At 33.5% G+C, this 135,326-nt stretch overlaps 13 protein-coding genes, 1 long non-coding RNA gene, 2 other non-coding genes and 1 pseudogene across 30 annotated transcripts; 9 read left to right on the forward strand and 8 right to left on the reverse strand.

Annotated features, from left to right (window-relative positions):
• Positions 1-12,463: 12,463 nt before the first annotated feature.
• Positions 12,464-16,316, reverse strand: LOC123220932 (annotated as a pseudogene).
• A 2,318-nt stretch (positions 16,317-18,634) lies between these two features.
• On the reverse strand, positions 18,635-22,938 carry LOC123220929 (sugar transporter ERD6-like 5). Of its 6 annotated transcripts, none has more exons than XM_044643543.1 (18): positions 22,655-22,938; positions 21,956-22,018; positions 21,529-21,618; positions 21,358-21,417; positions 21,103-21,168; positions 20,960-21,025; positions 20,793-20,868; positions 20,644-20,708; positions 20,450-20,557; positions 20,293-20,340; positions 20,096-20,180; positions 19,974-20,017; positions 19,830-19,892; positions 19,688-19,747; positions 19,519-19,572; positions 19,378-19,437; positions 19,136-19,250; positions 18,635-19,038 (listed from the first exon to the last, which is right to left on the reverse strand). In XM_044643543.1, the coding sequence occupies exons 1-18, from the start codon at positions 22,829-22,831 to the stop codon at positions 18,914-18,916; spliced, it is 1,425 nt and encodes a 474-aa protein (XP_044499478.1). In that variant the 5' UTR covers positions 22,832-22,938; the 3' UTR covers positions 18,635-18,913. The 6 variants fall into 6 exon arrangements, with proteins under 6 accessions (XP_044499478.1, XP_044499476.1, XP_044499479.1 ...); XM_044643541.1 differs by having other exon boundaries at positions 20,270-20,350; positions 21,106-21,168; positions 22,655-22,937; XM_044643544.1 differs by having other exon boundaries at positions 20,450-20,542; positions 22,655-22,936.
• Positions 22,939-28,515: 5,577 nt separating this feature from the next.
• LOC123220934 lies at positions 28,516-29,140 on the reverse strand. Its single transcript, XR_006503167.1, has 2 exons — positions 29,063-29,140; positions 28,516-28,970 (listed from the first exon to the last, which is right to left on the reverse strand). It is a non-coding gene; the product is annotated as an uncharacterized LOC123220934 (long non-coding RNA).
• Positions 29,141-29,370: 230 nt separating this feature from the next.
• LOC123221506 lies at positions 29,371-34,013 on the reverse strand. The gene is made up of 6 exons (XM_044644344.1): positions 33,906-34,013; positions 32,405-32,518; positions 30,676-31,413; positions 30,448-30,588; positions 29,862-30,365; positions 29,371-29,748 (listed from the first exon to the last, which is right to left on the reverse strand). Exons 1-6 carry the CDS (start codon positions 34,011-34,013, stop codon positions 29,371-29,373), a joined length of 1,983 nt encoding a protein of 660 aa, XP_044500279.1.
• Positions 34,014-36,141: 2,128 nt separating this feature from the next.
• LOC123220933 (sugar transporter ERD6-like 5) lies at positions 36,142-41,407 on the reverse strand. Of its 3 annotated transcripts, none has more exons than XM_044643549.1 (19): positions 41,227-41,407; positions 40,798-40,975; positions 40,646-40,708; positions 39,302-39,391; positions 39,164-39,223; positions 38,947-39,012; positions 38,781-38,846; positions 38,595-38,670; positions 38,438-38,502; positions 38,183-38,275; positions 37,974-38,051; positions 37,796-37,880; positions 37,649-37,692; positions 37,502-37,564; positions 37,359-37,418; positions 37,185-37,238; positions 36,983-37,042; positions 36,673-36,787; positions 36,142-36,504 (listed from the first exon to the last, which is right to left on the reverse strand). In XM_044643549.1, the coding sequence occupies exons 2-19, from the start codon at positions 40,963-40,965 to the stop codon at positions 36,380-36,382; spliced, it is 1,431 nt and encodes a 476-aa protein (XP_044499484.1). In that variant the 5' UTR covers positions 40,966-40,975; positions 41,227-41,407; the 3' UTR covers positions 36,142-36,379. The 3 variants fall into 3 exon arrangements, with proteins under 3 accessions (XP_044499484.1, XP_044499485.1, XP_044499486.1); XM_044643550.1 differs by lacking the exon at positions 41,227-41,407 and adding an exon at positions 41,111-41,185; XM_044643551.1 differs by lacking the exon at positions 41,227-41,407 and adding an exon at positions 41,067-41,084.
• An 8,083-nt stretch (positions 41,408-49,490) lies between these two features.
• LOC123220912 (autophagy-related protein 18h-like) lies at positions 49,491-58,168 on the forward strand. 6 transcript variants are annotated; one of them, XR_006503162.1, is made up of 12 exons: positions 49,491-49,919; positions 51,713-52,174; positions 52,488-52,928; positions 53,238-53,489; positions 53,612-54,412; positions 54,490-54,665; positions 55,283-55,410; positions 55,506-56,057; positions 56,470-56,544; positions 56,935-57,024; positions 57,112-57,330; positions 57,983-58,168. XR_006503162.1 is itself a non-coding variant. In XM_044643514.1 (9 exons), the coding sequence occupies exons 1-9, from the start codon at positions 49,731-49,733 to the stop codon at positions 56,472-56,474; spliced, it is 3,006 nt and encodes a 1,001-aa protein (XP_044499449.1). In that variant the 5' UTR covers positions 49,492-49,730; the 3' UTR covers positions 56,475-56,770. The 6 variants fall into 6 exon arrangements, 1 of the variants encoding a protein (XP_044499449.1); XR_006503160.1 differs by lacking the exon at positions 57,112-57,330 and having other exon boundaries at positions 57,859-58,168; XR_006503159.1 differs by lacking the exon at positions 57,112-57,330.
• A 1,971-nt stretch (positions 58,169-60,139) lies between these two features.
• Positions 60,140-62,125, forward strand: LOC123221649 (histidine-containing phosphotransfer protein 1-like). The gene is made up of 6 exons (XM_044644521.1): positions 60,140-60,457; positions 60,609-60,739; positions 60,872-60,940; positions 61,297-61,368; positions 61,452-61,524; positions 61,688-62,125. The coding sequence occupies exons 1-6, from the start codon at positions 60,395-60,397 to the stop codon at positions 61,733-61,735; spliced, it is 456 nt and encodes a 151-aa protein (XP_044500456.1). The 5' UTR covers positions 60,140-60,394; the 3' UTR covers positions 61,736-62,125.
• Positions 62,126-64,420: 2,295 nt separating this feature from the next.
• LOC123221823 (COP1-interactive protein 1-like) lies at positions 64,421-66,658 on the forward strand. The gene has a single exon (XM_044644744.1). It carries the CDS (start codon positions 64,547-64,549, stop codon positions 66,440-66,442), a length of 1,896 nt encoding a protein of 631 aa, XP_044500679.1. The 5' UTR covers positions 64,421-64,546; the 3' UTR covers positions 66,443-66,658.
• Positions 66,659-67,732: 1,074 nt separating this feature from the next.
• Positions 67,733-70,317, reverse strand: LOC123221625 (gibberellin receptor GID1C-like). 3 transcript variants are annotated; one of them, XM_044644493.1, is made up of 3 exons: positions 70,153-70,317; positions 69,997-70,065; positions 67,733-69,262 (listed from the first exon to the last, which is right to left on the reverse strand). In XM_044644493.1, exons 2-3 carry the CDS (start codon positions 70,036-70,038, stop codon positions 68,267-68,269), a joined length of 1,038 nt encoding a protein of 345 aa, XP_044500428.1. In that variant the 5' UTR covers positions 70,039-70,065; positions 70,153-70,317; the 3' UTR covers positions 67,733-68,266. The 3 variants fall into 3 exon arrangements, with proteins under 3 accessions (XP_044500428.1, XP_044500429.1, XP_044500427.1); XM_044644494.1 differs by having other exon boundaries at positions 67,733-69,065; positions 69,150-69,262; positions 69,997-70,317; XM_044644492.1 differs by having other exon boundaries at positions 69,997-70,316.
• Positions 70,318-75,748: 5,431 nt separating this feature from the next.
• Positions 75,749-76,633, forward strand: LOC123220270 (histone H2AX). The gene is made up of 2 exons (XM_044642373.1): positions 75,749-76,063; positions 76,262-76,633. Exons 1-2 carry the CDS (start codon positions 75,764-75,766, stop codon positions 76,481-76,483), a joined length of 522 nt encoding a protein of 173 aa, XP_044498308.1. The 5' UTR covers positions 75,749-75,763; the 3' UTR covers positions 76,484-76,633.
• A 1,050-nt stretch (positions 76,634-77,683) lies between these two features.
• LOC123220481 (probable protein S-acyltransferase 17) lies at positions 77,684-82,653 on the forward strand. Its single transcript, XM_044642715.1, has 10 exons — positions 77,684-79,184; positions 79,277-79,370; positions 80,398-80,492; positions 80,594-80,761; positions 80,856-80,928; positions 81,014-81,066; positions 81,308-81,399; positions 81,491-81,543; positions 81,944-82,069; positions 82,164-82,653. Exons 1-10 carry the CDS (start codon positions 79,036-79,038, stop codon positions 82,440-82,442), a joined length of 1,182 nt encoding a protein of 393 aa, XP_044498650.1. The 5' UTR covers positions 77,684-79,035; the 3' UTR covers positions 82,443-82,653.
• A 342-nt stretch (positions 82,654-82,995) lies between these two features.
• TRNAA-UGC lies at positions 82,996-83,068 on the forward strand. Its single transcript has one exon. It is a non-coding gene; the product is annotated as a tRNA-Ala (tRNA).
• A 3,590-nt stretch (positions 83,069-86,658) lies between these two features.
• Positions 86,659-87,132, reverse strand: LOC123219975 (arabinogalactan protein 23-like). The gene has a single exon (XM_044641953.1). It carries the CDS (start codon positions 87,083-87,085, stop codon positions 86,807-86,809), a length of 279 nt encoding a protein of 92 aa, XP_044497888.1. The 5' UTR covers positions 87,086-87,132; the 3' UTR covers positions 86,659-86,806.
• An 8,493-nt stretch (positions 87,133-95,625) lies between these two features.
• LOC123220578 (protein BONZAI 3-like) lies at positions 95,626-102,579 on the reverse strand. The gene is made up of 16 exons (XM_044642841.1): positions 102,212-102,579; positions 100,834-100,881; positions 100,502-100,650; positions 100,331-100,379; positions 99,428-99,484; positions 98,895-99,074; positions 98,671-98,805; positions 98,517-98,578; positions 98,332-98,428; positions 98,153-98,267; positions 97,917-97,993; positions 97,323-97,460; positions 96,547-96,711; positions 96,349-96,462; positions 96,171-96,267; positions 95,626-95,973 (listed from the first exon to the last, which is right to left on the reverse strand). Exons 1-16 carry the CDS (start codon positions 102,368-102,370, stop codon positions 95,870-95,872), a joined length of 1,746 nt encoding a protein of 581 aa, XP_044498776.1. The 5' UTR covers positions 102,371-102,579; the 3' UTR covers positions 95,626-95,869.
• A 4,538-nt stretch (positions 102,580-107,117) lies between these two features.
• LOC123220015 (FH protein interacting protein FIP2) lies at positions 107,118-115,300 on the forward strand. The gene is made up of 11 exons (XM_044642004.1): positions 107,118-107,265; positions 107,830-107,939; positions 108,074-108,208; positions 109,155-109,310; positions 109,730-109,813; positions 110,005-110,051; positions 110,143-110,216; positions 110,628-110,686; positions 112,405-112,464; positions 114,761-114,841; positions 114,938-115,300. Exons 1-11 carry the CDS (start codon positions 107,220-107,222, stop codon positions 114,989-114,991), a joined length of 906 nt encoding a protein of 301 aa, XP_044497939.1. The 5' UTR covers positions 107,118-107,219; the 3' UTR covers positions 114,992-115,300.
• Positions 115,301-117,830: 2,530 nt separating this feature from the next.
• TRNAM-CAU lies at positions 117,831-117,917 on the forward strand. Its single transcript is given in 2 exon segments — positions 117,831-117,868; positions 117,882-117,917. It is a non-coding gene; the product is annotated as a tRNA-Met (tRNA).
• Positions 117,918-122,508: 4,591 nt separating this feature from the next.
• On the forward strand, positions 122,509-124,274 carry LOC123220034 (protein VAPYRIN-like). Its single transcript, XM_044642032.1, has one exon. The coding sequence runs from the start codon at positions 122,509-122,511 to the stop codon at positions 124,105-124,107; it is 1,599 nt and encodes a 532-aa protein (XP_044497967.1). The 3' UTR covers positions 124,108-124,274.
• The last annotated feature ends 11,052 nt before the right edge of the window (positions 124,275-135,326 follow it).

A 135,326-nucleotide genomic window follows, 5' to 3' on the forward strand; every position in this document is an offset into this window, starting at 1 on the left:
ATTTTTCTATTTAATTTTGTGTTTTTCTAGACACATTTTACAATGTAATTACAAAATTTCAGATCAATTTTTTTGTTTTCTCGTTCCTAAAAACATGTAGTTTTCAAAATTCAAATCTGTTTTTTTATATTTTTGAGTGATTTTTTTATTGTTGACATTATAGGGTATTTCAATATATCTATTTATTCTTAATACGTTATTTAAATTTTTTATATATTGTATAATATCAAAATATCCTCCATATTTTTTAATATTTTATTTAACCCCTAAATTATTATCAAATATCCAAATACCCTCTTTACATGACATACAAACTAGATTTAATAAATAAAATTAAATTTTGAGTTAAGATTCATATAAATATTTTTTTTTATGAATTGATTTTTTCGATTCGAATTCAAAAATATAAACTTCTTTCTTTTGAAAAAACCCGTAGTAATTGATATTAAGTAAAAATGAGAGTGAGAATGAATGTTTAAATAAATAAGAAATATATATAAAAAGAATGAAAATAAAAAAGTTTATATAAATGTGATAAAAGGTAATTTTAGTATTTTAAAAAAAATTAAAACATTTTTATTTAAAAATATAAAATAAGTATTTTTATTAAAAAGCATGTGTGGGGGGGGTTAACCCAACCCTGGTTGGTCAGTCAAGAGGTCTAATGTGACTCTTTTCTTTCATAGAGCAATCAAGACTTATAGCTCCTAAGGTATGTCAGGGATTATGAAAGTGAAACAGACAACTCGTACCCAAGGTATGACCCGGTTTGAACCTAACATCTACAGGCTTTGATGGAGGGTCCTTTTACGGGTCTAAGGTCGCTCAACACATAGTCAACCCAACCTTTCATAGAACCTAAGTGTTTGGACTACTCTGTTCTAACAGGGGACCAACCCGTACGAGTTCTGGTGTACAGGATCCTTGTATACAAGGCAAGTACAGAGCATACTTTCGTATGGATGTGGTATAAGAGGTTTTACTGGTAATTTTGACTCAAAGAGATTAACGACTTTTACCCAAGACTTAAGAGAGATTAAGCTGAGAGCTTAGTCATAGAGAGAGAGAGATATATATTGAAAATTGCTTGCCTCCTTCGAAGAGAAGGGGTTGTTATTTATAGGAAAACTTTGTACAAAAGAGATGCCAGCTGTAGGGCATCTTTTACATGCGTAAGGGCTTACATCACACGTAATAATTAAAATACATATGGAAAGCAACAATAATTATACAATATCGTTGGCAGATAGTGCCAAAATAGTTAGAGGGCCAAGTGTGGTGACGTGGAAGAGCATGAGCCTTTTGTTGTGGATGGAGATGTCTTTGATGTTGATTGTTGGTGATGTTGGGCCACCAAGGCATCAATTGCATCGAAGTCTATGTCATCGAGTGACTCTGGTGGTTGGGAGAAGAAGTCGTGGAGAACTGGAAGGTTGCCACCTGGGGAATCTTCTGAGTGGGAGTCAGGAACATTATCTTCGGGTGGATAGGCACGTAATACAAAGTGGTTATGGTTATGGGTACATGTGCTTTGGTGACAGAAGGCAGGATAGGAATCTTCTTGCAAATATCGGTAGACCGTCGGATCTTTATCATAGGTAGGATACGTGGCTGGATCAGCATCAGGAGGTACTGGGACAGGAGGAAATTCTCCTTCAATTGTAATGTTGGGCTGAGGAGGGTGCCACGTGGACAGCGACAGTTCTGGAGATAATTGAGGTGAGATGTCCATGTCTTGACAACTGGAGGTAGACTTTGTCGGATTTGTTGGTTTGTGCTTTTCATTGAGTTTTGAATAAAAAATATCACGGTCATGTTCAAGCTGGGCCATGTAAGGGGTTGGATATTCTTCCCAAGGTGCATCATCAGCAGGCGCGGGCCAGACTTGGTGTGGAATGATTGAGTTGGCTTCAGTGATAGAGCGTTCGAAGTTACGGTATTCTTGGGTGTATTTGGTACGATATTTGAGGAGGCTATACGGAAGATGGGCATATTTGCGGGTATGGGTTTCAAATAAGACCTTGTGGTGGTATTTTAGGATTTGGGCTTTGTGTGTGAAGAACAGGATGGAGTATTGGGCTTCAGCAGAGCGTCCAAAACTTTGATGGTCTAATTGATATTGGAAAAAGGTACATGTCCACCAAGGGAGATGGTAAAACCAGAGGAGAAAAATGTGAAAGGGGAGGAATTCTGGATTGTAGGGGCCATGTTCTAGGTGATGAAGCCAGGTAAGCATAAGGCTAACAGGGAATTCGATAGCAATGGTGTGTTTGGCAAGTAAATACCATAAAAACCAGAGGGAGTTCCATGTAAAATCTCGAGCAGGGTTTTTGATGGAAAAAAGAGTGATGTAAGGAAAGTCGGGGTGAATGCCGATTGAGCCAAGAGTATAGGGACCAGTTTCTTGAATGGCTTTGGTTTGGTAAGAGAACATCAATGTCTTGAGGGTTTCAGTTTCATCAATGGGTAAAGTAGAGTAAAGAGAAGGAAATTCTGGGGGTAGATCCGAAATGCCAGGAGGTAGAGGGTGTGGTGAAGAGGTAGAAGTCATTGTGTAAATGTGAAAAGGAGAAGTGTATAGGAGGAGTGGTTTGGAAGGCTTTTTATCATGTAGGCGGGAAAAATAATCAGGGACAATGTGGTCTTTTCCTTTGACATGTTTGACAGTAAAAGAATAGTTTGAGAACCATTCATTCCAGCGCATAAGTTGTGGATGTGGAAGTCGTTTAGACTTTGGGACCAACATTGATGGGAAAGAAGTCATATCTGTTTCCACTTGGAAATGATGTCCACTGAGATGAAAAGCAAAGCGTTCAATGCCTCTTTTGACAGCAAGGATTTCTTTGAATGTGGAATGATAATGTTGTTCAGAAGGCTTGAAGTGTCCGCTTTTATATCCGCACACGTGTCGTCGTCCATTGAAGTCTTCGAGAAGAATGGCAGACCAGTGGTCATTGCTAGCATCTGTCTGTAAAATTCTGATTCCTTCTGAGGGAAGTTTTAAAGGAGGTAATTTTGGGACGAGAGCCTTGAGATTTTGAATGGACTGGGTGTGTACATCTGTCCAGGCAGGAGGATTTTTCCTGAGCATCTGATAAAGGGGTTTGGTGTAATGACTGAGATTGTGGATAAACTCAGAGACATAGTTGACAATACCGAGGAATTGTTGGACTTGTTTTTTGGAAAGATATTCATCAGGAAAATCTTGAAGGTGAATACCGATGTGAGGTTGAGGAACATATGAGCCTTGTGATATTGTCATTCCCAAAAATTCAATTGAATCTTGAGCTAAAATCATCTTCTTTTCTGAGAGCATTATCCCATGAGATTTGACCAGAGCATGAAATTGTTGAAGAAGGGTAACATGGTCTTTTTCAGTGCGAGAGAAAAGTAGGATATCATCAATGTAAATGAGGGCTTGGTCTTGGATTGGGCTAAAGATTTTTGTGAGGGCTTTTTGGAATAGGGAAGGAGCAGTTTTGAGACCAAAAGGCATAACGGTCCATTGGTAATGATGTCCAGGTAGAGAGAAAGCAGTTTTGGGCCGATCATTTGGATGTATGCCAAGTTGCCAAAATCCAGCTTTGAGATCAAACTTTGAAAGTACTGTAGCTTGGGCTAGTCTCGCAAAGAAGTGTTGTTTATTAGGGATTGGGAATTTGTCATCTTGTAGGAAACTGTTGAGAGGCTTATAATTGATTACAAGCCTGAGCTTCCCTCGGATTTGTTCCGCTCGTTTGTTGACATAGAAGGCTGCACAAGCCCAAGGGGATTGTGTGGGTTCAATGAGGCCTTCTTGTTTTAGTTGAGCTAACTCTTGTTCTGCTTGTTGGGCCAAGTCGGGATTAAGTCCATGATGACTTGCTTTGGTGGGGTTGATGTCTTCATTCTTCTTAAAAGGGAGAGTAATAAAATACTCAGGATTTTTCCACAGAGGATGAGTACATTTGGTGAGGAAATCCGAATGAGAAGTAGCACATGATTCTATGGTAATCTGCTGTTTGAGTGCATCAAAAGGGGAGATGGTGAAGTAATTGGGAATTTTACTCCATGGAAGAAATTGTTGGGTATGCTGTAGTCCATCAGAACGTAGATAAACTCGTTTATCAAGAAACTTCTGGATGAGATCAAAACCAATAATTGCATCTTTGCCAGGGAGGTCAGAGGCAAGGAATTTGTGGTTAATATTGATAGAGGGGAATGGTTGTATAGTCACAGTTTTGCTGATTGCTTCAGTAGCAAAGACTTCATTGTTGGCAGCACGAAAATATTGTTTGTGGGGTTTCCAATAGGTAGGAGGGATCACATCCGGTTTAAGGATGGAAGAAACAGCACCAGTATCAATGAGTGCAATGATCTTTATAGGACGATCATACTTGTGGAGCAACAATTTGATTTCTGCAAGAGGTTGCTGATGTTTTGGCTGATGAGTATGAAGCATGACACCATAGGAAGGAGGAACTGGATCTTCTTCAGAAGAAGTGTCAGGAGAATCATCAGTTTGGGAATCATAGAGAATGAAATCCAATTCTGAATGTTCTGATTCTGTTTCGGAATAAAGGGATTCCACATCATGTGTGGTGAGATCTGCAATCTGAGAGATTTGTTGAATCATCTTCTTCTTTTTGGCATGAGGACATTCTTTAGAGAAGTGTCCTTTCTTCTTGCAAATGAAACAACGATCATTTTTCTTGAAAGATTTCTTGCGGCGAAAGAATCGTCGTCTGGGTCTACGGGACTTGAAGAACTAAGGCTTCCTTTGATATTTGGGATTGTACCTTCTATGATGTCGTTTTTTAGTGGTACGACAATCACAGGTTTTTTCAACATGAGAACATTTGATTTTGAGATCAGGACGATCACACACGCGTCCTAAAGACTTTCCAAGTTTGTCCACATTAACTAGGAATTTGGACTTGTTGCAGAGCATTTGTAATTGACTGAGGACCAATTGATAGAGATCACCAAGGGTAGTTTGGGCTAGAGTGCGGCCTTGGAATTCCAGGAATTTCAGAGTTTCGTTACCAAGAGGTTCAGGCAATTGGTTAAGATAAGCTTGTTTTAAATTTGGGTCATCAACACCTTTCAGAAGGTAGAAGCGAGCACGGGCTTTTTTAAAATGCTTCTCTAAATCTTTTGGGTTGAAGGAACAGCATTTGAGCTTGAAAAATTCTTCACGGGCCTGATCAGAAATATGGGCCGGACTGCCAAGAAATTCCACATAGATATTGTACATGAATTGATCAATATCGGGAATTTGCAATAGTTGAGTCTGTCGATACTGGGCAAGAGCAATCCACCATTCTTTTAAATCACCAGTGAAGTGGGATACAAAAGATGTTAAAACCTGTACAAGATTGGCACCAGGTTTCAGCATTTCAGTGTTAAGCCAGCCAGTCATTTCATGGATCCGGTTTCTATACTGAGAAACAGGAATATCATCAAAAGTAAAAGTTTGAAACTTTGACGTTGTGTTGGGTACATATTGGGATGTACGAGAAGGTTGTGCTGGAAGAGGTTCTTCCATGGTGGATTCAGCTTCATCTGGAGGTTGTGAAGTTTGACCATATTCATAAGTCAAAACAGGATGAGTCTCTGAAACAACTGAAGAAGTATCTGAAGTAGGGACTGAAGATACAGTACTAGTAGTATCTGGACTAGGACTGACTGTATGGGCCATGAGGTAGTCACTGATGGGATTAGGAAAAATGGCCTGTTGGGATGGTAGAGGATCAGTATGACTAGTATCAATAGGTTCAGAGATGACAATAGCTTTGCCTCGGGATGGTGGAGGTGTAGGAGCAGGTGGAGGGGCATATGAAGTAGGTCGAAAGGGGGTGTAGGTTTAGGTCGTTGGTGGAGAACAGAGGAATCTCCAAAAAGACTTTTGTAATTTTCAAAACCTTGGAGGTATCGGTTGGTATAGATTTGTTGGGGTTCTTTAGGTAAAAGGCTAGGAGGAGAGGTATCATGAAAAGCGAATGGGAAAGCAGGAGGAATAGCAATTCGAGGACCTTGCTGGACCATTGTTTCAAGGTGGGCTAATTGGGCTTTAAGGGAATTCATTTCTTGTTGTTGGTAATGGAAAGGGATTTGTTGGTCAATACAGGTCATAATGTCGGTATGAACCTGTTGGATTTTAAGTCGAAGAGCATCTATGGGCTTCATGACCATATGGGCTTGGGAGTCCAATTTTTTCTCAATTCGTTGGGCCGTATGATGGATATCATGCAGAACTTGATTTTGGGCCAAAGCATTCTGAGATTGCCAATTAAGAACAGTTTCTGCTGGGCTTACACGTTCAGGAGTGCCATCGGGCTTGACTATCTGAGGATCTTTAATTTTCCATGCTTGAGTTGTGCGTTGGACTGGATCAGAAATTGGTTCCAGAGGAGGAAAATCAGTAGGTTGAAACATCATGCAAGGTTGAGCAGGAAAAACTGGAGACTGTTTGCTGGGCTTGGGGAGCCATTGTTGTTTCTGTTTGTAAGTCTTCAAATGTGACCGGTGAAGAGGAGGACAGCAAGGAGGAGGAGGTTGTTCTGAGTCATCATCAGAGGAGGAACAAGAATCTGTCCATCCAGTAGGAGGAACATAATCAGTAGTATCAGCAAGGGGATCACCACGACCATAATACACAACATAGTCAAATTTGCCAGAAGGGTCACCAAGAAGATCATAACCAGGTACACCAGCTTTGTAGCGTTGCCAAAAAAGTCGTTGGGTATCTATTTTTGGGGGTCGGGTAGAACGCGAGAAAAGTCTGCGTCGATTTGTAGGAGAGAAGGGATTGGCCTGTTCTGTGCAAGAAACACATCGACACTGAGGGTTGTCGGGATTATGTGGTTGAAGTAAATAGATAGTTTCACCCTGAGGGGTAAAACCATATATTTCTTCTTGTGGAATATCATCAACAGAGACACATGAGAACTGTGTTGGAAAACACTGGGGTTGTTTAGCTGATGAAGAAGGGCCATCATATGAGATGGAAAGGCGTCCACTAGTAGATCTGGTAAACTGGGGATCAGTATACTGAAGTGGAGGAACATCAGAAGTCTGGAGTTGTTCATAAGCAGTATACCATTTCTTTGGGATCAAAGCTTCCAATTGATCTTTGGGCATTTGTTTTGGAATAAGAGTACAGTAGGGCTTTCTGTCTGTATCCACAGTGAGAAAAATAGCATCATGGGTTTGATCAGGAGTTGCAATGTCCAGAGAATGATTTTGTACTCGGTAAGCAATCTGATAGTGGATAGTGGCCATCAAGGTTTGACCTTGTGGGACAGCACCAGTTACTTGTATTTGGAATTTCAAAGCTTGACAGACCAATGGGTCCTGTAAAGACATACAGAAGTTAGGAAAAAGGGTTACCATAACAGTGCCAGCATTGAGAGTAGTTTGGACAGTTCCCAAATTTGCATGTTCAAAGTTTGGGAATCTGGTATCCAGGAGAATGATTCTGGAAGTTGTTGGAAGACCTTTTCTGCCATGAAAAGTTAAAGCAAACCGAATAGCACCAAAATGGAGATGGGTGTATCCTTTGGAGATCCATTCTTGAGTAAAGTGAGCAGGATACTCAAGAGTAATGTATTGTTCAGCAGTTGTAGCAGGGAGTTGATAGCTGCTAAAGGAAGTACTTTGAACGTATTCCTTTATTTTGACAGCAGAGGGATGAATGATGGTGTTTAAGGTGCGGCGAAGAGAAGTGAGAGGTTTTAAGTAATTATGATAAGGGTTTAAAAAGGTAAGATTGGTAGTAGGAAGACGAGATTCATTATCGAGATACTTGATTTCATAAAGACTGTCCATCTTGTATGAAAAATGTCGGGTTAAAGTAGAAGTAGTGGGAGAAGGAAAGCAAGTACAGAGCATACTTTCGTATGGATGTGGATTGGCCTGTTCTGTGCAAGAAACACATCGACACTGAGGGTTGTCGGGATTATGTGGTTGAAGTAAATAGATAGTTTCACCCTGAGGGGTAAAGTCCAAATTCCTAGTTAATGTGGACAAACTTGGAAAGTCTTTAGGACGCGTGTGTGATCGTCCTGATCTCAAAATCAAATGTTCTCATGTTGTCCACTGAGATGAAAAGCAAAGCGTTCAATGCCTCTTTTGACAGCAAGGATTTCTTTGAATGTGGAATGATAATGTTGTTCAGAAGGCTTGAAGTGTCCGCTTTTATATCCGCACACGTGTCGTCGTCCATTGAAGTCTTCGAGAAGAATGGCAGACCAGTGGTCATTGCTAGCATCTGTCTGTAAAATTCTGATTCCTTCTGAGGGAAGTTTTAAAGGAGGTAATTTTGGGACGAGAGCCTTGAGATTTTGAATGGACTGGGTGTGTACATCTGTCCAGGCAGGAGGATTTTTCCTGAGCATCTGATAAAGGGGTTTGGTGTAATGACTGAGATTGTGGATAAACTCAGAGACATAGTTGACAATACCGAGGAATTGTTGGACTTGTTTTTTGGAAAGATATTCATCAGGAAAATCTTGAAGGTGAATACCGATGTGAGGTTGAGGAACATATGAGCCTTGTGATATTGTCATTCCCAAAAATTAGGTTTAGGTCGTTGGTGGAGAACAGAGGAATCTCCAAAAAGACTTTTGTAATTTTCAAAACCTTGGAGGTATCGGTTGGTATAGATTTGTTGGGGTTCTTTAGGTAAAAGGCTAGGAGGAGAGGTATCATGAAAAGCGAATGGGAAAGCAGGAGGAATAGCAATTCGAGGACCTTGCTGGACCATTGTTTCAAGGTGGGCTAATTGGGCTTTAAGGGAATTCATTTCTTGTTGTTGGTAATGGAAAGGGATTTGTTGGTCAATACAGGTCATAATGTCGGTATGAACCTGTTGGATTTTAAGTCGAAGAGCATCTATGGGCTTCATGACCATATGGGCTTGGGAGTCCAATTTTTTCTCAATTCGTTGGGCCGTATGATGGATATCATGCAGAACTTGATTTTGGGCCAAAGCATTCTGAGATTGCCAATTAAGAACAGTTTCTGCTGGGCTTACACGTTCAGGAGTGCCATCGGGCTTGACTGTCTGAGGATCTTTAATTTTCCATGCTTGAGTTGTGCGTTGGACTGGATCAGAAATTGGTTCCAGAGGAGGAAAATCAGTAGGTTGAAACATCATGCAAGGTTGAGCAGGAAAAACTGGAGACTGTTTGCTGGGCTTGGGGAGCCATTGTTGTTTCTGTTTGTAAGTCTTCAAATGTGACCGGTGAAGAGGAGGACAGCAAGGAGGAGGAGGTTGTTCTGAGTCATCATCAGAGGAGGAACAAGAATCTGTCCATCCAGTAGGAGGAACATAATCAGTAGTATCAGCAAGGGGATCACCACGACCATAATACACAACATAGTCAAATTTGCCAGAAGGGTCACCAAGAAGATCATAACCAGGTACAAGTTTGGGAATCTGGTATCCAGGAGAGTGATTCATAGTCAAATTTGCCAGAAGGGTCATCATATACAGACAGAAAGCCCTACTGTACTCTTATTCCAAAACAAATGCCCAAAGATCAATTGGAAGCTTTGATCCCAAAGAAATGGTATACTGCTTATGAACAACTCCAGACTTCTGATGTTCCTCCACTTCAGTATACTGATCCCCAGTTTACCAGATCTACTAGTGGACGCCTTTCCATCTCATATGATGGCCCTTCTTCATCAGCTAAACAACCCCAGTGTTTTCCAACACAGTTCTCATGTGTCTCTGTTGATGATATTCCACAAGAAGAAATATATGGTTTTACCCCTCAGGGTGAAACTATCTATTTACTTCAACCACATAATCCCGACAACCCTCAGTGTCGATGTGTTTCTTGCACAGAACAGGCCAATCCCTTCTCTCCTACAAATCGACGCAGACTTTTCTCGCGTTCTACCCGACCCCCAAAAATAGATACCCAACGACTTTTCATCATGGGTTTGATCAGGAGTTGCAATGTCCAGAGAATGATTTTGTACTCGGTAAGCAATCTGATAGTGGATAGTGGCCATCAAGGTTTGACCTTGTGGGACAGCACCAGTTACTTGTATTTGGAATTTCAAAGCTTGACAGACGTCTTCCAACAACTTCCAGAATCACTCTCCTGGATACCAGATTCCCAAACTTTGAACATGCAAATTTGGGAACTGTCCAAACTACTCTCAATGCTGGCACTGTTATGGTAACCCTTTTTCCTAACTTCTGTATGTCTTTACAGGACCCATTGGTCTGTCAAGCTTTGAAATTCCAAATACAAGTAACTGGTGCTGTCCCACAAGGTCAAACCTTGATGGCCACTATCCACTATCAGATTGCTTACCGAGTACAAAAGAATGAAATCCAATTCTGAATGTTCTGATTCTGTTTCGGAATAAAGGGATTCCACATCATGTGTGGTGAGATCTGCAATCTGAGAGATTTGTTGAATCATCTTCTTCTTTTTGGCATGAGGACATTCTTTAGAGAAGTGTCCTTTCTTCTTGCAAATGAAACAACGATCATTTTTCTTGAAAGATTTCTTGCGGCGAAAGAATCGTCGTCTGGGTCTACATAGCTCCTAAGGTATGTCAGGGATTATGAAAGTGAAACAGACAACTCGTACCCAAGGTATGACCCGGTTTGAGCCTAACATCTACAGGCTTTGATGGAGGGTCCTTTTACGGGTCTAAGGTCGCTCAACACATAGTCAACCCAACCTTTCATAGAACCTAAGTGTTTGGACTACTCTGTTCTAACAGGGGACCAACCCGTACGAGTTCTGGTGTACAGGATCCTTGTATACAAGGCAAGTACAGAGCATACTTTCGTATGGATGTGGTATAAGAGGTTTTACTGGTAATTTTGACTCAAAGAGATTAACGACTTTTACCCAAGACTTAAGAGAGATTAAGCTGAGAGCTTAGTCATAGAGAGAGAGAGATATATATTGAAAATTTCTCTATGATTCCCAAACTGATGATTCTCCTGACACTTCTTCTGAAGAAGATCCAGTTCCTCCTTCCTATGGTGTCATGCTTCATACTCATCAGCCAAAACATCAGCAACCTCTTGCAGAAATCAAATTGTTGCTCCACAAGTATGATCGTCCTATAAAGATCATTGCACTCATTGATACTGGTGCTGTTTCTTCCATCCTTAAACCAGATGTGATCCCTCCTACCTATTGGAAACCCCACAAACAATATTTTCGTGCTGCCAACAATGAAGTCTTTGCTACTGAAGCAATCAGCAAAACTGTGACTATACAACCATTCCCCTCTATCAATATTAACCACAAATTCCTTGCCTCTGACCTCCCTGGCAAAGATGCAATTATTGGTTTTGATCTCATCCAGAAGTTTCTTGATAAACGAGTTTATCTACGTTCTGATGGACTACAGCATACCCAACAATTTCTTCCATGGAGTAAAATTCCCAATTACTTCACCATCTCCCCTTTTGATGCACTCAAACAGCAGATTACCATAGAATCATGTGCTACTTCTCATTCGGATTTCCTCACCAAATGTACTCATCCTCTGTGGAAAAATCCTGAGTATTTTATTACTCTCCCTTTTAAGAAGAATGAAGACATCAACCCCACCAAAGCAAGTCATCATGGACTTAATCCCGACTTGGCCCAACAAGCAGAACAAGAGTTAGCTCAACTAAAACAAGAAGGCCTCATTGAACCCACACAATCCCCTTGGGCTTGTGCAGCCTTCTATGTCAACAAACGAGCGGAACAAATCCGAGGGAAGCTCAGGCTTGTAATCAATTATAAGCCTCTCAACAGTTTCCTACAAGATGACAAATTCCCAATCCCTAATAAACAACACTTCTTTGCGAGACTAGCCCAAGCTACAGTACTTTCAAAGTTTGATCTCAAAGCTGGATTTTGGCAACTTGGCATACATCCAAATGATCGGCCCAAAACTGCTTTCTCTCTACCTGGACATCATTACCAATGGACCGTTATGCCTTTTGGTCTCAAAACTGCTCCTTCCCTATTCCAAAAAGCCCTCACAAAAATCTTTAGCCCAATCCAAGACCAAGCCCTCATTTACATTGATGATATCCTACTTTTCTCTCGCACTGAAAAAGACCATGTTACCCTTCTTCAACAATTTCATGCTCTGGTCAAATCTCATGGGATATCCCACAAACGGCCTTTCCAGCTGCCACGTGAGATGGAGGTTGGTGAGCGCATTGATGTCAATATAAAGTCAACATAAAATGTGCGGCTATATTGTCAAGTTCATTGTCACATCTGATCAACTGTTTATTTACCCTAAGGATTAAATATAAATATTAAGATAAATTATTTAATATAGTGTTTAATCAACATTTAAAAAAATTTTAAATTTACACTTAGATCTAAAGTTATTATAAATTAATAAAATTAAATTAAAATAGATTTACTTGATTTTGACGATATTATTTCTATTATTTTTTATTTATGAATAATTTTTAAATAATATTTAGAATACATTTACATAACTGTCCATTATATTAATTTTGAATGAAAATCTCCCAAGCCTACTTTCCCAACTTATTACATGCCTACTCAGGGATATATTCCTTTAAACTCCCTAAAACTTATGCTTTTGGTTTGCCTCTCTTCCAAGAAATAATGAACCAAAATGAGAAGAGGATGATGGTCTTCATATCTAAACCCTAAATTTAATGGTATTAGTCATGTTATTATATATAAATAACATGTTATTGGTGAAAGAGGGTCATGGATGCTTGTATTTCTTCAAGTGTTCTTCCTTTAGTCTCTGGCACTAACTTTGTAACAAACAGGATTGTGAAACCGCAGATGCAGGCAAATATGAAAAATGTTCCTGCATATAATTATGTATGAAACAGTTAATGATTTGTTCATATAAATTGCATAAATTTAGGGTGAAAGAGACACTAAAATTAAGGGGATTAGGTGAAGGTATACCTGTTGAGCTCCATTCAATCATAAAATTGAAACAATAAGAAACAATCCAACCGCATAGAGAATTGGCAAAAACTGAAAGACTTCCAGCTGACCCCTTGATACTTATAGGAAATATCTGAAAAGGAAGCTTAGTCAATACTCAATTTGCAATCTTGCAGATCAACCATCATGTTGTGGCAAAATTTTGTGAATGTTTCATGAAAATTAAGTGAAAAACAAGCTTGATAGAGTTGTATATATACCTCGGACATTATTAGTACCGGTAACCCCGATATGCCTATGGAGAAACTTATAACATATCCCTGATTACAGATTGCAGAATCTATTAGTCCACATTACCAACATTTCAGAAGACAATTCTTGCAGTTTCAGTATTATATTACCAATATGCCAACATAAACCAAACTTGGAGTGATCTCTTTCCAGTAGCCATGATCCTGATCGTACAAGACATATAGAAGAGTTATCCATATAAAGATCATTTATAAATTTGGGGATATCAAATCACAAACAAGTAGAAAATAACAAAATTTCTGTTTTACGAGAAACCTGTAAACAGAATGACAAGCCGAGAAGCAAGAAACTCAAGCATGTTCCGGTGCTTGAAACCTGCATGATTTAAGAAACTTAACCAAAGATTTATTGATCAACTATCTTCGCAGCTCAAACTGAATTTCCTTATCATTCTTACCATAAGAAGTGGTCTTCTTCCAGATTTATCTGTCAGGACAACAGATACAACAGCAGCAGGAACCTGCAGAAGATTTTCTATTGGTGATTGAAAATGCCGAAGGAAAAATCTCTTAGTTACATTCAGTTTATTTTAGTCAAACACCTGAATGATAGCCATGGATATAGTCCCAAGTTTACTTGAAAAGTCTGGAAAAAAATTGCATAATTATTTATGCAATATTACTCAATGAAATATAAAGCATAGCTAAAGGCTTTTCAACTCACTAGCATATTCAAATATGGAACTGGCATAAAATGCAATGCCATTACTCCCTCCTAATTGCGGCAGTGCCATAAGCCCAATGCCAACCTAAACCAAAGAAGTAGTATATCAATTTGAGTATTCCAAACTTAAGTCAAAGATGTTGTTTCCTTTTATTTTTCATTCCACAAACTCACTAAGAGCGAATGTGCATATCTACGTTGGAACAAGTTGAAGATTCGATCCTCTAATTATTGCTGAAAGGCCTCTGTGTAATTCTGTTCAAAAACAGAAACTCAACTCATGGAAAATGGCGAGAATATTAATGAAGAAAATTCCCATCTTTTGGAATTCAAGATATAGGAGTGGAAGTTCACTTTGATGTAGGCTGCTTCCTGAGAAATATCAGCATTCCTTCCCCTAAGTTTTTGTAGACTTGCATCTAATTCTTTTTCTCGGCCAACCATTGCCTGCAGGCAGCAGTACTTGATATATGATCATATGATATATGCTTCAGTAAATTATTATTCTAATATATCGGAAAAATTTAAGTATTTGTATCATAACTCACCAACCATCTGGGGGATTCAGGAGTGAAGAATACACCAAAGACTTGCACCAAGCATGGAGCAAGAGCTGAAATTGTAAAGAATCTATTGCTTATAATTTGTTTTTAAGTACCTAAATCAATGAAAACTTAAAATGGATAGAAGAAATCACCGATTAGAGCCAAGGTGCGCCAGGAAACAACAGTTCCAAGAAAGAACATTAGTGATACACCGCAAGTGAGCATCAACTGTAAACTTAACAAAGAATTTGTATATGAACAATAGGTTGGCCAGACTCAACAACACAATCTACTACAGTATAAAATGCTAAAATCTTACCTGGTTAGCTGTTGTTGATGCTCCTCGAATAGTCATAGGTGTAATTTCTGCAACATATACAGGTGCCTGTGGAAGTACTGTCGTGCTTGCATCAATGATATAAATAAATGAACAATAAAAATGGTTACATTTAACAATATTACCACATAAAACGTGAGACCAATTCCAATTCCCAGTGATGTCCTTCCAAGATACAGGAGCCAGGCATCCTTGAAACCCCATCAACAGAAGAGAGTGAGTGATTAAAGGGATGTAGACTCAAGCAAAGACTTTAGAAGATATTTTCTTATATTAACTCTCTTAGGAAAGTAAAGAATAAAGAAATTAGAGCTAAACATTGTTGCTTTCGAAAATAAACCAAGCAATATTCTTCTGCTCATTCTAAGTTTTATTTAAACCTTCGCACATGCGATAGCCAACCATCCAACGATGAAGAAAGAATCCGCTAACCAGAAGCCCTGCTTCACAAGATCACAAAATTACTTGAGAATTATTGTAAAGTTAATAAGCTTTATGTTTCAAAGTTTATAATGGATCTTGCTGGTGATAATTTACAGAAAGAAACTTACTCTTCTCCTACCGACAAGATCGGTTAATTTCCCATTTATTAATGAACCTAACAGTCCTCCAATTGTCATTACCGAGCCAAAAACGGAGTACTGCACACAGAGATTTGAATGCATCATATCATTCAACACGAATTCAACATCATCTCTATGGCAATTGTGGTCTTCATCAAACAGTTAAAGTGCGTTAACTTAATCATGAAACATGTGATCTCTCACATTGCTTTGGAAAAAAATGTGAATGCTAGCTCAATAGACTGTGAATTTATACAATGTTAAGATGCCTCACGGGTTTCACAGCCTCACGGCTAGAAACAAAACAATGATGGACTGTGTGCCCAATTTTACATCTGATTGCTTCTAAAACTCACTTAACAACTTGGATTGCAGGCAGCATAAGGGTTAATATAAAAGCATAATAAATACACACTTCTGCGACTGAGAGGCCAAGGTCCTCCATGATTTCAGACTCAACAGGCGACGAGTATCCACTCTGCAAATCAAGCATAAGTTAAAACAACAGTCATTCAAACCTGAATTTACATCAAGGCAATTGAGAAAAAAAAAAGCCATTACTTACACAGCAGCCAAAAACCAGGAAACCGCATATGGCAATGAAGGTGCTGAACAAAACTGTAAGACTTGTAGAAGAATCAATTTGATAATCAGTTATTTCACTGTCATCACCAATGCCACGATTCGGTTCAAGAATTGAAGAACCTGGTAATAGTGCTTCCTCCAAGCTCTGCCTCACCATATTGTACTTTCAAGAAAGAGAAAAGTGGAGAATGAAACAAGTGAAGTGGGTAGAAATTGCATAAACAGCACTGGACATTTCCTCTGTTCTGACGAAAATCAATTAAATATTTATAGTTACCCAACAGATATCTGTTCCATACCCCGCTTAGACTTCTCACACTGTCGTCGGCCAGGGGCAGAATCGGACTCTTACTTGAAAAAAAGTCTCATAATTATTTAAGCACACCCCACTCCCACTTACGGCTTTTCCAACTTCCAAGAGAGATGGAGGTAAATGAGCATCCACGTATAAATATTTTTAAATTATAGATTCTGACAAACGATGCACGTGTAAGTTAGATATATTAAATGAGTCAACTCAAACCTAATTTTTTCCATGGCCCACAAGAGAATAACTCATAAAATTGTGAACTATTTATATTTTTACATCGAAGTCTCTCTGATTTGATATCCTTTTTGTTAATATATAATTTCATATTAACAAATATCAATAATAAAATAACTAAATGTATGTCTTCGTATTTGGATTTATTCAAGTTCTTAATTGTTTTCATGATTTTTTAAAGTGAGAATTTGATTATTAGAGTTAGAAATGCTATGGTGAACGGTGATAAGGTTTTAAAGTATTCAAATGTTAGACGAGAGGGCAATCACCACATTATTTGAGTCGATTGGCTACCATACGAGGATTATACAAGGACTTTACACTAAAACATAGAAATCAAAATATCAAAACAAGAACTTAGAAAAATGTTCAGGTTATGAGAAACCCCAATTTACTATGTAAAAAACTCAGTTTAAGACAAAATAAAATTTAATATATATATATAATACACAAAAAGTCAGAATACATAAGAGAATAGAAGAAGAGAGTTGTAATTGTATCTTCAATACACGTCCGTAAGGGATTTGCTTTTCTTTTAAATTTCACCATTGGATTGTCTTAATTTTTTGAAATCCAGTAGAACATTTATTGTTCTTTTTTTTGAAGATGATCATGTTTTGTTTTTCAAGTAACTTATTATCTGTGTTGAAATAAGGTTAATTCATTGTTACGATTGAGTTTAGACAGCTCTTAGAAGAAGAGTTTTTTTTTTCTTCATTCACCGTTGGATTTCTCTTAAATTTTAATATAATTTTAGACATGTCTCGTGCTATATTTTAGAGGGCGTAAATGTATGTTTTATGTCTAAAACATAAGATATAGACTTACAAATTCGGCTACAATATTTTTTATTTTCTATAATTGTATTATTAATGTGTTCTGTTGCTTTTGAGGGTGGTATACATATATGTACGCTGAAAACTGTATACCATTTTTTAGATATAACAAATTGGTTTTTTGAGCGATATCTTGTGGTTTTATTCTTCACATTAAAGAAGTTTCTATATTAAATTGTGATATTTGAATCTACTATACACGTTAAAAGCAAACCAATAAAACATACAAAAGTATACCGGTACCTGTCATCATCGATGTACCTAAAGTGGATACATAAAATATAACTCTAAATATTATGTAAGTTTCTTAAACACAAAATTATGGTAGACTTTTAATATCATAAAACTATAATAGATTATATATTTAAAGTAGATAATAATTTGAGAGTGGATTGATTGATTAAAGATGTTAGGCTCTTGAATTTGGTGGGCAGGACTTCAATCTCCAACGAATACGTTAAGATGAGTCTACCGTGATGTCCATCAATTGTCTCCAAAGGGCTTTTTATATTCAACAAAAGGGTAGAAGAAACAAATAATACCCATCTGAAAATACCAAAAAATAACCTAACCACTAGTCTAACCCAACCTTGCTTCCAAACCTGCAAGTCAAACCAAGGAGGTGCCTAACTCTTGAAACTTATGCTGCTGGTTTGCCTCTTTCAAGAAAACGTGATATGGAAAGACCTAAAACATCTATAGATATCTTACAGGTGAAAGATGGTCATTTCTGCTTGTATTTCTGTAAGGGCTCGCCTCTTGGTCTCTGGCTGCAACAAATAGAATACTGAAACCCCAAATGCTTAAGAATGAAAAAAGGGTTCTTGCAATTGATTTATGCATGCAAGAGTTAATTAGTTCGTATGACATAAAATTTATAGTGAAAGGGAGATATACATAGCTGGGGAAATCGCGTATTCCAAGTTTAGCTTTATGCAAACTGAACTGAACCAGAGCGGGAAAGAAAGAGTTCAAAGGTTTAAGACAAACAATGCCTGGAAGCAACGCTACAATGTAATGCATTATGTGAAGTGACAGCAGCTAGTGGCCAAAGGCTACAATGTAATGCATTATGTGAAGGTTTCGAAGTGAGAGTGCAGGGATAGGTTCTCTGTATAGATGCCTACACTTTACCTTTTGACAGTTAACACTTGATATTGGAAGCACAGTAGCTAACTACACTAGGAGATATTATACGGAACTTTGAGGCACCAACAATGAAATTTGTTTTTGAGGGCATCAGTAGGTTTTATAAGGAGAAAAGGGTAGAGATATTAGTGTTATGGGAGAACAATATGTAAATTGCTAGGTAAACAACAGCAAATAGCTTCAATACTGCAAAAGTGGCCTGGAAATAATGAAGTGACTGGGCAATTATATGATGACTTGCAAAAAGTACTTCAGTATATGAGTGGGTGGAGTTGGAAGAGTTATTAGATAAATATAAGAAGACAACTTATTACATGCCCAACTCAGGTATATATTCCCATAAACTTCTTAACACTTATGCTTCTGGTTTGCCTCGATTCCAAGTAAAAATGAACCCGAAAGAGAACCTGATGACGGCCATCATATCTAATCCTTAAAATTAATGGTATTGTTCTTCTTGGTATAAAAAATGTATTATCGGTGAAAGAGGGTCATGGATTCTTGTATTTCTTCAAGTGTTCTTCCTTTAGTCTCTGGCACAAGCTTTGCAACAAATAGGATTGTGAAACCGCAGATGCAGGCGAATATGAAAAATGTTCCTACAATTGATATTGTATGAAAGAGTTAATTGATTTGTTCATATAAATATTAGGGTGAAAGAGAGACTAAAACCAAGGGTATTAGGTGAAGGTATACCTGCTGAGCTCCATTCAAACATAAAATTAAAAAAATATGAAACAATCCAACCGCATAGAGAATTGGCAAAAACTGAAACACTTCCAGCTGACCCCTTTACATTTATAGGAAATATCTGAAAGGGACGCTTGGTCAATACTCGATTTGCAATCTTGCAGATCAACCATCATGTTGTGGCAAAATTTTGTGAATGTTTCATGAAAATTAAGTGAAAAACAAGCTTGATAGAGTTGTATATATACCTCGGACATTATTAGTACCGGTAACCCCGATATGCCTATGGAGAAACTTATAACATATCCCTGATTACAGATTGCAGCATCTATTAGTCCACATTACAAACATTTCAGAAGACAATTCTTGCAGTTTCAGTATTATATTACCAATATGCCAACATAAACCAAACTTGGAGTGATCTCTTTCCAGTAGCCAAGATCCTGATCATAGAGGACATATAGAAGAGTTAGTTGTCCATATAAATATCATTTATAAATTTGGGATATCAAATCGCAAACAAGTGAAAAATAATAAAATTTCTGTTTTACGAGAAACCTGTAAACAGAATGACAAGCCAAGAAGCAAGAAACTCAAGCATGTTCCGGTGCTTGAAACCTGCATGATTTAAGAAACTTAACCAAAGATTTATTGATCAACTATCTTCGCAACTCCAACTGAATTTCCTTATCATTCTTACCATAAGAAGTGGTCTTCTTCCAGATTTATCTGTCAGGACAACAGATACAACAACAGCAGGAACCTGCGGAAGATTTTCTATTGGTGATTGAAAATGCCGAAGGAAAAATCTCTTAGTTACTTTCAGTTTATTTTAGTCAAATACCTGAATGATAGCCATGGATATAGTCCCAAGTTTACTTGAAAAGTCTGGAAAAAAATTGTATAATTATTTATGCAACATTACTCAATGAAATATAAAGCATAGCTAAAGGCTTTTCAACTCACTAGCATATTCAAATATGGAACTGGCATAAAATGAAATGCCATTAGTCCCTCCTAATTGCTGCAGTGCCAAAAGCCCAATGCCAACCTAAACCAAAGAAGTAGTATATCAATTTGAGTATTCCAAACTTAACTCAAAGATGTTGTTTCCTTTTATTTTTTATTTCACAAACTCACTAAGAGCGAATGTGCATATCTACGTTGGAACAAGTTGAAGATTCGATCCTTTGATTGTTGCTGAAAGGCCTCTGTGTAATTCTGTTCAAAATCAGAAACTCAACTCATGGAAAATGGCGAGAATATTAATGAAGAAAATTCCCATCTTTTGGAATTCAAGATATAGGAGTGGAAGTTCACTTTGATGTAGGCTGCTTCCTGAGAAATATCAGCATTCCTTCCCCTAAGTTTTTGTAGAGTTGCATCTAATTCTGTCTCTCGGCCAACCATTGCCTGCGGGCAGCAGCACTTGATATATGATCATATGATATATGCTTCAGTAAATTATTATTCTAATATATCGGAAAATTTTAAGTATTTGTATCATAACTCACCAGCCATCTGGGGGATTCAGGAATGAAGAATACACCAAAGACTTGCACCAAGCATAGAGCAAGAGCTGAAATTGTAATGAATCTATTGCTTATAATTTGTTTTTAAGTACCTAAATCAATGAAAACTTAAAATGGATAGAAGAAATCACCGATTAGAGCCAAGGTGCGCCAGGAAACAACAGTTCCAAGAAAGAACATAAGTGATACACCGCAAGTGAGCATCAACTGTAAACTTAACAAAGAATTTGTATATGAACAATAGGTTGGCCAGACTCAACAACACAATCTACTACAGTATAAAATGCTAAAATCTTACCTGGTTAGCTGTTGTTGATGCTCCTCGAATAGTCATAGGTGTAATTTCTGCAACATATACAGGTGCCTGTGGAAGTACTGTCGTGCTTGCATCAATGATATAAATAAATGAACAATAAAAATGGTTACATTTAACAATATTACCACATAAAACGTGAGACCAATTCCAATTCCCAGTGATGTCCTTCCAAGATACAGGAGCCGGGCATCCTTGAAACCCCATCAACAGAAGAGAGTGAGTGATTAAAGGGATGTAGACTCAAGCAAAGACTTCAGAAGATATTTTCTTATATTAACTCTCTTAGGAAAGTAAAGAATAAAGAAATTAGAGCTAAACATTGTTGCTTTCGAAAATAAACCAAGCAATATTCTTCTGCTCATTCTAAGTTTTATTTAAACCTTCGCACATGCGATAGCCAACCATCCAACGATGAAGAAAGAATCCGCTAACCAGAAGCCCTGCTTCACAAGATCACAAAATTACTTGAGAATTATTGTAAAGTTAATAAGCTTTATGTTTCAAAGTTTATAACGGACCTTGCTGGTGATAATTTACAGAAAGAAACTTACTCTTCTCCTACCGACAAGATCGGTTAATTTCCCATTTATTAATGAACCTAACAGTCCTCCAATTGTCATTACCGAGCCAAAAACGGAGTACTGCACACAGAGATTTGAATACATCATATCATTCAACACGAATTCAACATCATCTCTATGGCAATTGTGGTCTTCATCAGACAGTTAAAGTGCGTTAAGTTAATCATGAAACATGTGATCTCTCACATTGCTTTGGAAAAAAATGTGAATGTTAGCTCAATAGACTGTGAATTTATGCAATGTTAAGATGCCTCACGGGTTTCACAGCCTCACGGCTAGAAACAAAACAATGATGGACTGTGTGCCCAATTTTACATCTGATTGCTTCTAAAACTCACTTAACAACTTGGATTGCAGGTAGGATAAGGGTTAATATAAAAGCATAATAAATACACACTTCTGCGACTGAGAGGCCAAGGTCCTCCATGATTTCAGACTCAACAGGGGACGAGTATCCAACCTGCAAAGCAAGCATAAATAAAAGCAACAGTCATTCGAACCTGAGTTTACATCAATACAATAGACTCTATTATAGCACGGAAACGAAAACGTGGAAACGCATTTTTTTAAAAATATAGGAAACGGAAACATGGTATACTTATAAATATGAAAAATATAAGGGTTTTTTTTATAAATACTAAATTTTTTATAACAAAAATATATGAACTTGTATAATAAAAAAATAAATAATAAAATAATATTATAAAATAATATTATAAAATAGAATTATAGAACCTATTGTAAATTAGTTTTGAGCAAACACATGTAAATATTTAAGAAAAAAACAATAATACACACCAATCTATATGATATGTCGGAAAAAAGATGAGTAACACATCAAAGATTAGAAAGAAGATGAATTCAATATAAGATTTAAAGATATTTTTGGTTTAAAAATACAAAAGATATATGTTTAATCGATTTCACGATTTTTCTTCTAAAAGAAACGTGTCAAAAATTTTGAAATGGCCCAAAACGTTTTCTACAAGTTTCGGAGAGTTTCGGAAATGAAAACGTTTCCGAAACGTGGAAACGCACCCCATTGTAAGCTTCCGTGCTACTTTGCAGTAGAGACAAAAAAAAAGCCAGTACTTACACAGCAGCCAAAAACCAGGAAACCGCATATGGCAATGAAGGTGCTGAACAAAACTGTAAGACTTGTAGAAGAATCAATTTGATAATCAGTTGTTTCGCTGTGATCACCAATGCCACCATTCGGTTCAGGAATTGAAGAACCTGGTAATAGTCCTTCCTCCAAGCTCTGCCTCACCATATTGTGCTTTCAAGAAAGAGAAAAGTGGAGAATGAAGCAAGTAAAGTGGTAGAAATTGCATAAACAGCATTGGACCATATCCATTGGCATCGAGTATGCACATGGTTGGTGGGGCTGTTTTCTTTACGCTTCATTGAGTATTTGTGTAAACCATATCCATATGATAACTCGATTACACGTCATCAGTTTGCATTAAAATTGATCTCAAATATGTAATAATCATTTTAAAAGTTACTTATTTTATCATCAATTAGTTAATCATATCTATTTGTATAGGTATGATTGATACATTCAAGTTCTTAATTGATTTCATGATTTTTTAAAGTGAAAATTTTATTATTAGAGTTAGAAATGATATGGTGAACAGTAATAAAGTTTTTAAAGTATTCAAATGTTAGCCGAGAGGGCAATCACCATATTATTTGAGGGGATATTAATTAAAATAGGCACCTGCATCTCCGTCTAAACCTTTTTCGGCAATAATTACTCCGTTTTACCTTTTTAAGCAAACCAACTGTTTCATTCCAAAAATACCCTTCTTCTGATTTTTCAAACGCAACGCTTACGTTCCGCCGATTAATTCATTACTTTTCAATAAAATCATTAATATTAAATTATCTGAAATAAATAAAATTTATAAATTAAAAAAGAGATCAATATTTATAAATTATTTTATTCTTATATATAAAAAATAATGGATATATAAAAAATAATACGTTTTTCTTTAAATTACCTGTAATGAAAAATAGATGAAATTTTATTTTTATAAAATAATTGATTTTTATATATAAAAGATAATAGATATATTTAAAACGATACCTTGTGCGTTTTATTTTCAAACAGATTGCGCTGAAGAGATGCAGGAAACAAAGAAAGGGGTGCTTTGAAACCTTGGGAAAAATTGAGAAAGGGTGCGGAAATGGTCGTTAATTTGGAAAGGGGTGCAGAAACTTAGCGAAAATTTGAGAAAGGGTGCGGAAATGGTGGATAATTTGGAAAGGGGTGCGGCAAACCATCAAAGGGTGCGGCAAACCGTGAAAGGGTGCGTGGAAGGTGTGAAAATTGCGGAAAAGGTGCAGCGGCAATTGCTGAAAGGGTGCGGCAATGGCTGAAAGGGTACGGCAATTTCTGAAAGGGTGCAGCAGTTTCTAAAAGGGTGCGAAAATTACCGAAAGGGTATGTTAATTTCTGAAAGGGTGCGGTAGTTTCTGAAATGGTGCGGCAATTGACAAAAAAAGTATGGCAATTTCTGAAAGGGTGCGGGAAGTGTCAAAGGGTGCGGGAATTATTGAAAGGGTGCGGCCGTTTATAAAAGGGTGCGAGAATTGCCGAAATGGTGCGGGAATTACTGAAAGAGTATGTTAATTTCTGAAAAGTTTCTGAAATGGTGCGGCAATTGACAAAAAAGTATGGTAATTTCTTAAAGGGTGCGGCAGTTTCTGAAAGGGTGCGGGAATTACTAAAAGGGTGCGGCATTTTCTGAAAGGGTGCGGGAATTACTGAAAGGGTGCGGCATTTTCTGAAAGGGTGCGGGAAATACTAAAATGGTGCGGCAGGGTGCGTATGTTTATGAAAGAGTGCGGCAAACTGAAAGAGTGCGAGAAAGGGTGCGGGAATTACTGAAAGGGTATGGCAATCCCGAAAAGGGTGCGGTAGTTTCTGAAAGGCTGCGGCAATTGGCCAAAATATATGGCAATTTCTGAAAGGGTGTGGCCGTTTCTGAAAGGGTGCGGGAAATACTAAAATGGTGCGACAGTTTTTAAAAGGGTGCGGGATTTGTCAAAATGGTGCGAAATTGCTAAAACGGTGCGTCCGTTTCTGAAAGGGTGCGGCAATTACCGAAAGGGTGCGGGAAATTTTAGAAAGGGTGCGGCAGTTTCTGAAAGGGTGCGGCAATTACCGAAAGGGTGCGGGAAATTATAGAAAGGGTGCGGCAAGCATTATAGGCACGTTGAAGGTGCAAGAATTGCTTAACGGGTGCGCGGAAGTGTGCGAATGGGTGCGTGGATGGGTGCATTCCATTATAATCTAAAGGGTGCGTGAAAACCCTAATGTTCAGACTTGTGCATGCATGCACAACTTATCATTTTTAATTTTAAACCTTTATTAAGACGTTAATAATTAATTTATTTTTATATTAAGAGAATTCAATTCTTCATTAATATTTAGGTAGGGTAGATTTGTGGCAGATGAAAGTATTTACTGCAATATTAAGTAGATAAATCTATGATTATCTACTTTCTCCATAAACAAATTATTGTTATTTCACAAAGATCTCTTTCTTTCTTTATTTGTTATAACTTCAATCTCACCTTTTTGATTTTGAATCCATCCATAAGAAAGAATGGTAGGAGTGATGTTTATGCTAGGATTCGGAGGAGAATGGCGCAACGATGAAGGTAATCACCTCAAATATATCGGTGGGTTGCAGAAATTATTTTCAGCTGATAAAAGAATCAATTACGAAGGATTTAAGGAAGGAGTATGCTTTCGTTTAGGTATCGATCAAAGTTTCAATGAAATTAAAATTTATATGCTGAATCCAACCAAGTTTAGCGATACACCTTATTTATTGAAAGATGATTATGATATCCGAATGATGATGCAGTTATGTAAGTCTCACAAAAAGTCTCCTTTTTTCCTTGAAGTGGTTTTACAGCAAAATGAATTTCCAGATATTTATCAGCAATATTCACAACTGGATCGGGAGATTCATCAAGGCATCCGACAAAATCCATCAGTCGAAATTCATTCCATGGATAACATATATACACAACCAGAAAGTGTACCAGAACATATACCAGAAAGTATTCCAGAAAGTGTTCCAGAAAGTGTTCCAGAAAGTGTTCCAGAAAGTAGCAGGATAAATACAGATGGTATTGAGAACGATATTGGTTGGAATCCTTTTTCTCAAGACTTGGCATATGGTGAAAGAGGCCCAGAACCAATATGGGGTACACCTGAAGGCTGTTATCAAACAGATGATATTCCAAGAAATGATATTAACCTTCCAGAAGAAAATGAATATTGCGGTTTTGATAACGTGGGTGCTAGAGATTATAATGGTGCGGCAATGTGTGATAATGTTGTTGATGATGTAGGGGTTGGTACATCAGTTACAACACCTGAAAGTTTAGTTGGTTGCAATCCATTTTTTGGTGGTCCAGAACCTTACAGAGATGTTGAAAATGAAGGAATTACAGTTCATACTGTTGCACCATCACGCGACAAATTCAAAGTGACAGACCAGTTTGCATCTAAACAAGTTTTGAAAGATACATTATATAGAGATGCAATAGAAAATGGTTATCAATTCAAGGTCTCGAGCTCAAATAAGAAGAGGTGGGATATAAAGTGTTTACATCAACAATGCAAATGGAAAGCGGGAGGGAGCAAGTTAAGTAATAGCGATGTATTTGTCTTACATAAATTCGGAACACATACTTGTCCTCGCGATATGATAAGGCCTCATCACAGGCAAGCAGGTAAAAGGGCACTTGGAAAAATCTTACAGACTGTATTTACTGCTGGGGATCGTGTGTATAGGCCGAAAGAAATTATAACAGATATGGCAGATAGGTTTCAAATTGATATATCTTATGCACAAGCTTGGCGTGCAAAGAATTGGGCGTTGAATGAAATTAGAGGTTCACCAGAAGAGTCTTTTAGATTATTACCACTATTTTGTTATAACCTTCAACAACGAAACCCTGGTACTATTACACAAATTGAAACTGACTCAGATAATCGATTTCAATTTGTTTTCATATCTTTAGGATGCTCTATTAGAGCATTCCGTGAGTATTGTCGTCCTGTTATTTGTATTGATGGAGCATTTCTGAAAGGTCGATATTGGGGTACACTTTTTATTGCTGTGGGGAAGGACGGAAACAATCAAATTTATCCAATTGCATTTGGAGTTGGCGGAAGGGAGGAAACAATGACTTGGACCTTGTTTCTCCGAGCGTTACATAGATGTATCGGCGATCTCACTAATCTAGCAATCATCTCAGACAGACACCAAGCCATCACTCGTTCTGTGAGAGAGGTGTTTCCGAATGCACATCATGGCTGGTGTAACCATCATATAAAAGGAAATATGCGTGCTCGATACAAGCAAACAAAACATATGGAGGGATTATTTTGGAGAGCGGCGAAGGCTTATCGAACAGAGGATTTTGAAGAGGCTTTGCATATGATTAAAGCTGAAAACCCCACTGCAGCTGCTTATTTGGAAGGGATCGACTACGCACGGTGGGCTCGTGCTCACTTTCCTGGCATCCGATATAACATTATGACCACAAATATTGCTGAATCGTTTAATGCTCTAGCACGACATGCACGTAAATTGCCAGTGGTTATGCTCCTTGAATTCTTGCGTTCGACTTTACAAAAATGGTTTTATACTCGTCGCAATATGGCAGGTACAAACCTCCTAAATTTGTTACTCTTTGCAGTATGATAGCTAAAAACCCTAAATATCTGTATTTTCTAATTTTTTATATGTTATAATATCTTTCAGATACTTGTACTCATCCTCTGACTCCGTGGGCTGAAGAAAAGTTAGCCAATCATATTCGCAAATCAGCTAATATGATTGTCAAACCAGTAACCATTGATAGATATGAAGTGTATAGTTCTGGTAGATCCGTCGCTATAGTCAATCTTACAACAAAAGAATGCAGTTGTAAAAAGTTTCAACTATCACAGATAGCATGCACGCATGTTGCGGCAATTGCCAGATTTCAAAACCTCTCAAATTGTTATCCTTGGGTAAATAAATATTACTCAACTGAATTTTGGAAAGCTGTTTACCAGGAGGCTGTTGAACCTTTGGGAGATTCTTCCGAATGGGTACAACCTGAAGATATTCGTATCGTTAATCCACCACAAATGCAACAGCGATGTTCTGGTCGTCCATCAGAATATAACAGAAGACCATCAGAAGGAGAAGAAATCCGTCAAGTTGAATGTAGCAGATGTCATCAAAAAGGGCACACACGTTTAGTTTGTAAAAATCCCTTAACTGAGGCTACAACATCTTCATGATAATTTGGTCTCTGATTCATGACAATTTTTTCCTTTTCGCAAGTGAAACTTCATGAGGGGTTATGTTAATTATCAATGGTGGATTTAATTTGCTGAAGTGATGATTTTCTTTACTTTAGGGATATCTTTACTTTAAGGATATCTTTACTTTAAGCAATTTCTAAATCAATTTTTTTTTTTTTTTGCTGTTTCTAATATATTGCCGCAATTATTATTATGTTTTTTGCGCATGGAGTTGAGTTTAAAATTTTAAATATTTAATAGAATATTGAAAGATGAAGAATAGCAGATAGATTTATATTTATTTTATATTTATGTTTTGATATTATTATAAAATGAGTAATTTCATTATGCATATTTATTTTTGAATATATGAATGATATATATGTGATTAAGTATTATTTAATTTTTATTATAATATGAATACAAATTCATAAAATTAATAGAATCATTTAGGCCAAATTTTTTAAAAATTTTGGCAGCATCTCCTTTGTATTTTCAACAATTGCCAATCTGTATATAACAAATCAAAAAAAAAACTGCACTCCAATATATATATATCCATCTATATATCCATCAATATATCCATCAACCCAAATTCCAACCACATCAACATATCAATCAAAATATGCATATGACTAAAACATATTAATCATATTCATATGTTTATATATAATACAAAAAATCAAAGAATTGTATTCCCGCCATGCCTCCATATTCTGGATGCAACCATACAACGCATTACAGAAGCATTCGATGCCCTAAAAGTTAATCTCCTGCCAGTGGCGAGATACTCTAAAATAAATAATGAGAATATCCCGCAGTCACCGGAGGCAGTGCCTTGTTGTGGCACATCTATGCATCTCGTGATGGTCAATGGGTCTAACTTTGGCTCAAGACCCCGTGACTCCCAATAGTTGGTCGCATTAATAATAGACGGAAGATAAGAATACCGTTTCATAGCCTCTAAGAACTTCTCTGTAGAGTCAAAAAATGCTTTCGATGAATCATACACCGTCAAAGTCCAAGCATTTAAGTCTAATTCACCGCATGCCCAGTGTTGAGATTCATAATTGATCGGAATATAAACCTGTAATAAAATGAATTCATTACCATCAGTCAAAATTTATCTAATATATTTTATCAAAATAATATATAAATATCAAGATTCATAATACAAACCCGATCAACGTTAGCCCATGAGATATAACCTCTATGTAAGTCTGAATCATTTATCCCTTCAATCGGATCTAATAATAATCGCGGCCATCGATAATTATCTAACCTATAATCTTCTCGTTCTTTTATTATATGCGGTAACCACCCATCAAAAGAAGTTTCGACACAAGTCCATTTAGCCGATGGAAATGTATGTCGTAATACCACTAAATAACTATCGATATGCTGAAAAGTTAAATAATATTAAACTGATTAGCAAACATTAAAAAAAATAATAATATAAAAGTAATGTAACTTCAGGCTTTTTAAGATTAATATACCTGATCCATGAGCCAATGGTTATCTTCACATACTAGCTTCCACCATTTTATTTTATCGCATGGCCCATATAAATAAGTGTTTCCCAATCCCGGTTCGGGAGGGTCTCCGTACCATTGCAAATATTCCCACATAAGATTTACTATATCCTCTCTGCAGGATGCCCCTATCACTGCCCGTGCACGACGATGTTCAAAAGGATCAGTGTATGGGCTCCGAAGTGCTTTACCCTTCTTCATTATCCTTCCACGTAATGTCCTCCGAGTAATGGAACGATTCTCTGTTTGAGTTTTATTTGTGCCATCCATTGTTTGTTGGATATCCGTATCCAACTGATCAAAATACTCAAACAGAACTTCTGTTGGCTCATCCTGAAAATAAAAAACAAAACACTTATCAATTTCTAAAATAACATCATTCAATTATTAAAAAATATAATATATCATAATATAGTTTAAATATATATATATATATATATATATACCACTTCAGTTGGGCTTGTTGGGTTTGAATGGTACTTATGTTGAAGCTCGGTCAATTTGGCTTCTATGGATATTTGACGTGCTTCAAGTAGTGTTTGCCGCTCATCAATGCTTTCAAGTCGTTCATCCACTTTTTGCATAAACCCTTGTAGAAGCTCTTGAAGTCTATCAAATTTATCATCATCCATCCGGGTAGATGCACTTGGAATATTGCAAGTATGTGTTTCTTCAGCCGGTTGAGGCGAGGGCACATGACTACTTATAAATGAACTTCGTCGCCTACGAACAGGAGTACTCCAAGGTGCAGGTTGGATATCTGGAGGGGATGTAACGCCATAAAGGATGTCTGGAGGGGATGTTACATCAGGTTGGATGTTTGGAGGGGATGAAGGTGCATCAGGAGTTGTATCAGATTCTTCTAAATCATCAATGTCATTTATAACATCTTCGTAATACCATGATTGCCTCTCAACTTTGGATGCAATCATACGAGATGTGACAACATCCTAAAGATATTCAAATCAAGTTTATTAATGGAAGTTTAAAATGAACTAATAATACAGTATGAAGAGATGCATAAGAACTTACTTCAGAAGAGTTTAAAATACGATCCATATCCTCCCAGCTTGGAACTTCTAAACTTTTCCATCTCAACATTCGAGGTATTGTCTTAACCGATTTACAGACTACAAATCTTTTCAAATTATTAAGCGTCTCGTATATCCAAACCTATCAATAACAAATATACAAACAATACTTAAAATAAATGAGTAAACATTAGATACTTATGAAATATTAAAAAGGGGTTAATATTACCTGAAATGCTAACGTACATCCTCGTATACCGTAAGTTAATATTGGGATATCATTTGAATTCGATGGATACAATCTGGAAACTTCATTGTATTGTTTTACCAAAGCATCACCCAAAGATTTTACTGTCATCTTCCAAACAAGTGTGCCCCAAGGATATGAATTAAAAGTATCCCAATCATCAAAAATACTTAAAATATTCTCTGGAATAGTTTTTCTATTATCGGATCCCAATAATGCAAAATGAAGTAGATATAAAGCAGATATTTTAATGGCATCATCATCATTGTCAATCCATACTCTTTCTTTAAATACTGCTGCTAAATCACCATAGCTAACTGCCTTTTTACCTGGGAAATACTGAGATTTCAATCGGGATTTTCCTATAACCTTCCTCTTAACCATTTCCCTACTGAATTTTAATCCTGTTATTAAAGCAAATTCAACAGGACCAAATCTGCAGTCCACCCCATTAAGCCGAAACCACATTTCCTCTCCCACCACTCCTTTGTTGATTTGACGAAATAACACAGAATGTAATAAACTGGAACTATGCTTCAAAGTCTCCATCTTAAAAAATTGCCCGAAGCAACATGTTTTAAACAATTTTTTCTGGGTATTTGTAAGGGCATTTCGGATTTCTTTGACAGTTTCCACATGAGCTCTAACTTTTAACTTCGCCAAAAAATAATGGCTGTCATTATACCTCCTTTCCCCAGGAATTTCATTAACTCCATTATCCTAAAAAGCAATCAACATGTTGAAAAAAATTAGGAAAAGGTTGAAAGGCTAATATAACTAATATAATCCAACAAATTGCAAACTGTGAAAGGGTGCGTGGATGTGCAAAGGGGTGCGGCAAACTGTGAAGGGGTGCGTGGATGTGCAAAGGGGTGCGGCAAACGGTGAAAGGGTGCGTGGATGTGCAAAGGGGTGCGGCAAACTGTGAAGGGGTGCGGCAAATTGTGAAAGGGTGCGTGGATGTGCAAAGGGGTGCGGCAAACGGTGAAAGGGTGCGTGGATGTGCAAAGGGGTGCGGCAAACGGTGAAAGGGTGCGTGGATGTGCAAAGGGGTGCGGCAAACGGTGAAAGGGTGCGTGGATGTGCAAAGGGGTGCGGCAAACTGTGAAAGGGTGCGTGGATGTGCGAAGGGGTGCGGCAAACATGTGAAAGGGTGCGTGGATGTGCGAAGGGGTGCGGCAAACATGTGAAAGGGTGCGTGGATGTGCAAAGGGTGCGGCAAACATGTGAAAGGGTGCGTGGATGTGCAAAGGGTGCGGCAAGCTGTGTAATGGTGCGTGGATGTGTGAATGGGTGCGTGGCTGAGTGAAGGGTGCGTGAAAGAGCTGCTAAGGGTGCGTCGACGAGTGAACGGTGCGTGGAAGTGCTAATGGGTGCGACGAAACGAGTGAAGGGTGCGTGGAAGTGCTAAGTGGGTGCGACGAAACGAGTGAAGGGTGCGTGGAAGTGCTAATGGGTGCGACGAAACGTGAAAGGGTGCGTCAATGTGTGCGTGAACGGTGTGAAATCAACCAACGCAACGCAATAAATCCGGCAAAATCACATCCAAAACTAACACAGTTAAACCGGCAAACCAATCACAAACCCTAAACAACCACCAATCGATATACATACATCCAACCAACCAAACGAAAACCTAAATCTTATACAATGTGCCAAAGCCGAAGCGTCAATGCAGAATAATGCCGAATAAATGGTAACAAATACGCACCTGAGACGACTGAGACGACTCCGACGACATTGCCGTAATTTTCCGACGACGGTACTCTGACGGTGAATCGAGAGTGTGAGAAATTTTGGTTTTGCGGAGACGGTTGAAGTTTGGCTGAAGTTTTGATTTGCAATATTAAAGTTATAAAAAGTTAGGGTTAGTTTCTAACTCAAACGTTACAGCCCACGCGCCCAACGCGCCCAACAGTTCCACGCACTCTTTCAGAACATGCCGCACCCTTTCAGAAAATGCCGCACCCTTTCAGAAATTATTGCTCCTCTCAGCAATTCCCGCACCCTTTCAGTAAATGCCGCACCCTTTCCACAATTGCCGCACCCTTTCAAAAATTGTCACATCTTTTCCGTAATTGTTGCACCCTTTCAGAAGCTATTATACCCTTTCCGTAATTGTCGTACCTTTCAGAAGCTATCGCACTCTTTCCGTCGCACTCTCTCCACACACTTTCAGAAGCTGTCGCACCTCTCCGCACCCTTTCAGAAGTTGTCGCACTCTTTTCGCAATTACCGCACCCTTTCAAAAATTGCCGCACCCTTTCCGCAATTGACGCACCCTTTCAGAAGCTATCGCACCTTTTCCGCACTCTTTTAGAAATTGTCGCACCCTCTCCGCACCCTTTCAGAAGCTGCCGCACTCTTTACGCAATTGCCGCACCCTTTAAAAAACCGTCGCACTCTTTCATAAGCTGCCGCACCTTTTCAGAAATTCCTGCACCCTTTCAGAAGCTGCCGCACCCTTTCAGAAATTTCCGCACCCTTTCAGAAACTATTGCACCATCCACGCACCCTTTTAGAAATTCCCGCACCCGTTTCCAGAGTCCCGCACCAACACCCCTTTCCAAATTCCCAGATATCTTTGCACAACCTGAGAAGAAAACGCACCGTTTTCGATATAAAAGAATCAATTATTTTATAAAAATTAATCTTTTTCTCAATTTATTATTTTATACAAATTAATCTGCTTTTCAATTTATACATTTTATTAATTATAGATAATTTAGAAAAAAACTTAACATTTTTTATATATAACAATTATTTATTTTATAAATAAAATTTTCTAAAATTAAAAAATAAATTAATAAAGGTTTAAAATTAAAAATGATAAGTTGTGCATGCATGCACAAGTTTGAACATTAGGGTTTTCACGCAACCGTTAGATTATAATGCAATGCACCCATCCACGCACCCATCGACGCACCCATTCGCACACTTCCATGCACCCGTTAAGCAATTCCTACACCTTCAACGTGCCTATAATGCTTGCCGCACCCTTTCTAAAATTTCCCGCACCCTTTCGGTAATTGCCGCACCCTTTCAGAAACGGACGCACCGTTTTAGCAATTTCGCACCATTTTGACAAATCCCGCACCCTTTTAAAAACTGTCGCACCATTTTAGTATTTCCCGCACCCTTTCAGAAACGGCCACACCCTTTCAGAAATTGCCATATATTTTGGCCAATTGCCGCAGCCTTTCAGAAACTACCGCACCCTTTTCGGGATTGCCATACCCTTTCAGTAATTCCCGCACCCTTTCTCGCACTCTTTCAGTTTGCCGCACTCTTTCATAAACATACGCACCCTGCCGCACCATTTTAGTATTTCCCGCACCCTTTCAGAAAATGCCGCACCCTTTCAGTAATTCCCGCACCCTTTCAGAAAATGCCGCACCCTTTTAGTAATTCCCGCACCCTTTCAGAAACTGCCGCACCCTTTAAGAAATTACCATACTTTTTTGTCAATTGCCGCACCATTTCAGAAACTTTTCAGAAATTAACATACTCTTTCAGTAATTCCCGCACCATTTCGGCAATTCTCGCACCCTTTTATAAACGGCCGCACCCTTTCAATAATTCCCGCACCCTTTTGACACTTCCCGCACCCTTTCAGAAATTGCCATACTTTTTTTGTCAATTGCCGCACCATTTCAGAAACTACCGCACCCTTTCAGAAATTAACATACCCTTTCGGTAATTTTCGCACCCTTTTAGAAACTGCTGCACCCTTTCAGAAATTGCCGTACCCTTTCAGCCATTGCCGCACCCTTTCAGCAATTGCCGCTGCACCTTTTCCGCAATTTTCACACCTTCCACGCACCCTTTCACGGTTTGCCGCACCCTTTGATGGTTTGCCGCACCCCTTTCCAAATTATCCACCATTTCCGCACCCTTTCTCAAATTTTCGCTAAGTTTCTGCACCCCTTTCCAAATTAACGACCATTTCCGCACCCTTTCTCAATTTTTCCCAAGGTTTCAAAGCACCCCTTTCTTTGTTTCCTGCATCTCTTCAGCGCAATCTGTTTGAAAATAAAACGCACAAGGTATCGTTTTAAATATATCTATTATCTTTTATATATAAAAATCAATTATTTTATAAAAATAAAATTTCATCTATTTTTCATTACAGGTAATTTAAAGAAAAACGTATTATTTTTTATATATCCATTATTTTTTATATATAAGAATAAAATAATTTATAAATATTGATCTCTTTTTTAATTTATAAATTTTATTTATTTCAGATAATTTAATATTAATGATTTTATTGAAAAGTAATGAATTAATCGGCGGAACGTAAGCGTTGCGTTTGAAAAATCAGAAGAAGGGTATTTTTGGAATGAAACAGTTGGTTTGCTTAAAAAGGTAAAACGGAGTAATTATTGCCGAAAAAGGTTTAGACGGAGATGCAGGTGCCTATTTTAATTAATATCCCTTATTTGAGTCGATTGGCTACCATACAAGGATTATACAAAGACTTTACACTGAAACATGGAAATCAAAATATCAAAACAAAAACTTAGAAAAATGTTAGGGTTATGAGAAATCCCAATTTATTATGTAAAAAATTCAATTTAAGACAAAATAAAGTTTAACATAGCAAAACGGCATATCTATATATAAAATACACAAAAAGTCAGAATACATAAGAGAATAGAAGAAGAGCATTGTAATTGATTCTTCAATACATGTCCGTAGGGGATTCGCTTTTCTTTTAAATTTCACCATTGAATTGTTTTAATTTTTTGAAATTTAGTAGAACATTCATTGTTCTTTATTTTGAATGATGATCATGTTTTTTTTTTTCAAGTAACTTATTATCCGTGTTAAAATACGGTTAATTCATTTTACAATTGAGCTTAGACAGCTCCTAGAAAAAGAGTTTTTTCGTATTCATTCACCGTTGGATTTCTCTCAAATTTTAATATAATTTTAGACATGTCTCGTGCTATATTTTAAAGGGCGTAAATGTATGTTTTATGTCTAAAACATAAGATATAGACTTACAAATTTGACTATAATATTTTTTATTTTCTATAGTTATATTACTGATGTGTTTTGTTGCTTTTGCGGGTGGTATACCCATATGTACGTTGAAAACTGTATACCACTTTTCAGATATAGTAAATTAGCTTTTTGGGAGATATCTTGTGGGTTTATTCTTCACATTAAAAAGGTTTATACGTTAAATTGTGATATTATTATACACATTAAAAGCAAACCAATAAGACATGCAGAAGTATACTGGTACCTGTCATCAACTGTAAAATGGATATAATCAAATGGCTCAAAAAGAAAATTTAACGCCCTAGTTTAAATTTCTAGTATAATGTTAATATATTTACTAGATTAATTGTCCCAATTCCCGCTCTGAGATTCTTTGAGAATCCTGGATTTCTGAGGAAAACAATAATGTGAGGCTGTAACACTGTTTGAAGGATGAAGTTAAACCAAAGCTGAAAACTGGTTTTATTAATGTGATCACATTAACTGCAGTTGATCAGCAGAACAAATGAGAATGCAGGATTTATAGTCCAAAGAGTAAACCACCTCACCCAAATAAAGAATACCCTTAAAACAAAAATCATTCATAATTCTACGAGCCTCTTTTTTTTACCATCAATGTCTCCAAATGATCTCCAATGTGCTGTTGTATCATGTGTTAACTATTGGTTAATTCTTCTTAATGGCTATCATTCATCATTGATTCTTGTATTTCTTCTAATGTCCGACCCTTGGTTTCTGGCACCAGCTTTGCAATGAATACAACACCAAGAGCGCATATGACACCATATATGAAAAATATTCCTGAAATTATATATATATAAAAAAAAAAAAAAAAACTCAGCAGCTTCAGAATCAAATTTTCCCTTCCGAATTATTCAAATCTCAGTTTATGATAAATTTTGAAACCATTAGAATCTGTTTGTTCTACAGAGAATGAGTGAAAGAAGTTTCCAATGAGAGAGGCATCACCTGATTGGCTCCAATCAAATAAATAGCTGAAAGTGTAGGAAACAACCCAGGATCCGATCCAACTGACAAGGATAACAAGGCTGCCGGCTGGACCCTTTATGTTTATAGGAAAAATCTGAAATAAAAATCCACCATTTAGTACAACCATTAAACTTTGAGCAATGCTACACGTACATACTTTTAAATAAACAAAGGGGAGCACATAGATAATATGTTATCATATGATTAGACTTATTTGTATAAGTGTGTGCGCATAATTTTATTGTTAAAGTTTAGCTTGTCTCAGAATCTGGAAAAATTTATGCTTTACCTCTGACATTATAATCCAGGGTATTCCTCCCAGACCAAGTTGAAGAAGTCCCAAATAAACCTATTTTGCAGAATCAAACAAACAATGAGATTCTGAATAAAATAAAAAGAGTTCTATCTCTCATAATTCTCCCCTTTATATCACTTTATGTACTGTAAGTGAACAACGAAAAGAAAAAAAAAAAAGAGAAAAGCTGTATTACCAATACACCTATAAAGGCCAAAGAGGCTGTGAGCTCCGTGGCAGAGCCAAGGTCCTGCTCATGAAGCAAAGGGCCATTACCAAAACAACAATCACAAGGAAAAAAGTAGCAGCTGACAAGCAGGCAAGTTGAAGTAAAGTGGCAAAATGTATAAATATTTGCAATAAACTAAACCTTTAATAGAAATGCCAATCCTGTAATGATACAACCCAAGCAAGATCCTGATGTAGAAATCTGCAAAATTTGTAAATTCAGCTTCTTTAATCTGATAAAATTAAAATTACAAAGTTAAGCATAAGATTCTTGTTCATTCTAACCAATAACATGGGTCGTCTTCCAGCCCTATCTATCAAGAGAAGTCCCAAAACAGTTGTTATAATCTGCAGATGAATATCAACCATAACCGATGTTTAAATCAATCAACTCCAGCTGCTAGAATTACACATACTGAGGTAGTAATTAACCTGAACAATAGATGCTGCTATAGTACCAATCCTGCTCGGAAAGCCTATTGTAAAAATATAAAAATTAGAAATGTAGTCATACGTCTACATTTCATAATCTTGCTACAATTTATCTCATGGAGAAGTAAAATGATTCACATAGTTTACCAGCATCCTCAAAAATGGTGCTTGCATAGAACAAAAAACCATAAACTCCCCCAAATCGTTGGAATACAATCAAGCCAACCCCAACCTGAAACAGTTTCGAAACATCAATAAATCAAGTAAGAAATAAAAGGGATTACTGGCTGCTGCAAGAATTGGATGAATGAAGTGGAATGCTTACAACGAGTGTATAAAGATATTTTCGTTGGAACATGTTGAGAAATCCACCTGACATCTGATTTAGATATTCTGTATATTGCTGCCAATTCAAGAACAAAATCCTGACTCATATCTGTATCTAAGCTGAGATAGTTAATTCAAAAAATTTTAAGAAATGTATCTCTGAGTTGAAGCTCAGTAAAAATTACTGATGAAACATCTGAATTTTACTTGGATTTCAGCTGCTTCTGGCCCAACATCAGTATCCCGTCCCCTCAGCTGCTGCAGAGAATCTTCAAACTGTTTCATTTTACCTACATTTGCCTGCAGACAATGCACTCTTTAAAACCAAAACCTTTTACAAACTAACTTAGATTTTCGTATTATTTGCAGGCCATCTGAAATGCAGAAGTATTACAAAACTTTTGGTATTGTATTTCATTTTCAGCTAGATAATTCAATCCAAATGAATTTAGTAAGATTCACCAGCCATCTGGGAGACTCTGGAATGAAGAATAGGCAAGGAAGCTGTATTAGTCCTGGAACAATTCCTGCAAGTAAAATCACATACAAACTGATTTAATTTATGGAATAACCTTGGCATCACTTTATTAGAATCTATGTAAAAGCTTGTAGAAGTGACCTATAAAAGCCAAGATTTGCCAGTTGACAAGCGAACCGAAAAGAAAGGCCAAAGATTGGCCTAAACCCATAAACAACTGCAAAACAGAATCATGCAAACACCTAAGCAGACTTGACCTTCAACAAAATATATAAAGAAGAAACCATTAAATGAAAAAAAAAAAATTAAATGAGCAAATATATTTACCGGATTTAGCGCTGTAAAAGCTCCCCTAACATGCTTAGGAGAAATTTCTGCAATATATATGGGAACCTGGATGACAACAGATTGCAGTTAAGACCATTATCAATTAATTTATCAGAGACTATGTCAGATTTAAAAATGATATAGCAAGCTTAGAAATTATAATTACGCAATAAGAAATTAGTCCAATTCCACATCCCAATATAAATCTTCCCAAGTCTAGCCATGTCGCATCCTGCCAACAATCATTGAAAATTTTGTAATTATCAAACCACATTTCTCTGTTAAGGAAAGTTTCAAGCACATAACATGCATAGCAATTACAAGGCCATTCAAAAAGCTACTTCAGGTCAATATCTTTGGTGGGGTAAGGAAATATGAGAAACCTTGGCAAATATCATTAAAACCCAACCAGCCATGGAGATCAATTCTGAAATTCCCATTGCCTGTATTACAACATCAATCATATTAATCACTGAGACTTAATGAAAAAAATTATGAAAACTAAGGATCTGAAAACTTACCCATCTTCGGCCAATGAAATCTGCAATTCTCCCACTTATCACTGCTCCTAACATTGCTCCTATTGTCAATATTGAGCCGAAAACAGCATACTGAAAAATGTACAAGTAGAATTAATCAGTAACTCTGAAATATTTTACAAACGCTTCCACTTCAACAAACTTCAATAACATTAACATTACAGTGCAACAGTTCAGTTAATGAATGGCATTCCCAACTGTCACCCCCAGCAACAAATTTCAATTCATGTAATGGCCTCTGCAAATTTTGTGTTCAACATAGGACAATGTCACAAGTATTATATTCATCAGTTGATTCGCATTTCTTGTTAGTTAACAACTTATTTTTCCATTGTAATATACCAAGATTACATCACTTCATACGGTGAGAACTTGACAATAAAATGGCCAAGTTTTCAGCTCAAGGTGGAACTGACTAAGACATGCCCACAAGGTAAAATTAATACTGGGCCAATTTCAGCCTAAACCTTGACTATTTCAACCAAATCAAGTAACAATGGAGCCCATAGTTTTTATTTCTTCAAAAATATTCCATATCTGCGGATTTTGACAAAGTCTTTACAATACATTTAGTTAAACAGAACAGCCAATGTCTTTCACTTGCACTGACATTTCGAATTAGACATTTGGATTACAAGACGAATGAACATAAATTCATGATTGAGAAACCACAAGGTTAAGTGAAATGCACAATAAATACCATCGAATAATTCAACACGCATGGGACACAAACACTTAATTATTTTTGTCTATGATGTGAAGCCCTTTGGCCCTATTATAGTGGTCCGAATATGGAAAATTAAGCTTCATTGTCAGCCATCACTTTTATATTATAATACTAATTATTGATAAAGACTAGATAATTTAACATGCGAGGAAAGAGGATTAATAAAGCTTCAAACAGTGATAACAGTAAGATCACATTACCCAGATAAAATTTCAGGCCAAAACAATTACTTATACTCTAAAGTAAGAGATCTTGAATTATTTCTTGAAAAAAATAAAGTTTATTTTTATAATAACTGGTCCCAAGAGACAACCTCTGTGTTACAACGAGCCCCAAAAATGAAAAATCATTTCAGTAATGAAATAAGCCTCTAAAAGAAATTGATGTGTCGCCTGATGCCAAAGCCTTAATATTATTAGATTTCTATAGAAGAAACGAAAAAAACAATCTTTAAAAATATAAACATTTTTTATATCAAAAACGTAATTGGTGCATTCAAAGCAAGTGTTGAAAGGCAAGTTCGAAAAAGTCCTTTGAAAAATTACAAGGGAAAAAGAAAGAAGCGAAATGAAGAAGATGAAACGAGTTTTGAAACTCGCCTGTTCCGTGGTTAAGCCCAGGTCGTCGATGATTCCGGACTCGGCCGGCGATGAATATCCCACCTGCAAATCAAATCATTCACCTCCAAGCTTAGGCTATCGTTAATTGTTATCATTTTGATGTCAAATAATCAGTTGAGTATTAAACTTACAGCATGTCCATAAACGTAAGAGCCGCAAACGGAGACCAAGCTGCTGAAAATAAGCTTATGAGTAACCGGGCCTGAAGGCTCATCTGGCAGAAGCGGCTCACTGTGAAAGCTGTGAATGGAGACTCCACTTTTCATAATAAACGAACTCGTTAGCAACCCTTCCGCCATGTTTCAATATCTGCAAGAGAAGAGAAAGAAAGAATTAAAGAGAGAGAGAAATTAAACAGAGGCTTTGAGTTTTAAAGGAATTGACAAAGAGCATTAACAACATGGTTAATTAAGCTTAATAATGGAGGTCGATCAGCCAAATTACACCATGCAAGTCCAAGGTGGAAACAGTGAGAGATAATGTGAATGTGAATCTAATTAAGCATGGACAAATAATATGAAAAAGAAAGGTGAAGTGGTAGAGCACAGTGAAGTACCCACCTTCTCGATCTGAATTTTTCGGAAAAATTAAATGGTTTGTTGAAGAAGACAAGATATAACAATACCAAACGAAAGCAAACAACAAATTGGAGTCGTTTCGTTTCCTCTTTTATCCGTATGTTTCCGAGCTTCTTGTTACACCTGGCCCCCAGCTAGTTCAATGTGAAGTCCAGATTCGTTTCTGCATTTTCACCACTTTTATTTTACCCTAAGCCCTAAATTACAAGCAGAGTCGTTATACCTACGCACACTTATTGAACCCAATTTAATTATTAAACTAATCTCATTTCTCGCCCAAGGTTTGGTATAAAAACATTGTTCCACCCCTAGTTTGTATAAATAACATTTTTCATCTAAACTGAAACCCTGTTAAAAAAAACTAACACCATCAAGGTAAAATAGTAATTTTATCATGTATTAATTTTAAAATAAAAATAATATTTTTTTATCATACTCAAATATTTTAAACTTGATAATTTGACAATTAAAAAACATTGTTGTATTTTATTCAATTCATTGAGGGTGTAACATCATTTTTTTTAACTATTAGGGAAAATTTGATATTTTAAAGTTTTTCAAAAAACCCAACACTTTTTTTAATGTCCAATAACCCCTTGAAAAATTTCATAAAGACTTTTGATATTTTCATAAATTACGATATACCTTCTAATATGGGATTATATGATAAAAACGCTTATATCTATAATAAGAAAGAAAGAAGGAGTGAGAATAAAGGTAAAAGAAATTAAACGTCTTATTATATAATTTAGATATTTAAAAAAATTATTTTTAATTTTTGTTATTTTAAAGTTATGAGATAATTTTAAAAAATAAAATAATAATAATAAAATTATGATTTCACCCTTTAATATTATTGTTTCATTAACAAAATTTAGTTTTGTGTGTAAAATTGCTATTTATGTTCGATTTTTGTCTGAAAAAAAAATTATTTATATCAGTTAGAGATGAAAAAATGTTTTAACTTCGATCTTGGGTAGGAAATATAATTCATTCTAATTATTATTATTATTTATTTTTTTAAGTATATTTTCTTTTTTCTAAATATTAATAATATATATATATACACACTCGCTTTTACATACACAAATACAGACAAATATGATATATTTAATCACATGATGATACGTTATATATGTATAACAGTACTTTATATATATAATTAGAATAATACTATATATATAAAAAAATAAATTATACAAAATTATTCATACAATATTATGTAATATAATATAATTTGAGGATTTTAAAATGAGACAAAATATAAACAATTATATTACTAATTTTTTAATTATCATACTAATTTATACAAATAAATTATATGTATAATTTTATTTATATAATTATTATTTTTTATCTATATAATTATTATATAAGATAAATTTAGAAAAAAAAAAAAGAGAGAATTTTAATTTTCATTGATTGGTCAACTCCTTATCATGAGAGTGGTAAGAAAAAAAATGAAGGAAAAATAGATAAGTGGTTAGGGAATTGACTCCGCCATCGCAAGAAATCAATTCCATCAACCCAATTCTGACAGCTTAGATCATAGCATTAATATTACCTTATCACATAAATAATTATAATATTTATATTAAAATTTTATATATAAATAATAATATAGTTTTAAATTAAATATTAAATAATATTTAATTATTTACCGACTACCACAGACTGTCAATCAAATCGTCAAAAGTGGTTTATGGGGCCAAGAAGCCAACCGAAAGTCAAAATTTTGTAACTGAAGATGGAGTTGATTTCGGAAGATGAAGAAAATCAGTTCAGATTCCAACAGGGTTTTCACGACTTTTGATGGACCAATCCTGCGGTGGGATGATAAAAGGACCATTTGGTAACGTCATCTCTAAAAACAGCCGTTTAAGGCAATTTTTCTACTGGATTTGATTCATATAAGACCTGCCTAAACGTGTATTTATGTTTTGAAAATCCATTTCCCACCCAAGGTTTAGGGAAATAACAGTTCCGCCCCCATGAGTTCTTAAATCCCACCTGAATCGCAACATTGTTAACGGAAAATACTCTTGGCACGAAATTAGACAAGTAAATTACCATATTATCCTTAAATATATCACTTTTTTCATTTTCCATTTTGACCCTAAAACTGAATTATTTTTGTCCCTAAATCATATCTAAGATTTCATTTAACATTGAATTATTTTTGTAAATAATTTTAAATTTCTTTTGTTTCCTACTGCTAAGCAATGGTAGCCAGCCAAATTTAATTATAACTCTCATTAAGAGTGCATACGGCGGTTTAACGTGGTTTAAAATTTTTTCAAGCTAAATTAAAAAAGGTTTAAAATTTTTTTAAATTAAATCAAATTAAAATAAAAAATACAGTTTAATTTAGTTTAAATTATGGTTTGAACCATAATAATAATATCTTATAATACATGATATATATTCTATAATATAATATAATACAAATAAAAAATAATATATATCATATATATAATTTAACTAACATATTTTAAACATTTTAAAATAATGTATATATATATAATTATTTATTAGAAAATTATATCAAACATAGTTATGTATATGTATTTTTTTAAAAATTACAATTTACAATTTGAAACTTATCCAAACAATAATCCAAACCGAAAAAAAAGGTTTAAAAAGTTTTTAACCTAAATCAAATCAAATTATAACTTTTCAATAGTTCAATTTGATTTTATAATTTAAACTAAATTATGGACACCCTTGTAACTCATTTAATCCCATGTGCCCTTAATTCTAAATAATTTTCAAAACGTGCACTTTCTGAACGAAGCTAGAATAAACATAAAATTAAATTAAATGTATATGATAGCAAATAATGCAGCAGAAGGCGGTTAGGTTTTAGTCACGCTCACACGTTGTTTTCTGGTGGGCATGAATGAATGTTGACACAAATCCGCCATTCTTGCCCTCCAAAAATGGGAGTGTAATTCCTCAAAGTTTCTACACAATATTAAGCTATATCTAGAAGAAGTCCAACTAATCATGCCTTTCTTCTCCCATAACCATTAATTGAAATCACCAATTTCTAGGATAATACTATCCTTACAATAATAGATAAGAATCAATAAAAAATTATTGACTCTATAATCACTGAATCAAACAAGTTAAAGATTTTATTATAATATGTTGTTAAAGTAGACTTGAATCTATTCTCTCGTATACGTAAAATCATTTCTTTTGTCATTGAAACTATCCTTTAAAGATAACTTGTAATTATTATTGCAATCAATTCAAGAACAAAATTATGAGGTAAACGTATTTATAATAGTTTAGGTAAGTTGTTAGAGTTTTTCTCATCTGATGTGAGAGTTTGAAATTGAGTTGAGAGTTTATTTATATTGAATGAAATGAATTGTTAAAATGCCTCTATAAGATCTTAAAACAATGGCTTGGGTTCAAGTTCGAGTCATGGTTGCTTATTTTCGATTCAATAGAACCGATTGACAATCAAACTCGAATCAACTAAGTTCCAACCTAATGTTAATGTTCTTCATGTGTAAACAAAGAGGAGTACAACATGTTAGCTCTAATAAGTAAGTTCGGATTCATAATGATTCATATTAATAATCAAGCCAAATCATACAAGACTGTTGAAATATATTGAACATATAAGTGTAAAAATCGAAACTCATATTACACAACACTAATTGATTTGTATTAAAATTTAATCTATCAAACTTACATATTACTTATTTATATTGTTTTTATTATACATGAGACTTTTTTTAGTCTCCACGTAAATTACACATAAATCTGAACTAAAAATGCAAACAAAATTTCAATCCTCCCTTAGGGATGTTCATAAATTTTTGTATTTTTCACATGCCATAAGTAGATTTGTTTATAAAAGCCAAAAAAAAAAGACGGATCTGATTATTTTCTCTATATCAAAGACAAGTCTAGCTTGTCACTCTCAAGAACTATATTTTTTGAAGAAATAAAATTTACGTTTCATCCAGGGCAAGGGTTTAGGCCAAAATGCAAAGAGACAAAAAATGGGGTTTGAAATCATCTTCATTCCAATGGCAAAGAATATAAACTGAACTTTGGATGGAAATCGTACTAGCTAAAAAAGACGAGACACATTTTTATACAAAATTAGATTCATATTTTAAAATCTTACTGAAGCACAACAGTAAAGCAATGTGTGTCACGTGAATCATTTCATCACCCTACGGTCCTACCCACCGTTCAACAAGTTTTGGAATGAAGGTGTGAATTATTTGATAAAATTGAAGGGCAAAGCACTTATTCCAACCCAAAGATTCTGTATTTCCAAGTTTCTATCTTTTAATTTTGAAAAACTCTTTTACTCACTTATGAATTATTAGGTTTGATAGTTTTAAGAATAAAATTATCATTTTATCTGTAATATTAAAAATAAACTAAAATTTTATCATTTTTTCTTTTCTAAACTCTAAAAACTAACCATTTTTCTTTAAACCAATTTTTAAAAAATCATATACAAAAAATATGTATATATGATTTTATTGGTGAATAAATCATACTTAATCTTTATCGACCAAAACATAACTCTGTTAATGAATAATCTCTTCTAACATTGGTACAAGGTTTGTAGTTTCCATGTTAACCCTTAGACTAGGTTCAATCCATGAGGCTTGGGATCAGAGTTAGATTTGAACCGAACCGAGTTCAAGTTTAGCTTGATTTGTATATAATAGAGCTCAAGTTTGAGCTCATTGCAGTTAAGTTCAAATTTGGTTTAAATTCAACTCAATTCGTTTTAAGTTTGAATTTTTAACTAGTTCGTTATTAAAACGACGTCGTTTTAATACATATTAATCAAAACGATATCATTTTGTATCAAAATGTTTAATTCGTAAATTTGACGAGCAAGCTCGAGCTTGTTTAACGCTGACTCATTTCATATTCATTTGAATAAGTTTGGTTTGAATTGAGTCCTACCTAGGATTGGTCCTTAAAGGCTAGTCTCAAGGCCACTGTTGAATTCAATCTCTCCTTCCTTGGCCCAACTTGGTCTAGGGTTGTCCTTCCTGAAACCCGAAACCTAAAGCTCGAGCTTTTTGCCCAAACTCTATCCTTCCCTCCACCCCATGTCTATCATGCATCGCTTCCTCCCCTCCCCTCCCCATCACTTAAACCCTCTTCATCTTAAACCTTCTTGTCGTAACTTTGCCATTATTGTTGTCACAATTGTACGCTAGGACACCACCCTCTAGACTTCAGTCTCGCTCTCCAAGGTCTCCCCCATTGTCGAGTCTTTGTTTCATATATCAATAGACGTCTCTAGCATGCCAAATCTCATAGAAAGCTACATGCATGCAGGACATTACCTCCAGCTCTGCCTTGCCGGCATAACAAAGCCTATCTTCCATTGTTATAGCCTCTCAACCGTCTCGCCAGAAGGATTTCCCAATTAAAAGAACACAAATGCCAGATCGCTATTGTAGATGTTATGTACACATTAATATTTTACAAGTTCTTTGATATCAAAGTTCCATTGGACCCAAACTCTTCAGATGCATCTCAATAATGAATGTATATTGATTTCCCTAGGTTGTGATTGATTTTTGCTAGAGAAGATGGAAGAAATGGTAGCGTTTTCATTAGGGATGATGTTGAATAGGCTTGTAAAGATGGAGGAGGAAGAAGCTGGAAAGGTATTGCCGGAGAAGCTGGAAGATAAGACAACGATTTTTATTATTTTTGTATTTTTTTCAAAATTTATGAAATGAAAATACCCATTTTGCCTTAACAGAGTTAAGTTTTGAGTGGAAAAAATGTTAATTACTCATGCAAATAATGTTCTAATTACACCCACTTGACTAATTGAGCTTGCTTAAAAAAATAAAAATAAAAATTATTAATTTTTATTTCTTATTTTTTATAAAAGCTTTCAACATTTAACCATTATCTCACCAACTCTAATTTTTTAGTGACCAATATCATTAGAATAAAAAGATGGTTCAATAGATGAAGAATATTTGTGATTAAATTTATCAATTACAAGAGTTTTTAATTGCTTTGTAAGTCATAATTACAAAAACAATTATTCTTCAAGCTATCATTCTCATAAATATTAAATTTCATGTTTTTCACATAGTTTAAAGATATAAAAACATATCTTAATCTATCGTATTTTGAAATATACAAAACGTTAAGAGAATCAATGAAGATTTCAGAAGAAATTGATTTCCCCTTGACCCATTTTCTTGATGATAGAAAAAAAGAATTTAAATTTTTCAATCTTTAAAATTTTGTTGTTATAAGTTTTTAGATTGTTGTTGTACAGTGTAGAAAGAGGACTAAACTTTGATTTATAACAATTAAATAAAACTTCTCATCAAAAGTTGTATCTTTATTAGGGTTAGATTCTATCCGAGCAAAGCTCAAGCTCGGTTTATATATAGTAGAGTTCGAGTTTGAGTTCAAGCTCGAGTTCATCGAAGTCAAACTCAAACTTTGTTCGAATTTAGTTCAGCTCATTTTGAGCTCAAATTTTTAATTATTTCGTTATTAAAACGATGTCGTTTTAATACATATTAGTTAAAATAACATTTTGAAAAATAAATTAAAACGTCGTTTTATGAGGTACCTCAAGAAAACATAAAATTAAATTAACTAATTACGTAATAACATGTTAGCCAAAAGACTTGTTCTCATCTAAGTTTTGAAATATAATTATTTTATCTCAAATTTTTAAGTTTTTTTTTTTCCGTCTCTTTGATAACTATTTGAAGATAAGACAAAAAGCCGATGCCCATCTTCGATAAACAAATCTTCATTGACAAAAACAAAGAGACTTTTTTTTATAAACGGAGACAAAGAGATGAAGAGACGTCTCTTTGTTAACGTATAGGAAAAGAAAAAAATAATCTTCATCTCTTTCTGGATAGAGACAAGAGACGTCTCTTCATCTCTTCGTGAACGGATGTCTATGAAAAAATTGTTAGATTTTTAAACTTGAAAATAAAAATGTAATAAAATTTTAATATTTTAAATATTTTTATTGAATGCCCTTATCTCTAATTAAAATTTTTAATAGATATTAATTCATAAGTTAAGTGTTTAAATTTTTAAAAGTTGATAAATGAGAGTTTGAGATTTCATTATAGAAATATTATGTGCATAATTTTTATATACAAATAATAATATATTATCTTGTGATTAAATAATTAAAAATTGAAGATAAATTAAGATTTAATTATAAAAATAATATATAATTATTTATACATAATACTATAAAAAAAAAAAAATTATACACACTTTTATGGTTTCATTACACTTAGCTTACGTGGGAACGAGTCTTTCGGCCTAACATATTTTCTGTGTCGCTTGGAAGGGGCTCTGAAAAGAGAAAGAATTGGGCTTCACAGATTGCCAGGTCATCGCTTCTGGTTTTCTCAAAGTTGACGGGCTTTAATCCACATGAACCAGCGGCAGCCTATCTTTGCCCCCACCGAAATAGAATTCCTTAGAATTCCTACGAATTCCAAATCCTTACGTCTTCTCGTCCTCCTCAAAATGCAGCTCTTTTTTTTTTTTTTTTTATGAAATCAATTAGACGGAATTATTTTCCAGTATTTATCTTTTATTATTATTCTCTCTTTATATTATTAGTTTTGGTATGAAAATAATAATTAAAAAAAAGGTAGAAAAAAATCAAATAAAATTCATAAAAATAAATAAATATATTATTTATTTATATATTAAACAGTTGAGTCGCATGATTGGCTTCGGCATCTCGTTTTAAGATATTCTCGTCCTTTGTCGTAACGTAACCAATTTCGCCCTTTTCCATTCCTTCTACTGTACCGCTCTTTTATTTTTAGCCCTTTATTTATTACAAAATTTCCCATAAGCATGTGGGGATGTCACTGAAAAGACCATTTGCTCCCCAGACGGTCAATTACAAAGATAATTCTCATTCTTTATAGAGAAAATAATTTTTTTTTAATATTTTTATTGTTGCTTGTTGTAATTTTGACTATAAGATAATATTAGTACAAATAGAGTAGTTTTTAGATTTATTGATAATAAATAAATTATATATAAAAATGGATATAGCCTCAGATGGTCGGAGGGCAAAATGGTAAGTTGACAAATTTCAAACCAATCTCATGCCTTAAATGAAATATGAGAAAGATCAAGGGCGTCATTTGGAAATTTACAAAACTTGCTTGCTGTCCAATTAAACGCCAAAGAAACATCAAAATCAACAGGCACGGACAAAACATACAAACAAAGCAAAACCGTCTCCTGTCAACGTCAAAAATTAACTCCATTTTATTTCATTTTGGTTTTTTTTTTTTTAAATAAACTACTCAACCACCACCACCGCCTCCTCCACATAGAAGAACGTCGGTTTCATTTGTCGTGGCTACTTTTGAATTTCTCGCGAGCGACGATTTATGATCGCCTGGTTGACTCGCCGGTGACGCCCCGGTGGCCGGTCAATTTTTTGGACTATCGTTTTGACTATGAAGAGCAATCACAATAACATTAACAGCAATGGAAATCATATTGTTAATCATAAGAACGGGAAATTGATTCCGAATTCGTTGAAGTTCATTTCTTCTTGTATTAAAACCGCTTCTTCAGGTATCAGGTCAGCTGGTGCCTCTGTAGCCGCTTCTATTTCCAGCGATTCTCAGGAGAATAAAGACCAGGTTCAGTCAATCATTTGTTCATTTTTAGTTTTAGATTGTTTAAGTTAGTAAGTTGATGTATTTTAAGTTGTTGATGAAGTTCGAATCTTGTTTGGATTAATTTTTTGGAATTGTATTGTTTGATGAGAAAGTTTTAGCGATGTTGTTGTATGGTTGCTGAGAAAATTTGGATTCAGTTTGTTAGGTAGCTGAGAAAGTGAAGAAATAAAGTAAATGAATAAATTTGTGATTAATTAATTAATAAGCCTGATAACATATAAGTAGTAGATGATTATTCATCAATTGTGATATCTAAGAATGATGAAAAGATGATAGTGCTAAACAATTTTTCTGACTCTTATTGGCCACCAAGTTGAGAATTTTAGAGTTAGATTAGATTTGCTGAAAATGATGGCTTGGAACCAGCTAGTTGTGTGATTCAAGCAATGAAGTGAAGTTTTTTTAATGCAAATAAAATGAGTTCTGGTTATACTTGTTATAGTGGTATAAATAACTTCCTAAAGCGGTTGCGGTGGAGGTGGAGTATGCTTATGCCAACACTATTTAGATTGTTAACTGATAGAATCCACCTGCAAATTTCAACCAACACAGCAGATTACAATTGATTTAAAATAGTCTCGTTTTATTTATCAATTCAGCAAGACAATTCTCTTTTTACAACCACTGCACCAACCAGACAAGCAGGGTGAACAAATGGAAACAGAAAGTTGGATATTTTTGGCAATTCAAGGAGCCGGTGACCTTCCTTTTGAGCCAACGACTGCCCAATACCCAAAACAATATACCCCCTCTCTTCCCTTATTTCCCATCCTTATCTCATTCTCCTTCTTGAGCGACTTTTTTTTTGGTAAGTATTCTTGAGCCACATTTCCCTTCCCATAATCAAAAATTTTTCCAATTTCAGCTATGGTCCCCTGGTGTGATTATCATTTGCTCTTTCTTTCACACCACTTGCATTAAACCTTCAATGCTGAGGCTGGTGTTTTAACATTAACTGATGGTAAAATCCAGCTCGCTATTTGTGAATCAATATTAATTGATAAAAGTCAAGGTTAGGGATCTCGATTTCGCATGCTGAATGCTCACTATTTACTATTTTTTAAAGGTTTCTCTGTTGGAGGTACTCAGATTGATGTCTGATTCATGCATGCTTGACAAAGAAATCTGCTGTTAATATTCATTTCAGTTTCCAAATTTATTAATAGGCTGACTGGTCATCCAATAAGAAAGAATATGGAGATTTTAATTATATGCTGGTGGATGATTTCTAGGTTAACAAGATGGATTACCAAAGGTCCTTTCTGTGAATAAATATTAGTCGAAAGGAACTCGATCTTTTAATTTTTTTTAAAACTGAAGCTTCCATGGAAAAATTCTTTATTACTTCTGAAGAAAAGGATAGATAAGGGGATTTTTGTTTGATCTTGACTGAGAATTCTCCTGCTTGAACAAGAATTTGAGCAAGTGAGAATGATATATTTAGCAATATGATAATGGATTTTTCAAGTAAACAGAGTGCATTCTGTGTTTTCATAGAGAGGTGATGCAGCAACCAATTATTGGCTACTGGGCTTACAGTTGCACTAGTTTGTAACATTGTGTTTAGAAGAATTCAAGAATTAACTTCTCCATTTTGTAAAATTGCCAACATTAATTTGAAGAGGTCAATCATGGTCCCTATTTCCATCTGTTGTCAATGATGGATAGTATGATTACTATTGTATGCATTTAGGCTGCATTCTTGTTACCTTAATTTTACTAGCATCATTTGAATGTTTTTTTTGGTCAAACAGGTATTGTGGTCTTCATTTGACAGACTAGAGGTTAGTCCATCTTCCTATAGACGTGTTCTCTTACTTGGATACACCAATGGTTTTCAAGTTCTTGACGTCGAAGAGGCCTCTAATGTCAGTGAACTTGTTTCAAGGCGTGATGATCCAGTTACATTTTTACAGATGCAGCCCTTCCCTGCAAAGTCTGAACATCATGAAGGATATAGAAATTCTCATCCTTTACTCCTAGTTGTAGCGTGTGACGAATCAAAGAGCAGTTCAGGTTTGTTACCTACAGGGAGAGATTGGCTGGTAAGAGATGGTTATGATGAGCCTCAAGTAGGAAACCTTGCCACTGCTCCCAGAGCTGTTCGATTTTACTCATTAAGGTCTCATAACTATGTGCATATTCTCAGATTCCGATCAACTGTTTATATGATTAGATGCAGTCCTCGAATAGTGGCTGTGGGTCTTGCCTCTCAAGTAAGAATTAGCTTTTGTTAATATTTTGCAGAAGTATCTTGAAGTTTATTTTGTAACCAGATCACTTTACTAATATATTCCAGATAAAATTGGACAGATATGATTGGCTTTAATTATTTAAAGATATTGGTGTAATGTTCACCTGATTTTTAGACAACCCAGAATGCTCAATTTGATAGTTATAGGTTTAATAATTGGGGCGGATATTTTGTTGCCATAACATGAATATTGTGTATTTCAGTTGATAAAAGTTTCTATATGAAGTTAAACAATGTAAACCTGGCTAATATATTTGTATTTTTTTCAATTGCAGATATATTGCTTTGATGCTCTCACTCTCGAAAATAAGTTTAGTGTCCTTACTTATCCTGTCCCTCAATTGGGAGGCCAAGTAGTGCCTGGGGTTAATATTGGATATGGTCCAATGGCTGTGGGTCCCCGATGGTTAGCTTATACCTCCAACAACCCATTGCTCCCGAATGCTGGCCGCTTGAGCCCACAAAGTCTTACTCCTCCAGGTGTAAGTCCATCAACTTCACCTAGCAATGGAAGTCTGGTGGCTCGGTATGCTATGGAATCTGGTAAACAGTTAGCTGCAGGGTTGATAAATTTGGGTGACATGGGCTATAAAACTTTGTCTAGATACTACCAAGATATTGTCCCTGATGGTTCTAGTCCTCCTTTATCTTCCAATTCAAGCTGGAAAGTTCCACGTGGTGCATCACATTCAGCAGAAACTGATATTGCTGGGATGGTTAGTCTTTGAACACCTCAGAACCACATTTTTTATGTTATTCTAAAAACATTATTTGTCTCTCATTATGTCCACCAGAAAATTAAAGTTCATTATTCATATATATGTTTGCATGTTGTCTTGTGTACACAAAATTGTATCTTTTGGTTCAACTGACATGGAGTAGGATCTCCTGAGATGCTTTATTTTAATCAGTAACACCTAGATATACTGAAAAGCAAAGGATGCAATGGGTTTTATCTGTTAAGCAATTGACATCTACACATGACTTGATGATTTCTATCTCTTATTTGGTTGACCTTTTTGCAGGTTGTTGTGAAAGATTTTGTGTCCAGGGCTGTCATATCACAGTTTCGAGCTCATACCAGTCCAATTTCTGCTCTATGTTTTGATCCAAGTGGAACTTTATTGGTGACTGCATCAATACATGGAAATAATATAAATGTTTTCCGGATCCTGCCATCCTGTGCAAAACATCGAACATCTACAGCCTCTCAAAACTATGATTGGAGTTCTTCTCACGTGCACCTTTATAAGCTTCATCGTGGCATGACATCAGCTGTATGTTCTTGCCCCCTTTTCTTCCAAATTTGTTATCTCTAGAATGTTAATAGAGTTCTTTGTGCTTATGTTTACTGAACATAATGTTAATAGAGTTCTTTGTGCTTCTGTTTAATGTACAGGTGATACAAGATATTTGTTTTAGTAATTATAGCCAGTGGGTTGCCATTGTTACATCAAGGGGAACTTGCCACATTTTTGTTCTTGCCCCTTTTGGTGGTGAGACTGTGCTTCAAATACAGAATACTAATGTAGACGGGCCTTGTCTCACACCAGTCCTTTCTCTACCATGGTGGTCTGATCCATTTTTCATGACAAATCAACATTCTTTTCCTTCATCACCACCAGTACCTGTTACGCTCTCTGTGGTTAGCAGAATAAAAAATAATAATTCTGGTTGGCTTAATACAGTTAGCAATGCTGCATCTTCTGCAGCAGGAAAGGCCTTCGTTCCATCTGGTGCAGTAGCTGCCCTCTTTCATAGTTCTGTGCCTCAGGATTTGCTACCTGCTCACCTAAAAGTCAATGCTTTAGAGCACTTAATGGTTTTCACTCCTTCTGGTAATGTTGTTCAGTATAAATTACTATCATCTACTAGAGGAGAGACAAGTGAAACCTCTCTGGGAACAGGGCAGAGTTTTTCTGCACAGATACAAGATGAGGAGTTAGCAGTAAAAGTTGAACCTGTTCAATGGTGGGATGTGTGTCGAAGAACAGATTGGCCTGAAAGAGAGGAGTGCATTTCTGGAATTTCTGTTGGTCCGAAAGAAGTTTCAGAGATGATCATGGATACTTCTGATTGTGAAGATAATGATACTGGGCATAAGGAGTTTGTAAAACTCCATGACCAATCTCACTTATATATTGCCAATGCAGAGGTGCAGATGAGCTCTGGACGGATACTTCTCTGGCAAAATCCCAAGGTATTTACTATATAAATGTGTGAGATGTTCCTATTTGTTGCTGTTATTAGCTTTGTTCATTTTCTTCATTATTTTAGATACACTTCTATACAATGAATCCTTCGGAGGCTGATGAGCAAGATTCCACTAAAGAACAAACTGGTGGAGAGATTAAAGTTGAGAAGATTCCTGTTCATTATGTTGAGGTTAGGCGGAAGGATTTACTGCCTGTTTTTGACCATTTTCACAAGATTCAATCCGTCTGGAATGAGAGGTAATTTTGAAGCTATTTTTGCATCCAAGTCATTTTCTTCGTATTATACTTATAACAGTAAGACAACCAGAAATCTACTTTTAACTTTGGGCAGCCATGAGGATTAGGGTCAAAAGTTTATGCTTCAAATTTAAATGGTCACTAGGAGGTGTATGTGAGATAAAGACATGTTAGGTTATAGACGTTAACCAATTCTTTGGTAGTAATTAATTTTAAGTTGTCCCAGCAAGTGTGAATGTCTGTAAAAAAATACATATCTTCATTCATTCCATTTGCATTTCAACATATAGTATGGTACAGTTTTTTTTTTCTAAATAATTTGAGCTTTTTCTTGTTTTTATCTCTTTGTTTCATAGTCTCTTAACCATTTGCTTTTAACCTTCATATATGTAGCACCTTTCCCATCAATGTAACCAGCTCCACATGCACTCAGAAATTTAGAACTTTGGTGCATGACTGTGTGTCCCTATGGCATGTGAGAGAGAGAGAGAGAGAGAGAGAGAGAGGAGGCTGTAGTGGGGTTTTTTCATTATATGAGAAGGTGCCCAGCTTTGCTGGTTTATGGATATGAACCTTCTTCCCTATTGTCATTGTATCAATTTACTTCTTTTTTTTAGGGGCATTATTGGAAGAAAATCTACAGTTTCACTTTCTGAGTCTTATGAAGCCAAAGAGAAGTATTTTGAAGAAACTGATACTTCAGAATCTAAGTCAGCTTCACCTCACTCAGTTGAAAACTCAGATGGTAGTATGACTTATTTAAAAATAAATAAGAGATATATTCCATGATTGATGCTTTTAAACTAGTGTAACTCATTTCTTATGTGGTGTTTCTGTCAGGATCATCAAAGATTACTTATCCATCCATAAACGGGAATGAAAATTTTGGTACAGGAAAAAGCAGGTTTGATTTGGCATCAGCTACACTGAATCAAATCTTGCTCAAAGAAGGAAAGGGTTCAATTTTGTTGAAACAGTCTGCGGTAAATGGTTCTCCCATAGAGAATAGCAATTTTCCAAATATTATATCATCTATAACAGGTGGCTCACTTTCTTCTGGAGGAGCCATAGCAAAAGAGGTTCAGTCATCAACCAGTAATGGGACTGCTGAAATTATAAACGTAAGTTCTAATCATTTCAAATTGAGTACAAGCACTATAGATGACAGCCCAGTAGAAGAATTGCTGGATTTTGAACATTTTTTCCAAGAACCCTGCAAAGCTTCAGCCTCAAATGAATCTCGTGAACCTGCTGGAATTGTCACTGATGTTAACAGCAGCAACAGTCCTTGTGATAAAGATAAATCTGAAGAAGATTGTGAAAATGATAAATCCGAGGACGATTGTGATCATGATGACATGCTTGGAGGTGTTTTTGCCTTCTCAGAAGAAGGTACAAATTTGAAAATTGTTTATGATTATTGTTATTTATGTGTCATTTTGTGCTTTAGGATAATCAGTATCATAAGTTCTGGACTATCATTGAAATTGAAATTTGAGATTTTTTAGAGTCTCCAAGAGATGCATAATTAAATAATTTTTAATCCAAGAAATGAATATGACAGTAATATTTAATACATTCACTGTTTTAAAGAGGAAGTGTGCTGCTTTCAAAATTATGCACATATGATGTGCCATAAATCTTTTATATCATTTGCAATACTTCTAATAGATAATATGCCCTTTAGTTCTTGTTTCATTTCCTTAATTAAGTTGAAATTGAAGAGTTGCATCTCCATATACGCCATGTTCACATTATCTTATGAAATTCTGATCCTCGTGGTGTTGCCAATTCTTCGCTGCAGGTTGATTTATACCTTTGTGTTATCTGTGATTGAAATATTAGTTGAAAGGTTGGTCAAAGGTCTGCCTTATGGAGGGTGAGATACTAATTGATATAAGTTCAGGTTATTGCCTTCAACAATGGATTTGCTACTGACTGATTGATACTAGATGGATGCCTGGTTATCACCTTCTAATTCTATTGTAAATTATGTACATTCATATTCTTATTAAAATTGGATTGCATGGACAGGTTTTTTCTGTTCTGTGTAACATTAGTCATTCTTCAAAATAGAAACAAAAAAATAAAATGAAATTGCAAGATATCTTCATCTTTTTATATGTGTAAATCACATTCTTTTGCTAGATCAGGTTTCTGTAAGATAGATGGAAATGGAACTACAAATTCTGCGCTTTGTTTTGTAGCTTACTATTAATTTTGCACCTCATTTTGAAGCGGTGAGCTCACATCCCTAAACTGTGTTTAGGTAGAATCTAATATTCTTTCAACTATAATCAAGGAAACTTCCTGCTTTCATGATATTTTACTTGTGGGACTTGGGAGCATCTTCCTCTTGGTAAGTAAATATTATTTTGAAGGCATTTACTTGCAGCAGAAGACATTGTTGCATTCTGAAATCTGAATCATGAGAAATTTCCTGTAGATTTGTGTTGTTAAAGTGTGTGTGTGGTCTTGTTACCATCAGAAAGCTCTGTTTCATCACATATTGGTAGTCAAAGTGCAATTTACTATCGTGCCGAAAAGGAGAAACATAGTAGATTGTTAAAGTTTCTCAGCCTTCCTTGGCCACAAATCTACCTAGCTATATTGCATGTGATCATTTCATTGCCCAGCTTGATAAAGATGCTTTTGTTTTGGGGAGGTGAGGCTTTAAGGGTGTATATTGATGGGTCTGGATCATTAAATTGCACGTTATTTGTCCATTTACAAATATTTTGAGCATTCATTCATCCAAATCTGTTCATTAATATAACTTTGGATACCCAGACATCGTATAACTTTGTATTCTTGTGGCATGCCACGGCATTGGCAGCTACATTAATGGCTTGAAATCTGTTGTGTTTTGGCCCCTACTTAGATGCCTTGATATCAAAATGTAAAGGTACAGAGCCATTCGCAGTGGTCCCTTTAATTGCATTCTGCTTCTGTTGTGTTGCCCACATAAAAGTCACGCTCTTACTAGAGAACTAACCTAGGTCATCTTCTGTGTGTTATTCTGCTTCTGCCTTGCTGTGACTTGGGCAATTTCAGTTGCATTCTTTATTGAATAAAACTATGTGTACACACTTTTGAATACACAAATAACATATTATCATATAATTTAAAGATTTTGAATTAAGGATAAAATATTACTTAATCATATGATAACATATTATTTGTGTATACATAGCGTTGCAGGTCTACATTATCATGCATCATCAATCACAGCACAACCAAACTCCTCAATTAGGTCACCATGACCGTGTTCTTGATGGGTTTAGCTAGATTCCTTCACTGATATTTTTTTTTCACAGTTGATTGTGCTGGCTTTTGGTAAAGTGTGCCAATTGATGCACGCGGACATGTATATCGACATTATCAATTTCTTCTTTCTGAGGTGTAGAGACAGACAGGAGACAAAGGGGACTTGTAATTTGGGACATATGTTTCTGAATACGACAATACCACATTTTAATATATTGTTTTCAGATTGAGGAGAACCACATATAAAATTAACAAATATTTGTACGCCCACCAGCCTGAGCTTTCTTCTCATCTCAATACCTCAAGTCAGGCTGAGGCACAAAATCACATCAAATCTGGGACGGATTTGTTCAAATCAAACCCAAGACTTCCGGAAAAAGTAATTTTATTTCGTATCTTCAAGCTCAGACCAAAATCTATTATTTTATCATCTCATACTTATCCAAAATCCAGTTATACTTATCTGTGATTGTGCAAGTAATATTAGTTGCCATATCTTTATTTATTTATAATTATATTATCAACTAAAAATGAATGTAAAATTACTAATTTAACCCTCTAGCGGTCGAATAATCAAAGGTAGTTTGATCTTTTTAGTCCAAGGATGCGGACCTCTATGTAATGATCTATGTTCAAAGGTATGGATACAGTCCCCCGTCGCCTGAAAGCATGACACGTGTCTCTGAAATAACATCAAACGAAGCAAGAGAGCCAGCAAAATGCAGTAGCCGACGTGAGAGGTGAAACATTTCAACATCAAAATAACAACCAAAGCGAAAATATAAAATTGGAAAAAAGAAAAGAAAAACCTTATACAACCTCTTATACATATTTAGACAAATATATGTTTCATATAGAATATATTTCAAATACATGCTTTCCTAGGTTAGAACATATATATATATATATATATATATGGGGTATGTTTCCTTATATATCAAAAATATAACTTATAATATATTTCAAATATATGTTTTTCTATGTTAGAATACATACTAAATATATGATATATTTTCTTATATACCATATATATAATTTAGAATATATTTCTAATATATGATTTCCTATAGAATATATTTCAAATATATACAAGTTAAAATACATACTGAATATATGGTGTGTTTCCTTGTATATCAAATATATAGTTTATTCTTATTTTATTAATAATTTAAGAATAATATGTCTTATTTTAGTATCTCAAACGATATAGGATACACATATAAATATAATATCTTTACCGTGCTTTTTTATCGTGTTTTATTAAAGCAAGATTTGCCAATAAGGGTTTGTCTAAAAATGTCACATCAATCCATCATATTATATGTCATTATCATTTTCTGGTTGTTAATTAGGGTTTCAATGATCATCCTTAGACACCCGTTATAGCTAGGTAGATAGAGCCAAACGAAAGCAATGAAAATGTTATATTTTTAGTTATAACAGACGTTGTTTTGAAAACTAGATTGAACCGATCAGTTCAACCAGTTAAACCAAGAATTGACTTTAAGTCTGATATGGTTAAATTTAAAAAGCGATTTACTTGTTCACTTGATCAATCCAATCAAAATCGATGAATCGATCAAAACTGACAAAACCAAGTTAAACCAAAATTTAAGGTTTTTTTAAAAAATTTAATTATTTTTTAGTAATTTAATTATTTTAGATTAGATTAAATAAATTTTTAAAGGTATGTAAGGAAAACATAAGTTCAAACATTAAATTTAAAAAAAAAAGTATCTCATATTCATTAAAATATCTTCTATAAACAATAATTTACAGAATTATGATTTTTTTTATATCATGATATAGAGATAATTTTTTACCTAATTATTTCATTGAAATCTCATAAACAATAATTATTATTATTTTAAAAAATATATTTTAATAACTATAAATCTAGTTCTCTTAATTAATATTAATTTTTATAAATTTTTAAATAAAATTTATTTATTATAATTTAATAATAAATTAAATTAATCAATTTGTAGTGAAATCATAAATAAGTAAAATAAGTAAATAAAGGGTTTATTTTAAAAACATTGACAATACATGGAGAATTTGCAAAACACACAGGTAAATATAAAACTTATATTAATAAAATAAAAGAAAGAGAAAGAGAGAGCAATAATTACAGAAAGAAAAAGATAGGAAGGTGAATGGTACCTGGCACCAAGTTTTGGATCTTGTGTGATGCAATAATATATCTTTCAAAGTTCTCAACTTGTTTCTTAAGTGATGCGTTAGAAGAAGCTGAAGAAGGGAAAACAACAAAGAGAGTTACTTCACACACAACTTCAAGGACTACAAAGGATCTGTCCCTCCTCTCACTATATAATTCATCAAATCCAGTTGTTTGTTTTTCTCTTTCTAACCAAGAAGAAGATTTTATAGTTTCACTTCTTCTGCACATCATAGAAATCTATTTTCAAGCAAGTTGATAGTACTCAAGACAACTAGAATTCATGGAAACTATTCCTCAGTTGCAGAAGAAGTTAATTGATTACCAAACCTCTTTGTTCAATGAGGTCTGTTTATATATCTTACTGTCAACCTGTCAAATATATATTCATTAAACATAAACAAAAGCTTTTTTTTTTTCCCCATTTGCTGGTTTCCTTTTTCTTTGTTTTCTTCTTCTGGTCACGAGTTAATTCATTGTGGTTTTGTGTTGAGTAGGGAATTCTGGACGCTCAGTTTAACCAGCTTAAGGAATTGCAAGATGAAAACAATCCAGATTTTGTAGTTGAAGTGGTGACTCTTTTCTTTCAGGATACTGAGAGGCTGCTTACTGAGTTGGCCCAGATTTTGTGCGAAGCTTGTCCCTCTTCTCTTAAAAACAATCTTCTTCTTCTTATTCTTCTTCTTTGCTTTCCTTCTATATTATATTGGAAATTTCTCAGTCTACTTATGTGGTTGAGTTCTTGTTGCATCTTACACAGAGATCAGCAGATCATAGATTTCAATAGGTTGGATGCTTATGTTCATCAGCTGAAAGGCAGCAGCTCCAGGTGCTTATGGCTCCATTTTTACTTCTTCCATTTTTACCGCTATTGGTTTCCCATGAAACTCATTTCTAACATACATATCATTTACCAAAGGGCTGCAACTTTGTTTTAGATTACTATAGCTCCATTGCTCCCACCTTAAGCAGCTGTTTTGAACAATTATTTAAGCAAGGAATGATCTAAAACGTTCCTTAATGCTTTAAATAAACATTCTCCAAAAGAAATTTTTTCCTTGGCGATGTTTATCACCTGCGCCCTCCAAAATTTTACTTGAAAAAAAATTTGTCATCATTTACACCAGCTCTTCTGTCAATTACTGTTTTAATGAAAACTAACTATTAACTTTAGTCAAATAACAGCATTGGAGCTCAGAGAGTTCAAACAGTTTGTATTCTCTTCCGCCAGTATTGTCAAGAGAAGAACATTGGAGAGTGAGTTTGTGATTATTCACCTTTTTTTGTACTAAAATTATGATAATGCTCCATTATTTGACAGTAAAAGTGGTTTCTTGTAGGTGTCTGAAATGTCTGCAACAATTAAAGCAAGAGTATTACTCTGTGAAAAACAAGCTTGAAACTCTCTTTAAGGTATGCTGAAAACACTATAGTTCTTGATGATTCATGTTCTCCTATAAAAAAATCTCAATAGTGTTCATTATGCCTTGAGATTCTATAATTTCACGATACATGTTAAAGACAATGTTCAGATTGTATTGTCTCTAGATTTATTTCTCTATTTATATAATTGTAGCTCGAGAAACAAGTCCAGGAAGCTGGTGGGACGATTCGTGTGCAATGAAATGCAGCAAATTTATGATCAATCTGCAGACAAAATTAGATAAGCTAGAGATCAGTATGGATCAGTTGGGTATGTAGAGAAGTACTATTATCTGTCTTTCTTTGTTGTTATTGAGTCAATTTAGTTCATGTCAGCAAGATTTAAGCTACCGGAGAGGGTTAATCAGCTTTCCATCTTAATAAACTGAGCTTGCATAATATCATCTAATGTATCACCAGTGAAGATCAATAATGTCAATAAATTAACCCCTCCATTATCTATAATATTTGGCCATGTCCCCATCTGGGTCAACTAAGTTTAGGAACCATGTATAGTGTATTGTACATTTGTATGAAACTCTTGCTTCAAGGAACAAAATGAATGCACCACCCAGGTAAAAACTTGAAGCCACCGACCATTGTTGTTAGGTTTTACATATCTGATATTTTATGTCCATATTTTAATGGCAAAAAAATAAATACATGGGTATTTAAAATTCAGAAGAAACCCCACGTTGGTGTGTTTATTAGTTAATTAAGTTGCTAACTTTCATGACAGAGTGGATTTTATATTTTAGTCAACTGTTTTCACATGGGGGTGAGATGTCTCCTGGTAATCTGCAGGCAAGCTCAAAATCTTATGCTTCAGTGGCACCTTCTTTAACTCATTATTTTACTAGATAAATTTTTATAATAGATTTCAAATTGTAATCACCATAACCAACTATTCTAGTTGATTGAATAAGTCTTGTTAATTTATGCCTTACATGGGTTGAAACTTGCACACCAAATTATAGTTGACTCTCTTTATGTTCACTCTCAAATGGGGTGTGGCATTCATTTCAAAAGAGAAGCTCAATTTGCCAAAGTTCCTAATGTAATCGGGAGATCTCAAAAGATGGAAAACAACCATTGTGAAGGGGATTAAAAGGACTAGTAGAATAGTTTAATGAGGAAAAGTTTGAGATCCAATGTGACTGAGAGCAAGGGTGGCTCTGAGCCATGAGTTAATTACCAGCTTGTCAGATTCCACCACCAGTTACAACTCTGTATATAAAATAATTTAATCAGAACATATTGGGCGGGTTGGCCATTAATTTTTTATTTTTCAATTTTTTATTAATTTTTGTTAAGTCTAATCATTTATTTTTTTTAAATAAAATTAATAAATATAAATCTTTCAATCAATCTTTTAGTTTTTTTCATAACATTAATAATAATAATCTATTATTACTTTTTAATTCTCTATGATATTAATAAATATTTTTGAATATCTCATATTAATTATTTTGATTTTCTGTATAATAATAAATAATTAATAAATTTTAAAAAAAAAATTATAAACAATATCACACTGGACTAAGCCAACTTGCAAGCCAAACTTCATAGCCCACTATGGTGAGGGTCCTGTCATGAAATTAGGATACAAAACCGAAATGATTAGTTCAAATTTATGATTCAAGTACGTTAAACTTACTTTTTATTTGTAACAAGAAATCGTATCAATATATAACATTATAATAATTTAACATTTATTTTTTATATATATAAAATAAATGTTGTATTAGACAAATGACTATTTTCTACCCAAGGTCTGATGAAACAACATATTTCTATCTTTTAAGTTTGAAAAATTGATTTTCCTTATCTGTTTGTTATATTTGATAAAACAATATTAAAAACCCTTAGGCTAAATAACACTTTGTCCTCAATTTTTTATTAAATACATTTACCCCTAATTTTAATTAACTTCAATTAAAAATAAATTTAAAATTTAACAATCAACCACGGTGCAATTATTGATTAGAGATAAAGTTGCAAGAATGAAGTAACAATGAGGAAAAAAAAAAAAAAGTATTTATGATTAAAATGGAATTTGTTTATATTGTTGGTGGTGTAATTGAAATTAAACATATTATAAAAGTTGAGCAAAATCATATAAATACCCTTTAGCTGAGTTTGATAGACGAAAACCATCTTATCAAGCCTTGGCTTGTAAGGTCATATGGCCTGTTAGATTTAAAATTCAATCAAATGATGGGCACTCACTCTAAATAAGACTGGATCTGAATCAAGTTGGTTAGGATTTGAAAATTAGTTTGGTTTAATTTAATTCGATTCAAATTTATTTATTTTGATTATAAATTGAGCTTGAATTATGAGGTTCGATTTATTTTAAAATCGAGCTAAACTCGAACTATAAAAAGTTCAGTTCTATTTGGCTTGTGAATTAGATAGATAAATAGATTGATTTGATTCGAAATGAGCTCGTGATTCGATTGAAATTATATTAAATAATTGTTAAACAATATCGTTGTCAATGAATCACGAATTTAAACCATAAATTTGAATCATATATCTGAATTAAACTCGAATCGAACTATTTTTATTTGAATCAAACTCGAACCACTCTTAATATTAGCCCGAAGAATTCAAATCAAACTTGAGTTAAACTATTTTTATTCAAACTAAATTTAAATTAAATGATGTTCAAATTCGATTAGATTCATATCCACCTCTAACTCTAAATACATTAATTTATATATATATAATTTTAAATTAAATATAAAATATTATATAATTATATAATAATAGATATAAATATATATATATTTATAATTCAAAATAAATAGGAACAGCATTACCCTATAAAATTTTGATACTAAATCACCCGTACGCACATATTATTGTCAGGCTCATCAACTCATATATATCATTTAAGCTACCCAACCCAACCCCCCATTTTCTATCTCTGTCTCGCTTTCTCAACCATAGAAGCCCTAGCAAAATCTTTAACATTCAAATCTCTTATTCCTCATTTTCCACCGCAAGAATGACCAAGAAGAAAGTTACCCAGAAGAAAGTGACCCAGAAGATCAATGACACCAACCAAGAAAATCCACCAGATCAAAAGACTCAACAAACTGAAGTGAAAACCCTTACTGACGAACCCACCATGGAGGATCTTTCAGTGAAGATAAAGAATCTGAAGAATCTAAACTCCATGCTTATCAAAGAAACTATTGAGAAGAGACAACAAGTGGATTCATTGAATGATTCTAAGGAGGCCTTGGAGTCTCAGTTGGCTCTGCTTAGTGCTGAAAAGATAGAGTTGGTGGCTCAGTTGAGTGGGGAGAGTGAGAAAAATGTTATCTTGGAGACACAGAATGGTTTGTTCAGCGCTTTTGTGAGGGCCCAGGTGAGTGAAATGAGTCTAGACTTTAATAAAGAGAATTGTGCGAGGGAGAATGAGATTAGATTTCTTCAGATTGAGCTAAATAAATTAATGGGTAATCTTGAAAATGAGAGGAGGAAGGTGATTCAAATTTGCCGAGATAGGGATGTGCTGAAAAGTTCTCATGAACAGGAAGCTTTGAAGGCACATGAGTTGAATGAAAGATTGGTTGAAATGGAGAAAAAAGAGAATGATTTAAAAAATGAAATCTTGAGTCTAAAGAAAGAGTATGAAAGATCTATGGACGAGAAAAATGAGAGGGTCAGAGATTTTGAATCTTTAAAAGAAGAGAAAGGATTCCTAGAGATGAGATTGGGTGAGACTATGAAGGAAATTGAAGGTTTGAAGGGGAAGATTGAAGGGATTTTAAGGGAAAAGAAAGAAGTGGAGATTGAGAAAAGTGGGCAAAAGGTGAAAATTGTTGAGTTGGACAAAGAAGTAGAGAAATTGAATGAGATTATTTTGGAATTTCAAAATGAGGAAAAAGTGTTGCGTGAAAAAGTTTTGGAATTGGAAAAGAGATTTAGTGAGGCTAGGGACAAGGAGAAGGAGATGGCACTAAAGATCAATGCTTTGATGAATGACAAAACACAGAAGCAGAGTAGTATTGATAGGCTGATGAAGGAAAAGGAGGATATCTCTCAGAGGCTGGACATGGCCATTGTGCAGCTAAGCGATAAGGAGGGAAGGATTGAGAAACTGTCAAGTGAGAAGAATGAGACTGAAGAGAAGAGAGTCAGTCGGGAGAGTGAGATTTTTGAGCTGCATAAAGAGATTGGGGAACTGAGGGATGTTGTTTTTATGATGAAGGAGTCAAACAAGGATCAAGAAGAGAAAAACAGGCACTTACTGGATGAAGTTAGGGTCTTCAAAAATGCTCTTGATCAAGTTATGTGTGAGAAGGATGATGCTAAAAAGGGTTTGGATGAAGAGAAAAAGAATGCCATGGCATTGCAGTCAAAAGTATCAGAAATGGCAAAAAAGATGCAGGAGAGTGAAGGAGAATTGACAAAAATTAGGAATGAGCATGAGAGCCTCATTGAGGAAAAGAAAAAAATGCAGGATCACATAGGGTTGTTGACTGAGGAAAAAGAATCGGTGCAGAAGAATCTTTTGGAGGCAAAACAAGCTATTGACAATTTGAAGGCTGAAATGGAATCAGTTGGCTTCAACTCTGATCGAGCTCTGAGGATGCTGAAGAAAACTGCAGCTATAGTGTGTCAATCCAAAGACGACCTTGATGGAAAGGAAAGAGTGTCGGCCAATGATGAGAAGCTTGAAGATGAAACTCAAATGCTTGTGGCTGAGTTGGAAACAATCCAAACTGCATTTAGGAACAAGGAGAAATTGGTGGAAGACATGAAGCAGCAAGTTGAGTTTCTGCAGAATTCTGTGGCGGAGGCACATAAGAAAAAGAGCTTCTGGACTATGCTGTCTTCAGCAACAACTATATTGGCTGCAGCATCTATTTCATATGCTACTAGAATGCGCTGATTTGTTGAATCTGCCATCTAATTTTTGTTAATTAGGAGATCTTGCAGGGGCTTTAAGATTACTATTCAAGTTCTACTTGACCACATGCCATTTTTGATACTTGTCAACTTCTGCCATGAAAATATTAAATACTGTCTCTTTTGAATGATGCTGAAGTAACAAAGTTGTGTAACATTTAAAATGCTTTTGAGTCAATCTATTATCCTTTTTCTCTGATGACTATGCTTTATTGGTTTCATACTTCATATTTATCTGTATGTGGGAGTGGCTGTAACTTAAGGTTATAGTGCATGCCAAAGCAGAAGGGCCTGATCGAATGATGAATATGATACATGAAAGTGCAAGTTGCATCATGCACAAAAGTAGGCCCAGAAAGGTTCAATTAATCAGGGCTTTCTGTCTCTATCAAAAGGGTTAGCTGTTTTTTGTCACTATGCAAATATTCTTTTCTCAATGTGAAAGCAAATTCTACGTCTTAAAAGATGTGTGTGGTTCTGGAGTGGTCCCCTTAATGCATCCAAGGTCTAATTACCAATTGGGTTCTCTACTTACAAAACAAGCCAAGTTTTGTGTCTATAGCTATATCGAGCTCTGAATTACTCATTTTCAATATGGTATTCAAAACTGACAATAATCAACAAGGTATTCAAAACTGACAATAATCTACTAAATCAATACCTTTCTTTGGGCAAAAGAGACTAATTAAATTTGCTTCCAATCATTTGTGCAATGTCTTAGTGGGGGTTGAAATTAGGCTAATCATAGCACACTAGACTTGGTGGACGAAATGGCAGCACCTAAAATAGTAAATAGTGCAACTATTATCTTCTGTGTAGCTAATATTTCTAGCTCTTGTCTCTTTGTTTATGGCTATCAGTCAATCCACAAAATCATCCTAATCTAAACTTTGCTTATATGTCAATGCTTTTGAACCCTACAAACTCTACCTCATTCACAATTTCTTTCACAAAGAACAGCATTATAACATTTTTGCATTTTGTACTATTTAAATCACAAGCAAAAGGAAGAGAATCCAAATCTGGTTAAGTTCCCATTTGAAAACAAGCAGTCGAAGCTGCACTTAAACCTAAAAACTAAAGCTCACGGAGGTTGTTAGCCCATGTTTCAAAAATCCCAGCATGGATTTCGATGGTTACATTTGACATAAGGCAAGTAAAGCTCCCAGGTTGTCTCAATATCACTGAATTTACGGTTGCCAAGGAGTTTGCAATCCACAAAACATAAACAAGCAAATAAAAGGGGAAAGAAGATGACAACAGACACAAAGGATAAGCAAATATCTTTATATATACTTGAACAATATGTAAATACTTACAGGATAACAGTAACATGGAAGATTTCCCATCCATGTTCTAGAATTAGCTTATATAAATATTAGCTGGTATTCCATCCCTATTGATGGGCCACCAAATGTTATCCCAACAATTCTACCTTCCTCTCTCCGATGAGGCTGGAAGCCAGAATGGGTACTCTTAGATCTGTTGTTCCACCATACTTGGTCAAACAGTTCCTTCTGACACTGAAGCTTCACAGAAGAACATATTCCAAGTCCAGAAAATTGTATTATGTATACAAGAACACATCCTGATCCAGCTAGATGCTGAACTATACCTTCCACTCCCAATAACCATGAGATTTCAAAGCCAAGAACCCGTGGTAGCAGAATGTTACTATTATCACAATTAATAAAAGAGAAAACAACAATACTACACAAGCATATGAACTGCAAACAACCCCTTAACTACCCAAGTGAAATGTCAAGCTTGTGTCAGGTATGGCTGCCAGTTGGTAAAGTTAAGTCTATTAACAGTCAGAAGACACAAAATTACTTATCTCATCCATGACAACATAGAAGTTGGCATTATTAGGCAAGAAGTAGAAGCCAATTGTTGCCTGCTCCAGATATAGAAGTTTCACATCTTGGCCAGCCTTCTTCAGGCCTTCAACGTATGCCAACTGCCAGTCCTGGATAAGATCCAAACCAGCAACCACCACAAGACTCTTAGGGAATTTCATTCCTTTAAGACATCTACCATTAGGACCAGATGGGTTACAAGCTGGATGATCCCTATCTGCACCTTCAGGAAGAAATGCTCTCCAATACCAGTCCCGGTCTTGGATAGTGACAAAAAACTTCCCATCTAATCTTTTCTCAGATTGAGTTCGCTCCTGCCCACCAAACATTGGGTTGAGCAGTATATTACCCAATACTTCAATTCCTGAATCTACTGCTCTCAAAGCAACATTATGTACAATATTACCACCCGAGCTGTCCCCAGCCAAGTAAATATGAGCTTTTGAGCCCTTGCTTTGAAGCCATGGTCTTGAATTCACCCATTGGAGAACAGCCCATCCATCTTCATATGCACATGGATATCGATTCTCAGGTGCCCGCCTATAGTTCACAGAAACAACAACAGCTTTGCAGTTCCTCACAAGTTTGCGACATAAGAAATCATAGATAGCACTATTTGCAGAAGAGTGTGCAAAGCTTCCTCCATGAAAAAAAATTATTACAGGGACAACAACCTCTGAGCTCACAGGCTTCTCCAGATCAACAATGTTTGGTCGAAGGATTTCTCCATTTGCAGGTCTATATATCCTGCAGAGAAGACAAGTTTCACGATCAATGATGGCATCAAAAGAGAAAACACCATCAACTGCATTTGCATTAGCAGGGACTTTCCGATCAAGGAATTCTGCCAAGTGGCGATTAAAAGTGCCATCAGGACGACGTAGAAGATTGTAAGCCAACTTGAAATTGGAGATAAGAACCCATGTGTGCAGTGGAACTCCCATCTATACAGAAGATAAAAGGGATAAGAAACCCATTTCATATTGGCAAGTGAGACTCTAATAAAAACCGAATCTAAAGATAAATACTAAGATTTCAGCTCGTATATGCAGATGATTTAAAATTGCAAAAAAGAAAAACTTAAAAACCCCAAATCACGCTTCGATGAAGAGAAAAAGTTTTTTTTTTTTTTTTAAAACAGAGCTAAAAAGAAATGAAATGGCATACAGAAACGGGAAGCTCACGGCAAAATGTTCAAATTACAACATATCCTCCACTACAAACTTCTACTAGTACAAAATCGTAGTCCAAGAGAATCACAAGTTCAAAAGAAATTCATCAGCAACACTTAAATGATCTTCAGGATCCATTAAACCACCGCAGAAAACAACTTCTTTCAACACTTTATAGGGAAACAAAAGCAAACAATACAAAAACCAAAGAACCCTTAGCCCACCACACGAGATCAAACCTAAAAGAAAGACTTCTCCAATCTCCTTCGAAACGTCATAACCCAAGAGATACGCCCTAAGACTATCAAATATAAGAGATAGAACAAGACATCAATACAGGCATCATTGCCCCAGAATCAGGTCAAACCCAGCTCTCAAAAACCCAAAAACTAAATAAAACTAAACACGTACGCAAATCCATCAAAAAGTTCACATCTTTCCTACAAAATAAAGCATAACCAAAACAAGCAGAACTTCAAAAAAGTTTAAACCACAGAAACACACACCTTGAACTCATTGAGATTAACTTCATTGCTTGCAGCCATCATCAAAACTACTGCTAAAAAAAAACAACCCTGATAACAAAAATCCAAAAAGCTTTAATACAAAATAACGTTCAAAGATCAACCCACTGACTAAACTTCACATGCTTAAAAACCCACTTCATAGAATCATCTAGAAAGCTACAAATCCATCAAGTTTTGATCTTTTTCAGCTTTCATTCACTCCATCTAATATCAGATGAAGTAACAGTAGTCAGTAGTAAACAATGGTGTCTCTCGCAACAGAGCTTAATAAATGAAAAAATCTGACTGCAATAAAACAGAGAAATGAATTAGAGCAGTGATGTGATAGAGGAGAAGCGCACTTTAGTACACAAAAATAGAGGGAAGCTAAAATGCGCTAAGTGGATGAGTGGAGACGATAAAGACGACAAACTGAGCGGCCGAAAGATAGCTGGTTCCTGGGACCCATATGTAATAATAAATAAGTAAAAATTTTGTATTTTGGAAAAAATCTATTTTGAATAATTTTGACGTCATAAATAGAAGGAGGTCTTTTAATGCGATTGTTTTGGAGAAAAAACAAAGAAGCGAACGGGATAGGACAAAAGCGTCCGTGCGTGCGGCCAACGCCAGAGCGCATGACGACAAACGGGTTCCGTTTGAAACTCTTTTCTAGGTCGCTCTGCTTCAGAAACCCAAATTTTTGGAGTAGAAAATGGAAACTCACCCGGTATTGTTGGTTACGGGCCATCAAATATTATTCTAATAATTTATATTATATTAATTTTATTAAATAATAAAAAATTTAATAATACAAATAATAAAAAAATAATTTAATTATAAAATGACTTATGGATTTAAAATAATAAAAAATGTAAAAAATATTTTATAGAAATTATATATTATAATTTTTAAAATATTTAACTAAAATAATATCTTATTAATTTTTTGATATATTTATATTTAATAATTTTCTTGTTAATTTATATTTATAATAATTTTTTTTATTTTTAGTAGTAAAATATTATTTAACCAAACATATATAGTACACTTATGGTGCGTTTGATTAAAAGAGATTAAAAATTATTTTAATAATTTATCTTTTATTACTTATATTACTTTATTTGGTTTATAAGTTTTAAAATATTATGATAATATTTTATTGTCAATGGTAATGTGACAAATAATATAAAAGATAATTTAATTACTACTTCCACCTTTGATACTAAAAAATTACCAAAGTAATATTAATTTTATTATAATATAAAATTTATTTATTAATTTTTAGGACAAAAATAATCTTATTTTTAATTAATATAATAAATAATATAAAAAATATTTTAGAATAATTATATTTAAGAATATTTAAGTAAAATAATATGTTAATATTATTTTATTATCTCTAACTAAACATAATAATTATCTAATTTTATCAAATCTTATCAAATATGATAATAATTTATACCTAATAATTTTTAAGATAATCTATTTTTAAAATAATTTTTTAATTTTAATAATAAAATATTTCCAAAACTAAACATTCCCTTACAACTTTTCTAATTATACAGTATCTCTATTATTTGGATATGGTTAATAATTTATTTTGTTAAACTCCTTTTTTTTTTTCCACTTGATTTCAAACAGACGGTAAACTCGATGTGAATACGGTACATGGTAAAATTTATGTTGACTTCACAAACTCTCTACATGTGTCTCTTCAAGCCATGATTTTACGGTCCATGATTTATGCCTCAAACAGCGAAATTCACTTGATTGTTATCGCCCCACCTCAAGTGGTGATCTCCCTCTCTACGTGTTAAATCATTGACCCTGGATTATTCTGATTGGTTGTAGATGTTTGGACTCAGAAGGAGGGTGTAAGGTTTAATCACGACACGTGTATGTATATTTTTTGTTATGTTTTGAGAACCATATGGAGCTAATTTTTTTTTTTTTGCAAGAAAATAAAATAAAGAAGTTAAATTTTTTTCTTTCTATCACAAGAAACTTCATCTGAGTAAAATTATTTAGGTGAAGATAAAATTAATCACTCTTAATAGGTCAAATCTCTAATTTAGTGATCAATTATATAACTATTGAACTAAATAAGTTAAAAGTTTAATTTTAAAATATCGTTGAGAGGATTTAAATCAATACTCTTTTACATATAAAGGTTGTTTGCTTCAAGTATTACAATATTATTTTAATAATTGATCTTTTATTACTAATATTATTTTATTTTATCAAATAATAAAATATTATGATAATATTTTATCATAAATAATGATACAATAAATAATATAAGTAGTAATTTAATTATTAATTTTATTAAAAAATTATTAAAGTAATATTGATTTTATTATAATTTTATTATTTATTATTTTTTAGACAAAAATAACTTTAATTTTAATTAGTATAACTAATAATATAAAATATATTTTATAATAATTATATATAATAATATATCTTAGTATTTTTTATTATTTTTAATCAAATATTTATTAAATTTTATCAAATATAATAATTATTTATATTTAATAATTATTTAAATAATATTTTAATTTTTATAATAAAATATTATTTAAACTAAATATTTGTACCAAATTTCTTTTTCCGTCACCCCCAAAATATCCCCGAGTTGTGTGTAAAGATAATAGAGAAAGAAAAAGAAAAGAGTAGGGTGAAATAATTAAAAGTTGTCTGATACGGAAGAAGAATGCAGTGAGCAAAGTGTAAGCCAGAAGTCAGTCAATGTCCAGAAGTTCACAATCACACAATGGTGGCAGGGCAGGGCAGGTTTGCGTAGGCCCTGAATGAACAGTAATTTTTGGAAGTATTGGGAATGGGGCAACAACTGGGAGCCCCTTTAGGCTTTTTTTTTTTTTTTTTTTTTTTTCTCCCTCCAAATACGTAAAATCATATTAATTAATTACCATCTTCCCCCTATTTATATTTACGTATTTGTTATCGAGGTGTTTTGGACCAATTTTCTTCACAATCACATTTCAATTACTTTCTCATATTTTTGCTAATTGTTTTTTACCTTATTTCCATCTAAAAATTATTTTTTTATTTTTATATTTTAATTTTGAAAATTTTGTTTACTATTTTATAGATTATTAAATCTGTTAATTTTAAAGATAAAATCATTATTTATTTTTAATATTAATAATAAACTAATTTTTTTTATAAACTCTAAAAATTAACAAATTTTTCTCTAAATAAAATTTTAAAAAATAATATTATTTTGATAGGATTTATTTTTCAATCTCTGACATCATTTCTAGCAGTCTCTCTCTCTAATAGTTTTTTTTTTCTTATCTCTCTTTTCGATCGATATCATTCAAAATTGAAAAGATGAAACTTTTTATTTTTCTAGAAGAAGATGAACATTTTTCTTGTCCTTTTTGGAAAGACAAAGAGTTTTGTTTTCCTGACTTAGAATGACATTGATTGAAGGGAGAGATGAGAAGATAGATATTACTAAAGGGAAGAAAGTGTCATGAAAGAGAGGTTGTTAGAGATTGAAAAATAAATTTTAAGGTAAAAATATTATTTTTTAAAAATTTTATATAGAGAAAAATTATTAATTTTTAGAGTTTAAAAGAAAAAAAGAGATAAAAATATAATAATTTTTAAATATGAATAAGTCTTTGTCCATTGTTTGTTTCTGGTAACAATACATGACCAGAATTAATTATAATTATTGAGAAGATGCAATGGTGATAGCGGGGAAGCAGAAAAAAATATTGGGGTGTTTATGAAATTATTCAAATAATGATTGCTAAATTGGCAATATTCAATCATTGAAATTTTGACAAATGGAATTTCAATTAATTTGTGGTTGTAAATTGAATTTATAATTGCAATTTTTTAGAAGAATTTAAAAAAGAAAGATATTTTAGGGCGCATTCATAAGCTGATACCACACGTGTGGGATTTGTGTTTTGTGTGTTAATTATTTTATTTTTTGGTCTTCTGAAATATATTTTATATTTTAATTTATCATAAAAACAAAGATTTATTAACAAATTTGAATTTTTTTTATGTTAAGTTAGGGTTAGAGAGATTCCTTCCACTGAAGATTTCGTTTCAACAAGCATGTTGCTGACACATTGATTGAATTATAGGATGAAAGAGAGCAGGAATCTCGCAAAGAGCCAAATATAGCTAGGCTTTCTTTTCTAGGTTAGGAATCAAAAGCTGGAGCCTGGAAAAATGCTTGGTTTTGTTGCTGGAAAGTTCAACTTGATGATGACCTCAAAAACTCTATCCATCTATCTACTATTCCACCAATTTCGCAGCATAAATTTAAATTTTTTTTAAAGATATATTAATATTAATTATTTAATTTAATAATTATAAAATTGATCATTAAATTTAGGGTTTATCTTGTCTAATATAATTGATTTGATCATAAAAAAGTGACAATCTAATTTAAATTGAGTTTTCTTATAAAAAAAAAAAAAAACCAAACATTTGAGCTAGGGTTGGGTACAAGCTGAACCGAGCCCGAACAGGGCCCAACTCTTTTTCGGCTCATTTTCAGTGAGCTCAAGCTCGGGCTCGGGTTTGGGCTCGTGAGCTCGCTAAACACATATTCGTGTTCGGCTAGTTTCATATTTTTACAGTTCGGGTTCGTGTGTTCGGACTTAGATTCATTTTGAGCTTGTATTTCAAGAAACAAACGGTGTCGTTTTTTGCTTAAAATTATGTTTTTTTATTTGAGTGAGCGGCTTGCGAGCCGGGCTCAGTTCGCTTAACCGGTGTTCAGATTTGAACTTGTATTTTTTTTTTTTACTTAAAATTCAGGTTGGCATTTAGGCTCGGGCTTGGGCTCGTTCTAGCAAAGCTCATTTCGAGCTCGAATAATCTCGCTTCGAATCCAACCTTAATTTGAGCAATTTCATTTCCCTTTTTCATCTTAACAATTTACATTTTAAGCCTCTAGAATTTCAGTTGCATTTTGCATTTTAATAAAGAATTTCATTTGAACTAAATTAGTAAAAAATTTAATATTAAAATATTATTAAAAAGGATTTGAATATTCTTTTATACAAGAAACTCATCAATTACCACTCAACTTATTTTTTGAAAACTGTTTTTGGGACATTGGTAGCCTTTGCCTTCACTTTGGTAGCGACCATATAATAGATAAAATTACATCTAATTTACAATGGCTAAATTAATAAACCTTTTTTTAATTGAAAGTCAATATCATACCATATGAAAATAATAATTAATTCGATTGTTTCATGAAAAATTATCTTAATCACGATTAATAATTAAAGTATTTGATTAAGGTGATAAGTATTATCAAATCATAATTATGACATAAATATGCAATCATAACTTGAAGGTCAATTTCTAAATTGTTGACATGAAACTTTCTCAGGAAACAAACGGATCTCAAAGACTAAAACAGAAGAACAATGGCCCATATTCAGCGGCCCACTTACAAGCGCCAAACTAATGACCCAATGGGCTTTTATTCTCACTTAGTTGGCTAATTTTTACAATTAAAATAAATTTAAATTTACAGAAATTTCATCAATACTGTGGAGGAAAGAAATTGATGGCGAAACTAAATTCAAACCAGAACGACGTCGTTTAGCACTGTCCCAAATCATAAAACGCAGCCCGCGAAAAACCGCTCCAAGCAATGACACATTTTCCCGCTAACCCGAATTTAAAGTGCCACGCTGGCTATCTGTGTTACCATCCGTCCACCAATCACAACACAATAACACTTCCTTTATAAGCCCTCATGCCCGTCTATTCATCGAAATCAAACATCCTTTCATTCTGTTTGGCTTCAAATCTTCCTACAAAATCTAGGGTTAAAGTTTCAGTTTTCGATAGAAGGATGAGTTCTACTGGCGGTACGACAAAGGGAGGCAGAGGTAAGCCGAAGTCATCGAAGTCGGTGTCGCGATCGCAAAAGGCTGGGCTTCAGTTCCCAGTCGGTCGTATTGCTAGGTTCTTGAAAGCTGGAAAGTACGCTGAGCGAGTCGGGGCCGGAGCTCCCGTCTACCTCTCTGCTGTGCTTGAGTATCTCGCTGCCGAAGTACGATTTTTTTTCTAGTAGTAATTTGTGTTGTTGTGTTCTCTGTTTTGTTTTTGTTTGCCATACCTAGATGATTAGGTTTTAATTACTGTTTGGGTTTCATTGATTACCTAAATGAGTCTTCTTCATAAGGATTTATTTTTTTTTTGGTAAAATTAATGTTTTTCAATTGTTGGTTTTGGTCTTGGTTTTTTGTAGGTATTGGAGCTTGCAGGGAATGCGGCGAGGGACAACAAGAAGAATCGTATTGTGCCGAGGCACATACAATTGGCAGTAAGGAATGACGAAGAGCTGAGTAAGCTTCTGGGGACAGTTACAATCGCCAGTGGAGGTGTCTTGCCTAACATTCATCAGAATCTGCTTCCCAAGAAGGTTGGCAAAGGAAAGGGAGAAATTGGCTCTGCTTCGCAAGAGTTTTAATCTGCTTTTAGGTTTTTTTTCTAGGTTATGTTTTCCTGGCCTTGTAATATAACAAAAAGGATGAGGAGTTTGGTTAACTGGGATTTTGATATGTTAGGGTTTTATAATCAGCTTTGTGATTAATCAATCAGTCTATGCAAGTTTTATTCATTCTGTTTTTCGTGGCTTCTAGAACTGGTCCATTTCTCCAAGAGTTTTCTACATTTATGATCACCTTGGATGAAACTAGCTTTCTGCTGAAGAAAAATGCACACGTAAAGAAATTCAAAACCCATGAATTTTAATCTTCCTGCAGCAAATTCATCCTGCCTCAGAGCTTGTTTCTTGGGTGCCTCATAATCTCTGGGAAGAACTCCCAGCAATTAGGCAGCAAGAAAATGACCAGCATCATGGTGTGCAAATGTATCTTACAACTTAAGGCATGTGCTGAGGATGAAAGAGATAATGAAAAGAAGCATACACTTATAAATATATCATCCCCTGGTTTAATGAATCCTACTGCAGATTCTCCATCTTTGCATCTTAGTTTCAGTGTTTTAGCAACATCTTTTTCACCTACAGTCATGTTGGAGCTTGGAAGGCTATGGTTAACATACCAATCTACAAGATTTTTTATCATTAAAAACCTTTATTTTACCAATTACCAAGGAAACAGTATATTCAGCAATATGTAATTGCAGGCAAATCAAATTTTACCTCACGTTTATAATTATAAACTGGTTACATTTTGATTGGAAGGAAAGACAGCAAGCGGTCGGTCATCTTCTTCACAAAGAGACCCAAAGCCTTCATCTTCCACCAAGGTTTAAACTCTATCACTTTGAACTTGTTAAAGCAAAAGAAGGACAAGTCATATTGTCAGATATTAGGAACTTTTTAAAACAAATGGAAGTTCAAACATTTTACAGATGAAATCACCAAAATCAGTCAATACTCAAATCTCATAGGGACCTGCCATGAAACAAATATTTACTAATTTAACATCAAAATTGATATGAAAGTTACATTTCCTGCATAAAATCTCCGGAATAGTATATTATACCTTGCTTATTTGCGAAGAAATGACATAATGCTACATTATGGAATTTAAGTTTTCTTTTTCCTTTTTCTAAAGGATAAGATAAACTTCTGGAAAGAAAGACTAATCTTGAAATCAGAGAGTGAAAACAAGGTTATTTTGTGCATCACAATTCAAATTTATCAGTGAAAATTCCGAGAACAATTAATGAAATGTAAAATGATGGATTAAGAAAGCTACATTCTAACATTAAAAATGAATAAGAACACTCATCTAATGAATCAAACCGACTGCAACTTTCAATTGAATCCATAATTGATATACAACGATCTCACAGATGATAATTCCACCGAATTTAGCTCTAATTCATTCAACGATATCAGCCTTTTGGGTAAAACCAAGGGAGAGAGATGACCTGTTTAGCGGCACCAAGGCCACGAAGACCGCCGAGCTTTCCTTGTAGGCTTGTGGCTGCTTAAAGAGATTGGCAGCGGCTTGGAAATTGCCTATCGAAAGCTCTTAGTCCGCTCTTTTCCGTGTTGTTAAATCAGCTTCCCTTCCATTTCTGTTCCAAGGTTAGAGCTCACCGCCAAGTTCATTCTTTTTCTGTGCAAAAATTCCTTTAGGTTCTCCAGAAAGATTCGAAACGCCGTCGTAACAATGAAACATGTCGAAGTTCGTTTGAGGTCCACATATGACAGATTAACATAATTTTTCTCAGAATTTGGCTCATTAATCAATTTTTGTTTGCTCCTCTGAGGTGAGCTTCTCTCAGTTGAATGGACGTCTAAAGGCCAGAGCTTTCTCATTTGCTACCGCAAATAATTATTATTTGTTAGCTCATCTGAAATTAGAGTAGTCTCTGAAGGACAAGTGTTATAGCAAGAGCTACGGAACTAAGCAAGGGAATGAGAGGTCGGCTCTTGCTTTAGTCAAGGATTTGCTAGGAAAGCACGGTAGCCTTCGGTGTTTCTGGAGTAGCTCGTCTGCTTGTTAAGCAATCTGACTAGCTCAATTTTTGTTTCAGGCTGATACCCTTTTGGATATGTGGGCTTCTTACGAAGAGGGAATTAGTTATGCAGGTGCCTCAAAGGAATTGAAACCGAGTGGAGGATGAAAATCTTGGTTCAATTGGACGGAATTTGCAGGATGGATGTATTTGGTTTTAGTCTGCAACAGATCTTTCGTAAATCCCTATCCAACGGATCTATTTCATAACGTCATTATGTGATTGTCTCTCTCACTGCTTATTTAATATTTTCTGATAACACCTTTCCGGCCGACAGCCATAAAACACTGTATTAGAGCTTTTCGTTAATAACGTTAAGTTTTGGATGAACTTTATAATTTAAGAACTCCGAGATGAGACTCTGTAGTTTTCCCCAACTTAGGCGGAAACTCACAATTTACTTTGTATGAAAGTAACCCAAGTCAAACGCCGTTCGCAAGCTAACTTCACCAACGAAAAAAGACTGACGAAACTGAATACTCGCCTACACATCTTCAACTCCCTCTCTTTAAAACAAGGTAAAGCATGGATTTTCCCTGGGTTCTCATAATCTACGGCCTCATCACGGCCTTAGTTGTCGTATCTTTCCTCTGTGGCCAATGGCCCATCTTTCAAGGCACCCCCATTGAATGCATCCATCGGTTTCTCACTTTTGGCGCCTACGATTACCTTCTGTACGGACCACAACACCTGCTTTTTTTTCTTTTCTGAGGTTTTGATTCGCTGTCGTGATTTTATTTCTGTTTTTTTTTTTTTTTAATTGTAGCCGGTTTGTTGGGTTTGTGTGTGGGGAGAAGGGCACTAATGCGATTCTTTCTGTTGAGTATTTTTGTTGCAATCGGCCTAACCCGATTTTACAGGTTTGTTCTTGCTTATTTATTTGGGGATGTTCATTATTTGTCGAATTTGAGTAAAACATGGATTTCGTAGTTGGGATGGCTGTGAATGTTGTTGATTATAGTGTTCTAGCGCTTGTTCTTTTTCTTGTTTGTTTGAAATTGAGATTGTTGACTTGAATTATAGTGTTTTAGTGGGGATTTTCGGGGTTTAGTGATGGGTGATTATAGTTTTGGGGTCTATTGAGAGTACTTCTGTAGGAACCTCTTTTGAAGAGAAATGCTATCGAATAAGCATTTACAAGTGCTTTGAGGTACAGAAGGTCTTGGAAAGGATTGCAAATGATAGGTTTTTACCTAGGAAATTTGGGATTTGAGTGATGGTGTATTTGAGAGTGCTCTTGTTGGAAGTGCTTTTGAGTTAAAATGTCGTCCAATATCACTAACAAGTACTTTAAGAAACAAGGACTATCAAGTACTTCTTTGGAAAAGGGTTTAAATGATACTGATTCGACTAGAATATTTGGGATTTTCTGATGAATGTGTATAGCTCTAGGGTGTGTTTTGGAGTGCTTGAGTGAGTACCATTTATATCAATAAAAAAAAAAGATCAGAATTTTGATGTTGCTTTAGGAAGAAAATTGCTTCTTCAAAAATCACAACTTTTTAACTTGGAGTGCTTTCAAAAAAACTTCTATTTTGTGCTTCTCCAAAAACAATTGAAGTGCTTTTTTGGTCTCAAAATGTGTTTTCATGTATTTTTTTGAGCATGAAAAAGATAGGTATTAATGTTGTATTGGGTATTTGAAGCACTTGTATTGGTGATACAAGTATTCAAAGTGCATCGTTAGTTTTTGTTTTTGGCATTTGGGTTGTCAGGCTTGACCTTAACATGCTCTGATTTTCATTTTAAATTTCTACTGCCTGTTGAAATTTAACTGTTACTTATGATTATAATTGTTTCTTGTGTGGGTGATCTAATATACACATGGTATTTGCTTTCTTGTTATGGCACATTACATCTTTTGTAAAACTGTTTCTTTTACTGCAGATAATTTATTTGGCAATAATTGCTGGGACTTACTATTTTATTGCAAAGTCATGCTTTAGCTATATTCCTGGATATTATTTGAGTGGAATTCACAGGTAACATGCCATGTATGGATATGCTTACTCTTTTGATGGCATTACAATTCCCTCCATGTGTTCTGTTCCAAACTTCGTCATTTATTTGGATGTTTTTCCAGGTACACAAGCTTGTTGGGAGTTGTTGTCGGGGTTATACTTTTCCTGTTGACTAGCTTTACTGATGCAGGAACTGTGAATGCAGAGAATGTTTCACAGTATCTCTCTGCTTATCCCTATGACAATATTATATTCACAGAGAAAGAATGTTCAACTTGTAAAATTCCAAAGTGAGTTCATTGGTTTTCCTTGTAAACATGCTCTTTTGAACTTTTTCTCTTTTATTTATAATGATGGGACTTCTTCATTGAATCTCTGCTTCAGGCCTGCTAGGTCCAAACACTGCAGCATATGTGGTCGGTGTGTTGCTCGATTTGACCACCATTGTGGATGGATGGTTCGCATTATATTAAACCATTTTAGTTGTATATCAAAAACCATTAAATTTTTTGGTTTCTAATGAAGTTTCTTTATTATTGCAGAATAATTGTATAGGGGAGAGAAATACCCGATACTTCTGGGCTTTTCTTTTATGGTGAGTACTATATGATTTATCAAAAAATTACTCTATCAGCAAGCAATGTAGTTTGGGTTGAGGCAGTTTATTCTGATCATTGGTTTGTTTATATGCTTGTGCTGTCAATATGTTTCATTTTTGGGTTGGTGTTTGGAGATATAAATACACTTTTTTTGGTTAATATTAGGGGTCAAACTCATCTTTACAGCTCTGTCGTTTGTTTGTTTATTATGCTAAATTCTTCATTACTGTTTTGCAGGCATTTTCTTCTTTGTCTATATGGAACCATTGTGATTGGATTGGTTCTTGCTGGACGATTGAAGGAATTAAGAGTTGTATATATTCTAACAGGTAAAGATGATTTACCTTTAAAATCATCTAGTTTTAAGACTTCTGCTTACAAGTCTCATTGTGGCTTGCCTCTCTTTATCTTGTTTTGCAGTTTATTATGGCATAGACAATTCTTTTTACAGCTTAGCTCCACATGTTGTACAGGTGAGCTTTATGATTTTCTCTGTTCACACCTTCTTTGATCTGATGCTGTCTTTTCAGGCATGAGCCGAAAGTCATGTTTTGGAAAGCTTCAACAAAGAATAGCATTTTTCCTATCATATATTTCTATTTACCCAAGCATTAAAATCCAAGGGATCATTCTTCTATTTGTTTCAAGAAAATGTGGTATTTATTGTTTTTTGACTTGAGTACTGAGGTTTTTGAGAATATTTTCTTAATTTACTATAAGTTTTCTTTCTTCTTTTAGATATCGAGGATATCTGTTACTTTGATTGGCCCTTAGTTGTCCTCATGTCTGCATTTGTGCATTGGAGTCTCAATGCAATGACATTTAATTGCCCGGTTTGGCTTGTTCATAAATGTTCTTTTTGGTGTTCAATAGTGGCTGTTGGGCTCATATAACACACAGGTACTACTTATGGTGTTTCTTGCCATTGTTTCTCTCCTACTAGCGGGTTTTTTTGGGTATCATGCCAACCTTTGTCGCACAAATACAACAACAAATGAGGTGACTTTGCTAAATATTTCCATTTTCTTTACATTCCCTTCTACAACATCATTGGAACTGTGAATTAATGTATGGTTATGTACTTACACCACAGATCTTCAAGTGGCAAGATTACATACACCGGCAGAGAAAGTTAAATGAAGCAAGGGCAAGTGCTGAAGCACTAAAATCAAGTATTGTTGGAATGAGCAGTGAAAGCAAGCCTCCAGAGAGCAAGTGGAAAGCTTTCTTTCAACGTTCCCCTCTAGAAGATGCTGAGGTTGTCATTAAGAATAACAACTATGATGAAGGATTTTTTCACAATATTTGGGAGGTCATATATCCCCTATCAACAAGACGGTCATTTTCACAGAGAAAATCAAAGTCTATCTGAGATTGTAGTAAATGGTATGCACACTAGGCTATCGGTGCAAGTTTTTATGCATTGTCCCATCAGTAGTTTCATGGCAAGTAACTTGTTCTTCTAATGTGATTCATGAATGCTCTCTGATAGCTTCAAGGGGAGTATTCGGTGATATTGTAGAGCCTTGTATGCCCTTATTATTCATCAATAGTGAAAGCTTGAGGGTATTCTGTTGTGCAGAGAGATGGATGACATGAATTGTGTTGTGTTCATGTGTGATCCTAAGCTCCTAAAAACGTTTGGGGCATGGAACTTTAAGAATAGCTTGTTGGAAGGGCAAAGTTTGCTGATTGTCATACTTTCTGACAAGTGATTTTTAAAGAAGTATTCATCTTAATGCAGGATTCATATATAGAAAACCCATTTCTAAGACATGAGAAATCTTTTTACCTGGAATGTGCAACAATTCACATATTTTATTCTGACGAGAATGTTTAATCAGATGTGACATTCGGATTACTGGGAATCGAAGAAAAGATTTAGTGCTCTAAAAATATCAGTAAAATTAATCGTAAATCAAAAAGGGGATGTAGCTCAAATGGTAGAGCGCTCGCTTTGCATGCGAGAGGTACAGGGTTCGATCCCCTGCATCTCCATTTTATTTTGCGGAAATTTCTTTTTTGTCAGTAGCGGTATGATTGAAAAGAAATCACATACCAGCAGGATGATTGAAAGACACCACAGTGATGAGAAAAGTTACGTAATAAGCACTTCTTCTTACAATAAGTCTTTCTTTACATTTGATTTTTCAAATTTTAATGCAAAAGTTGAATGGTCTTCCAATCTTTTGCTTTTGAGATTTGCGTTGGATGACACTTCTTACCATTATCGAATGACCTTCAGTATTTGCAAGTAATAGTATATTAATTATTTTGGTTAAATATACATGAATATATTTATATATATTATTATATTTTATCTTAAATTTAAAATTATTTAATCATATAATAACGTATATAAATATTTATATATCTAAAATAATTACACATAATTTTATTAATTATTTTTACTTTGGAATTTGTGACCTTTTTTTTTTGTGAATAACTGTTTCATTATTTGTGCAACAACAAGAATCCTTTAGAACGAGCTTGAAAAGTTTATGGATGCAAGCGAGAGGGTGATATAAGATTTTCATACACATGAACAACCATAAAGTCATGCAATCTTGATCTTATAACTTAGAACTAATTTGAATATGTGAAGCATTAGAAATTATTTGTATTAAATTGATTAGTCTCTTGCTCTTAAAACCTTAATAACAACTTTTAATAAATCAAATTGTATTGTATTGGTTTGAAATAGAGATTTAATTAATATATAAAAGATTAATAAATCATCAAAGGTCTAATAAACTTGGCTTATATACATACTATTTACTCGTATAGTAATAAATATATTATATTTATCTTTATTGATCACTTAATTTTATCTGTAATATGTTAAAAGTGGATTTTTATTCATGAAAAGAAACTTGTAAATGAACTCAACATGTGAACATTTACTCGGAGAATCAATAGACTTGCTCTTTCAGTAGTATTATATTATCTGAATGGGAAGAGAAGATCCAGATGATGATTAAAGAAATAAAACATTAGAATTTTATTGCAATTATAATATGATAATACAAATACAATAATATATGTATAACCCAAATGAATCAAAGAAATTACGTTAATGAAACATTAACACTTGCTCTCTAATCTCAATCTATGTATCTTTCTTCTGTGCCTTCAATTTCAACGGACCCATCTTCATGTTCCCAGAGTTTAATTAATTAATCAATTCTGCAAGTAGTAAGTCAAGAAAGAGAGAAGGGACGCTCCAACAAAGGATCCAAAAACCTGTAATTGGGCTGCCCCGCTAGCGGCTTCGCCTGCTGCCCCCCCAGCCCCAGCAGCACCAGCTGGGCCTGATGCTGCGGCCCCAGGACCAGCGGCCTCCGTTGGTGCTGCAGATGGGGCAGTTGTTGCCCCCTCACCTGCGGTTGCTGGGGTCTCGGCGGCCAAGACGCTGCTGATAGTGGCGGCAGCCAGCACAACAATGAGAAAGATCTTCTTCATCTGCATGATAAATGTTAGAAGATAAATGACTATTTTATTCTAAACGAAAGGAAAAGGAAATGAAAAAAATGTTTTTGTTTTTATTTGTTTTGTGTTTATGTTATTGGGTGGTTCAGCTATATATACATGTAGGAGGAAGGGGTTATATTTAGGTATTAATTGTTGATGGAGGAGGTTGTTTTACGTGTTGGATTTTGCATGCATGCAGGAATGTTGTCAACTTTGGGGAAATGGTTTTATTGGATGTGATGGATTGGCTGCATTTACAAAATGAAATCACACAAAGCATTTATAAGCATTATCAATATTATACGCTATAATAAGATGCAAATAAAAAATAATATATATAATAAAATGTATTGAATTAATATAATACAATAAATATATCATATAATATTTGTAAGTGAATCTCCTTAATCGTCAATTTCTGCAACAATGAGGTTCAGAAAATTTATTACACACCTGATTAAAGTAGATAAATAGCTCTCATGCAAATCTCTTCTTCACTGATAAGGTGCCCTTCTGACTTTCAACGGCTAATCCCCAGTTGAATATCAGTTTTCTGATATTTTCAATAAGATCAGATGTTCAAAGAAGCACATCAGATGCTAAACACCTTGTGATTTCGATCATTCAGCATTAATAAAATTTTGTGATCGATGTCAACCAACGTACCTGGCCTAGTGCTTGATTGGAAATAGCTTTCAATACGCCAGAGTGAAATTTGATGTTTGAAATACGAAATAAGGAATTATTTAGCTCTGATTTCAGAGTTGTATCGATAAATTTGAAACCCTAATTTAACATAAGAACACTAATTGAGATAAACCTTGATTGGATTTCAATTAAACTCTAATTTCCATTTTAGTTCCTAATTTCAACCAAATTTCAATGCTCAAATTCATATTCTATAACGTAATATGTTTGGTTCAAATACCACATGTAAAATTTGATATGTATAGATAAACATAAAATCATGCAATCTTATTTCATAGGATTTACGTATAGGTAGGCTGGATTAGAGCTGAGCTCGAGCTCGGCTCGGTTTATATATGGTTGGCTCGAGTTCGAGCTCGGCTAAGGCCGGCTCGTTTCGGGCTGGACCGAGCCGAACTCGATTCGTTTTTTGTTATCAAAACGACGTCATTTTAATACATATTGGTCAAAACAACGTCGTTTTGTATCAAAATTTTTAATTAAAAAATCTAACAAGTTGTTCGGGCTCGAGCTCGGCTGAGGTCAGCTCGTTTCGGGCTCCACCACACCGAACTCAAGCTGGCTCGACTCGAGTCCAGCCCTACGTATATGATATAACATACTGAATTAAAACTTTAGAATTATAGGAATACTTGGAACCTCATCAAATCTGAATCCATAAAACTCTCAAAATTACCTCCATGAAAGTGACTAGTTTTTCGCTCTTAAAACCTTTATAAATGACAATTTTCAATAAAAAAATATTATATTGATTTCGGAGTGGGAATTTAGTCAATATATAAGAGCTTAATTGACATTGATAAAATATTTAATAAATCTTAAGTCTTACATTAATGCTACTAACTAAAATCATAATTTTTAAATATATTAAACTTATCTTTATTAATCACTTAAACCTAATTAGAATCTATTATTAAATATTTAATTAATCAATTTTATTAGATCAAAATTATATTTAATGTTAGTCCACCTCTGAAAATTTTCTAACATTATGGTCACTGACTCATTTATTTTGTAGAGCTGAAAGGAGAGATTGAACACGGTAGAAGCTTTTGTTGCAAGTTGCAGAGTGCCCTCTTGCTCCAATAGGCTGCCGATTTCGTTATTTGTGCAACTACAATAACAACCTAAAGATCTTTAGAAAGAGCTTGAGAAGCTGGTGGACATAAGGGAGGGTGAAACATTCAGTTGAGGATGCTAAAAGAAAAGGGGATCTCTATGCACGGAAAGAAACTTGTGAATGAACTCAACTGTGAAATTTACTCAGACATGGTTAAGAACGATCCAGAGAATAAATATCCTTGCTCTTTGCTATTAAGTAGTATTATATTATCAGAAAGGAAGCGAAGATCCAGATGATGATTCAAGAATTAAAATCTCAGAATTTTATTGCAATTATAATATGGTAATACAAATACAAGAATATATATAACCCAAATGAATCAAAGAAACTTGCTCTCTAATCTAAATCTGTGCATCTTTCTTCTGTGCCTGCCTTCAATTTCGACGGATATTTTAATTCTTTGTTCCATCTTCATATTCCCAGAGTTTAATTAATTAATACTGCAAATAGTAAGTGAAGAACGGCAAGAGGGACGCCCCAACAAAAGATCCAAAAACCTGCAATGGGGCCGCCCCACTAGCGGCTTCGCCTGCTGCGCCCCCAGCCCCAGATGGGCCTGATGCTGCCGCCCCAGGACCAGCGGCCTCCGTTGGTGCTGCAGATGGAGCGGTTGTTGCCGCCTCACCTGCAGCTGCTGGGGTCTCAGCGGCCAAGACGCTGCTGATAGTGGCGGCAGCCAGAACAACAACGAGAAAGATCTTCTTCATCTCCATGATAAATATTAGAAGATATATGAATATTTTATTTTAAATGAAGGCAAAGAAAATGAAATAAATATTTATGTTTTGTGTTTATGGTATTGGGTGGTATAGGTGTTTATATATATGTTGGAGGAAGGGGTAATATTTAGGCATTAATTGTTGACGGAGGAAATTGTTTTACGTGTTGGACTGTGCATGCATGCAGGAACGTTGTAAAGTTTGGGGTAATGGTTTTATTGGATTTGATGGATTTGCACAAGGAAGCAATTTATATTTGAGCTACAGAATAGTAAATTGAATTTTAAATTACATAAAAAATAGTAGGGTTGATTCAAATTAGGCTTGTTTGGGCTTGATCTCGAGCTTAATTTGAACGACTTTGAAACAAGTTTGAGTCTAAGAGTTCAATTTTTTTAAACTCGAGCTCAAGTTCTAGTTTTGAAGATGTTGAGCTCATCAAGTTTATGAGCTTACAAAATTCGATACAAATTGACTAAAACGATATTATTTTAATTAATACAAATCAAAACAACGTTGTTTTAATATCAAATCGAACTTTAGCTTGATTTCTCTTAAATGAGCTGAATTCGAGCTTAGATGACTAGACTTGAATCCAGTCCTGGAAAATAAGATACCCCTAGTTCTCTTCTTAAGAGATAACCATACATCTGAGACTTCCTTAATGCAACTTTTAATATTTTCTGATGCAAATGTTTCGTACTATAATGTGAACGACAGAAAGTAATTCAACCCAGGCGTTTGCCACGCAGGTTTCTTGCTAAACACATTTAAATATAGGCCGATTATGATCTTATTAATATAATGAAAGTAAGACGAAAGAACCAATCACCAGGAAAATTGACTTTTGCCCTCCCTTACTCGTCTCCCATCTTCCAGATTTTTCCACTTGAACTCTACCAAGTCCTCAAGGCCATATTCTAGAATACATCAAGATTACTTTTTGCAGAAACAGAGTGAAAGATAAAGAGAAAGTGACGAGAGACGCATACTCTGTTACCTTTCTTGGTGAGACCAAGTAAAACGGACAAATACTCCTCCCGTAGGTAAATTAAGAGACCAAGTAAAGGGGAGGATAATAGATAGAGTAATCATGTTCTTCGAGAGTAAGGTGATGAGACATAGATATCCCATATATCATAGCAGAATAGTCATGTTACATTAAGTGCGTAAAAATTGTTAAGTGTAAAGAGGACGAACAGTCATATATGGTAAGATAAACCTCTATTCATACGTTCACCAAATTTAAATTTAGATAAGATAAATTTTCCAACGATTTCAGGACATGTCTTATTTGGATAATGACATAAACGACCGTTCATGGAGAACAAATACTTGTTCGTCAAATCTATTTGACAAAATAAAAAAAGAGACGTTACATTTGGTTGATTTAATTTTATTGTATTCACAAAACTAGAGCCAAATTTGGATAAAATATGTTTCCTAACAATTTCAAAACATGTCTTAATTAGATAACAATAGAAACGATCATTCATGGAGAACGAATGGTCATTTGTCAGGCATGTTGGGCAAAATACAAAAAGAGGCGTCATATTTAGTTGATTTTATTTTCTTGTTTTCACAAAACCAAAGCCAAACTGAGAGTGAGGGTAGTGTCTTAAGCATCCAGAGGAGCGAGAGAGGAGAATGGATTGTTGAAAATCACTAAAGCCATAAAGAATCGCTTGGCTATGGAGGACAAGTAGGTGGTCTCTACTCCTTCTCTTGTGTTTTGACGATTATGATTCTATCTTATTGGTTTTAAATGCTTAGAAGTGTTATAAGATGATTTAAATGATTTGGTGTGATTGATTAAACCTAAACTTTGGAATTTTGCTTGCTAGATAATATATACACATGAATATGAAGTATTAGGTTATAGTTTGTTGATTGATGATTATATGATGTGTAAGTTTGATCATGATTAATGATTTTGTTGTATGAGAATCATGATTACAGGCACATTGGGATAATAATGAATGTTTTAGAGACTATTAATTGCGTTTATGTTGGCTGGAAAACATAGAAACTAGTAGGGTGTGCAAGTTCCAAAACATGATGAACATTCGTTCATGCTTCCATGAATGACTGTTCATCCCTTAGGAAAAACAAGAAAATGTTTCTCATTTGTGAGAGGAATGTGCATTCAAAAGGTTTTTAACTTGAAAAATCATTTGGTATTAGATGAACACCGGTTCATGTTATTCTAGGGTGAACAATGGGGTTCAAAGAGGAATGAACATTAGAGACTTAACAAGGTTAGTCAAAGTTAACGAAAAGATGAATGCCTTTTTACAGGAAGACAATAATGTATGTTCATAGCAAGATAGTGACATCTGTTTGTGGCCTTTTTAAGATTAACGATGAGCAAGGGCATAGTTTGCCCATTCAAGAATATAAGATGACCCATTTACCCCTATGTTATGTGCTTTAGTGGGAATTGATCTAGCAAGGCCTAGGAAAGATAAAAATTAGATAGTTAGTTGTAGTAAAGATATTTAACTGTGTGGAAGGTGAATTGATCTCAACAAAATAGAATCTAGCTTTAAAATAGAGAAAGTTAAGAAAAATGGTATACATCTAGATAGCCATCAGTTATGTGCAAAATTAGTATTAGATGTGAAAGCAATAGAGCTAAACGAGAGATAAACACCTATGAGGTGTGTCGTGCACTCAATGCCAAGACACATTAGCCACTCATTTTCAATTTAGGTGTGCACAATAATAGAGAGCAACACTTCAGTTTGTTCCTCAAGTAATCAACAAGATGCATCACATATTCATCTATAGTAAGGGTTAACTTAGGATGGTAATCGTATAACAGTATTATAGCTATGTGTATGTGGTAAGAGAGAGATTGTAGCTAGTTTTCCTGTTTGACTAGGGTATCATGACTAGTTAACTTGATAGTCCAACTTGCATGTGCATGAGGTACATAAATTAGTAGACATTAGTCACTTTCATTAGTTTATCAAATATACTAAGATCAACTTAGACTTTAATAGTTTGTGTGACATGACCTATGTACCTAGGGTATGAGAGTGCCAAGAGTAAACAAATGGGCTTGAGAAAAAGCTAGAAAACATCTGCTTTAACCACATAGATGCTTAGTGATGGAATACCAAGTTCAGATTTATGTTATATGCAAGATGTTGAGAGGTCACCTACTTACTAAGTGTTATTTATTCATGCATTTTTTTAGTGGTTTTACAGGTTGAGGTGAGTAACAGAGCTCAGTTCGTTGCATAAGATTGAAGGTAAAATCATCATTTTTTGTTTTATAATAATTATGGATTTAATTTTCAATTAAGACTTTGGGGGTTTGTATTTATGCACTAAGTTTATGACGGATGCATTTTCAAGCACTTGTTTTCAGACGATGTTTGATTATTGAAAAAATTGAGGTATTTAAGATATTTTCAGTTTACATATTTAAGTATAAGTATTTAATAATATGCTTTATACTCGATTATTTTTTTGTTAAGAAGTGAAGTTATGCACGTCTCTTTTGATCATATTTTATGTAAGAGTATGTATCTAGAGAAATATGTTATATTTATGTCTTTAGTATTCTCATTCAAGATATCTTCTTTTGTACTTGTGAGTGACGAATCTTTTAATGATTTATTGTAGCCTTCATACAAATCTTGTTATAATCAATCACCATATTTATGGTTATCCCAGTTATGACAACGCATTAAATGACATCAAACCATATCGATGCTTGTATGAGATGATTCAACGACTTCAAATCTAAGGATTACATATACTAATGAGTTAAAGGATTTAGTCCATAGGCCTTGGACGACAATCCATATGGAAATCTTCAAGTTAGGTTGGTTTGGTAGTCATGTCTACAATGTGCATCTATGTGTTATACTATAGATTTGACATGTGAGAATTGTCACCACCTTTTATTAGAGTAATTCAACATTATGATAATTTCATTTGCATTATTTATGCCATTAGTCAAAGCAATGTCGAGATTATGAACATTTTAGAATGGTCACTTAATATTCTTGCAATCAATCATTTAATCCTCTTATCATAGTTTTATCATTTTAAAGACATTATTTTTATGTACACGTTAAATACACATTCATATGGATAAATAATAGATATATTTTTATTCATAAATAAGTTAATTACAACATAGACAATTACAAACTGGTTGGCTATAGGGAATTACCTTTACAAATACAAATAGAATAATATATATGCCAAATGAATAATGAAACAAAGCTGGAAGACACAGGCAAACAGAGTCTTGCAACAATTGAATCAAAGAAACTAAGTTAATAAAACATTAACACTTGCTCTCTTATCTCAATCTATGCATCTTTCTTCTGTGCCTGCCTTCAATTTCAACGGATATTTTAATTCTTTCTTCCATCTCCGTATTCCCAGTTTAATTAATTAATTAATTAATTAATACTGCAAGTAGTAAGTTAAGAAAGACAAAAGGGACGCCCCAACAAAGGATCCAAAAACCTGTAATTGGGCTGCCCCACTAGCGGCTTCGCCTGCTGCCCCCCCAGCCCCAGCACCAGCTGGGCCTGATGCTGCCGCTCCAGGACCAGCGGCCTCCGTTGGTGCTGCAGATGGAGCGGTTGTTGCTGCCAGGGTCTCGGCCGCCAAGACGCTGCTGATAGTGGCGGCAGCCAGCGCAACAATGAGAAAGATCTTCTTCATCTCCATGATAAATGAATATTTTATTCTAAATGAAGGAAACGGAAATAGAGAAACTGTTTTTGTTTTGTGTTTATGTTATCGGGCGGTTCAGCTATATATATATATATATATATATATAGAAGGGGTTATATTAAGCATTAATTGTCGATGGAGGAGGTTGTTTTACGTGTTGGATTTTGCATGCATGCAGGAACGTTGTAAAGTTTGGGGTAATGGATTTACGGGATGTGATGGATCTGCTCAATGAAGCAATTTTTACGTGCGCCACATGACAGTAAATTGAACTTTCAATTGCTTAGTAAATAGGATATCCTTACTTCTCTTCTTTTCAGAAATGATATGCGGTGAACGCAATTCAGTTTAAATAGTAAAATTAAATCAAATTATTTAAAAATTATAATTTAATTTGATTTGATTTATAAAATAATTTAATTTAAATTAATAAATATTTGAAAAATAGTTTTTAAACTAAATTGTAAACCAATTTTTTTAAATTCATTTATACAATTATATTTGATAATTTTTTTTAATAAATAATTAGATGTATAATTTATTTTTTTATATTTATTTTATCATTTTCTTTATATTTATATAGTATATGTATTTTATATGTTTATATTATGTTTTTCAAAATTATAATTTAAATAATTTTATTAAATAATATATATTTAGAAGTGAATTGTTTTAATAAGTTTAAACCGTAATATAAACCGGTCAAACTGAATTTTTTTAATTTAATTTGATTTAAAAATTTTCTAAATCATTTTTTCTCAATTTAGTTTGAAAAAATTTTCAACTGCACTGGATGAGACCATATGCATGCCTAGAGATATAAGTATACGTCTGAGACTTCCTTAATGCAACTTCTGGTATTTTCTGATACAAATGCTGCATACCATCGTGTGGATGACAGAAAGTAATTCAAACCATGAGTTTGCCACGTAGGTTTCCTGCTAAACACATTTAAGTAAAGCCCGAATATGATCTTATTATTATAATAAAAGTAATACGGAAGAGCCAGCAACTGGGAAAATTGACTTTTGCCCTCCCTTGCTTGTCTTCTATCTTCCAGATTTTTCCACTTGAACTCTACCAAGTCGTCCAGGCCAAATTCTGGAAAACATCAAGACTACTTATTGCAGAAACAGAGTAAAAGATGAAGAGAGAGTGAGGAGAGACGCATACTCTACTACCTTTATTGGTGAGACCAAGTAAAAGAGACAAATACTCCTCCGGTGGAGTGATTAAGAGACTAAGTAAAGGGGAGGAATAAGAGATAGAGTAATCATGTTTTTAAAAAGTAGGGTAATGGGATATGAAGATTCCATAGATCATATGCGGGACCTAATCATCTCAAGAATGCATGTGTGAGACATAAAGATTTTAAGATAGAGATAAACTGATATCACCTATGAAAACATTACCAGAGGGCATTCCCCCCCTCCCCCATAGAGAGGTATTTCACCATAGAAAAGATATGCCATTCACCATATGCACTCATAGAAAAGTATTATAAGAATGTCTGTAGATGGGTGTATGCAAAGAGATGTTGAGACAAGTTTATATATATTATAAACTGCGATATCTTGAGAGAATTAGTCACATGACTAGGGTGTCAAATCTCTATTCAGCTTAATCCAGTCAGTATACAGATGAGTGAAGAAAAATGTTATCTGAATGCTTTAACCATTATGATTCATTATCATACATGCATTGCATTCCTTGTTATTCAAGAAATGGTAGAAAGGAACTTGAGATGACAAGAGATTAAGAAGAGGGACTTATGTGAACCCCCTTTTCACGCAGAATGTTAGCCCCTCGTTCATCAACACAAACTTAGGGTAAGTATGAACATTCTTCATGAAGAGGGAGATTATTGTAATTTTACTTTGAAAAAATAGGTTCATGAATTGTTTGTGCAAACTGGCAAGGCGATGTTATATTATTCAACTCTCCCCCTCACTGAACTACTCTCGTTAGTACATTTAGGATTTGGTTTTCGTAGCCTTGTTTATCTTTGTCGGAAATATATATCGGACTTACAAATGTAAAGATTAAAATCTCTAATTCACACACTTATATACCACTCATTCTACTACTTAGGCTATTAGACTTGTCTTTTAATTCAACTAGTTTTTGACTAGGTGTGTTGTCAATTATATCCAGAAACACTTAGGCTGTTAAACCCGTCGTTTAGCTCGTGTCCTAATACTTTATCAAAAATATATATTGTGTTTACAAATGTAAAAATTGAAACTCATATTAACACAAAACCAATTAGTTTGTATTAAAGTTTAATTTACATACTTATATACTACTCATTTTACTCAAGTTTATTAGATGTGAGACTTTTTTTTTTTTTCTATTTAAGTTTCCAAAAACCTCCTACGTTTTTTTGTAGGAGGGGAATGTTTTTTTGTAGTGCAGGAAATGTTTCACAAACTGCCTCCTGCATCCGGCCAATTCGTGTAAGAATTTACTTATCCTCTACACCCCATGTTTGCATAAGTAGACATGGATCCTCGAGTTTACGTAATTTTTTTCTTTTTATTTAGTTTATTTTATCAAACCTTTTTTTTATTTATTGTAGTAAATTATTTAAATCCAAGCCACTTTGATGTGTATATGAAACATTAAAAGGATATTACAAACTCGATAAAAGAAACTGGATTTCGTAATAGGAAATGTGACGATATTTAAGCTAAATTAGGGGATTTTGGAGGGTTGAAGTTTTTTATTTAAAAAAAAAAAAAGTTTATCAAATAAAATAAATGGGGTGGAATTTTTGGATAGCGTAAAGAATAAACAAAACTGACGTTGCAACCCAGAAAAAATAAATAAGTTAATTAATTCCACTGATATAGGATTAAGGTCCTCGATTATTTTCTATAGATCCTTGGACTTTAAACTAGTGTTTTTAAAACTAAGCCAATCATTGGATCAATCATCTTATTAATTCACGTTCAATCAGATCAATAAGACAATTAACTAATTTAATTTATTATCAAATTATTATGTATTTTTTAAATAATATAAAACATTTTTAATATAAAACATATAAAACATAATTTAAAATATATTAATTAAACAATTAATACTTTATTATATAGATAAAAAAATCAATTATAAATTATTGATTTTAAATAACTTTTTTGGTTTAATGGATTTATTAAGTTTGATTGAATTTCATATAAATTAATATTTATATATAAACTGAATTATGTTGTGAAAATAAACCAGATTCTAGACTAGTTTATGATTTGACTGATTGAATCAAATGATTCAATCTAGTTTTGAAAACATTACTTCAAACTATACTCTTTTGGTGAACTCCTGAAATTTTTTTAAGTAACGCAATGTTATTAGACAATAACTTATGCAAACAATCAAATCATCACCAATAAAAATTAAATTTCATCTTCTCATCGTACCTACAGCTAATACATATCATCCAAGAAATTTCACCTTAATATCTATCATTACAATTAGTTGTATTTATAATAAATATTAATTTTAATAGTAATGGTGATATATCAATATATAATTAATTAATTTTAAATTAAAAATAAAATATTACTCAGTTATTAAAACTATCAATTGGGTTGACCAAGTTTGAGCTCCAATTGTTTAACCCAAAAATTTAGTTTCAAACCAAATAGTATTTGAGCCTTAGGCAATCTTTAAAAAAAATATATTAATTAAATTATTGAGTTCAAACTTGAATAGATGTTAATTTGGCCCAAGCCTTGATAGAACGTGGAAATTCATTATGGGTAGGATTGTGTTTGTCAGGTTTTAAAACCTGTAAGAGATTGTAGAGATGTTTTTGCAGGTTTTCAAAATATAAAACAGGCTAAAACCTGAAAAAATTTAATGGTTCAAGCTTGAACAAAAAATTTGAGGTCGGAATAAACAGACCTGAAACCTTGACCCAAAATTTTGTTATGAGCCCAGGCTTGAACAAGTTAGACCCAATTCAATAAATGCATTGATATTCTTACTAATTACATAATGACATATCTTTATAAGAATCTAAATTAATATTCATTATAAATTTACCTAATATCGCTTGATATTTGAATTTTATCAAGCAGGTAAATTGAGTGGTTTGATATCTCTAGATCGCATGTAACTCAAAAACTGACCAGGCAGCTCTTCCAAAAGTGCTTGAACAACAGAAATCTGTCCTCCTGATGAAAACACAATCAAGTTGATATATTATAGAATGTGAAGAAAATTTTGTTGAATTCAGAATTGAGAGTCTTTTATTTGGACACAATCTAATGCAGTAACCAAACAACACCTGCAACAACTTCACACTTGAAAAACTTACAAAAAGTATATAACTGATTAAATTTAAGATGAGAGAGATGGAATATGCACTCACTTTGAACTTCTCGCATTGGAACAAATTGTACAATGTCTCTGGTAGCTACTCGACCTGTAGAACTTTCAAATCGATTGCCATTATCAGCATCCAGAATCTGTAAACAAGTAATGGCTTAAACCACATAATACTTAAACTAGATTTTCCAGAGGGTTGAGTTAGATGAACAGCGGTGTACCTCCATTTGTGTAAAATCAGCACCTCCCACTCCCACAATAAGAAGTGAAAGGGGAAGATCAGATACTCTCACCAAAGCATCTTTGGTTTCTTGAATATCTGTCAGAACCCCATCCTAAAAAAGGTTACATGTTTATTAATCGCACAGACGGAATGAACAAAGAGAAAGAAAAATGGATGAAGTTAAAGTTATATATACCGTTATAATGAGCAAGACAAAATACTTGCTACTGCCATGTGAGAGGGACTGACCAGTAATTTTTGCAGCCATGTTTATCACCTGGCCAAACAGAGTAGGTCCTGCCAGAGAAATATTGTGGAGAGCATTTGCATAAGCAGCCATTATACCGTCAACTCCTTCAACCTGTTATGTAAGAAAATCAACTGTTTAATGAAATGGAAAATCAAGTTCAGATGTAAATAATTTTTGGCAGATCGATTAATGCAGTTTCTGGGATTAAACCCATACAGAGAGGGTGCATCGGTAAGGGAATCCTTGAAATAATAAAATTACGTGCCCACAGATCATTTTTTGTTATTCTTAAGTCCATGAACTGTGCTCAATGTCCTAACAACAGAACTGATAAAGTTGGGATGCAAAAAATCTACATTGCCCATCAGGGTTGGGAGTGCTTCCACAAGCTTTTCTCACTTCTTGATAGATAAGAGGGAATGAATGAAAAGAAAGCATGAGCAGTGGTTAAATGTGAGATCAGAAAATTTTCAAAAGAAATCTGTTTCACTATGGAATGCAACAAAATGATTCAAGCAAGTTAATTGGATACTACTAAGATGTGAAGTAGATAGAGCTGTAATTTCAAAGGGCTTGAACTTGTTAAATTTTTAGAGAAAGGAAGAAGTTTAAATACAAAATTTTTTGTTTTCTAGGAAAAAGCTTGAAAAGATATGCCAACCAATTGAACAACTTGAAAGATAGAGTACCACATCAAAGAACACAAACTCTAGTCGCCTTACCTCAGTGCCATTTGAACTTCCATTCAGGTTAAAACAATGTGAAATGGTTCCATCACATGTTCTCCCTCCAAATCCCCAAGCTGGAAAGCGTTTGTCTGAATCGTAAAATTGAATGACCTCCCCAACTTCCATTATAGCCTGTGAAAATAATTTTTCATAAATTCAGATGTTGCTTTACCATTCAAAGGCCTGCTCTTTCAATTTTTATACAAAGTCAAAACAATTTTGAAATTAAATGTGTTCAGTTGTTACTAAAATTTGAATACTTGGTAGTTTAGTTGATAAAGTTTCTTGTGATTTTGAGATTTAAGATAAGATTCCGCTCACAAGAGCTGTGGGGTTGGGAAGAGTAGAGATAAGAGTAAAAGGAAATATACAAAATAGCATTCAATTTAGACAGTCAGAAAAGAATTTGAGGTCACTGCCATTTTTAAGAGCAAACTATTTTACAGAAAAACCATTGTACAGACTCTCTGGTAACATGCAAACATTGTCCAGTGATATTACTGATATGTATCCTTGAAGTAATGTCTTACAAAACTGAATTAAAATAATGATTCAGAGATTCTTCTTGAAAGCATAGCTGAACCTTACCTGCTGGTAGGAATTTAATTGGCCAGAAGGATCAATGTAGTGCAAAGAGTTTGAATTTCGCGGATTTCCATTTGAAGCTGGATAATTGTGTATTTAAAGAATGAACATGAAATAAGACAAACCAGACCAAATTAAGGGGGAAAGAGCAAGTACAGAACCGGAGAAACTATTACAGTGAATATACAGTCAAGGAATATAGAGTATTTTTACTAATAAGAATGGCAATGCTTATTTACCTGTAAAGTCAACTGCAACCATAAAATTCAGCTCGAAGCCACTAGAAATATAATCTAGAAAACTATATTGCTCTTTCTCAATAAACTTATCAACAAACAACTGCCCTTTCATAACCTACAAGGCAAAAGTGGGGTCAACTAAGGAAGTGAAATATATTATTAGCATTACTATGAATCACCTTTTCATAACCATGGCGAGCAGATGGTTTTATAAAATTTGCACCAGTTCTTTCCTGATGAAGTTTCTCCAGGTCTCCAATTGATTTCTGAATTTTACTGATGATAAAAATTAAAGTCTAACGTTATCCAGAAGGTAAATCAAAACAACGAAAAGGTTAATGACACCAAGAAATTTGACAATTACCCTAAAAGTACATGATTTCCACTGTTATTGAAATCAAAACATTCAATAATTAATGGGTTATCCTGCAACAAAGAAAAATGTAATAAGCTAAGACTTCTTCTTGCACCATACCCCCTCCGATATCTAATATAAATGAAGAATGTAACAAGCTTGCCTTGCTTCCAAATTGCTGCATGTTCAGAGTTATTGGCCTCCAAATGGGATTCAAGTTGTCGTTTATCACCTCCGTCTTGCAGATTGGAACAGGAACTCCATTCTCAATAATTCTAGATATTCTTAAGAATGGATCCTAAAAGTAAAAAAATAATAACAATAAGAATCAAGAAATTAAAGCAAAAATCAATTCGTGACAATAGTAGCTGCTTTTTGGGTACATACACTTTTGGAAAACAGGTCCACATTTTCTAAATGGGAGCAGCGGAACGCTATTTGCACAGCAGTCTTACAAGCAACTGTTTCCTCAGCATGGACAGAGAGTGTCCCCAAGTTTCTTGGAACTCCTCGTCCATTTTTGCTACCAAGTTTTATGGTTAAAGTCCGATTTTGTTTGGTAATTATCTGCCACAGAAAAAAGGTAAATTCAAAGACACATGTTAATAGTAAAGCATGATGAGCAATGCCTTGTGACAATGTGAAACCACTAATGTCCAAAGTATTAGCATTAATCAAAACAAAACCAGCTCCTCTTTTAGCACCACCAATGATCACAAGAGTAGATTATTTGAAAAATTTTAAACATAATGATACTTCAAGCAAAAAATAGCTTCAAAAAATTTCCCTTGATTAAAACTAAAAAGAAGTTAACTCCATGCATTGAAATGGAATATGCACTTGTTTTACCCATTAAATAAATTAAGTACATATATAATATGAATAAAAAAGAAAACAAAAAAATTGATTAAGGAACTTACTTCAGACAAGGCACAACTGGCTTCTCCCAGAAAATCCTGATCTTTCAACTTTAGCGTCTGAAAGTCAAGACAACTCAAGAAGTTTAAACTTCAATTGCTTCATTATGACATAAAATTTCTTTTAAAGTTATTTGAGACCATGTAGCAAAGGATCATAGAACACTTTAGAATTCTAATGCTTCATATCTTCTTTTAACTTTATCATTTTAATTGATGTTTCTTCACTGTGAAGATTCATCTCTCATACCTAATCCAATGTGTTTCCTGCTTAGTTTCTAAAAATCCATCCATTTAGATTGTTCATGTTATCTTTAATTTGCATACACTTCATATATGAACAAAAATTCGGGGAAGGGCTCTTTACCATCAAAAATGATATGAAAGACCATCAAATCTATGGTTTGCCGAACTTTTTTGAGCAAAAATTTCCTGATGACTACAACGAAAAAATCTTCTTCTCATTCAATCAAAATTATATGCATGCATCATACAAGATGGCTTTTTCTTTTTCTGACATTCTCCTTTATCCTTCACTCATTTAAATTTAGAGGGAATTTTGGGCTACGTTTTGACTTTATTTTTGGGGGCATTTGGCACGTTCTTTAGTCATTTTTTATGACTGCCAATTTTGGACTGTTTCAAATTGTATAGCTTTTTATTGTTTTTTCAAACTTGTCCTTTTGTGGATTGCGTGTTCACTTTTGTATAAAGAAGAATACATGATAGCTCCAAAGGTTTAATTATTATTTCCACTTAATCATTTCGACCATTCTTTATTTAACTACTAAAAGTAAGAGACCATTCCACTGTAGTTATATTTCAAAATAGAACTAGTAAATGAAAATATCTCAAACCAGGATCATGTAAAGTAAATACAGTGTTATAGTAGAAATTTTGACATACCTTAACCGGTACATTATAGAACTTGGTATCAACATCATACACATGAAAGCTGAAAAAAAAAAAAAAAAAAAGACAGAAACACGGGTAAATGTCAAAGCAAGACATAACTTATGAGATGCAAAAGCTCTTCCAACAAAAAAGAATTAACTAAAGATTTTATGAGAATCGTACACCAATATCTGGACAATCTCAAATTGGTAAGCAATTGAAATTTTTTCAATCCAAGAAGGATTCAGGTTGTTCATAATGACTTCTGTACGTCCAATCTCCTCCAGTGTCCCATCTCTTTTCTTCAGATAAACAACTGCCATGGGATCGCTCTACAACGAAAAAGGTCGATGAGTATGTCATAACCTTAAGAGCCCCTTAATGAAATAGAAAAAACAAAGCCAGAGTAATTACAAATTGACAAACCGTCCTCGCAAACAAGAATTAAATATAAAGACCCCAACAAGCGGGGCATGCCTTTATCAGGAATAAAGAAAATGATAGTAAGAACACACCTTTGATGTTACATCACGATCAAGTAACTTTGAAGCAGATAGAGATAACTGCAAAAATAATCAAGTTATATGAATAAATTAAAAAATGAAAATAAATAGGTGCATGTACTAAGCATGCAAAGGAAGGAAAGAAAATGAATAATCCATTCAAATAGATATACATGAGCCATCTCCAATTCAAAAATATTTCAATCCCCCCTTGTTAGTTATATGAGGTGGGTTAACTGACAGAAAATAATCTGTCATAAATATGTCATACATAAGTTATCTTTTGAATGGAATCATTTATAATATATTTTCAGGACTTCATAACAGGGGGCAAAATTTTGATTAAAAGGGTCCACTTATTTTGGTAGCATATGAATGTCTCTTTTAGGCAGGTGAAAAAAGTTCAGCCAGATGAATCCAGGTAGGCCCTCATACAAAGTCCACATCAATAAGAAAAATAAAGAGTGTCTGCTGGTCCAGGCACACAAGATTTGTCCTATAAATTATACCCTCTAAACTTCATACTTCTTGTGCTCTGGGAATATTCACACCCATTTCGATGTCATCAAATTTAATTTTAGAGTTGATGGCGTTTTCTTATCCTCACGTGTTTGAATAGCATCCACAAAAATTATGCTTCATCTTAGGGAGCATCCACCAACTTCTAAACATGTGACAAATAGTTAACCTCCAGAACAGATGAAAGGACTTAGTGCAATAGTAACATCAAATAAAAATTCCTCAAGAAATTAATTTCAGTGACATGAGAACCAGACTCCTATGTATTCATAAGGCCAGCTTGGTTTTCACTTGACCATATTGCATTTCTCAGCACCAAGCAGTAAAGTTGCTTCTGCACCAGCAAATCACTACTGGAAATGGGATGCTAATCCATCACTGCTCTACTAAAATTCTAGCCTAAAACCACAGCACTTGCTCATCATAAATCATCAAACCACGCTTAATCATATCAAACATCTGAACAGAACAAACTTTCCGTGAAAGCACAGGTTCCTCCTTTTTCTCATTGATTGCTGTCACACACCCAAATAATAGAACAAAAAAAACATCCTCATCAAGATACCGTAGATCAAAACAAATTCAACTCACTAAGTAAAATAAATTTTACAAAAAATTTAAACAATTCTGTCAAACGGTTGATCAAAATTCCTTTGCCAAATTATTCTACCATTGAATTAGAGTTCCAAATTAGTGCTTAAACATTACAAAGTAAGGTTTGGTAAGGACAATTACTGTAGCAGAATTCTTAAAACGAATATACCCATTCACTTAAAATTCTTCGGTATAAAATAAAACTAAGACCACCAAAAACATAAATTAAATTAAATAATAGAAAAACATTCCAAGATTCGTCCCTGCATAAATATACCTCGATTTGTGTGAACAAAGCAGTGAGACCGCGAGCTCTGAAGAAGAAGTCAATAGCTTCGTTCGTTCCAAAAGTGTTTTGGGCTATGAGTGGCCGGAGTTGGGCCCCACCCACAGCCTGCTTTCCTCCGTCAACGTCACCCGACAAACAATTTCCCATCTCTCTGTTAAAAAAAATGAATTAACCCTTCCAAATCGTTCTTCTGTTACTGTTACTCCGAAGAAGAAGGAGAAGAAACCTCAGTTAACCCAGAAAATCAAAACTGGCGTTGGATTTATGAGTCTTAACCCTCCTTATATGGTTGGAACATAAAGTGGTTTATTATTAATTAGGTCTAATCTCGGGAAACTGAGAAGAAACATCGTTGAGTAAATTCAAATTCTTGCTAAATAAATATAAACAAATTAATGTAATGCATGATACCAGCGCACAATATTACATAAATTTTCTCTGATCCGAGTCATTTATTGAAACATAAATTATGGATTAATGATTTAATAACGATTAATAGCTGTAACCGCGTAACGATTAAGGAGATTTTCATATGTTGTGGATTAACCATTGGATAAGGCCAAATTTATGTTTATCAATTTATATATTTTTTAATTAAAAAATTAAAAAATTAAAATTCTAGCCAACTTAAAAAATTATTATTTATATCTTTATACTTTAAAATTTTTCAATCGCCGACAAGAAAATAGTTAAATTGATCATGGTTGAAGGGAGGTTATCATCAATAGAGATGAAAAAAACACTATTATCTAAGAAGAGGAAAATGAGGCATGCATGATCACCATCAATGACAGATTTCAATAATAAAAAGAATAAATAAAGAAAGAGAAAATAAAAAAATAAGGGGAAAAGTGAAATATAAAGACAGAAAGGAACGAAAGAGAAAATAGGAAGATCAATGTAAGATGACATTTTTGCCCTTTCATTTTATGAAATTCACTATCGAAAGCATATAGCATTTGAAAAATTAGAGTTTTCAAACTTAGATGTGGGAATTTGTGAATTTATCAAACCTTGGGATCATAACTGAACTGGTCCTAAACTTGCTCCAAATTCAGCCACAAGCTCACAGTGAGAACGCCTTTGTTGGAGAATTAGAATTACAGGTGGAATCACTTAGTTCTTGTGCAAGTCCAGCTAAATCCCATGTGACTTCAATTGAATTGCACCATCTTCTAAATTACACAGTTGGTTGCCGCTGGCATCTTATTATTTTTATCTGTATTCATATCATAATTTATCCAAAAATAATTTATCACTGGAAAATCAGAAAAAGAAGTGAAATTTCAGCTGTTTCCAGGTTCCAACTTTTTATATAAATTAATGAAATGTGTGTACATTTCTAATCCAGTCAACGATTGTGCATGAAATTCATGATAATTTTTATAAAAAATAATTAGTCTTAGTGGAATATATATAAAAGACAGAAAAGTATGTCTTCCACATTAACTAATTCCACACGGTTTTGTAGAAAAAACAAAAATTAAGTCGTTTGACCGATGCTCACCATGAAATGACGCTACCATAATGACATACTGATCATGGTATCATCTGTATTTCCCTTTTATGTTTTAAATTATTTTATAATTAAGATTTTGTTCATTACAAAAGACTTATTCTCACTTTTTATCTGTAAAATTATAAAAACTTAAATACTCTCGTATTAATTATTTAAATTAATTAAATATATTAAATATAAAGATATAATTATTATTCAATCAAAAAATGAATAATATTTTATATTATTTTTTCACCTTAGTTTTAAAAGTTTATAATTTTTTTTCAATTTAAGTTTTAAAAAGTTATATTTTCTTATTATGATTTATTTTTCTTTCATCATTGATTATCCTGGCCATCGAAATCCATCTTCAATGTCCTTCTTCAGTCGAGTCTCTCTCCCTCCTAGCGCCTTTCCCCCTTCCAGCGTCATGCAACGCTCTCTCTCTTAAAAGATCGACCAACAAAAACAGAAGAGAAGGCATCTCACCAATGACTTTTATGGTGGAAAGCTTCGTTACAAGAAGCTTTGATCATTGTCTTCTATCCTCGGCTTCATCATTCTAGATCAAAATTTCCATTGTTCAATCATTCCATATCAAAACATCGCCAATGAGAAGATGAAGCTTCATCTTCTCTTCTGTCTTTGTTGGTTGATCTCAGAGAGACAGAGTGTTGGTCAACTCCAAGAGGGAGAGAGACTTGGTTGAAGAAGATAGTCAGAGACAGATTTTAGTGGCCGGGGAATATAGAAAAGAAAAATAAACTCAAAGAAAGAAAATATAATTTTTCAAAACTTAGAGTAGAAAAAATTATGAGTTTTCTAAATTAAAATAGAGAAATGACATATAATATTATTTTTTTAATTTTTCTGATGAAATGATAATTATATATCTTTAAATTTAACAAAGTTTATTAACTCTAATAATTGACAGATAAATATTTAGATTTTAAAACTTTACAAGTGTAAATCAAGAATACTTTAAACTTTGGATGGGAAGAAGTCCTTTGGCCTATAATTTAATATAAATAGACATAATTTTAGAATTTTATAGTCTGTGTGTCTGAGGCTGCGTACTACTGTGGCTGCATGCATGCATGCATTCTGGTTTTATCAGAACGTGGGAATAGTTAAACTATTACATTTACATAATCAATGAATTAGTCCGGTGGCGCCGTGGATTTAGCTTCTTGTTTAAACTAAAAGCTAGGCTAATTCAGATTTAATCAATCTATAAATAACACTAAACTATAGACATCTAATTTTATAATATTAAAAGACAGAGACGTATAGTTGATAATTATAATTAAAATAATATTATATATATTTTAAATATATAATTATATATTATTTTATTTTTAATTTAAAATTCTTTAATCACATAATAATATATATTTATATATTTATATATTTAAAATAGGTATATATAAAATTAATTTAAAAAAGAATTAAAGAAAAGTTAACACGATGCCAACTAAGGATAAGATGAGAAGTCCCCCTTGTCATCTTTCATTTCGAACTTTCAGACAAATAAATGAATATTATAAAGTTGAAGTAATTCTAAATGGACCTCTGACATAATCCCATTATCTAATTAAAGTCAATAATTAACAATTTAAAGACCAAAACTCTACGTTACGCTAGAAAATTAAGTTCCTTTCCCCCAGTTCTTAATAAAATTAATATTTTATAACCATTTTCAATGATGGGTTCTTAACAAAAACAATTACAGATTGAAAATTGTATGGAAACTTAATTTTTAATATACATGAAGCAGTGTTTGTTGAATTATGGCAAATTTCTTTTTGTTAGTGGGAGCTGAATTTCAGGTACCCTTCCTTGTAATTAAGAGTCGTTGAAGATGCGGAGAAGTGGGTTCTTTTGAAAAGAAAATTAGGAAGATTGGACTAGAGGAGGTGCAATAATTTACCATGATTTTCTTGTTAATGCTATGTCAGGTGTCGATTTGGCATTTGCATTTCTTGTTATGATAAAGAATTGAAGTCATTACCATTTCTCTTCTTGTCCATCATGAAGAAAGGAATGATGTGTTATTGAACTAAGGCCATTTAGGTTAACTTTCAAGGAAGTTTGAACATTTAACGGACGTTTGATTTGAATAATATTTTATTATCAAAATTAAAAAATTATTTTGAAAATAAATTATCTAGAAGGTTAATAAGTATAAATAATTACTATGTTTAATAAAATTTGATAAAAATAAGTAAGTATAAATAATTATCGTGTTTGATTAAAGATAATAAAATAATACTAATAAATTAATTTACTTAAATGTCCTTAAGTATCATTATTCTAAAATATTTTTTATATTGTTTGTTATATTAATTGAAAATATAGTTATTTTTATTTTAAAAAATTAATAAATAACAATATAATTATAATAAAATTAAAATTATTTTAGTAATATTTTAATACTTAAGATGATAATCAAATTATCACATTATTATCTGTCACATCATTATTGATAATAAAATATTACTAGAGTGACAAACCAAATAAAAATATATTATCAAGATAATATTTATTGACTGGAACGAAATACCCATTAGAGATTCCTTTTCTAAAAGCTAGATCATAATTATTTATTAAATATCAAAATGGTGCAATGTCAAAATAAAGGGCAAAAAAAAAAAAAAATTGTAGGTGGAGGGATGCTTACAAATAGTCCACTCAAAATAAAAATCATTGGAACATGAAATCTTTTTATTTCATTTGAATATTTGTTGCCAAGTTGGTTTCGCGGTTTGTTGATTAGGAGAGAAGAAATTGACATAAAATTGGAAATGAAATTAGTAAGCTATATTCTTCCATAAAGGTGCTAAAAATTATGGCAGAAGGGATGGAGAATTCTTGTTGGGAAAGTGGACATCCCAAATCTGGAATTCTTATTTCATATCAAGAAATATTTGCAAGTCTCCCCGAATAAGTCTGACGCTGATTTGAAGAGATGATTTGTGTCATTATCAGATAAAGATGATTTGTCTCCCTCCAATACTCAAAAATCAACAGGAGAAAAAGATAGTAGAAATGTTGATTGTCGGTTAAAGTGGAGATGGTCACTGAAGAAGGATAAAAAAAACAAATTTAAGATAAAAAATATAATCTTTTAAATTTTGGGTGAGAAAAAATTGTTAATTTTTAAAACTAAGAGGAGAAATATGATAAAATTTTAGTTTTTTAATATTTTTTACTAAATAACATTTTTATCTTTGTAATTAACAATAAATTTTAACAGGATTTTCTATCTTAACTATAACTTATTTTATCAAATTATATGATAAATTAATAAAATTTATTCGTATATGTAATGATACTTTTACACTTAACTAGTATTACTCCCTTGTAATCGTTAGGGCCGTAGGAAGCCCAACCAGCGAAAAGATGGGCTCATGCCAGCCCAACAAATGACTCTCTCCCCTTTATTCGTAACTACAAATTCCGAAAACGTAACTCAATTTTCACAGAGACGAGTCAGCAATGGCCAAGGAGTCTGATCTCCCTTCTGTGATTCGTCTCAACGTTGGTCCGTAATTCTCTTTCTTCAATCTCTGCAATTTACAATTAAATGAACATGATTTCGCACATGCACTCTTCTTTAATTGAGGTTTATCTTTTAATTTCTTTTCCTTGCAAATTATACAGAATTTGAATAGATTTTTAACCAACGTGATAAACCCTAGTTTTTGTAGTCTATATTTAGCTCAGATTTGCTACTAAACATCTGTCATTGAATTTAATTTATGGAAATTCACGCTTTGATTACTTTCTGTTTGGTTCCGGAGAGAGGAAATGAAATTATTTGGTTTCAATTTCTGTGTTCTCTCATTATATGTATTTTTTTCAACTTAAAAGATGTGTAGATTTTTGTTTGTGCTAAAATAATCAGCTCTCTGTACTAAAATTTCGCTACCGTTTTCTTTTTGCTGCATTTCTTTTTTTGGTTATTTTCCTTCATTTTATTGGCTAATAAACAAAGTATACGATTTTTATTGATTGAATTCCTTTGGTTTATGCATTTAAAGAAATATATATATATATATATATATATATATATATATATTTTTATTGATGTTCTGTTAATGTGCAGGGGGGAAGAAATTTTGTACAACAATTGATACTCTCACTCAGCGTGAGCCTGAGTCTATGCTTGCAGCAATGTTCAGCGGACGCCATACTGTGTGCTGGGACTCTGAAAAGGTTTAAGTTACATTACTGATAAATAATAATTTTACCTTGGTTTTGACGCAACTTTCATCTGTTCTCCATTGGATATCACTTCTCTGAATTATGTTTATTTAATTTTGTACTTTTATCTTATTGAGTTCTTGCAGGGATATGTCTTTGTTGATAGGGATGGAAAACATTTTCGGCATATTCTCAATTGGTTGAGAGATGGTGTTGTTCCCAATTTGTCAGAACCGGAATATTCAGAGCTTTTGCGTGAAGCAGAATATTATCAGCTGCTTGTAAGCTAAAGTTTCTATTTCTATCTAATTGTATTTTATTATTTAAAATGAATCATTATTGTTGCTCCTGTCGAGTGCATGCTACTTGGATATGTATACCTGCAGCTTTTATGGTTGAGATTTAAAATGAATTATTATTGTTGTTCCTGTCAAGTGCATGCTACTTGAAGTGAAACAATGTACAATTGTACGTGGGCTTCTTTGGCTCACTAAGGCATTATGAAATTCATTCACATGAATGTGGAACACCCTTTTTCAATTTATGACGCTCATGCACGCAATCCAAACCTTGATTTCTTTCTAAGTTTAAATATCGGTATCTTTTTATTCAATACCCAAATTAAAATTTTGATGGTATGCTCCTATAAACATTTTCTTTTGTCCCTAGGAGGTACGTTTTAATCTCTTCAATTTTTTGTGTTTATGGTTTAAACAGAGGGGAATGATGAAAGCATTCCAAATTACAATAGATAGATGATCTAGATTAAGTTTTCCAAATTAGAAATCGATGATACAGACCTTTTGTAACTTTGCTTTGTATTGTACAACTGTATGGATGACAGCTTGAAAAAGTTGCTGGGTTGCGTTGGCAAGTCAGATGTCAAAAAATCAGTATTCTTTTATTCTTTTGTATGTTAACAGTGATCATTGTACTTTGACCTGATTATATTCCTTCAGATTAAATGAGAGACCTTTCTGGGTCCATTTTGTGATCTGTGCCTACTGAATATTTGTCTGCAAAAAAAAATAAAAATCAAGAGGATAACTATGTTTATGTCATTTGATGTGGTTATCTGATCTTGGTACACAAGATTCTGATACGGCCATTGTTCCTTGTGTTGCACTTTTTGTTTATGAAGTTTAATTACAAGTAATTGATACAACAAACATTGTATGATTCCTGTTGCTATTCATGAATATGTTGAACTAACATACTTAATTGCAGGGTCTGATAGAGAGAATCAATGCTGTTTTCAATAAGAGAAAGGAAGACAATGAGCTGGATTCTGAATTGACACGCACTGATATTATCAAATGTATACAGTTTGAGAAAGTTAGATTTCGAGGAATTAATCTCTCTGGCCTCGATCTTTCTAAACTGGTAATTATTTTTCAATACAGATTCTTGAAAGATTTGCTATACAAATGTTCATGGCTTTATGCTGTCTAGATTTAGATTCCTAGAAATGCCTTGGGATTCACTGATTCATGAACTTTCTCAGCTAGTATTTGATTTGTAGAAGGGAACACAATTGTTTTCATTCACTGTAAACCTTTAGGCTTTTTTAGGCGTCTCTGTGAGCATATTTAAGGACAGTCTATTTAATTTCTCAATCTTAGTTCAATTTGGTTATTTTTATTCATTTGTATTTATTCATAGTCTTATTAGTGGTAGCATATTTAAGGCATCTCTGTGAGCATATTTAAGGACATTCTAACTTCTCTCATACCGATGTGAGAATAAATGCTACTGTTCATAGATAGAGCTTGTTCTGAAGCTGTTTTATTGAACATATGCAGGATTTGTCATATGTTGACTTCAGCTATGCTTGTCTTAAAAATGTTTTTTTCTCACGTGCAAATCTTCAGTGCGCAAAATTTCGGGTAGGTTTACTTTTAATGATTAATACTTTAGTAGATCTGCTATGAGCACATAGTTTTATAATTTTCTTAGATTGGTTAGCATACGCTTTTCAACTATGAAATTGATGTGTAAAGTATGGTTTCTGTCTTCAACACTTTACTACTTACTCCTGATTGATTAATCCTACTGAATCCTTTTGTTCTCATCATAGGATGTAGATGCTGAGAGTTCCATCTTTCACAATGCAACTTTGCGTGAGTAAGACACCTAAATCAATACTTACTTTTATTATCCTGTTATATACATCTTTATAAACGGCCTATTAAAGATTATATTTTGCCTAGGGAAGATGTGAATTTACTGGGGCCAATCTCCGTGGAGCTGTGTTAGCTGGTGCTAGTCTTCAGAGTGCAAACCTACAAGGTAAAATTTTTCCTTTACTTTGGATAATATAATTAGTAATCCTGATCATATTGCTATTATTACTGGCTTCAGTATTTTGTCAGTCCCAATTTCCATACATTTTATTGCCTCATATATCTTGTTATATCTAGTTTGTGCTTACTGACATTATACCAAATAACAAATTATAAATTTTGCATATTGCTACATGGGCACCTTGTTATAATCTTAGTTAAGAAGGAAACAGTGTATCATCCTTCTTAGAGCTTCACTTCCAATGTTGGTTAGGAAAAACACGTGTTTCTTATATTTAGCTATAGGAATGATCAGGAATGTAAAAGTTTTACTGCTGCAGTCTTAGTTATTTCACTTATGGATGGTACTTTCAGGCATAATAGCATTTGGTTTTAAAATTCTATTCTTACATTGCAGATGCTTCTCTGATAGACTGTAGCTTTTGTGGAGCAGACCTACGATCTGCACACTTGCAGGTTCAGTGTTTTCTTAATCTCTATAGAATATGCTTCCCTTGTTCTTGCCACAGATGGTTCTTCTTTATGGTCTTATTGAACTGTTTTTAGTAAGCGAGGAGCTATGGTATATCCAGTCAGTATTATAGTTCAGATTTTATTCAGAGTAGGGTATGTTTTGTGATATTCTCACACTTTATTCAACAAAAAACAGAAAATAAAATAGCAAACAAAATAAAATGAACACTATTTCATTGATAAGAAGGATTATAAAGATAAACCAAACAATTCAAAAAGTTCAGAACCTTCTATTTTCCAGTTATTTGAGGCGCTGTAAACTTCTCACAATCAACCAAAAATGGCTGCCCACAAAGAAAACCTTAATAATTTTTCTCCTTCCTCATTTGAGACCTAACTACCATTTTTGTAATAAACCTAACCTATGGAACGAGGACGAGTGTCTCAATCTTAACATTTCTCTCCCCTTGAAAACCATCTTGTCCTCAAGCTGGTTTTTTTTTTTTTTTCATATATATATATATATATTTGAATGTTTCTTTTCATTTTTTTTAATTGTGTTTTTTTGTTTGCCCATGTCACTTTCATTTTTTCTCCTAACACATTTCCTCACTTTTTGTTTCCCACATTGTCGATTGTCCCCACTTTTTTTTCCTTTTTCTTATTCTCTCTTTTTTTCCCAACAACGTCAACTGTCTCTAGCTTTTTTAATAATAACCTTTTTTTTTTCCTTCAACTATCTTGCACTGCTCTTTTTTTTCTTGTTTTCCATTCTTTTTATTTCCGCCACTTGTCCTTTTTTTCCACTTTTTTTAGCTTTAACTCTTCATCTACGTCTTTTTCAGCCCTCCATTTTTCTTCTCCTTTTATTTTTTTCTCTTTTTCCAGCCATTTTGTTTGGCATCGACTTTAAATCCTCCATCACCATACCTTCTCACCTTATCCTTTCCTAGTGGTGATCCACTTTTTCTTCACCCTTTCCACAATTTTGTTGTTTTTCTACAACTCTTCACCTTTACGGTGGTCATTTTCCTTTCCACCCTCATTTTCAATCACAAATCTTACCTCTAATCACGCCAATCTCACCTCTAGTCATAACTTTTCAACTTTCCAACAACTATACACCTTTTGCTAACAATCTACCAACCTCCTTGGATGTCGATTTGTCTCCCATGTCAGATCTACTTCTCTAATGCCATTTAATAGAGTTCCTACACTTTATTCAACAAAAGCTGAAAATAAAAGAGTAAACAAAACAAAAGGAACACTATTTCATTGATTTCATTAATGGGAAGGGTTATAAAGATAAACCAGACAATTTGAAAAGTTGGGGGCCTCTCATTTTCCAGCTTTTTGAGATGTCAAAGACCTCTTACAATTTGCAAAAAGTGATTGCCCACAAAGAAAACCATTATAATTTTCCTCTTTCCTCATTTGAAATCTAACTACCATTTTTATAATACAACCTAACCTATTGAATGAGGACAAGTGTCTCAATCCTAACATTTTGTTTGTGTGTTATTTGAATTTCCGTCTTAAAACCCACTATTGTGACAATTGTATATAATAAACTTTTTGCATATTTTTAGTGTTCTCATACTTTTGTATCCAAAATATTTTGAATCTAAAATTCTTCTTGTTAACTAGGTTTCTCTTCTCCCTGGGAAAAATTTGATAAATCTTTGGTCACATGGTAATATGTTATCCTCTTGACTTTTCAGAGTGCTGATCTCACAAATGCCAACTTAGAGGGAGCTAATTTGGAAGGAGCCAATTTGAAGGTAAGATTATAGTATCCCTGTGTATTTTATTTATGGATCAATAGCAACATAAGGTGCAATAGACTTTTTAATAATAAACATCGACCATAGGCACACACTTATAGGATTCAAATGTAGAAAAAAACTGCAATCTTCATGAGTATTGGGTATTGGCATGCAAGTCTTTCACTGCAGACATTACTTTGAAGTGTGCCAGAAGTCCAAAATATGTGTGTGTACGTGTGTGTGCGTGCGTTTAAGTCCATAACATATGTGTCTGTGGACCAGGTGTTCACTCAATCAGTCAACGCATATATGATATGTTTTGCTTTATCACGATTTGGGAAAAAATTCTTATAAAAGCAGTGAAGGCTCACTGGTTTTTTCCTTTTATTTTATATATATTTTTCTACAATGCTAGCTAATATGTATAGTTTTCCTAGATAGATAATTGCCAACTAGGATAAGAGTATATTAAAAACAAAATAAAAGATAAGATAAACTCTAGCTAGTAAGATAGATCTTAAACTGACAATAGATATTATCTATGAAAAATCTAATCTAATAACTCAGAACTCCTCCACTTCCCCTCAAGCTGGTGCAAAAATACCTACCATTCTCAGCTTAGAGATTAGATTATCAAAACTTTGTCTAAGTAGTCCCTTGGTCAGAATACCAGTTATCTGTTGAACAGTAGGCAATAAACAAACACACAAAAGTTTCTCTTTTATCTTCTCTTTGATAAAATGTTGGTCGATTTCCACAGGTTTGGTTTTGTCATGATTCACTGGGTTATGTGCAATACTGATAAGCTTTTGTGTTGTCACAGTGGAGCTTTATAGGTTCCTCTCCTTTAATGTTAAGTTCTACCATAAGTCTTCTCAACCACATCAACTCATATACCCTAAGCCATTGCTCGAAATTCAGCCTCTACGCAGCTCCTAGTCACCACAATTTGTTTCTTACCCTTCAGGTTACCAAATTCCCCCAAACAAAGGTGCAGTAGCTTGAGGTTACCCTTCTATCATTCATTGATCCTGCCTGGTCAGCATTTGTGAACGCTTCAATCTTTTGGTTAGTGTATTTCCCAAAAAAACATGGTCTTACCTGGAGTCTTTTTTAGATATCATAAGATTCGATTCACAGTCTTCAAGGGCTTCTCTTGTGGATTATGCATGCGATGGCTCACCGCACTCACAACAAAGGCAATATCTTGCCTTGTGTGAGACAAATAAGTTAGTCTACCAACCAATATCTGGTATCGCCTGTAGTCAACTGGTGTATCTCCATTGTTCAAGTTAAATCGTAAATTAGAATCCATAGGAGTTTCGCTAGGTTTACAACTTAGCATCCTAGTCTCATGTAGCAAATCTAGGATATACTTCCTTTGTGAAAGTGCAATGCCTCCTTTACTTTTAGCAACTTCCATCTCTGGGAAAAATTATAGATGCCCAAAGTCCTTTATCTCAAAATCCATGGCAAGCACCTTCTTCACCTACTCATCATCCATATATCATCCATATATACTATTAGAATGGTGGTTTTACCATTTATATGCTTGAAGAAGAGTGTATGATTAGTCTAGCCCTTGAGTAAAACCATAGCTCCTAACAGGTTTAGTGAACTCCTCAAATTATGCTCTAGGTGATTGTTTTAAGCTATATAAAGATTTATTTAATTTACACGACTACGAATATTCTTTCTCTCAAATCCTAGCAGTAAGCTTATGTACAACTCATCTACTGTGTCACAATCTAAAAAGGCATTTTTAACATCTAGTAGTAGCAAAGGCCACAATACTCTAATGATGTTTAGCTTGAGTAAACCCTTTAACAATTAATCAGGCCTTATACTCTCAATAGAACCAGTCATCATGACTGTTCTACCATCTTTGATTTGAGAATAGTTAGGAAACGTGGCTCTGATGCCATAAAAGCTGTGAAAGTATGCTGGTTTTTTCTGTTAATTTCATATATATATTGCTACAATGCTAGCTAATATATAGAGTTATCCAAGATAGATAATTACCAACTAGGATAAGTCTATATCAAAAAACTAAATAAATAAGATAAATTCTAGCTAATAAGATAGACAATAGATATTATCTATGAAAAATTTACTCTGATTATTTAGAACTCCTACAACTTGTATGAATTGAAGTGTTATAGGTAAGTGCATATTATTGTTTTGGTTCATATGATATGCAAAACAATCTTGAGTTGGCAGTTCAACAATAATTAACTTTGGTAGTTGCATCGGTACTTCTATACTGCTCTCACCGTTTTAATTTGTTGAACATTGAAATCTTATCTTTCAGGGTGCAAAGTTGAGTAATGCCAATTTAAAAGGCGCAAACCTTCAACGAGCTTATTTAAGGCATGTTAATCTTCGAGACACAGTGAGTAAATTTATACGACTGTCAAATCTTATGAATTGTTTTATTGTTAACATGTATCAAAATGTTTGGCACTGAGAATGGGTGAGGTTTTTACAGCATTTGGAAGGTGCGAAGCTTGATGGTGCCAATTTGCTTGGAGCTATCCGATGACGTGCTGTATAGATCCATGGTATAGAGGTTGGTTGTATTACTCTCATATGTGTATAATTGTTTTCCTTTACTTCGTATCTATTTGGGAACAATCACTTGTGATATGAAAATGATATACAAATCCTTGAAAGTTTGATCCCCAATTTGAAGAAGGCAACAGGGAATTGGGATCCCTGAGACTCTTCAGCCCGATTTGTTTTCATCTCTTTATCAAGTTGGAATTTCTAAAACTATATCAATGCTGTCTGTAACGTTTGAAAAAGTTTTTAAAATCCCATGAGTATATAATAGAAGTGTAAATTTCAAGTTTTTTGGAAGTTTGACAAATAGGCATTGTATTTGTAGACACAAATAGACATCATTTCTCGTGTATGTTTTCTTTGAATAAGGTTACACAGAAACGATCTTAAGGGTTAGTAAATCTAGTAAAATATTAGAATTTTCAAAACTTGATTTGGATTCGAGTCTCTGTCACGTTTGTGAATTTCAACTTATTTGGTGCAATAGTTATAAATTTGGTCATTATATCTTGAATTTATTCATCTAATAAATACAGACAGGTCTTCAATTATCAAAAAAAAAAAAAAAGTTGCACAGAAACCACTTCAATCGCACAGAACTGTCAAAGAATTCGTGAATTTATTGATTATTGATCTCGGTATGTGCCCCTTAAAAGACTTAAACCATTGATGTCCGAACTAATATGGGACGCAAATCGAGAAGTACTGCTCAAAAAGACACAAATATGTTACCCCTGGATTAAAAGCATCGAATGTCAAGGCTGCTTCTATGTATCTTAATTTCAGTTGTATAAAAATCAAATTAATAGAAAAGAAAATTCGAATAACGGTACCAATTGACACTGTTGGCAAAATACTTTAAATTGTCTCTGCGTCAAAACTAAAACAGCCTTGATATGAATAACGGTCGGAATTCATTACTAACGAACTCGGGATAAATTCAAGCTATAAAGTATCGCTACTTTTATTAGAATATCTTCACCATTTTCCATGTAATTTCTGACTCCACCACCTTTTTACTCATGCTGTGAATCTTCTCTGACTTACCATTAAAAAATCAAAATTTCTCAGTATGAGCACTCCTTCACCATTTTTTTCCTTCATCTTTAGTCACTTTATCTCACTCTCTGCCTCTCTCTTTCACATAGACTAGTCACAAAACCGTTTTTCTTGTCCCATTAGCTCTCTCTCTCTCTCTCTCTAATCTCGTTTGCCATTATTATCTTTTCTCTGAGCATCCATTTTGAGGTGGAAAACAATTCAAAAAACTTAAATCAATTGCCAAATCTCTTCTTCAAACCTTTCTTCCCCTATGACTTTGCTCGGAGCATGCCTCTCATATTTTTTACTTTATTTTATAAATTTTCTTAATTTCTCTTAAAAAGAAAAAGTCTTACAAAAAATAATTCACGATAAACACATTGAAGATCTATTACTGAATTTTAATATCTATTATAATGAAGAATAAATTGAATGTAAAAAAAAAAGACACAAAAATTATAAACATGGTTCAATTCAATGATCGAACATATTATATCCGTGATATGTTAATTATCAGCTAGTTTTTTTTTTTAGATCCTAACTATTTTTCTACAAAGAAGAGATTAAATTCAAATAATAAGATTGGAGAATTTTTAATTCAAATATAAACATTAACATTTATTCTTATTATAATAAAATAAATATATTAGCAACAATTATTAAAATTATCTTGGTGATGTTAGGGAAATTTGCTGTTTTAAGTAGGAATTTATCATATAAGAAATATTCTTGGTTAATGTATTATATGATAAAATGTTTCTATTATTGTGTAGAATAATTTAATATATAAAAGTTGAACCAAATCGGTACTGTTCTGCTGGTTATCGCATTCAAGGCCATCATAAGCACAAAGATAATACAGGGTAGAGTTCCTGTTATTAGGTGGATACGAATTGAATTAAATTTAAATATATTTTAGTTTAAATTTAATTTAAATTTGATTCAAATTTATTAAATTAATATTAAAAGTTGTTTAAGTTTGACTCAAATTTATAGTTTAAATTCATGACTCAAATATATGACTTAAATTTATAATTTGAATTCGTGATTTATTGACAAAATGATATTATTTAATAATTATTTAATATAATTTGAATAGATCTATAAGCTAAATTTGAATCAAATCGAGCAATCCAGCTCATGAGCCAAAACCAAATCGAATCTCTTAACTCAAAGTCGATTTATATTCAAAGTAAACGAATTGAATCCAAGCTAAATCAAACCAAATCAACTTTCAAATTGGAGCTAATTTGATTCAAATTTACTCCTAATTCCAGCTAGAGAGCTCATTACTATTGAGTGGGAAACGAGATTGTTTATAAAATTGGTGGATTTCATGGAGTTGATATTGGTCTATAAAATGGTAATTGGAAAACAAATACAACACCCAAATTTCTAGTTGGGTTGAATTGCAAAATTAAGTTAGATTCAAACTGAGTTTATTTGAGTTTAAAAATCTGAAACAAGTTTGGATCAAATAAACTCTAGTATGAGATTTAAAAGTTTTGAACTCAAATTTAAACTTAAACTTAAAAAGTATTTGATTTGTTCAACTTATAAATTTAAAACAATTTAATATAAATTAATTATAATACCAAATCCAATTTAAAGTTTTATTTGCTTTAAACTCAATTTTTCTTAAACCGAGTCAAGCCGAATCCAGCGCTAGTAGGGAGCCATCAGCCGGGAAATTAGATAAGAAATTACTTTAGAGAGGGAGAGAGACCAAAATCAGACGAATAACATCAAATATGACAAAGAAACAGCCCATAGCAAGTGGGGTGGTGGCGCAGTTGGCTAGCGCGTAGGTCTCATAGCTTTAAAGAGTTATCCTGAGGTCGAGAGTTCGAGCCTCTCTCACCCCAACAAGTGTTTTCTTGTTTTCACTTACCAAAAAAGAATTTTCCTTTTAGGCCCAGCTTTTAAAAAATAAAGACGATGGCCCACTTTAATTTGTAGCCAGATGATATCACATCGAAGACCAGGACATCGCAACACGTTCAACTGTTGCTGTCATTATCATCAAATTTTGGTCCCACCCAAAGTACTCTCGTTTTGCAAATTACCATCTCCTAACTTTGAAAGTCTCATTTACCTATTCATAGATAACTAACTTTATTAGTTTTAAGAGTAAAATAATTATTTTATATGTAATATTAAAAATAAATTTAAATTTTATTTTCTTTTTCACATAAACTCTAAAAACTAATCATTTCCCCTTATAAGTCAAGTTTTAAAAAATGGTATTTATCCCTTATAGTTTTAGCTTTCAAACTCTAGTACTATCTCCGACTCTATTACTGACGGTCTCTCTCTCTCAAAACTTTATCTTTCTCCTACAATCTTTCTCCTCTTATTTAGATGTTCGATCAATGTATAATAAAACTGAGGAGAGAAGAGTTTCATTGGGAAGATGAAACTCTTTGTCTTCCCAAATGTAAACGAAGATGAAGATCTCATCTTTGTCTGGAAAGATTATTGTTTTCGTAAAAGAAGACTAGGAAGACGATCATCCTTTTTTAGGAAGACAATCATATTCCTAGACAAAGACAAGATCTTCATCTTTGTCTGGGGAGACAAAGAACTTTGTCTTCTCAATGACACTCTTCATCTCTCTGACTTCATTCAACACCGATCAGATATTCAAGTGAGAGAAGAGAGATCATCAAAGGGAGAGAAAGCGTCAGGAGGGAGAGACGGTTGACAATGACATCGGAGATAGAGTTGAAGTTTGAAAACTAAACCCTAGGAGGGAAATGTTATTTTTTAAAATTTAGCGTACGGGAGAAATAGTTAGTTTTTAAGGTTTAGAGAGAAAAGAAATAAAATTTTAAAGAATTAGAATTTTATTAACTTTAACTATTTATAATTGAATAAATAAAATTTTTAAAATTAAGAAATGAAAATTAAGGAAAGAGGGTACTTTGGATGGGAAATAGTCCTTTGACCGCAAATTTTACATTGTCTTTGTCAGTATTTATGGTCGGCCAAGCAAGTGATTGTGCCATTTACCCCTCCAGATAACACCTCTTATTTGTTACCATTGTTTCATAATTGCCCATAATTTTAACTTAAATTAAAACACATTGACTGGGCTATGATTGATTGATACAGAATCTACAGGTAAACAAATGCCAAATACACTGGTTGGATTTCTCTGTAATGGTTTCAGTCTTTATTACATCTGTGCAACCGCCTAATTAATTTTATATATATATATAAACTTCTGTCAGAGACCAGACATTTGGGGCATTCACAATTTTCCAAACACAAACAGTGATGTTTCATCTCTCTTACTCAGATTTTTGGCACTTATTAGTTTCCAAACAAAATGTGAAATAATTCTTCACTTACGCTGTATGGATATTACACTGTTATTATACATAATAATTCTGATATTGAGATTGTGCGAAAGAGTTTGTATTTACAATAAAATTATGTGTATATTTTTATTAATATATAATTTGGTATATAAAATAATAAATCATATATAGTTGGACGATTCTGAATAAAAATAAAATAATATTTAATCATATAATGATATATTATCTATATATTAAATTATACACTCAAAATTCAAAAGTGTATACGTATGATATGGTATTGCTTTTATATTTATTATAGGCCAAACTACTTACTCCCACCCACGGTTTGGTACAATTCACAAACTTTTACCTGTAGAATTTCAAAAACTTGTATGCTCACTCATTATGTAACTTTTATTAAAATTTTTGCTTAGATATAAGATATAAATTTATTATTTTAATAGTAATATTAAAAAATATATAATTTTATCAATTAATAACTTTTTATTTCCACAAACTTTCACCTAAAAAGTGGTTATTTTTTTCATAATTATGATTTTTTTTTTTTCAATCATCATCTCTATCTTCAATAATCTTTTTTTTCTATTTTAACCTTTAGTCAACTCTCTCTCTCTCTCTTTGTTGGTAAACAAAAAGATGAAGATTTCGCCAATGAACAGACAAAGATGAAGTCTTCGATAGAGAGATGAATTGGAAATTACACAGCATCAATTGTCATGTTGCAGTGGAAACTGAAAATGCCTCTCGAGTCGCTACATATATTTTAAAATATTTTAGGTCCCATAAGAGGATTAAAAAATGAGTGTTTTTGGCCAATAATGATACATGGATTGTAAAAATCGAAAAGGGAGACTTAGGCAAGTCTAACAGAAACAATGACAAAATAATTTATATAATATGCTGTTAATTCTTATGAATTTTTGTAACCTTTTGGCAGCAGCATTTGACCCTGTCTCTTCTCTAATTTTCCTCCATTTTAGCACAAGAAACTTGTTTGTTGAATATGCGTAAAAAGGTTCATAATTTATCTCCAAAAAAATCAAAGACAAACATGGAATATGCTCAGCCTGGATTACTCTATAAACTAGGGCAAAATCATTCACTATCTCACTTAGGATATGGTTTTTCGTCATAATCTAAATATACTTTCAACTATACATAAAAATTAATGAAGACCAACTTGGCCAGTTTCCATATTTATTTTAACCTCCTTAAAATTGCATAGAAAACCCTAATGGAAAATTATAATAATATAAATGCATTGATTGTAAATTCTTGCGTAGATTTGTTAGTTTACTAGACCATCTTTTCTCTTTCGACTCTCTCTTGACATTGCAGCCCAATTTGTTTGGTATAGCATGAACGAACAAAGACATGAAATGAGATAAAAGTATATACGTAACCACATTTGGTATGTTCTAACAAATTAAATTGCACTGAGGGATGCTTCATATTAATTTTTGTGGACAAATTTAATTGCACTAAACTTCTAAATGAAAAACTATATGGTGCTTCATGGGAAATGTAAACCCGTAAAGAAGTAAACCACTCTAAGTTTGTTTAATTCGGATAATTTTTTATTATAAAAAATAAAATATATAAAAATAAATTATTTAGAAGATTATTTAATATAAATTATTATTATATTTAATAAAAATTAATTTAGATAAATATTTATTGTGTTTGATTAGATGTAATCTAAAAATACTAAAATATTATTTTATTTAAATATCTTTAGATATAATTATTCTAAAATATGTTTCATATAACTTGTTATATTAATTGAAAATGAAGGTATTTTTGTCTTAGAAATTAATAAGCAAAGATATAATTGTAATAAAATCAAAATTACATCGATAATCTTTTAATACTTTAATTAAAATTAATAATTAAATTACCTCTTATATTATTTGATACATTATTATTATTATCATAAGAATATCATAATTATTACTTACATATGAAACCAAAAAAAAACATGTAATAAAAGATGAATTACCATCAACCAAACAACTCATGTATGTCCAAAGTGATATGTTTTGATATTATTAAATAATTTTAAATTAAAAATAAAAATTAAAGAAAATATATCAAACATCTAGCATTATTATATTGGATTATATGAAATAGTTGATATAATTAGTATTAATGTATTACTAGTTAACAAAGTTTAAAGGGACCCTAAAGCATAGAGTTTCATAAAATCAGTATTGTCGAATTGTATATTATATCGTGTATTAAAAAATTAATTTTTTGTATCATATATCACATTGTATGATACGTCTTTTAAATAATAAAATAATAAAAAATTATAATTAACACATAATCATTTTTAAAAGATCATAAAACCCTTAAAATTTAAAAAAAATTTATTATAATCTTATTATACTATTATTTTTTATAAAAAAATATATTAATTTATATTGATAATATAAATTGATTTTTATATGTACCGTATTATATTATTAAATATGTCTTGTGTATACTTATTCTCTTTAATCGAACGTTGAAGTCAAGTGAGAAAAGGCTGTTTTTGTTGTCTGAGCGATGATGAAACTGAAACAAACCATCAGCAATATTAAAACTAGCTACCACAACCAGAAAGCAACTTATGATGACCAAATGCATTACCACTTATCCCCTTCACTCACAGAAAAGTGACATTATTTTTAGGTAAAACAGCTAGCCATTACACTACTAAAAACAAAACCCACTTTTCATAGATTATAGTATGTTTAAAAAGAGCATATTGTCGGAGTTTGTCCAATGGATCCCTCTCGATAGCCTAATTAAACATGGTTCTTCTTAGTTGTAAGTTTCACTAGAACAATAAATAAAGTCTTCTTCTGCATAATTTAATATAATCCTGAAAGTGACTTGCACAAGGACGCTGAATAGAACAAGTCTTCATTGTTTTTAACACCACCACATAGCGATCTCCCTTTAGAGCCGGCTTCTCTTTTCCTTAAAATACACTCCCCTAATCTCCATCTTCAATTTCTTCTTTCTGATTTTTTTTCCCCCTTTCATGGCCCAAACCTGAGCAAGCTCCCCGAACAAGAACTTGATTAAACCCATTTCAGATAGACCAGCATAGAAAAGATTTATCATTTTTTTGAGAGAAAAGAAGATGGATAGGCTTATAAGTTTGGAGCCTACAAATCTTGTCACGATCAGGATTGAACCAGGGCAGAAATGTTATGGAGTGCTCACACTGCGGAACGTTATGTACACCATGCCTGTGGCATTCAGAATTCAACCGATGAACAAGGCTCGTTACACTGTAAAGCCACAATTAGGAATCATATCACCGCTTTCAACACTAACTGTAGAAATTGTGTATCAGCTCCCAGTCGGGTCGAATCTTCCTGATTTCTTCCCTCACTGCGATGATTCCTTTCTTTTGCATAGCGTTGTGGTTCCGGGTGCAGCAATCAAAGATGCAAAATCGAGCTTTGATGAAGTTTCAAGTGACTGGTTCACCACCAGGAAAAAACAAGTCTTCATCGATAGTGGCATCAAGATCATGTTTGTTGGCTCACCTGTTTTGGTTCAACTCGTTGTTGGTGGATCAATGGACGAGATAAGAGAAGTTCTTGAATGGAGTGACCCAGCTTGGAATCCGGTTGGTTCAGTGGATTCAAATGGACAGAGTTTGCTTCATATTGCTATAGCTCAAAGCCGGCCGGATATTGTTCAACTCCTCCTGGAGTTTCAGCCGGATGTTGAGTCACAAAGCCGGTTTGATAGTAGCCCACTTGAGGCCGCGGCAGCTGCCGGTGAATCACTGATCGTTGAGCTTCTGTTAGCGCGAAAAGCCAACACAGAGAGATCAGAGGCTTCCACTTGGGGGCCTATACACTTGGCACTGGGAGGCGGCCATTTAGAAGTACTGAAACTTCTGTTACTCAAAGGTGCCAATGTTAACGCCCTTACAAAGGACGGCAACACAGCTTTGCATCTTGCAGTTGAAAAAAGAAGAAAAGATTGCGCAAGGCTGTTGTTAGCAAATGGCGCAGAGCCCGATATTCGCAACGCCAGAGATGGGGACACGCCCGTGCATGTCGCCGCAGGCTTGGGAGATGAACAGATGGTAAAGCTACTACTGCAAAAAGGCGCCAACAAAGACATTCGAAACAAGAGTGGCAAAACTGCGTACGACGTCGCTGCTGAGTACGGGCATACTCGTCTCTTCGATGCGCTAAAGCTCGGTGACAGCCTCTGTGTCGCTGCAAGAAAGGGCGAAATGAGAACAATTCAAAGACTGATAGAAAATGGCGCTGTGATAAACGGGAAAGATCAACATGGATGGACTGCATTACATAGAGCTTCATTTAAAGGAAAGATCGAAGTCGTAAGGATGCTGATCGATAAGGGAATCGACATTGATGCCAAAGATGAGGATGGTTACACAGCTTTGCATTGCGCAGTGGAATCAGGAAACACAGATGTTTCAGAATTGTTAGTGAAAAAGGGAGCCGATATTGAGGCAAGAACTAGCAAAGGCGTTACGCCATTACAGATTGCTGAATCTTTCCACTATGCAGGCATTACAAGAATACTAATTCATGGAGGAGCGACAAAAGATGGGAATCAAAATATGAAAAATATGGCTCCAGTTGCAAGCCCATATGGATCAAATGGAAAGATGGGAAGAGAAGTAACAGAGAGTATGAAAAGGAAGAAACAACAGCCGAGGCCAAGAGTTATGCGTAGCAGTTTTGATTGATCCATGCCACTGACAGTTCTTTAGTTCACTGTATAGCTAATTAACATGGCTGCTGCCGCTGAGAGTTTTCTCTTTTTTTTCTTCTTCATAGAGTTAAAATTAAAGAGAAGTTGTAGATCATTCACACATGTTCATTCTACAATCTAGCTGGTATAAAAATACATACAAGTTGCCATTATATTTCATTTTCTTAAGAAAAATGACCAAAATTGGTAACTTATATCAATAAATTTGTATTTAGGATAGTTGAAGGATTTATATTCCATGTTGAATTGTAGAGTGCAATAGCTTCTAAATGTTTCCTTGTTTTTTTGGGTAACATGAACGCCCTGTATTGGTTGAATGAAAAGATCCAGATTATAATAATCAGACTCATAACCACTTTACTAAATAAGTCAATATTTCACTAGTGTGATAAAAACTCAAACTCAGACTTTCTTTACTAGTGAGGTGGGACAATACAACAACCTCACACCACAGCGGCTCATTGGCACACCATACTAAAGCAATGATGCGAGGAAAGGCCATATCAAAGTATAAGACAAAGTGACTTGGTAGCCCTTCAAGCTAGAGATGACAATTTGGGCCCGACTTTAGGGGTCCCGACCCTAACGGGGAGGGGATTCCCCGATAAAAAAGGGGAAAGGGGCGGGGATGGGGATGAAAAAAATCCCTGTAATAGGGGACGGGGCGGGGATGGGGATACATATGTCCCCGCCCCGCCCCTCCCCTCCCCTCCCCTCCCCTCCCCACCCCCTAAATCTAATATATTAATATAATAATTTATAAACTATTAAGTTATATAAATTTTTACATTATGATTTATTAAAACTATAACTTTAATTTTACTAATTTTTGAATTATGAATTATTAGCTTTTACTAATTTCTAAACTATTAATCTAATATATTAAAAAAACCTCAGAATCTCATTATCATAAAATACAAATGTATCAAATTAATTCTATTTCAACTTCAGTTAGTCAATCCACCAGGTTTTACACAAAAAAAAAAACAAATTATAACTTGATAAAATCAATTAAAGTGAATAAAAAATATTAAATTTAATGTTATTGTAAAATTACCTTAAATCACATACATGAAGAGCTACTAATGAAAAGATTGATTATTGCATATTGTTAGATTTTATGAAAACTTTGTATTTGAACTAAAATAACAATGAATATTTTGTAGCTCTTGTAACAAGTGATATTTTTTGAGAATATAATTTATTTTATTTATTGAAATACATAACGGAATTAAAATTTAAATTTACGGGTATGGGGAGGGGATTTTTCCCCGCGGGGACGGGACGGGTATGGGGAGGAGATTTTTCCCCGCGGGGATGAGACGGGGATGGGGAGGGGATTTTTCCCCGCGGGGATAGGGTAGGGTGGGGCGGGGCGGGGATAGGGAGGGGATTTTTCCCCGCGGGGACGGGGAGGGGATGGGGAGAGGATTTTCCTTTGCGGGGAGGGGACGGAGATTTTTTTTTATCCCTGTAACGGGAATGGGGCGGGGACGGGGATTGAAATCCCCTACGGGGACGGGGACGGGGACGGGGATTGACATCCCCTCCCTGCCCCTCCCCATTGCCATCCCTACTTCAAGCCCAATCGTCCCACCCAAAAATAATTCAAAGCCATAATTCTTCAAACCACAATTAAAAAAATGTCACCTTCAAACATAATCAATGTATAAGACAAAGTTAAGAAATACAGTCCATCAATGTTTGGATTTATCCATAAAAAAATTTGTGGCAAAGACGAGCTGGAAATTTGATTCCTATTCTGACGTATTGTAGGCACGCCTTCAGCAAAAGAATTTTGCGTACACCTCGTGGGTTTGCTTGAATGTCTACAACATGTTCTTCACAAGTTCTTCTTGGTCAAACCACTTTGACCATCTTAAATGCTTAAATTTAAATATGCGATCCATGTCTTTCATGGTTTTGAATTCTTCAAGTTTTTCAATCATTGGCTTCAAGAATTCTACAAAACTTCTTCACGACGTTGTCCACAAATTTATATCTTGTGTTTGTTCATCTACAAAAGGCCAGAAGACTTTTTCCCACCCAAGGTTTGATATGATGCTAAACTCCGGCTCATCAACTTTTAAAAACCCAAAATCTCATCTATAAATTAAATTTTATTAAAATTTTTAGTTAAATATAAGGGTAAAATTATTATTTTAACAATAATACTAAAAAATATATCATTTATTATATTTTCCTGCTCACTTAAATTTAAAAACTAATAATTTTAGTCATGTTTAAAGTTTTCTACTTTTAAAAAGTCATATTTCCTCCCACTCCCCAAACCTAAAGTTCTTTTTTTTCAACTCTCTAGTCACCATCTCCATCTCCGACGATCTCTCATTTTCACCATAAACAGTTATTGTCTCTATCTCTTTACCTCTCTAGCACAAAACTCGTCATCGAAACGGTTTTCTTTTGAATTTGATAAATCTAGACGAGTCACTCAGATGTGTCATTGTCTAGACAATTCATTTGGCTCATGGCACGACATACATGGCTCATGAGTCATTCTACAAGCCACTACAATGTGTGTTGGTCCCCTATAGGCCATACCAAAAAATGAGGGTTTGGACTAACCTGATCCCTTTGACATATCTATTTTTAAATATTTGAATAAATTAAGACAAATTAATTGTGGTTAAACTATAAATTTATGGATGAAATGAGATTACCTTTTTTAATATTTCTCTTTGATAGCTCTATTTGATTTTTAAAATTGAGCTCTATTGATTTTTAAAATAAATTTCAAATACAGTATGATTAATTGTATCATTTATTTGAACAAAAATTCAGGTCTTCAAATATCAAAATTTACATGAAGCTTTTATTGTCACGATTAAAACACATTTAAAGAATATACATATATAGCCTTGACGGAATCATATTAGGCCCATGCCTAATTAACGTTGGATTCAATAGTTGGACAGAAAAAATATTTTCTCTGTGAAGATGTAAAGATGATTATAAAGGGTTAAACAATTTGGGTTAAAGCCATTCAATCAAAATAAAAAAAAAATTAATAGTATCAAAATTAAATAATTTCAACATTAGTATCAAAGGCCAATGTGAGGTTGAAAAAAAAAAAAAAACTCAAGAAGACATAAGACATTAAATAAATTAAAATTGAATAATCTTTAATAATCAATTTAAATTTAAATTTTTGTCACGCTTATGAAACTTGTAAAAAGAACTATATATTATTCTTTTTAAACCTAAAAAACAGTGCATATTCGTAGACTTATTGCCAATATTTGAAGTTGTAGTGTGTTGTTGAAGTAAAAAGTAGGAATGAGACTTTGTTTTCATTTGAAATTGGATGAGTAAAGTCCTCCTAATCTTGTAGACAATGATGGGTGAAGAGCCAACAAAAGAAAAAAAAAATATAATCATTAGATTTCAGATTTACCCATTCAATAAATACGAACAGAGCTTTCAATTAACTTAAAAAAAAAAAACACATAGTAAAATTTATGAGTTTTTATGTAAGTGTTTAATTTTACAAAGAAAGATTAGTTGAAGTTGGTTGAATCAAGTGATGAATCTTGTAAGACTTGATTATATTTGACTTTGTGAGAACCTCAATGAACCATTTGCCCACATCTTTTATACCTAACCATTTCTATATCTATCTTAATTTAACATTTGTGACAGTCCCTTTAGGATTAAATAGTTAGGATGATGGGGGTTGGTGGAGTAGAGATTGAAAATGAAGGCATTGACTGACTCACAAGAAGTAGAATGTTACAATCCAAAGTTGGTGATGGAACCAAATTGGGGTTGGTAGCTTTACTTTAATTTATCAATAAAATTATATTTATACATATTTATGTTATTATATGATTAAATAATTTTAAATTAAGTATAAAATAATATCTAACTAAATACTAAAAATTGTAAATATATAATATTACTTTTTATCAATAATAATAAATTATTATTATTACTATTAGAATTTAAGATATTTGATGTGAATTTATTTTAAAACTATTAAAGAAATATTTCAATAATCAAATTAAAAAATATATTTTTTATAAGTCAAAAGTAAGTTTGGAGAAGACTTTACCAGAAGACAAACAGAGCAGACGGCTGTCACTGGGGGCTACTGTGATTGTGTTGGGCCCGTGGGCGTAGGAGTAAGCGTGATGGGAGGTGAGGTGGCTGAATCGGTCGGCCTTGTGATAATTGCTCAATTCTATTGGGAGGGTTGCACATGCACCAATCGCTTCCCTTTCAAGTTAAAATTAAATCACCTCCGTTAATTAAGTTAATTTAATTTGATAAGCTTTTGCGGATATTTATTAGGCTAAATGACCATTTCCTACCCAAGGTTTAATAAAATGACATTGGACCTTTTAAGTTTGAAATAGTTAATTTCTCAACTATCGATTAGATTTGTTAATTAAATCTGTTATTTTTATTATAAAATCGTTAAAAAGATAAAAATTCCTACATTAAAGAACACTTTACCTCAAAATTCTATTAAATGATTTTATAGCTTAATTTATATTAATTTTATTTAAAAATAATAAAATATTTATAATATAAATATAGATTAAATGTCAATGACACATAATGGTATGTTTGAAAATAAATTATTATTTGAAAAAATTTTAAGGGGTGTTGAGAAATATCTAAGATGTGTTTTGAAATTTCAAAAAAATTTGGGTGTGCGTTTTGCAAATTTTAAAATTTCATATTGCCCCTCAATAATTTCAAGAATGAAATTACAACAAAATGAATTGAATAAAACACAATAAATTATAAATGTAAATATCATATCAAACTATTAGGGATATAAATAAATTTTAAAAGTATATACAAGTGAATATGATAATTTTCGAAACAAGATAGAAGAAAATATTGTTTATTTTAATAAAATAACATTTATACTTCACGGTATTATTCATAATTTAGTTTGATATATATGTTATTGTAATATTTTAAACATCAAGATAAAATGATAATTATATTTTTATTATAATATTTGAATAAAATAATATAAATTATTTTAACTATTAAAATAAACGATTGATTTTGATAAATATATGAAAAATTAACTTTTTCAAACTCAAAGTCAAGATATATATATATATATATCAGTAATGAGGAACTATACTCAAGCTAAATCATTATTTTCGAAACTGAACCAACTATACTAAATAGGATAAACCTCGGGCCATAATCACTAAATCAGGTAAATTAAAAATTTAATATTGATATTTAATTAAAAGAAATTTAAATTTATATTCTCTTATATATAAAATATCATTTTTTATTATTTAAACTATTTCTGGTAAGCCATTATATATTTTTTGGTTTTGATATTAACGACAAGTGAAGGAAGGTGACTTCAAGTAATAGTATACAATGTGAGTGCCATTACCTTTAACATAATAATAATGGAATTCAATCTTGTAATCACAACTATGATAGTGGAGACATGAGTATGCCATGTATGCCACTATAACAAAAACTATTTTTATTGGAAACTTTTTCCTATAGTTTATTCATATACAATGTCCACACTACACTCTGTTTATTTTTCATCATTATAGTAACATTGATCACCCAGGATGATTAATATTATTATATTCTCTGTTGGGAGGAAATATTATTTTTTTAGTGTCACGCCGAATTAGTTCGTAGGTCTGGCATGGTCCGTTATAATAGTGGGCTGTATCACCGTAGGCCGAGCCAAAAAATTAGGAGTCCGCAGCTTGGCGCCCGGCCATGTCTTATGCCCGGGGATTTTGGGTATCAGTGCAGATGTATACTTTGTTTTAAAAGTCTGGACAAAATGGTTGGTCGACGATGCAGTTGCATTGTCGCAATTACAGTAATTGCTAAATTTCCTGCATTTGGGTAGGGATATATTTAGAATAATGTACTATATGCCTGTTTTTTTAAGTGTTGGTACCTTTTAGAAAACATAGAATAATAACAGTGAAAGTAAAAAAGGGAAAAATGCATATAGAACAGTGCTCACTTGCCCAGAAGCAAGACCCGTCAAAATCATTTAAGAAAGGCCGACAGATTTATTCCTTATGCAGGTTTGTTGCATTCTCGTGTTGTTATATGTTAAATATTAAAAATTTAAATTTTTATTTCCGTTGTTAAAACCCTAATTGATAAATAAAAAAATAAAAAAAAGAAGGTATGATAATTATATGGATATGATATAATAAATAATAAAAACTATGTTTATAAAAAAATGCTTATAAAATTTATATACATAATGTGTATATATAAGTTTAATACAATACATCATTAATAATATATTTCTAAAAATACGATAATATCAATAATAATTTTGACATTTTTAATGAATCTTTTAATGAAAATCAATATAACAATTCAAATGTAAAATATTTAATTAATTATTAACTATAATATAACATGATATATAATCAAAATTTACATTATTATCTCAAGACCCTCAATAAAGACTCCGTTAAAACTCAAACATAAGATACATGCCCGTAATATAAAAATCAATACCATAGTAACATAAATGAATTCCAAACTTATGTTAAACATGTGCATATGATAGATAAAATAGTCTAAAGATAACATTATGCTACAATCAAAATTTTCCACATATATAACTTTCAAAATTAAACAAGGAAAGATATTAACAAAAGAAAAACTAAATAACATGAAGGCGTATACAGGGCCAAAGAGAAATTATGAGTAGTATGTATATGCATAACAAGGTTGACATATTAGTCTGATTATTAATTGCAAGACCTTCTTACGAGGGCGGGAAAATAGGGAATTACAAATTTAGAAAATGGTTTAGGTTTTTGTGGAACATGAATATTTGTACATGGGAGGGAGAATGAGAAATTAGGGATTAAAAAGAAATACATTGAGTTTTTTTTTTTAATGACCGTTGCATTATCACAAATAATTGAAATAAAAGGGATAATTTTATACTCTAAACTTAACCAAAAATTCAAAAATCCGACAAACGTAAATACGACCAAATAATTCAGGTTTAAAAATTCTTTTTAACATGTTTAATCTACGAATTAAATGAGAACACGAATAACACGCGTTTTTACTAACTAAGGTTGAACTAACCTAATTAGTTAGTTAATTTTAGGGATAAAATTATCATTTAATTATTAATATATTAAAAATAATAAAATATTATCTATAGTCCCCCTTGGTTTAGAAAACTAATAATTTTACTTAACATTAAATTTTAAAATATTATATTTTTTTCCCAAGAGTTTTTTTCTTTTCTTTTCTTTTTTGGGTGCCATCTTCGGTTAGGACGAAGACAATTTCTTCTTTCCAAGCGGTGTTGAAAAAGAGGAGAGAGAAAAACTTCGTTCGGATATAGTGTTAGAAAAGGGGGAAGAGAAAGAAACCCTCGGTAAGAGAAAGAGAATGTAGTATTTTAAAGTTTAACTCTAAAAGGAAATTATCAGTTTTTTAAATTAAAAAAAGAATATTATATTATTTTTAATATATTAATAATTAAATAATAATTTTATTTATAAAATTAGCTGATCTCATTAGTTTTAACAATTTTTAGATAAAAATTTTGATTTTTAACGCCTGATATCGGTTTGAAAATAGAAGAAGTCTTTTGGGCTTTTAGTGGTCTTACGCAACGGTACCTTTGAATATTCTTTTAAAATCCCTGGTGGATGTACTTGCTCGATTTCACCAAAATAATTAAGAGGCATTACGTACCCAAATACCATTGGCGTTAACAATTGTTGGACCACCTCCACTTACCAATTCCCCCTGAAGTTTAGAATTAAATAAATAAATATTAATTTACTCTGCTAACTAATACTAATTAAAGGCTAACACGCAATTAGAGGGTCGGCGTGTCTTGCGTATAATACACTTATATCATCCCAAGATATTAATTTTAAATGTAATTATATTTTTTGGGAATTATAATTATAAATTCTTCCGAACAAAGGAAAAGAAATCATGATTCATGCTGCCATCGGCACATCATGATCATAATCAAGAGCCTAAATTTTATCAGATGATCAAGTAGATCAACGGTCCCAGCTTACCTACCCTCACTCGACAAACCCAATGTCTAAGTCCCATCCAGCCACTTAATGCTAACAAAGGATATTTAAGTAACTTCACAAGTAAATTAACCAACCGTAGTGGCGCAACTGCGCAAGAAAAGGGTGGCCCCACCACCCTTTTCCGCCACCAACTTCGGCCACCAACCGTCTCTGTTACTTGTTCGCAAATTTTACTTGATTATTTTTGCTGATTTAGCGTTAGGTTCAAGCGTCACTACGGAGCGTGACAGCATTTTTAAGGAAAGCCGTGTCGTGTTATTTCCTTGATCAGATCTATGCGGCCAAACGACTATGTCCCACCCAAGATATACTGTAATGGCAAATTTCTATCTTTTAACTATGAAAACATCAAATACCTACCCATGACCAGTTAAAAATAACGGTGATAAAAGTAAAATCGTCATTTTTTTATAACATTAAAAAATAAATAAAAATATAATCTATTTTTACCCCTCTAAATTTTAAAAACTAAAATTTTCCCTCAGTCTAAGTTTTAAAAAAGGGCAGTTTCACCCTAGGGTTTGGTTTTGAAATCTCCGACGACCTCTCCCTCCCGAAGCATCCTCTCCTTCCGGCGATCTCTTTCCTCCCATTTGGAGGGCCGATCGGGATCTCCAAATGGGAGGAAAAAGATCACCGAAAGGAGAGGATGCTTCGGGAGAGAGAAGTCATCTGCAATGGAGTCGGAGAGGTTGCCGGAGATTTCAAAACCAAACCCTAGGGTGAAACTGTAATTTTTTAAAACTTAGGCTGAGAGAAAATTTTAGTTTTTAAAGTTTAGGGGGGCAAAAAGAAATAAAATTTTTAGGCGTTAGGGTTCTGTTAAATTTAATTGGCCATGAGTGGGTATTTGATATTTTTATAGTTAAAAGGTGGAAACTTATCATTACAGCATACCTTGGGTGGGAAATAGTCGTTTGGCCGATCTATGCCACTAAATGTTTACGCATGCCTCAGCCTCATGTGGAGTTGACTTTTATAGGAAACAACATTCCATAACTTCCTTTATTGGTTTTTTAACTATCACAGTTTTTACCCCAAGATTTAGCGTATTCACTTTCCAACCCTCCAAAGTCCTAAATTGGAACATTTGAACCAAATATATAAAATTAACCGATTCAGAATTGACTGGAAAACCAAAAGTTAAGCACTACCATGCAAGTAATTATAAATATTAATAAAATAAAAATTTATAACTTATTTCAGTTGAGTATTTCCAAAGAAAAATGACAAAGAGTAATATCTATGAATAGATTAATTAAGTTTTAATATAAAGATAAATATATATTTACCAAATTTAAAAAATTTAAATACCTATCAATAAACTAATTTTTATTAAAATTTTCCATTAAAGACAATCATAAAATTGTTATTTTATATTTTATATTAAAAAATGATTAATTTTATCTCATTTCCTTTATAAGTTTTGAAAAGTAACATTTCACCCCAACCTTAAAAAAAGTGCATTTCACCCCTACAAACGCTTAGGGTCTTCTTCTCTTCGGTGATGACAAAGACGACAACTACTATTTTCCTCCATTCTCTCTTTGCCATGGCCGATGATATCCAACAATAGACAAAGACTGACTAATGACAAAAATCGAAGACAAAGCCTCAATTCTCTAGCACCGACTTCCTTTTCCTTTGATTCGACTTTAGACAAAGATGAATCGCATAACAAAAGCTCCATTTGGAGCTGATTCAATGAAAAACATGACAGATTTGGAGAATTAACCAAGGCTTCTTCGTCTTTGATTTTCATCATTGGTCGGTGTTTGTCTATTGTGGGATGTTGTTAGTCATGATAGAGAGAGAAAGGGAGAAGAACGGTGGTCATAATTGTTGTTGGAGAGAAAAAAAAAACCTTGAGGGTTTGTGGGGTTAAAATATGACATTTTCAAAGTTTGAGATTGAAGTGAAATGCTATTTTTCAAAACTTAGAAAAAAATGAAATTAATTATATATTTCTAATATAGAAAATAAAATAACGGTTTTATCTTTACTTTTAATAAAAAATTTATAAGAAATGTTAATTCATAAATAAGTTTTTAGATTTTTGAAATTTTATAAATATATACTTATCTTTGTATAAAGGCCAAAGGACTACTTTACCCTCAAATTTATTTGCATTCTAAAAATCACACCTATAAGGTTTAAAAAAACTAAAGTCCCGTCTATTAACCAACTAGAGTTAAAATTTTTTTGTTAGAAATAAGGGTAAAATTGTTATTTTACTAATAATATTAAAAAATATAAAATTTATTATATTTTCCTTCATAAGTTTTAAAAACTAATATTTCACCAATTCTAAAGTTTTTTAACTTTGAAAAGTCATATTTTCTCCCTTAAAACCTTAGAATTTTTTTCTTCTCCTTTGGACACTATTTTCGATGATCTGGAAAAGACGACGACAAAGAGATTTGAGCAAAGAGATTCCAGATCTCTTCGTCTCAGGAGAAGAGATTCCAAATCTCTTCTTCAACGAAAAGATCTAGAATCTCTTCGTCTTCGTTATTGGATCTCTTTGTAGGAGACAAAGAGATCCATTTCAAATTTCTTTTTGTATGTTGACCAATGGTTTAGGATAGATAGAGGAGCTCATCAACGTTGGAGATAGTGACCGAAGAGGTGAAGAAAAAATTTGAGAGAAAAATATGACTTTTCAAAATTAAAAAACTTTAGATAGAGATAAAGTTATTAGTTTTTAAAATTAAAAAAAAAAATAATACATTTTGTATTTTTTAATATTATTTTTAATTCTAATAAAATTTTTTAACTATAATTATACAATAAATAAAACTTCAAATTATTTAATGTAATGGTTCTTTATTCCTATAAATAAACCTAAACACCGTTTCGTAGAACTTGTGCCGCTCTCTTCTCTACACTCTTAAGCCGGACTTCTTCGCATTTCTCTCCGGTTTTATCTCTCTTTGGTACGGTTCTTTTTTATATTTTCGCATGGTGTTAATCGTTACTTGGTTCCTGCAAGTTTCAGATCTTAATTTAATCAAGATTTTATTAAAAACAAAATTTAAAAAGTAAAAATGATCAATTGTCGGGTAAAATTACTAAAAATTTTTATTCGATTTCATGAGATCTTCAATATACTGCGCTGTGA

Source organism: Mangifera indica, chromosome 7 (genome assembly GCF_011075055.1).
Source record: "Mangifera indica cultivar Alphonso chromosome 7, CATAS_Mindica_2.1, whole genome shotgun sequence".
In the NCBI taxonomy this organism is placed as follows: Eukaryota; Viridiplantae; Streptophyta; class Magnoliopsida; order Sapindales; family Anacardiaceae; genus Mangifera; species Mangifera indica.

Coding starts and splice junctions, on each gene's coding strand:
- LOC123221649 (XM_044644521.1), top strand. CDS start 60,395: ATGGAAACTATTCCTCAGTTGCAGAAGAAGTTAATTGATTACCAAACC. Junction 60,458..60,608: donor AAACCTCTTTGTTCAATGAG/GTCTGTTTATAT, acceptor TGTGTTGAGTAG/GGAATTCTGGACGCTCAGTT. Junction 61,369..61,451: donor CAAGAGAAGAACATTGGAGA/GTGAGTTTGTGA, acceptor GGTTTCTTGTAG/GTGTCTGAAATGTCTGCAAC.
- LOC123220929 (XM_044643539.1), bottom strand. CDS start 22,831: ATGGTGAGGCAGAGCTTGGAGGAAGGACTATTACCAGGTTCTTCAATT. Junction 21,418..21,528: donor ATCTTGTCGGTAGGAGAAGA/GTAAGTTTCTTT, acceptor CTTGTGAAGCAG/GGCTTCTGGTTAGCGGATTC. Junction 19,251..19,377: donor CGGTACTAATAATGTCCGAG/GTATATATACAA, acceptor CGTCCCTTTCAG/ATATTTCCTATAAATGTAAA.
- LOC123221625 (XM_044644493.1), bottom strand. CDS start 70,038: ATGATGGCTGCAAGCAATGAAGTTAATCTCAATGAGTTCAAG. Junction 69,263..69,996: donor TTAATCTCAATGAGTTCAAG/GTGTGTGTTTCT, acceptor TCTTCTGTATAG/ATGGGAGTTCCACTGCACAC.
- LOC123220933 (XM_044643549.1), bottom strand. CDS start 40,965: ATGGCGGAAGGGTTGCTAACGAGTTCGTTTATTATGAAAAGTGGAGTC. Junction 38,052..38,182: donor CAGAAGCAGCTGAAATCCAA/GTAAAATTCAGA, acceptor TTGAATTGGCAG/CAATATACAGAATATCTAAA. Junction 36,788..36,982: donor CCTGGATTATAATGTCAGAG/GTAAAGCATAAA, acceptor TTTTTATTTCAG/ATTTTTCCTATAAACATAAA.
- LOC123220034 (XM_044642032.1), top strand. CDS start 122,509: ATGGATAGGCTTATAAGTTTGGAGCCTACAAATCTTGTCACGATCAGG.
- LOC123220015 (XM_044642004.1), top strand. CDS start 107,220: ATGGCCAAGGAGTCTGATCTCCCTTCTGTGATTCGTCTCAACGTTG. Junction 107,266..107,829: donor TGTGATTCGTCTCAACGTTG/GTCCGTAATTCT, acceptor GTTAATGTGCAG/GGGGGAAGAAATTTTGTACA. Junction 112,465..114,760: donor TGGAAGGAGCCAATTTGAAG/GTAAGATTATAG, acceptor CTTATCTTTCAG/GGTGCAAAGTTGAGTAATGC.
- LOC123220481 (XM_044642715.1), top strand. CDS start 79,036: ATGGATTTTCCCTGGGTTCTCATAATCTACGGCCTCATCACGGCCTTA. Junction 79,185..79,276: donor GGCGCCTACGATTACCTTCT/GTACGGACCACA, acceptor TTTTAATTGTAG/CCGGTTTGTTGGGTTTGTGT. Junction 80,929..81,013: donor ACCACCATTGTGGATGGATG/GTTCGCATTATA, acceptor TTATTATTGCAG/AATAATTGTATAGGGGAGAG.
- LOC123219975 (XM_044641953.1), bottom strand. CDS start 87,085: ATGGAGATGAAGAAGATCTTTCTCGTTGTTGTTCTGGCTGCCGCCACT.
- LOC123221823 (XM_044644744.1), top strand. CDS start 64,547: ATGACCAAGAAGAAAGTTACCCAGAAGAAAGTGACCCAGAAGATCAAT.
- LOC123221506 (XM_044644344.1), bottom strand. CDS start 34,013: ATGGTGCGGCAGGGTGCGTATGTTTATGAAAGAGTGCGGCAAACTGAA. Junction 30,589..30,675: donor GATGTACGTTAGCATTTCAG/GTAATATTAACC, acceptor TGTTATTGATAG/GTTTGGATATACGAGACGCT. Junction 30,366..30,447: donor GTATTTTAAACTCTTCTGAA/GTAAGTTCTTAT, acceptor GAATATCTTTAG/GATGTTGTCACATCTCGTAT.
- LOC123220912 (XM_044643514.1), top strand. CDS start 49,731: ATGAAGAGCAATCACAATAACATTAACAGCAATGGAAATCATATTGTT. Junction 52,175..52,487: donor CTGTGGGTCTTGCCTCTCAA/GTAAGAATTAGC, acceptor TTTCAATTGCAG/ATATATTGCTTTGATGCTCT. Junction 54,666..55,282: donor CAATCCGTCTGGAATGAGAG/GTAATTTTGAAG, acceptor TCTTTTTTTTAG/GGGCATTATTGGAAGAAAAT.
- LOC123220578 (XM_044642841.1), bottom strand. CDS start 102,370: ATGGGAAATTGTTTGTCGGGTGACGTTGACGGAGGAAAGCAGGCTGTG. Junction 98,806..98,894: donor TGGACCTGTTTTCCAAAAGT/GTATGTACCCAA, acceptor TTTTACTTTTAG/GATCCATTCTTAAGAATATC. Junction 98,579..98,670: donor TGCAGCAATTTGGAAGCAAG/GCAAGCTTGTTA, acceptor TCTTTGTTGCAG/GATAACCCATTAATTATTGA.
- LOC123220270 (XM_044642373.1), top strand. CDS start 75,764: ATGCCCGTCTATTCATCGAAATCAAACATCCTTTCATTCTGTTTGGCT. Junction 76,064..76,261: donor TTGAGTATCTCGCTGCCGAA/GTACGATTTTTT, acceptor GGTTTTTTGTAG/GTATTGGAGCTTGCAGGGAA.